Below are 122,741 nucleotides of genomic sequence, written 5' to 3'. Positions count from 1 at the left end.
GTGCCTGGAAGTTGTTCGTGTTAAACACTTCATCATGCTGTCTGGAGGTGTGCATTTCTACATCCTCTCTTTCTTTTTTTTTTCTGAGTGCAGGCATGGGGGATCGTTCCATGACTGTGCTGCTTGGTAAGTATAAACCATAGTATTTTTAAAAGACATGACATGCTGCTGCAAGATGGAAGACAACAATTAATGCACTGTTGTCTCACTTTCCAGAACTCAAAAGAGTTGTTGTTGCTGTACTTAATGCATTAAGTTTACACGTTCTCCCCATTTTCATGATTTTGTGACGTCTACAATAATAGGAACTTAGCTTCATGTCGAGCAGGTTGTCTGCTGAGGGAGACCCTGAACTCCGATGGGTGAATGAAAGGCATACTTACAGCACTTCGGATAAAATGTTTCCAACTTACAGATATAATAAAATAAAAGATTAATTCATCCATTAATTTATTATTTCATTCCTGAAGTGTTCATGTTTTTGATTTAACACTGAAATGTGACTTTGAAATTGTAGGAAAAGTAAAATAAGACGTACTTTATTTTCCACCAGAGGAAACTTTGTTTTGGATTCTGTCCTGCAGTTGCAAAATAATTAAAAACATAAATCCAAAAACATGTCACAATTCCACATATGCATAAAAACACCTTCCTGCAGCAGGGACATATTGACATATTGACATATCGACGGCCCATTGGCACATCCTACATTACCTCTTATTCGGAAGATTTCAGGACATCGGCACAGATTAATGTTTATAGCGGTTCAGCCTGGCCTGAGGGACCCTCGTTCTTCTCAAAGAGTGGAGACTGTGGGTCGGGTCAGACACTTTTTTCTGTACCTGTCTAACAACAGACTGTTTAGTGTTTTGACTGAAGAAGCAACCTTCTCATTTATAATCAGCAACTTCTGAATTTGGCCGCCTCTTAGTGACTGCTGTTCACAGATTGAATAAGGTCATTGAGTCACTCATTGGTTTGACAGCAATGTTTGACTGAAGGGTGGTTACCTCAGCCACCATGGGCTAATGCTCATTCCAGTCCAAGTAAGGACTGAGTGGATTGAATAAAGAAAAGTTGCATATTATACAGGGCACTGCTGTCACTGGTTTGCTGGGTTAATGTAGAACCATGAAGGATTTTCAGTTCATGCCCTGATGACCAGTCCAGGGTGAGACACGTCTCTCTTTACTAACACGTGCTGTCCTCTTATGAGTGCACGCTTTGATTTTAGCCTTCTGTGGGAAAATACGTTTTTTCGCTGTGCGTCACTTGCCTTTGTTTTCTCTGCAGAGAGGACTCGTCAGCTGATCAGCCTCAAGGACTAAAGTTGAATTATACTTCCGTGGCTCCTTGTCTTTGTGTTCCCTGAATACAAAAACTTCTCATGGACATATTTTCTCTAGGACTCGAAGTAATCACAATCATGTTAAAAGAAAAATATTAATTATCTGCCAAACGATTCCCTTAGTTAGCATGCTCACTTTTCCTGTCTAATCACCTTTTCATGTATTTGTATTGTGTATCTCCTGCAGAGGTTTCTGCAGCTCTATAGTGCAGCTGTCTGACAGTGTGAGTCGCTAACGTGGCCTTCACCTACTGCTTCAGCCTGTCAGCTTCAGCCTGTCAGCTTCAGCCTATCAGCTCCTCTCTGCCCTACCAGGATTGTCTAGAGCCATGCTGACCTTCAACACTGACCATCTCTCCATGAAGAGCATCAGCAGTGGACACACATTTAACCTCAAACACTTAAATGGTTAGGTTTACTTCTTGCAGGTTTACAGAGCATATCTGATGAGACGAGGTTGAATTTGCCATTATTGTGGTTGAAATCAAACATAGCACACAAACTATGTTCATGCACAACTTGAGTTGTTTTATTGATATAGTAAAGGCCGTGCTAAGGAGCGATATCCTGCTGTGTACTGTTGCTAAGAAACCATACTGGAGCCTTGACACTCCTGGTGTGCTGCATTTTGCTGCAGTATCCTCATACATACGCTCCTTTGGCTCCTATGGAGGCTCACTTATGGTTGGCATGCAGTAAGCTAAAGAGTGCTATTAACCCAATAGAGAAAAATCTACCTCTGACATAAAGCCACATTTACATCCACATGTCCATGTTGTTCAAAGGCTTACTGCTATTCAGCAAAGTCAAAGACAAAGATCTCATTAAAGAGACATTTATTCATTCAAGAAACTCCTTGAATCTCAAAGATTCAAGGACTCAAGGAGGTTTCTGTATGTGTGTAGAAATGTGTGTATGAGTAAAATAAATAAATAACATCAACAGCCAGAGCATGTTACAAAGTAAAAACATAAAGTACATCTATGTACATCTAAAACTCATAAACCTGCTTAATGTGTCATTTGTGGCTAATTAAAATATCTGTTTCTGGGTGTTTCTTATTTCAAGACGTAGCCCCCACATTACATTTCACCTTTATGTACAACATGTAGGCTTATGTGAAATGCAAAAAGTAAAAAATACTTGGTAACATGATCTTAGAACCAAGGACACATTGGACATGTGGCTGCAGAAGCTGAGGATCGAACCTCCGACCTTCCAGCTAAGAGATGACCGATGCTCACAGACAGCCTCCCGGTCATTTTTTGGGGATATATTTTGAATTTAAGTGTAATTTTGCCAATTCAGAGTTACCACACTTAACAAAGTCCTCCTCTGAGATCCATCCAGTTTAACTTAAACTTTATAGGAAAGACCGCCATGATTAAAATGTGAAAGGTTTTTGTATTTGGAACTTTGAAGTCGTCCCTGCTGGTCAAAATGTTTTGCCATAACAAAATGTAATTGTTCAACTAAAGAATACACTTACCCCCAAACCTCACACGTTCCTTAAAATAATTTAATGAAATGAATTTTCCCGTCCATCAGTGTGGAGTTAAAACACAGATGTTGCTTCAGACCCGGATGCTACCAGTGAGACACAACCAGATGTGCTCAGAGGTGCGAGGGCTCATTCAGCACTGCTTTGTCTTGAATTGATTTTCAAACCTGGTTTAGATATGGTCTAAACCAGTGTTTGTGTTTGTTGATCAGATTGAACGGCTCAATAGCTGACTGCTAGAATTTCATAAAACTCATTGAAGCTGCCAAGTTTTATCTGACAGAACAAATGACAAAAGTTAACAGTAGCATGTCTGTGTAGGATACAACTGGTTGGATCCGGATCCTGATTCTAAAGGCTCAGCCAAACCACCAGAGGGCGCCTTTGTACAACACATCAGCAGCTCAGAAACATCAAGTCAAGACATTCTTTTATTCATGAAGCATCGTTGAGCTTTACGGTACTTGCCTGCTAAATAAAAGATGTTCTTCAACAAAAAGAAAACATGTATGTTTGCTGTTATTTAATTATTGCATTTGCTGTCATTTTCACTAAATCAATATTCTTTTTTATTGTTGTTGTTTCACTTATAAAGTGTAATGGGCAGGTCTATAACTTGCATTTAAAACCTCTGATTTAAGCAGAAAGTGATGTGTCTCTTAAGCTGTTTTGTTTAAGTATGTTTTATTGGAGGCTTTGTCATTGAGATAAGGACATAAAGAGGACCAGTGATCAAATAATAATTGACAGATAAACTAATTCACATGATGAGTACAGGCTGAGTACAGGTCTGCGGTGGACTGACTGTCACATGGAGAAAACAGAACCATCTACATCTCAATGTTACCAAGGTGAAATAACTGATCATGGATCAAAGGAGGGCAAAGACCCCAGTGACCCCTGTATCTGTCCTGGGGGTCAGTGTGGACACTGTGGAGGACTACAAGTAGACAATAAACTGGAGTGGACAAAGAACACAGAGGCCTGAGCAGCCTCTACTTCCTGCGGAGGCTGAGGTCCTTTAACATCTGCAGGACGATGCCGGGGATGTTTCATGAGTCTGTGGTGGGCAGTGCTCTCCTCAAAGCTGCTGTGTGCTGGAGCAGCCGGGGCTGAGGGCAGCAGATTGAAAGAGACTAAACACACTGATGTAGAGCTGGACTCTCTGACAGTGGTGTCATTCCTGCCTGAGGCCATCAGACTTTACAACTCCTCCCTCTGAGTGACTTATTTCACTGCTTTAAATATCCCTCATCATTATGTATTTTTTTTTACTTTAACTTCTGTCTCAATGCTGTATATACTCCATCATTATTATTTAGAAATGTTGACGCACATATCTTTACATAAACGTATTTTTAAATGCACATACTTTTTACATAGTCAAAGTCTGGATGCTCATCGAAACACCACAGACTTTTAAGTTCATTTTTCATATATTGTTTTTTTTATTGCACATTAATCTATCTTCATGCTAATGTCTTGTATCTTGATACTTATATTTTAGGCTTATATTCACGTAGGAGCAGTTGTAACACTTAAATTCTCCCTCGGGGACTAGTAAAGTATTTCTGCTCTGATTCTGATAACCATTCTGTGTACCAAATGAAATGTTGAATACGTGGACATATATTAACCCCGAGGAAATGAACTTGATTAAGTGTATCTTTTGAGTGGTGTTGTAGGACCTCATGTTTATTAAATCCATTCATTAATCAATTAAAGTGACCTGTGCTTACCATGTGTAAATAAAGTAAGAGGACTTATTGTGGTGGAAAGATTTGTATCAAACATCTGATAATGAATTTCATCAGTTTCAGTGGACAGTTTGTTTCTTGTGGAGTTCTTCTTCAGACTCTTTAAAAGACAAAACCAAACTTTTCCCCTTTATTCTCTCAACACATGTTATGCTTTGAGGAGATTCTTGGTGTTTCTAGACATATTACCCAGGTCTGTAATGATTTCCCCTTTGAACCACATGGGGATATTAGCACTTTAAATACTTATCACAACTGTCACTCTTTAAAAAAACATCCAAATTCAACAACGATGGTGTTTAAGAAACCACAAATCACTCTGTAAGTATTTACCCTGCTCATCATGTACATGTGTTAACATGTCATTGTTTTTTTTGTTTTTACAAACTGAGCCAAATGTACGGCTGCACCACAAGCTGCACAGGAACGAAATGCTACTGAGGACACCATGAGATATTTTAATTAACCATATTTCTACCCAAAATTCACAGTTATGTTAAAAACACCTTTACATTAACTGACATACTGAATGGTGTATTGCATTATAAGATTTCTAGTTGTTTACTTCTCTGTATGATGGAGAAGCGACAGGAGTGTTGAATATTGAGCACAAAGCTGATTCATTTCTATATATTTTGCAACTTACAAAACACTAAATAAAAGCTTTAAAACAAAATATAGTTCAGCTGTGAGCAAATATTGTCTACATATTTATTTATGTATTAATCAAAACTAAGAACAATTCTTCCTGTTGACACCCATAAGGAAAATCTGCTTTAACAAAGAGCAAATATGTTTCATTGAAGTTAGAATACAATAATTTGTACTGATTTATACACTGATTTTAAAAAATTTGCACAACATTTTGGAGTGATATAAACTAATTTTTAATAAAGGTGTTGTGCTCATGCTATGCTAAAATAAGCCTCATAGCTGGTAAGTCAGCCATGATGCACATATCCCATGGCAAAGATGTAGTCACCAGGTAAAGAGACTTTCAGTTCAGCAACATCATTTATCTGCAATACACACTCTGTATGTTGCATCATTGAATCTTTTTCTTAAATAAACCTTAACATTTAGTTTTACTGACCGATAGACGCTTTTTGAATGACTAAGTCGAGGAATAGGTCAACACGACTTGCAGCCTCTTATCCATATCCATTAAGATGGGCAGACGAAGAAACCTGGTGAAATGAACAAAAACACAGAGTCCATGTGAGATGCCCCTTTGCAGCATGTGTGCATGTGAAGGTGCAAAGGCCATTCACATTTCAATACCTCCTTTACAATACAAATAAAGAGAAATGTTTTCTGTAGCAAGCAAGATGTAAGAATCTCTCAGATCTCACCTTGTCTTCTTACAAACATCTTCAGGTTTCAGGGTGCAGGTGTAACAGGTGGGTTTCTTTGTTTTGATTATTTAAAATGATTCTGTAACACCGGGATTCAAACTTCCAGCCTGCTCCAGATCCTCTCCCACAGGACATATTGTCCAAACGATATAACATAAAACGTGTAAATAAAAAAACTTAATGTGCAATAATACCAGGCAGAGACAGAATGACACGAAACACAATCCCAAGAAATCCTGCCTCTGTGAAGATAGGCTACAGCAGTGGTTCCCAAAGTGGGGGTCGCGAGACATTGGCAGGGGGGGTCGCGAGTTGCCTTCCAAAAACAAATGCAAACTGGAAATGACTTGAAATGACATATTTTACCTATCATTGTGAAATGACATACAAAAATGTTGTTCAATTAGTTTAAGGCTGCTGTATTTTTTATTGTCGTTCTAATGTCAGTGTTTGGATAGGCCCATTAGTACTTGCTGCTGTGTGCACCGTTATGCTTTAACCACTTCCAGGGACAGAAGGGGTCCCTGGTCTCTCGCATCTTTATTTTGGGGGTCGTGGGATGAAAAGTTTGGGAACCCCTGGGCTACAGTATACGTTAAAAAAAGAAAACTTGCACTTGCCATGCACTTTAAGATAGTTTGCAGTAACTATCAAAATAAATATTTCTACAGATTATTACATAGATAGATAGATATAATCTTTGTTATCATTGTATACAAGGACACAACGAAACTTGGTTAGCAGCAATCCTAAACAGCAGCGTTTACAAAAACAACAACAAAAATATATTTGTGGTGATATCAGAGAGAAATATGCAAAAAGTGGCCAGAGCAATTGCTGTTCAGTGAATGAATGATAATAATAATAAATAAATAGACAGTTGTGGTGACTGAAAGAATATACAGTTATTATTTTGCAGTGACTGATTAGTATTAGGTAAACAAGCATCCTTATATTAACATCAACAGATAGCAAAATACACTTATAGATGGAAACAAAAATATAGGCCTATTCAAACTTTAAAAAAAAGGGATTGATAGAGATATTAAATATGCTTCAAAGATGAAATCCAAATGTACAAAAGGGGAAAGGGCAAAATGAGTATAAATCAAAGAAGAAAACAGAAGCAGGTGGTGATCCAGACCACAACAAAAAACTACATCAAGGAATCTCAGACAGAGAAACAAACAATTTTGTGTAAGTTCTACAAACATTGGTGTTTGAACTACTTTCTCAACTCATCGAGTTAATCTTCAGTAGGCCACATTGTATATCCTGTTAAATCGTGGTAAAGGCAATCCCTCCATCAACACATGGCAGTCAGAATTTATCGAGCGGCAGCCAATAGGAGCGCTCCTTTTAGGGCGAGCCTCCGAAGCGCACGGCCAATCAGATCGGCAGAAAGGGACCCGTGCCTCCGAGTTGTGCAGCGCCGCGGTCACGTGACGCTGGGGGGAAAGAAAAAAAAATGCCAACATGGACCCGTGGCAAGGACGGGATGTGAGTGTGCTGCGACAATAACACGACGGAGGCAAAAAAAAAAAAGGAAAAACACGAAGGATTAGAATCCCATCGACGTTTGCTGCTTTTCTTCACCGGAGCCTCCTCGAAAACTAAACACGGTAGGTCGAGCCAAATGTCCGGGAAACCTCCTGCGCGGATTCTCCGGAGTCACGGAGGAGTATAAATAGATATTTTTTTTGACCCAGCTGAACTTGAGACCCGTGAATTCCTACAGAGGAGCTGTTGTGTTCAGGCGGATTACCATGTGATCGATCGGTCCTGTTAAACAAACACGGTCAGAGCGCCGTTTTGTATCCGCTCTGACAGCCCGATCGTCGGGTATGGGCGCGTCAGTGCGGGCCGTGTTTACTCAGCCGCCTTGTTCGTGCACTGTGTGGAGTATGAGGCCCTGCTGCAACATGTGCCTGATCGTCTGACAGCAGCTATACACATCCTTTACATAAGCGGAAAGGAAGTTCCCTTTCACTGGGAGATTATCTATTTGGACTCAGGTTTCAGATCTGACCTCTGCAGACCTGAAACGAGCCCTAGAAACTCTGCTGAGTTTACAAAGTGAAGATTAACTTTTTAATAAAGCCCAAACTAAAGTTGCCTCCTCATTTTCTATTGATTTTTTTTAAATTCTAAATACCCTAACTTTTTAAAAACGCTGGGGCATTGAGTGTAATATAAATTAAAACAGAATGTTTTCAGTTTTAACATTTTTTAATTAGTTTTCTTTTTGCTGTTTTCAATTAAAATATATGTCAATGCTTTGCACATCCTCACCTTCTGTTTTAATTAACATTTTACAACCCAAACTCATTGAATTAGGGGTACATCTAAACATATTTGCAGAAGTTAGGCTGTAAGCACTTTGCCCAATGAAAAAGCTTCTCTGTAGCTGAGGAGAGCAAGAAAAACCAACAGAGCAAAACTGGCTAAATGGGCCTCTGTCCACAGGTTCCTTGAGGGGCTGGTTCCCATCTGTGAACATGTTTTTGGTATTCTCATTGCAAATTATTTGATAATTTACAGTACTGAAATGAAATACTGTACAAAAAAACAACTCATGACATTACTATTTCTTAAGTAATGGCTCGCACACATAAGAGAATATAAGAAATAAGTGAAAAGTGGTATTTATTTAAAGCTTTTAAAACCTAAAAAGAAAAAAAGTAACGCATCAGAAGTTGTTGGACTCTGATGTGGTTAGCCAATCGTAACGCTGTCCAGTCCTAATGTTGAAGTGTCCTTGAGCAAGACACTGAACCCTAACTCTCCCTTAAGGTGTGTGCATCTGCCAAATGCCAATCATGTGATGTGAACTATCATGACATTGGGAGTGTGGAAGGGTTGGGCAGTAGGACTTTAATGTTGTATTAAAGTGGAATTATGTCATAAAAAGTACATACGGTGTTTTAATATTCAGGTTTTTGTCATCCAAATGAAGAAAATAAAGCGTTATTGAGTTTCTTTTCTCACGTTCATTAAGTTTATTGTATTACATATACAGCAGCCCACACTGAAACACATCAAGTCTCATCATGATCAAAATAGGTCTCTAAGAATTCTGCATGTGTAATGATGCAGACGACGGATGCTGTTCTGTCGCAATGGGGGAAAATAGGTTTATTTTCATGCCCTGCTTTTTATAACTCGGTAATAAAAATCCTCTTTCGATGCTTTCCTGCAGGTTTTTTGTGATCCTGCTTCTGGATAGAGTTTCCACCACATCCTCTCCTCTGCGTCGGGGGGCCTGGATCAATGGTGTCTGTCAGCAGCAGAACGCTCAGTTTGGAGAATGACCTGTTCAGGGACGGCGGCCTGTTCTCCCTCGGACTGGGAGACGGCGCCTGCAGCGAGGGGGGCAGTTCAGCCTCCTGTGACAGCCCCGAGGCAGGGCAGCAGGGGGCTGCGCACGTCTGCAGTCCTGGAGAGGAGGAGGAGGAGGAGGAGGAGGAGGAGGAAGACGACGAGGAGGATGATGAAGACGAGCAAGACGGGATGCGTCTGCTTATTTTTCTAGGGGAGGAACCGGAGAGTCAGGAACCTAAGCTGCCAGAATTCCCGTTCCATCCCTCGTCTCCGTTCTCCCCGACCCTGGAAGACATAGAGGAGTTCTTGAGGGAAAAGATGGAACTTGTGAAAGAGGGGCTGCTTGCCCCAAAAGAGGAGGCCTGCCCCCAACCATGTAGTAACACCACCTCCTCAACTTTCCCCCCAGCTGCTTCCTCAGAGACCGGCACTGACCTAGAGACTCGAGCCTGTCGCTGCACGTCAAACCCAGACGCTCCTAAAAAGGAGCAGAGCAGGCCCGACCCGGCTGACCCTAACCCTCCTCCCCGAGTTAACCCATCACCCTCAACCTCACCTTCACCCTCCACCTCAACCCCGCCGATGCTCCTTGGCAGCCCCCTGGTGCTCCAGCTCCAGCCGCTCCCTTTGACCCAGCCGCAGACCCCAGCAGGCTCCCCCCCCGGGGCCCAGAGTGGCATTTGGCTCACGCACCTGGTGATGGGGCTCCAGGGTGCGACAGGACAAAATGTCACCCTGCTGTCCCCGCAGGTCTCCTCCTCCACCCCCACCACGACCCTGTTAGCGCTAAACAGCCTAGATGGCAAGCCAGTTGACCAGAAGTACGTGAAGATCGCCCCCCTGCCCATCACTATGAGGACTCTAGAGATCACAGGTCTGACGGCGGTCGGAGGACAGGGCGGCGGTGTGTTTAAGGCCGCGCCCCCCCGGGTGACGAGAGTGCCGCCCACAGAGAGGGTCCACAAGTGCTCGCACCCAGGCTGCGGGAAGATGTACACCAAAAGCAGCCACCTGAAAGCTCACTTCCGTCGGCACACAGGAGAGAAGCCCTACACATGTAGCTGGCCGGACTGCGGGTGGAGGTATGTGTCACCTTGATCACTGTGTCAGGTTTAATTATACTTCTGATTGAGATTAATGCAATGGGCTGAAATTGCTTTTGAATGTTCCAGGAAGTGTAGTATGATGAGTAACAACAGATCAGTGTTTGAAGAGTTATGTCATGGCAAAATGCGTCACAGTGGCTTATAATGCTATGAGGAAATATTAAACCTCTCTGCATCATAGTGACAATCATCTCTAAAGTTGCATCATTGCAATCTACCTGGAATGTAGATGCACAGTGACCAAGCCCTGTCCTGAATGATGTAGCTTTTGCGGAAGTATTTGGGGAAACAGTAACAAAAGGTTAATTATAATTAGATTTTCTGCTTCGTGCTAACTGACCAGTAACATTATCTGAAGCAATTAACCACTCAAAAATGATTCATGTTAAACGTCTAAAAAAAAAAAGTCCCGCCTCTGACACAGCAAATCGCCAATCAGAGGATTGGATTTTAGGGCGTGCGGTCAGATTTCTGGGGCGAACCTTGGCTGCCCCCCTGACTCCGCCCCAGATTCCTCAAGGTATTCACACGTCGATGAAACAGATAAAAAAAAGGAAAAAAAAAGAAAAGAGGAGCTGTCTGTGCGGATGCAATGAGAGATATTCTGTATCAATGATTCAGCAAAAAAAATGACAAATAGTAACGACAGTAATAGATCTACGTTTTCAAAGCGTCCCTAATGCTAGCTTACTGATCTTACTGACTTTATCCAGATCAACCGGGCTGCATAGTAGACAGAAATTAAAACTAGAAATAGGAGATTAGTAACAGAAGTCTAATATTGATTTTTCTTTTAACTCGAAATAAATATTGAATTTCAGAATGTGTTCTCTTTTGTGTGGCCCTTTTATTTAGAGATAGGACAGAGGATACAGTCAGAAATTAGAGAGAGAGAGAGAGAGTGAGTGGGGAATGTCATGTGGAAAAGGAGCAACAGGTCGGATTTGAACCCGGGCCGTCCCCTATGGGGCGCACACACTAACCACTAGGCTTACTGTGGCCCATTTCAGAATGTTTATCATTACAAAAAATAGGGTTCAGTGGAAAAATGAGCGGTCACATGTTTATCGCTAAATAGAAATGGAGTCATCTAGCGATTAGCCATCAGCCCCTTGTTTTTAAAGTGCCAGTTTAATAAGAATTAAAGGGATCAAACAAACAACACCAATGTTGGTTTGATGATGGTGAGGGCATCAAATCCTAATCTGAAGGGTTAATCCCTATGAAAACCTGATTAATTTATCTGAACAGCATATACAGTTTTTAAACATGAGGGACTAAATCTTTGTCTTCATCACTTAATAGATAAGTTATCCCGCGTGCGTTCTCTCTTTGACTCTGTGTTTCTTGCTCCTCAGGTTCTCCCGATCCGATGAGCTGTCTCGTCACCGCCGCTCGCACTCTGGCGTCAAGCCGTACGAGTGCTCACTGTGCGAGAAAAAGTTTGCCCGCAGCGACCACCTATCCAAACACACGAAGGTCCACCGCAGCTCCCGGCCCAGCAGGATAATCAGAGCCACCGTGTGACCCCCTTCAGCTGGTGTAAACTCTGCCCTGCACCGCACCGCACCGACCCAGCACAGCCAGCCCTACCTGACCTGGTTCTCGGCTTTGACCGGGGTGGGGGGCGGGGGGGGGGGGGGGGGGGGGGGGGGGGGATCCCTCAGGACTTTTGATGCTTCATAAGCAAAAACTTTCAGAAGAATCTTGAGCCTGGCTGGTTTTGCCTACTCACAGTTTCCTTCCCCTTTCCTTCCTCCCTGCTGTTTATCTTTTCACTGCTCCTTATGAGCAGCTCCTCTGATTCTGATTGAACTGCCGACTCAGGAGGAGCTCAGATGAAAGTGGACTTCCTAGCCTTCAAGTATAGCATACAGATACAATAAGGACACGCAACATTGGCCCCCTCTTGCAATCACTGCTTGCCTTCTGTTCCTGTTACCAAGCTACCAGGTGCTGTTAGAAGTAGGTTGGTAAACAGTGACAGGAGTAGAGAGCTCAATCATTTCCTGTCTCATTTTCCCTTCTTCGTCAAAGCCAAAATTCAGGGTCCACACGTGTGAAGCTTCCTAACATTTTTCTACCTTACTAAATTGAAAATTTAGTCTACTTCATGTAAAATCGATGCTCTGTGCGCTACTCATCAGGCTTCCAATGGACATCATAATGAAGTAGTTAAGGCAGCAGGATGAATGCTTTTAGAGTGACAGTGCACTCTAAATGATCAGTAGGACTCTTTAAATAAGTAGACATTGTCTTTGTCAGACATAACTTGGAGCTTAGCTCACAATTTGGCCACACCGATAGGAGTTTACGATGTTTTCGCATCCAATCCTAGCCTTTATTGCAATCGTCCAATCCTAAACCCACCCTATTTTGACTTACACACTATGCCTTCTCTCAGCCCCAGTATGACCTAATGTGTATAGATGCCTTTGTCCATATCTTAGAACCTCCCTTGACCCTACTGGTATCTTGCGATGACTGCTCTTATTTAACTGTGGTTCTGAGGTAGGGGGTTGCCAAACCAGAAATCCCTGTTCTGGACATGTGAGAGCATGAAAAACGACACCCTTTGGTGCGTGACAGTTTATAAGCTCCTTTGTGCCCTGAAATTCTCTTGAAATCATTGTGCAGCCGACTTATGTGACCTAGGAAACGTCTCGGTCTATATGTTACATGTGATCTGGAATGGTGCAGAAGTGATGTAAAAAAAAAAACACTGCTCCCTATTATTTACGGTAGCGGTTACTGTAAAACATTTTTTTTTGTTTGTTATAGCAGCGAGAAAAGCTAATAGGTTTAAACAGCTGGCGAGGCAGCTTAACATTTATTCTATCATCTGTATTAGTGTATTTAATATGATGTGTACTTAACATAACGTACAGGAATAACATGTACAGCTTGTAGCCTTTATATAAATGTTCTTTTTTTTTGTATCAAAGAGGATCTTCCATCAGTGCATTAAGCTATAAAGTCGTGTTTTCTGGAGAGGTTTCTGGGTCTCGTTATGTGAGTTTGATTGTAGCGTGATCAATCTGTGGAATGTCAGGCTGAATATGGTCTGGGATTTGCGGTCCCACTCTATCCATTCACCAACCATTAAGCTGAGTCTGCTGCTTTTCAAGTGCACTTGTGTTGGTGGAGAGTCAGAAACAGTCATAGTGCTCTTATGGCAGTTCCATGAAATATAGTGGAACCATCCAAAAAAAAAAAAGAATCATCACTTTAACTAAAGGTTAGTCTGCACCGCGACGTACAGTTGCTCTTATTATTTCTTCTTTGATCTCGACACTATGGTGCTTGTAAATGTACCAGTGCTTCACATAAAGACACTGTATGCTAACGCTAAGATTGTCGCTGTTTTACCGGCAGACACTTTTAAACTACGACGTCGGTGATAAAGCTCTAAAGCAGATCTCTTCTGTATGTAGCAGTTCACACCTCTTCACACGGCAATCTTCCACATATCATTGCCAACAGCATAATGGATTCATTAAACTTCTCTCCATTTAAAACAACCAATGCTTAATAATGTACAAACCCGTTCGAAGCAGACAGATTGGCAGACGTGTTTATCTGTCTGAACTGTTGCTGTCTTTGTGTCTGAGCCTCCCCAGGCTGCTTCTACTGACCTACATCCAGACCTGTATTCCCCAGTCATCGTCATCATCATCCAGTTCTCTCTCTCTCTATCTCTCTCTCTCTCTCTGAGTCCTGCGTGTGTTTATGGTTCAACACAGGCTGTATTTTTTTTTTTTTGAATACCAGAAATGCTATTTTCCTATTTGCAAAAATAAAAATGAAAAAAAAAAATGTAATGATTGTTTTCTTTGTTGTTATTTGAACTATTCTTTCTGAAAACAACTGTGGGAGTTGCAGTAATCACGTGGTTCACACGCCCAGTGTTGGAAATGTATCAATTGCAGTATTGTGACAAGGATCCTTATAACCCACTGACGTAACACGATAATAATCTTCTAGAGAGGAAAGATATGGTCATGTTTTGTCACCTAGCACTAAATGTTTGTCTCAAATGACTCTTCACACCAGTGGTATAAAGTGATTCTCTTCAACCACATGTCCTGTAACGCTGGGATGTTCTGCCAAAATGTAAATAAGAACAGAATGAAATGGTTGCAAAAAAACTTTTTATAAAAATTTGTATATGGACAAGTACAAAGTAAACCGTTGCCACACACTTCAGCATTTTATAGCCAAAGCCGGTATGCAATGTCCGTCCCCAGGTGGGCCTTTAAAATACATTAAAACCCCATTTTTATTGTAAATAGCAGACAGCATGTAAAGTTTTGACACTGAGAAATCTTTATATTTTTGGAAAATAAATGCCCATTTTGAATTTTATGTCAGCAACTCTTTTCAAAAAAGGTTGAGACAGGGTCATTTTTACCACTCTGTAGCATCACCTCTTCTTTTTTTAACATTTATTTGTAGGTAAATGTGATAGGACAGTGGAAATAGTTGGAAATAGATAGAGAGCGATAGAGAGTCGGGGATGACATACAATACAATTTGAAAGTGGAAAATTGTCCCATTCTTGCTTGATGAAGGCAAGCTGTTCAACGGTCCAGGCTCACGTTTTTAGAGATGGGGTTGTAAATGTAATATATTTCTGATTGCATATCTTTTAAAAAAATTTGTAAAAATTATAAAAAGTGTGATGTGAACGGGTTTGCTCATGAAAAGATCAGAGCAAGAAAGAGAGTACATCCTGGGCTTGTTTCTGGCCAGTTGATGAATACAACATAACACATTACATCTCTAAGAAAATGCTGTAAATTTACAAGGAAATTTCAACAGTATGATCCTGTTATGTTTAAATACAGGACATTACTGTATTATAACGGTTTATAACAATATTTAACTGTATTATTGCTTGAAGGAAACAAAGCGGTAATTTACCGTAGTTTTTGCAATGCAATTTTGGGAAAAAGAAGTTGAGACCACATGGTTGAAAGGACAGTGGAGTTGTCTTTGTCAGATTGTCATCCATCTCCATCCTGACAATTAAGAGGTGAGTGCCTTACTGCTTTGCTTTGCACTGCAGTTAGACACACACGCAGTGAGTGAATTCTTTGCCAGCTAACATTAGCTTGAAATACAGATCTTAACAGTTTCTAAATGGGAAAAAAACAAAACATTTTCTTGTAATGTGGTTAACTAAGTGGGCTATAATGAACTTGACTTGCTTGCATGGTGGTACTAGAATGGTAAGGTTAGCTAACATAAACAGTCCCCTTTTCTTTGTTTCAGCTTCAACTGGCACTGACTATTGATTAGATATTGAATTAGAAATGATGATAAGCTGGGCCTACTAGGCAATATGGCCATAGTATAAATAGTATAATATACAGTATTTGAAAATGTATAAAAGGAAACTTTAGTGAGACTGTCAGAATGGACCTGAAGCATGTTTTTTATTTTTTTTTTACTATTTTAACACATAAAGCTGCTGCCATACATCCTGAATTCATGTACTTAAAGTAATTCCAGGACTTATTTTTATTCATACTAGTTTTACTTCATACTTTTACTTCACTTCTTTGTATATGGAGAATATTCAGAAAGGATTGTCCACATGTTCACTGTTCAGCTGGAGCTGCTTTTGTTCTGATGTTGTTTTTTCCCTTTGCAGAATCCTTGTGGCAGTTTCAGTCTGGAAGGAGAAATCTGAGAGAGGTGCAGGTCCAGGGACCCAGTTTCCCTCAGAGGACAGGTTGTTTATTCAGTTTTGAAACTATAACAGAATTTTTTTCACTTCTCTGTTTAAAATGTATCAACCAAAACTCTTTTATGCACTTTATATACATTGGAAATGGCCTTTGCTAAATGCCTTAATATAAATATTTGTGCAAGATTTTTTGCCTATTTAACCTTCATGTTCTTAAAGTGTATTTTCTTTGTTTTTGTCACAGTTTCAATAAAGACAGATGTGGTTTGATAAGACACTTTGAAGTTTTATTATTTGTCTTAACATTTTAAGTTGCAATTTTAAAGGCACCGTTTATTTATTATTTTAAAACATGGTGTTTTATAACCTGACATGCAAGGAATCATTTATCAAATCACTAGGTTTAGAAAATACATATATTGTGTCCATTTTGGTAGAAGGAAATTAATCTATAGCTAGGTGTAGTATTTACAATTCACAGTAAAAATCTGCAAATATACCTCTTGTGAAGAATTGTAAATAAACAGTATTAAACAGTTAATCTTTTCAACAGTATTTTCCTGTTAACATTTAAAACCACAGCTTTTTGCTGTATTTACAAAAACGGTAGAAAACTGTAAATTTCAGCAACAGCAATATACTGTTAATTTTACAGTAACTTCCTGGCAACCCTACTGCCAGTTGTTTACCATTTTTTAACAGGGGGAATTTCTAAGAGTGATGTGCTTGTGGCTTCTGCCAACGAGAATATTTATCAACTACTATGAAGCTTTAAGTTCAAACCTTTTGTACGTTTTTACAGGATGTGCAAAGTTGTGATTCTCTTCAGTACATTTATCTTTGAGATATATCTTTCAAATGTTGTACTTTTTATTCCACTACCTTTATAAGACAACCATAAAACACATGGCTAATGGTTGAGTAAAAAGTTGGCTTTTTACAAATGTAACAGTCAGGTAGAAACATTAGCATTTAGTGGAAATCATGTTTCTGGTGATCAGACACACTAAGGTCTAATATTGATTTTTCTTTTTACTCCAGACAGTCTTTACAAACTGCTGAGAAATAACTGGTCTTTAACTGCTAAATGCTGCACTATATGCAAGAGTTTGCCACTCATATTGAGCGTCTGCTGTTTGGTTCTGAGACAGTGGGTCGTTGTTTCTCGCAGAGAACAACTGCAGTTGCTAGCAACAGTAATGAAACAGCAATGAGGACTCAGACAGAAACTGTTGAGTGAAGTTGTGTAGGCAAGAAAAACCAAAACAACTGGTATTGTTGCAATTAGGGGCGTTTCCAGATTGGTGGCCAGGGGCTGCATGGGCCCCCCTAGCAGTCTGATTTGCCGCCACAGGGGCTACCCCAAACATCCTAAACTGTGGTTGGCTTTTTGCCCTGTCGGAAGCGGGACTTTTGTTAAAACCAACTATTAGGTCTTTTTTTTTGGAGAAGGCTGCTAGTATTTGTCTTTACATATCAATGTGTATTTCACAAGACAGGTGCATAGGAAAGCAATGCACTCTGTCTTACTTGTAATGAACAAACTGGCAATGTGGCAGGACTAAAACATTGCAAGTTAGACTGTGCAGGAGTTTGCGTGCACATTTTGAAATACTTTAAATTCTGACTTTAACATAAATCTTATGTTTGTGTCATTAAAACATTAAGCTAATGTTGTCATTATCTTGTGTTATAAAGTAGGTATGGTTGGTGAAGTTAGAAAGGGTAGATCATTGATATTTATTTGTGTGTGTTTGTGGTCTACATCACACTTTTTTGACACACATATATTAGTGCCACAGCTGGGCCACCCCAGTTTAAAAAGTCTAGACACGCCCCTGGTTGCAATCCTGGAAGAGTCCTGTTGTGAGTCCTTTGCTGCAGTGATTTGGGTTGAATCCTAACTTGGGCCTCTTTCTGAATGTCATATCCTCTTCCTCCAGGCTTTCCTGTTTCTCTTCAGCGTTGCCTTTTTACATTAAGGGCAAAACTGCTCCTCTAACAACAACAAAAAGAGAACAAAACTGAGAAACTCTTTCATTGTGCATGTAAGCAGTGCAAGACTAGGATTTCTTAAACCCACAATAAGCACTAATATTTGTATTAAAAACATTCAAATGTCCAAAAGTATCCTTAAATTTAAGAAACATTTGTTTTCATGTAGATGCATAAAAGATGGTCGGTGAAAAAAAATGAATAAAACAAGAATATCTAATAAATGAGGAAGAACAACGAATTAAAACTGGAACTATGTCAAAAAAAATTGTTGAATAAAAGAAACAATAAATAACTACATGCATAAATAAATCCTTATGCTGGTTATTACATTAATGAAATGGAAAAGACTTAAACTTGTAAATGTACTGTCTTTATATAACAGATCAGCATCCTCTTCTCTGCTCATTTACCCAGCGACAGCGACTGTCTCAGTGACATGACATCAGTCTGAGTCCCCTGCTGCGTTGTGTGTGTGACAGCAGGGATTACAGCACAGAGTGGGTGGCAGGATGACCACATCAAGGCCACTACACCGAGTCTCTGATTTAAAAAAAAAGAAAAATGCTGCAGGGAGGTTTCAATCCTGCAATCACTTTCCAATACTCATCTGACTGCTTTAATATATGGTGCATCTCTCAGTTCAATACTGTGGAAAGCAGAGAGGAAGCTGCAGCAGCTCTGTCTGCACTCTTATCAGGCTGGAATTTCTGGCTTTTTGCTGCTTTCCAGTTGTGTTTGGCACGGAGGGAGCACCAAACAGGAAACTGACACCAGTGTTACAGCAGTGTGTTGTCTCTTCTCTCTGTTGCTAATCGATGATGAAGTGAAAGGGCTGCTTTTCTAACTTCTTTATACTGTTTTGATTCATAGGCCGAGGCAGGCATCTGAAGAGAAAGTGGGAATAGTGAAGCCAAGGCTTTCCGCTGATGAATCAAATGTGGATGCAGGCTGTAATGTTTTACAAGTAGCTGACAACATTGTGACCAGTGGTTATTGTATAAAAGAGTAGTGTCTTCCAAACGCAGCAGCCGGGCCTTCTAAATAGCTATAATTCATCTGATTAGCAACTGTGACAAGAACATTTTCTCCCTGGAGCTATCAAACAGAGACCAACTTTGTTTTCATATTTTATGGAATCTGCAAACGTGTAACATAATAAGGAACTTTTTTTTAGGATATCCAAAATGTTGTCTCAACCCCTCTTTGGTTTCTTCTTCTTTTCCTTTCACTGCCTCTGTCACGCCTGGACGGAAAATAAACAGAATTAGTGTTGGATTCAGAAAAGCTTCCCAAGAGAGGCTGAATGCTGACATGATAACTATTCCTTTGTCTATCAGCAACAGATCACATGAATGTGTAATTTAAAAGGGCAGAACTCAAACCAAGCAGAGAAATGTGATTACTCCATGGAGGATTCAAGCATCTTCAAGTTCATTGTTTTTGGATATTTGACCCACCACTTTATTGTTTTGGTTCAGTGTCACTGCTCACCTTGGGGCTGTTATGCAGATACTAGCGGGTACTTTTCGGACCACAGGATCTTTTTCAGAATTCTAGGAACTGTTGGAACTATACCCCTTTTTTTTATTGATTCATCACCGCAGGAACTTTGTACAGGGGCATTTCCAGACTTTTGACTTGGGTGGCCCAACTGGTGCACTGACTTGTGCAGGGGTGACCTGAATTGTTTATGCACAACACGAGGGATGAACACAACATAAACATTTATTTATCCCTTCTGTCTGCACTAATCACATCGACTTTTAAGTGCCACAAGATAACGGCAATATATGCCTTCTTCTAAGCTTAATTCATCAAGGACTCAAAACAACATGTACGGTCAAAGTCACAATTTAAAGTATTTTTAAAAATTTGCAAACAAACATCTAAACGATGTGCTGCCTGTTGCAACACAGCCTGAATTTCAACATTAGTCCCACCGCTGGCAAGACAATTGTCAAGCATTGTGGGTTGGCACCTGGGGTGGCCAAGACGATTTGAAAGGGGGGGTCTATGCTACCCCTGGCAACCCCTCTGGACACGCCCCTGATTATGAATTAGTTTAGTTGCTAGAACCCGGTTCAGAGGAACCTTTTTAGCTCCTGCTTCAGAGAGGGTACTCTCCCAGCAAAAGAGGGACTTAGAGTGACATAAGTACACAGTGATTGGTCCATATGTCAGTGTACGTTGGTTGGTCAAACACAGGAGCCAACCCAATACCACCAACCGCCATTTTAAAAACACGATGTAAAAAAAGCAAATTACAGAAAATAACAGTCGAGAAAAAGCTCTTACCATCATTAAAAAAATGAAAAAAAAAAATCATTTTTTTTTTAAATGAAAAAAGCTATAATACTCTGAGCTTTCACTCGTTCTCTCCTGATTATGATCTCTGTGAGGGATACAGATTCTCAGCTAAATGTATTTGCAGACTTATTGATCTATGACTTGAGATAATAAAACTAGTGGACAAAGGTGTGCATGTACAATAGCACAAACAGTATGCTTTATTAGAATTTGTTTAAAATGTATTGTAGCTTACATTCATTCAGTTATTGATGCTTACATTCATTGAGTGAGTTAAAAATGCACACAACTACGGAAAACTTCGGATTCCATTTAACGGTTGGTCCTGATTTAGACTAGAATTGAAGCTACAAAGCAGAATACAAAACGTCTTCTTCATGCCCTTCATTATGGGACAATGTCAGACCTGAACTCTTGACTGTACTTATCAGGAGGCACTGATACAGAGTATCAGCTTACACAATGATATCATGGCTTTATGAAACATGCTTCTTAAATTGACCTGCTGGCTAACGCAGAGGACCTTTTAGCATCTACTGTATATGTCTCCTCAACAGGAGTGAGGGGAGACTGATCACAGACGCTTTATAATGGCCCGAAAAAAATGAATTCAAATGAATGAAATGATTTGTGTGTATTCTAACTTTGTAGTCATAGATGTTGTCTCTGTCTCCAGGGCTACAGATGTAATTTAGCTCATGTACAGCTATCGCTGGTACAGTGAAGTGTACACTATATGTAGACTGTCTCAGTCATTTATTATAACACATGCAGATATAACTGCATCTTCAGTATGTCATGAAAGTATTCTTGTAACATTTACACATACGTATAAAAGTATCAAAAATAAAAATTAATAGGGAAAATAAAATTTAAAATAATAGTGATAAAAAATAATATTTATCTTTCCGTGCCTACACTAACACGCACGCACGCGCGTCAGCAATTGTCATGGATACAGATCCAACCGAGGCTATATAAGGCCTTCAGCCATATCATTGGATATTCAGTCCATCCATGTAGTCATAATGTCTCGTTGTTAAAACTTTTCTTTCATGTTCAGTCTGTAAAAAAGGGGTCCAGTTAATGTAGAATCAAATTATGCTCATTTTGTTTAAAATAAAAAACACTTCACGATATCTGATGTAACTTTGAAAAGACCACTCTTTAAAAAAAGCCTCTACATTACTTTACTTATGTTATTGTTGTTTATTTAGTTTCAAACATTGAATGATGTAAGGAAAACTGAATTGTTGAATCACATTTTAAAACCCTTTGACTTTTCCTCCTCAGGCGCTGTGTTCTACGACCTCGAGGACGATGACGAGGATCGCCATCTCCCAGTCTTCTTCATCCCTGACGTGTGGGAAGGTGAGTATGGGTTTCCTTTTGCAGGTGAGGCTGGGGGCAATCCCCCAGTCTTTGACGACGACATCCGACACCTCATGGACATCGATGGCAGCGAGGATGAAGACATCGGACACCCGATGGACATGGATGAAGACATTGGACACCTGATGGACATGGATGAAGAGGGGTCTGACGTGGAGAGTGAAGACTCCGGGTACGACTCGATGTTCAAAGAAGATGAAGAAGAAGAAGAAGAAGATGAAGATGAAGATGAAGATGAAGAAGAAGAAGAAGATGAAGATGAAGAAGAAGAAGAAGAAGAAGATGAAGAAGAAGAAGAAGATGAAGATGAAGATGAAGAAGAAGATGAAGATGAAGATGAAGAAGAAGAAGAAGATGAAGATGAAGAAGAAGATGAAGATGAAGATGAAGAAGAAGAAGAAGATGAAGATGAAGAAGAAGATGAAGATGAAGAAGAAGATGAAGATGAAGAAGAAGAAGAAGAAGATGAAGATGAAGATGAAGAAGATGAAGAAGAAGAAGAAGAAGATGAAGATGAAGAAGAAGAAGATGAAGAAGAAGAAGAAGAAGATGAAGATGAAGAAGAAGAAGAAGAAGAAGATGAAGATGAAGATGAAGAAGAAGATGAAGAAGAAGAAGAAGAAGATGAAGAAGAAGAAGAAGAAGATGAAGATGAAGATGAAGAAGAAGATGAAGAAGAAGAAGAAGAAGAAGAAGATGAAGATGAAGAAGAAGAAGAAGAAGATGAAGATGAAGATGAAGAAGAAGAAGAAGAAGATGAAGATGAAGAAGAAGAAGAAGATGAAGAAGAAGAAGAAGAAGAAGAAGAAGAAGATGAAGATGAAGATGAAGAAGAAGATGAAGAAGAAGATGAAGAAGATGAAGATGAAGATGAAGATGAAGAAGAAGAAGAAGATGAAGATGAAGAAGAAGAAGAAGAAGAAGATGAAGAAGAAGAAGAAGATGAAGATGAAGATGAAGAAGAAGATGAAGATGAAGATGAAGAAGAAGAAGAAGATGAAGATGAAGAAGAAGATGAAGATGAAGATGAAGAAGAAGAAGAAGATGAAGATGAAGAAGAAGATGAAGATGAAGAAGAAGATGAAGATGAAGAAGAAGAAGAAGAAGATGAAGATGAAGATGAAGAAGATGAAGAAGAAGAAGAAGAAGATGAAGATGAAGAAGAAGAAGATGAAGAAGAAGAAGAAGAAGATGAAGATGAAGAAGAAGAAGAAGAAGAAGATGAAGATGAAGATGAAGAAGAAGATGAAGAAGAAGAAGAAGAAGATGAAGAAGAAGAAGAAGAAGATGAAGATGAAGATGAAGAAGAAGATGAAGAAGAAGAAGAAGAAGAAGAAGATGAAGATGAAGAAGAAGAAGAAGAAGATGAAGATGAAGATGAAGAAGAAGAAGAAGAAGATGAAGATGAAGAAGAAGAAGAAGATGAAGAAGAAGAAGAAGAAGAAGAAGAAGAAGATGAAGATGAAGATGAAGAAGAAGATGAAGAAGAAGATGAAGAAGAAGATGAAGATGAAGAAGAAGATGAAGACCTCGTTCCCCTCTCGTGCAGCAGCTCCTTCCAGAGGATCCACCTGTCCTGTCCTCCAGGTCCTGCTTGTCCTCCTGCTGGTCCTTCTGTCCCCACTGGTCCAGAAGAGTCGGCTCCATCCACCTCAGGCCCGGGCCCCTCCTTGAAGAGGATCAGGGAGGAGAGCGCTGCAGCACAGGACGGTGCGAAGAGGCAGAGGAGGGGTTACGAAGACATCGACGAGGAGCAGCCTTCCACCTCCGGACTCACCTCCTCTACACTCAGAAGATACTGCCAGGCTCCTCTGGAAGACAGCGACTCGGACTGAAACAGAGGACCTAAACTTGCTTTTACAAGTATGAAAATGTTGTCTCCAGAAAGGACTGAAGAACCCAAATATTTCAAGTGGTTGCTGATCACTCAGGTGGTACCTCTAGCTCCAGGTTTGAAGTCACACCTGGCTGCATCATGGTTTGATTGTAACTCGCTCTTCACCTCTCTCAGTACGTCCGACCTCAATCGCCTTCAATCAGTACAGAACGCCGCTGCCAGAGTTCTAACAAGGTCAAACAAATGGTCTCACATCACTCCAGTACTTCTCTCCCTCCACTGGCTCCAGGTTACATTCAGAATCCAGTTTAAGAGCCTCACGCTTACTTACAGATCCGTACACGGTCAGGCTCCAGATAGCGGATATTATTCATCCTTACCAGTCGACTCGGCCCCTCAGGTCAGACTCAAAACAACTGCTCTCCGTTCCCTATACTCACCTAAAGAGCCGTGGAGATCGAGCTTTCCAGTCAGTAGCTCCCAGACTTTGGAATGCTCTGCCGAATCTGTTTGTGATTTCAAAAATCAGCTGAAGACACATCTGTTTAGGCAGGCGTTTGGATAATTACCATAATCAATTAATGCACTCTGAACATTCTGTCATTTCTATTTTGGAAACTGTTTTTTGTTTTGTTTTTATTGTTCTTGTTATATTTTCTATTATGGTAATTCTAACTGCATCATTATTACTACTGTAACTTCCTGCATGTTGTGTCTTTGTAAAGCACTTTGTGGCTAATGTCTGTGAAAAGTTCTATTTAAATAAAACTTTACTGTTTACTTGTATTAATGAAGCTGTAGATGCCTGTACCCGAGGTAAGTTCACAATTCTTAACGTGTATTTCAAATGTTCATTTCACTTATTCAGTTGTTCAGAGATGATTACTCCCGCTAACTCTTTTGTACTGATTGTCTCCATAAGGGGAAGACGGTTCTTGCAGATAAAGGTAAGTTAACATTTGTTGACAACACCAACAAATGTGTCCTGTAAATCATCATCCAACTCGTCCATAATTCAGAATTTAAACATTTTACTCACTCTGTTGTATTATCGTGTTTCTTTAAGCTAGGTGTAGGTGGTTGTCCAAGACAAAGGTAAGGTTATTATTACTTAACATTAAGAAGAATTGACTTTTATCAGCTTAACAAATGTTATAATTGATTAAAGATCATCTTAAAGCCTCTGTTGATTATGCTCACTCTGTTTTATTTTGTAAGGAACAGATGGCTCGTTCTCTATGATCTGCAAAGAGTTGTAATTTAAAACAACTTTGATAGACTTTCTTGCACTTCTTAAGATTGATTTCATGATTATCTGTCTGACTAACTCTGCTGGATCTTTATGTTTTTTTGTTGTACCAACATGCAGAAAAGGAGAATGAAGACTCCACATCAAGAGAAGATGATTACATCCCAGACCAGATGGATGACTATGGACCAGCTGGAGAGCGGTGGTCGCCTCTCTTTAAATTGTCAGAGTAAGTAATCCCCTCACTGAGACCACAATAGCAGCAGCAGCAACACAAAGTAATGACAAGGTTAAGATAACTCTAAATATGTGGATTATGATTATTATAGGCTTAATCATTCCATTCTTGGAAGGCAAATATAACATTATGTCTACTGTTAAAAGTTCTGTTCTCTCTTATTCACAAATTGTTTTTCTGTCTCACAGGGCAGGAGTCCTCTGTGTTCCTGGAGCAGCTGACTGTAAACATAAATCCTATGAATTCAACGCTCCTGCCGCTCCACCTCCACCTCCAACCCCAGCACCACCCTCTTCAGCCTGCAGACCAGCGATGAGGAGCGCTCCGACCAGCACCGAGGACGTTTGTTTCCATCTGCTTCTTCTGTGCTGGATGGTTTGGGACATTCCTCCCTCACCATCAGGGAGTCTTTGTATCGTTGCTCGGAAGCAAAACCTTCAAGAAAGAGACAGACAGCTCCCAAACATCTGATGAATTTGGATTTTCATATAAACTCAAATAAAGTTTTGTTACAAATGTAACTTTTAAATGTGTCATATTGAATCATTTGGTAATGGTTCAATTCATTTTATATGTAAAACTCATAATATTATTTTTATCTGAGGAAGAATAGAAGCCTCAGATCATTAACAAGGTTGGCCATTTTGCCTTTAGAAAGAATATTGAAACAAATCAATCAATCTTTATTTGTATAGCGCCAACTCATAACAAGTGTTATATCGTGACACTTTATATAAAGCAGGTAAAAAGACCTTACTTATTGTTGTGTAACACCAGACCCACAAGACCCAGCGTTAATCCATCATGACCACTTTAGCAGAACTTTAGCAAAAGTTACAGTGGCAAAGAAAACGTCCTTTTAACAGGCAGGTAAAATCCAGGCTCATGATGAACAGTCATCTACAGAAATCAGATGAACTTAAGTACAGTATGGGAAGTCTTACTACAAAAACCTTCAAAAGGATTCAACTGGACACAAGTACTTAACCGCAGTCAAAAACAAAACAAAACAAGGACTGGAAGTCAGATATGTTACAGTGGACTAAGTCACTCCTGAACAAACTATAAACTCACTGCTTTCCAAGATTTTACTGTATTAAAGTCTACAAGTGCTGGCTTTTAAAACGATACACATCACATCAGTTTAAATTATGAACATATTGTAAAACTTAAAAAAATGCTTGTTGGAGGAATTCAAATACTTCAGATTTTTCCCTCAGCTGTGATGAGTCACTGAGCCAGCAGGTGAAACCAGAAACACTACTCTATAAATAATCACCCTCCAAACTCTGACTGAATAGTTTTGATTTGCTGTTGGCTGATTGTCACAATCCTCTGATTACTGATACTGACACAGTTCTGCGATCAGCTGCCAATTAGTATTTTTTAATAGTAAAGTGCAGCAACAGAGATTTTTGCTTGGGATTTCTCTTAATCACTGATTTTGTTTTTTAAAAGTTGGCATGGTGGACTGCTACTTCTGCATAGTGTTAGTCTTGCTTTAACTCTCAGCTGAGCCCATTTCACCTCCAGAAAGTGTCATTTAATGCTGTGATTGCATTCGTGCACTTAGTATGTCGGCCTTTCCAAGTTAAGTCAGTGAACACGGTTTTAAAATTTAAATCAGTATCATATACATTCCTTTATATACATTAAATATATCATTAAGAGATGGTTTAATTCATCTATGTAGACTGTGGCCACACCAGATATGTACTATAAGTTCAAAATGTGCTGAGTGCTGGTGAACTGTAGTCCAACACTGCTATGATTTGCTGCCACTTGGTGGTTAATCAGACAACAAATTTACCATGTATAGTATTTATACTGTTGGTGTCTGAAAAAATAAAATAATTTATTCTACCCTAAAAGGAAATCACTACGATGAAGTGTAATATGTTGCATAATTCTTAAATTTGTATAAATTACTCATAACAAAAGAGTGCTATGCTTAATTAATCTGGCCCTACACATTTGGAAATGGTCTGATCATTAGTATGAAGAAACTAATGGATAATAGATATGTTTTTTTTTCTGACTCACTGCATGCTGGGATAAACTGAAAACCACGACAGCAGTGAGGAAGAAAGAAATGCGTTGTCATACACTGCTCAGGCATTACTGGCTGGTTCAACCACAAACCTTTCTAATTAATTCCTTTCATTACTAGGACTAATTATCCACAGGGGCCAACAAAAGTTACCCACAATGCCCTGCTTCAGCTCTAAATTCATATGCACACCTTTTTATTGGCACCTAATCAAAGTATTCAGGAGAGCATCCATTCATGTTTCAAGTAGCTCAAGTGCAATATGATAAAGTAATAAGTATTCATTTTCCTCCTTGAGAAAATGTAAATCGTTTCAAGGCAGTATTTCAATTAAAAACTTGCTCTTTGTCATTTTCAATAACCCATCATGCAAAAAGTGCATGCATGCAAAATCGTTATCTCGATTTCTTGTATGATCAAAATAAGACCCCTGGATAGGTGTTGGCATATTGTAAACCCACACTTTACGAATAAATATCCAGTCTTGTTCATTTTTTAACTCGATGAAATATGTAGGAGGGTAAAGTAACAACAAGATGATAAACATAACAACCAGAGAAGCGAGAGAGGAAGTGATCTCAGCACGAGTTTAATGATACATTCGCGGCCATTTGGAAGCAACGGAAATCTGAGCGTCACACATAAACGCGCAAACAGGTGGATATTTATTTTCTCTCACAGAAGGTACTGATATGGAAAACTTTTCTCCACCAGAGCTCGCAAGCCGCGTCAACGAGTGTAACGACGAAGGTTACGTCGCTCATACATGCTCACAGTATTTGTATTCAGAGACATTTTTGCAATGTAAATTTTCTTATTTTTTAACGCTGTCAGTGAATTTAAGAAGTGCATATGTTGTGATAAAATAGACAGAATCGATTCCACAACCAAAGCAGCTATTTTCCACATTCACACCAACCACTATAATAAAAAAAAAAGACGCAAGATTTCTGGATTACCCAAACAATCCTACATTTGAACAGAAAGTAATGCCGCAAACGCACATACAGTTCGCGATTATAAAGTATACGAGGCGCGTTGAACGCAACATTTTTTTTCTTTTCTAAAAGGATAATTCGCCTGTGAGGGGCAAAGGCAGTTTAATGTATTTTATCTTCAGGTGTTTTCGCCACACTTTTTTCCCCGCAGCGTGTTTTCTGACCTATGGTGTAACAGAAAGCTCTCCAGCGATGTTTTGGGAATATTTCTACGCGGCTCGACGACTCGGAAATTCAGCGGGCTCTACGAGCGAGGTACTGTTAGCACACAGGCTAACGAAGCTAGCTCTCCTAATAGTAATCAAACTTGGGTGCATATTCTGGATTTTGTTTTTTTTGCCTCCTGGGGGTTCGTTTGGAGACATGTTAAAGACACGTTTACGCATGGGAAACACTGGGGACTTTTTTTTGGGAAACTATTGGGGGAAATTGCTGGTTGACTGGGGGTTGTGGGTAGCGAAACCAAATCATCAACAAGTGGTCTTTTATTTTGCTCTGTGTGGGTTCCTGGCTGTCTGTCAGGGGAAACCAGTCCCTCCAGTCCGAGTGCATGAAAGAAATCACGTTATATGGACTGATCTGATTTAGCCTGGCAGGTCTCAGTGCTTCGTTGATAACGTTTACCTCTAATGTGGGATGTTACATAACCTTCATCTGTTATCTTTTTTTTCTCTGGCAGCAGTTCTGACGCTGTCCTATTTTTACCCCTCCCCGATATCACCGGTTTTAACATGACAGGTCGGGACAGATTGTGTTTGAGGAGGGAGGGGGGGGGGGGGTGTGTCTCCACTCCCGCAGGTTTGGATGAATCTGGGCAGATTTACCCGTATCCATAAGAAGATTATACACAAACACACACACGCACACTGGTTGACAGATTCTGACATGGAGAGCACAAGTCAGACTGTAACATCGAAATTCAACCTGCTCACAATAGTTTCTTGTGTGACAGTATGGGGGGGGGATCTCATCTGTCGGGGCTGTGAATTGCAAAACCCACATTAGGATAAAAAGCCCTTGCAACAGAAGAACACAAGTCTTTGCCTTAGAGGAGAAGTGGGGGGGTTTTCCTTGACATTTGAGGATGTGTGTGTTACTCCATTTCCACACTTGGATTTGGGTTTGTATTGGGTACAGATTTTTTTTGATAAAAGATTACAAAATGCAAGAAATGTTTGGGCCATTGAGGAAAAAAAAAAAAAATCACATGATTTACACACATTTGTTTCAATAATAGGAAATAGATCTAGTTTGACTATTCTACAATTCACTTAGCAGACGCTTTTTATCCAAAGCGACGTGCATCAGAGAGTAAGTACAACACAAGCAAGGATCTAGAAAAAAAGGGAACAATGTCAAAAAAGGGCAAACGATCATCAGCTTTGAGTCTGATTGGACACACAGGTGCTGACAGGAAGTGACCAGAGGCAAAGCACAACATTGAGGGCAGTTCTTGAGAGCTCTAATCAGTATAGAAACCATCTTATAAGTCGTCGTTACCAAACAAAAACAATCGTCATTACCATCATCATCATCAATAATATGGAGACCATGATCATCATCAATGATATAGAGACCATCATCATCATCAATGATATAGAGACCATCATCATCATCTTCATGAAAGAGCTGGGTCTTTAGCTTTTTCTTAAAGGTGCAGAAGGACTCTGCAGATCGAATGGAGTTTGGAAGTTCATTCCACCACCGGGGGGCGACAGAGGAGAAGAGTCTAGTCAACGTCTTAGGACCCTGTTGTGAAGGTCGGATCAGACGCCTTTCATTGGCAGAGCGTAGTAGGCGGGAGGGAGTGTAGACCTGGATGAGAGAGTTAAAGTAAGGAGGAGACGTTTTTGTAAGCGAGCAGCAGAGTTTTATATTTGATGCGAGCAGTAACTGGGAGCCAGTGTAAGGAGATGAACAGCAGAGTGACATTCAAAGCATGCAGCTTGACAAAGTTAAAAAAAAAAACACACAGATTCTTAGCTATTTTAGTTTTTATTTCATTTTAGTTTTATGTAACCTGGAGGTCAAAAAGCTCCAGTGTGAAAAACTTTACTAACAAAGTAGACTGGCGCGTTTCGACCAGGCCTTTCACTCTTCATGCGCCTTGTTAGTCTGTGAAGTTTTGCCAGAAAATCCACGTCTGCTTCTTCAGTTTTATGTCATTTAAAACTTGAGTCTGATGCTACTTATGGATTCCTATTAGGAGCACCAGGTTTGAGCAACAAATTGCCTCTTCCTCTGCTGCATACACAGCTGAAATTGAGATGGCACCAATGTATGAAAAGGTGGAATGATTTCGCAACATAATGCGTTTGAACTCAACATAAATAAATAATACGTAGCTTAATAAAGACAAATAAGTCAGTAGGGTTCAGGAAAAGCAACATGCTTTCTGTCTCTTTGTTTATGGCCTCTCCAACCACCAAATCTAAACACCACTGAATCTTCATGTGGAGCAGGTTTCCTCTTTTTCATCGCTCAGACAATTGCAGGCTGCCAGGATGCAGAGAGACAGCGGGAAAAGGACCATTGAAGCTGTTCCAAAGACATGCAGCGTCCCCCACTTTCATTGAGACTGTTACTCACAGCATGATCCCTGCATCTTTCATCTTTTTTTTTTTTCTGCAGGTAGCCCTGCTTCTGGAGAAAAGAGTAGACATCCTTTTGCTCTAAGAAACAAGCCTCTTCTCAGTCTCTGTTAATGCAATCCTCAGACCTTTTCATTGCCTCCTCTCCTCCTGAGTAAGTCCCTCCGTTCTGTGATGCCAGTGAAAGGGCAAGGAAGAGATGCGAGTAGAGATGAGTGGAGGGAACAGGGCAGGTGTTAAAGGAAAACGCAAATCAGCGCATAGGAGCCTTCGTAAATTCGATATTGTCAGACGCAGTTGCATAACTTGCCCGATTGTTTTTTTTATTGCAATCCATTGCTTGTTTGTACATTTAGGCTTTGTGTCCTGCCCTCACAGATGAGTGTCTTGCTCTTTGCTTTACCCAAATGTTAGTTCTTTTCTCTCTCCTCCTTTCTTTAAATTGCTTTTAGAAATGTAAGCATTCTTCAAGGTGGCACATTAAGATCGTCTAATGGGACAAAGGCAGGAGGATAGAGGACAAAGGAAATGGCGAGAGAAATGAGGCCCTTGAGAGGCTGCTATCCACCAGAGACGAAAGACATGCAAAAGTTGACTTGTTTGTAGACTTGAAGAAGGCACCAATTAACCCTGCTGACATATAGCATGGTTCAGGATGTGAAAGAATTTCAAATTCTGTTTTTGTTTTGGGTGGAAAAATTAAGTTTTCTATGGGGGGGAGGGACGTTTTTTCTCAGTGACTTAAGAATACCAAAGTAAAAGTCTGAAGTCTACACTGATGAGTAAAGCCGTTGGATTGGCAGATAATCTGTTATGATGTTAATCATGGGTTTTATTTATTCTGTTTTATAAGGCATCTTTAAAGTCTGTGGCTGGATTCAACAAAACTAGCATACCTTGCTGCTTTTGCACACACCCACTCAGTCCTGAGGGGCGGTCCAATCAGCTACAGTGAAACGGCCTATGTAGGCGTTCAACCAGTGCCTATGGCATCGCAACCCCATATAGGAGATGGAAAAATCATGTTTAAACCGTTTAAAAGTATCAAAGATACTGCTACATGGCGGTTGCATGTTAAGATCGTGAAAAGTCGTCAAATACAGCGAAACAAAAGCATAAGCAAAAGCCTAGTACTCATATTTCAACCCCGTCATTGTGGTTCATGTAACCTACTATTAGGGCGGGGCAATTTGACCTAAAAATACAATCTCAAATCTCTTTCTTTTTTTTTTTTTTAGATAAAACGCGACAAAAGACAACTAAATGTCCCTGTGATGGTTAATAAATCGTCCTGAAGTTTTCTTTGGGGGTTAAAGTGCAAGCTTAAAGTGCACTATGCAGTTTCATGGTACAGCAATAGTAGTACAGGTAAAGATAAGGTAGCCCAACTTCAGCATATTACTTTTGGCTGGGTGGCACATTTCCAACAACAGGAAAAGCATGCATTAATGCATGTCCATAGGTCCTGTTTGTGCATGTTCAGGCCCATGTGTGTGAGAAGAATGTCTCTCAATAACAGTACTGAATATAATACAGCAAAAATAATGGTATTAGTATATCATTTTCACCTTGGATAAAGCCCTTATGTCAGCATGATTCCTCTAGCAGCAACGTCTTTCCATAACCCCCTGTTGTTTGAATTAACTCCTTCATGATGATCATTCGTTACCCCAGTCTGTGAGGGGGCTTTTCATTTTAAAAACCATATGTTGGTATGCCACGCTTTAAGAGCCAGATGTGAACAAGATGTTTGGCTTTGATTAGCACAGCCAGTAGCCACATCACAGTGGCACATTTTATAGCTGTCCTTAAAAGAAATAACAGGTATTTATGATGAAGTGTCAGTTTCTTGTATTAAAATAATTAGCCAATGTGAACAGTGTGGCTGCAGGCCATGTAACCGCTCGAGAATCCTCAAGGTGTATGGTTGCATTAACTCACTGGAATGTGGGAACCATATAATGGAACAGCGTTTCTACCACATGGTGCACCTGGAACTGTGAAACAGCCTCTTATTCAATAACGTTTTACTGTAAGTCACTCTGCGTTAGATATACAACAGAGCTTGTGCCTTAAAGGGGTTTGTTTTGCTTTCAAATATACACGTGAGGTTGATTTTTACCAACGTTTTCCCATTGTTGTTGTTGTTGTTGATGTTTTTGTGCATACATTAAAATGTTAGTCTGAGTTGTAAACTGCATTGCACATTCAAACTGACTTATTCTGCATTTGGCCTCACTTCTGTGGGCTGTTATCCATGCACATACAGAATGCTTTGACTTTTTAGTTCATTGATTTAATTAAACATGTCAGAGCAGAGTGGATAAACAAGAACTTCATTTCTGCACTCAAGTTAACTGTTGCCCTAGTTGGCCAAGGAACGCCATAATTTTCAGTTGAGGAACAGTTTTTGTGGTTTATTGACTTGTAATTGTTCGCTCCTATTTCTGTTTTTTATTTTTTTTATTTTAGTGAGAGACATGGACAACTCTGTCACCCTGTGGCAGTTCCTTCTCCAGCTCCTATTGGATCCCAGTAATGAGCAGCTGATCTGCTGGACCAATGAGGAGGGGGAGTTTAAACTGCTGCAGGCAGAGGAGGTGGCCCGGCTGTGGGGAGCCCGCAAGAACAAGCCTAACATGAACTATGACAAACTCAGCAGGGCCCTGAGATACTACTACGACAAGGTAAACGAACACATCAACAACTCTGTTTTTCTTGGACACAGCCCTGGGTTTCAGGGGACTGACGGTGGCTGCCGTGTCTTTTGTGCCGCTCACACTTCATTTTAACGTAAGCCACCACAAGACCAATATTGGGTGAACCGTCAGCCAGCTGTTTCCCTGCTTCCCACACATTGTGGATTTAACACATGATCCTTGCCTCTTCGTCCCCACAGGAAACCTGAATGGACACATTTCTTGAATAAACACACAATACTTCTTTGCATCCCTAGTCCAGGTCAAAACTAGAAGCATGTGATGTTCTTTAATGTAGTTGGCTTGTCAAACTTTGGACCAATTACAGCTTTTTCATCTGTTTCCAAATTTCTGATGTTGGTCTGTGTGGGTAGAAGAATGTCAGAATATGGTTGGCTAACACAACCCTCTGAATAGTGGATTGGCCACAATGTGGTTTGTAGACTGGAGTTCCAATTTAAGTCCTATGTTTCTGCTTCTTATTACTCCTTCACTGACTCCATTTGACATCCAAAGCCATAGACAGTCCCCTCGTTCTGCTCGAACAAGATATAGATCGTTTTAAGTATCCATTATGTTAACAGAGCTTTCCATGAATGCTGAAAACAGATGACTACTCATTTAGCTTTTAAATCAAATCATTGACATGTTGCGATTCCAGTGCGTGTTCATTTTTATGACCAGTTGCCAATGCCTTTGGACGATTGGTGCACGAGTAAATAGAAATATACCTTTCCGTCTGTAACACCCTCACAAATTCTATATGAATATATGCATGCACACTGACACTAAGTTGTGAGTTTGTGCCCTGCAGAGTTGTCTTCATTTTATTATGAGTATTAGAAAAGAAAGAAGGAACTCTTCAAAATGCGGTTTACATAAATAGGAAAAACATGTGATTTTACTGTAAATGATGTAATAGTGGCATACAAATATGCTAGAGGCCTTGCATAATTGCACATGGTTTGAAGCAACAGCAGAGGACCCCTTGTCGACTATTTCCTTAAGACAGCTGCACAATAGAGTGACCCAGTGCAGCACAATAAACACAAGTTAATTGCATCTTAGCATGGTCAAAGTCCTGCTCAGAGTCATGCAGCAGGGAGGGAGGGAGGGAGGGAGGGAGGGAGGGAGGGAGTGAGTGAGTGAGTGAGAGAGTACCATCAGTCTCTCAATCTGCCTGTGGTTTGACAGAAGCACAGGCTGGCCCAGTAGGCGTTCTGGGCAGGGCTGCTCTGGTATGTTTGGCAGCAGCATTAGTGGCTGCTAGTTTGGTACAGACAGGAAAGACAGAGCTGTCCCCACGCACAAAGCTTATTGTGGTCTCAATCTTCTATTTTTTTCTTTAAGGGCCTCTTTGGTAAAGGCAGACTACTTAAAGACAAATCTTGTTTCTGCTCACTCTGAATTCTGTCTTTTATTTCATTTAGGAAGAATATTCATGTGTCTAATGTATGACCTCATGCAACTGTTTTTTGTTTTCCAGAACATCATAAAGAAGGTGAATGGTCAGAAGTTTGTCTACCGCTTTGTGTCATATCCCGACATCCTGAAAGGAGATGTTGCTACTCGAACAGAGAGCGGGGATGTTGGTGCTGGGGCCCTTCCTCTCCTGTCTAAGAGAGGGGACAGCATCCTGCAGGAGGACGAGTCTGGTGACCGCAGCAGGGTGGGAGGCAGCACAGCAGCTCTGAGCTCCAGCGCCAAGCAGTCGAACCGTAATGACTACATCCACTCCGGCCTGTACACGTCCTTCACCCTCAACTCGCTGCAGAATGGACGCCAGCTCTTCAAGTCCATCAAAATAGAGAACCCAGCAGAGAAGATTGCTGACAAGAGAGGTGTCACTGCCTCGGCCCAGAGCCATGAGCAGTTGCCTCAACCTCAACAGCCAAATACTTCGCCATCCGTCATCAAGTTTGGAAACACCCCTCCAAAGCCAGCATCAGCACCAGCGCTGCCTCTTCAGGTTGTAATCGAGCCCACGCTAATATCCAACCATTTGGATTCTCTGCAAGCACTGCCCACGAGGGCTGTAGATGTCAGCACACACTCCCCCCTGCCGTCCCAGTCCATCTACACATTTGAACACGTCCGTCCGTCAGAATCAACGTTCAGCATACAAGACCTGACCTCGGCCAGCCCCTCCCCAAGCCTTGTGCCTGACTCCTCCCAGGAGCTGGTGATTGACAGTGACATTGAGTCAGGATCGTCTCAGCCCGCAGACTCTAAGGCACTGGAAAAGGCTAGTACACATACAACCACATCTCAACAAAAATGAAGGAATTAATCATAAAAACAGTTAAATAGGTTTTGAAATTAAAATGTATTGGTTAGTTTCTTTAACTTAAGATCACACAGGAACAACATAATGTTCAAGTTAATTTAAGTTAACAGTTTTGGTTATTTATTTTTACATGAAATGTTTATGTGTGTGCTCTATTCACAAGTCTCTTTAAATTATTCACATTTATTATGTGACATCCTAACTATAAAGGAGCAGAGGGTTTTCGATAGTTGAAGGGAAAATTTGCAGCAAAATTCGCTTGGCTTTCTCAGCTCAATCCAAGCATCGTGATGGGGCAGTGTGTGAATAGGCCTGACTGCTTCATACATAGCTCATAGCAAAGTCAGCTGATCAAGTCAGATACAAACTGTTAGCTGTTCAACAGGAATTATGCACAGATAAACATCACTGTGGCAGATTTAGAGTTTGTGTGAATCCAGTCTGAGTTCATTTTTAACTAGCAGTTCACTGTGGCGCTGCCTGCAGTTTATAATGTGTGAGAAAATGTTTTATATTAATTTAAATTCCTGATACTCTTCATTGTACTCTGTGTTTGTTTGCACTGAGAGACATTTCTGTCCCCTTTTCCAGCAGGTGGACAACAGCATAGTTTTGTCGGGAGAGGAGAACAGTTTTGTGGACCCTGAAACCAGTTCGTCCTCGGTGAGCAGCTGCACCACAGTCAGCACTCTAATCTCAGGAAAGACACGCAAGCCACCCAAAATCCTGCAGATCAGCCCGCCGACTCTGCTGGTCACCGCTTCTGACTTCTCCCCCATGAACCTCTGCAGTCCCTCTCTACCTACGGCCTCTCTCACACCAGCAATGCTGCAGGTAAAAGCTGATGATTGATCCAATATGGCCACTGTACTCGTTTAATATGATAATCAATATGATGTTAAGCAGCTTGTACATTACACAAGACAGAAGAGCAGAAGTGCCACTTGTTATTTGTTATCTTGACTGTACTACCAAAACATTACAAGTGATTTTATGAAGTCTGAAAAATGTAACTGCTACTTACTATTAGGGCTGGGAATCTTTGGGTGTCTCAAGATTCGTTTCGATTTCGATTCTCGGGGTCACGATTCGATTCAGAATCGATTTTTGATTCAAAACGAGCGGATTCATTGATCCATGGTTTCAAAGTCTTGGCACAGTGCATACTTCAGGATCTACTCCAGTCATCTGTGAGACTGGCTGAATTTCTTGCTGTTCCATTTGGCATTCTAGTTAAAGAGCTAGCTGTAGCACTTAGCAGGGAGTGACTGATTAGCCAAAAAAAAAAAATCAGGAAAAAAATTGGAAGCTATGAATCTTTTTACAATCCCAGAAAATAAGAACCTTGATTTTTACATAAAACAATTTTTTTCGCCACCTCTACTTAATATGAAAACATTTTTTAAAAAGTGGCCTATCTGTAAAGGGTGAATTGACTTGTGCTTGTATAGCGCTCTTCAAATCTCTCTCAAAGTGCTTTTACACTGCAGGTCACACCTACCCATTCATAGACTGCTATGTAAAGTGTCCATCAGAAGTAACTCATCCCATTCCTTCACATTCATATACTCTGCCGACGAAGCGGGAGCAACTTCGCGTTAAGTGTCTTTCCCAAGGACACATCAGATTTGAGGCTACAGGAGCTGGGGATCGAACCCCCGACCTTCCGGTTGAGAGACGACCGACTGACTCTACCAACTGAGCCGCCCATGTGAAAAAAAAAATTCAGTTACCACTGTAACCTAAGCCTTGTATTTTATGTCACTGCTAAATTTCCTTACTTATTAAATGAAATAGAACGATCTGCAGACACTGATCCTGACCAGTAGGCAGCAGCAGTACATTTAACCTGTAGGGCCTTTCTGTTGTGTCTATCTGTGTCTGGATCTTTCAAAGTGATGCATTTTGCCTCATGACTGCTTGTGCCACTGTCTATAATTAAGCAGTCTATTAGATCTGTTGTGTCAGACAATGTTTCCTTTGTTCTGTCTCTCCTGAAGGGTCGGGTCAGGTTTGATGATCATGAGATTTTGAGTCAGACTGCCAGTCAGCTCATACTGGAATGTGTTCTTCTTTACGTTTTCTCTGCTGTCTGTGGTCGACTTTAAACATAGCCTCTTATTCACATGGGTCGTGCTTAAAGCTTATAAATTGCTCCTGGCTTATATCCAAATTTAAACCAACTTTTAAACCCAGTTTCTTGTTGAATAAACTTATTAAAGTTTAAGCCATTGTCAAAAGTGGTCGACTCAGATTGAGCCTGAACAATTTCCAACTTCAAATTGGGAGTTCAAATCAATAAATCGTACGGACAGATATTATGATTTTAACAATTATACACAAAATTAACATTTGCATGATTCCTGACACTTGTTAAAAAAGACATGTCACTAATATTCTACAGTTGCAGTATGAACTTTCTCTCTAATAACAGACAAACAACTTTTATTTTGGAGACCCAGAAATGTTCCTAAAGGGTCTCAAACATATTTTTTGATCTTCGTTGATGCAGTTTTATGTCAGAAGGGGAAAATGTCAGGATCCAAAAGTCCTGAAATACTAGAATCAGATCAGTCAGGAGTCCTTGGGTGAAATGGGTTTTGTTGTCTTACATCTTAAAATAAAAAACATCTACATTTGGTCATTGTGGGCCATGCTGTTGTTTTAAATTAGTCCTAAAAAAAAACTGTCTTGTTTTTTTTTTTCCTCCCCAGACTCCCACTCTGTTGCTAACTCCCAGTCCGCTGCTGTCAAACATCCACTTCTGGAGCACACTCAGTCCTGTGGCTCCCCTCAGCCCAGCCACACGACGCCAAGGAGCTCACCTGTTCCAGGTCAGTTTATTACAGCATATCCCTTTTTTCTGCTTTCTTTCATCTATAACGTTGCATTTCTCTCCAGGAGAGTACTCACATTAGGCAAAGTTGTCCCGTACTGTGCTTAAGCACGATTGTCCCGCCTCCCCATTCCCCCGCTGGCCTGCACTCACACTGCTCCAGGAGTAGCCGGGCCTGAGCACTGTTAAAGACCAGTGCTAATGGAAAACTCATTCATTTAACCATCCAATTGAGTTTAAGAACCTCTTTTTCAAGGGAAAAATACTGAAAGAATTGATTGAATCACTGGGCTAGTATCTTTCCAAGTGTTTAAAGTTTTCCATTGCCACCAACCCAAGGCAAACCCCGATCAATCTACGCTTCTGTACTTTTGAGATATCCAAATCACTTACCTTTTTGTGAACAGTTTACTGAGTTATGGAAGTTTGAACACATTCCCTTTTTATTGTAGCTGTCTTGCGCTTTGGTTTCACTGAGATAGTGAAAGTGATGAGAGTGGGACATTAACTTCCTTAACCAATAGCTCAAACATGTTCTCACCGTTAGGTACAGTATATTAACTAAAGCTAAAAACTGCAGACCAGCTGGTTGTTGTAACCTTTTTTTTCAACTGTGTTGCATTAACAACTGCAACTGACCAGCTCTTTTAGTGTCTCAAAAAGGGCAAAAGCTGCACTGACAAGCTACATATCAAATGGATTAGACTCAACAAGTGGGGGGGGGGGGGGACTATGCACATGTAAAACCAGCGCAGGTACACTTACAGCAGGGGAATTGAAACATTCACAATAGAATTGAGCTTCAGAGTGGGCTGTCCTTGAAAGAGCTGACAGGGTGGGCATGTCCTACAACTTTGCTCCATGCTTTGCTCTTAAACATTGACAGAACCTGACGTCAGGTTCTGGCCAAGTCTTGCAAAGTTCTCATAACAAACCACAGTTCAGGGCAGCAGGAAACCGACACAGGAAACTTCACTGTGGTTTAGTAGGGACATCCAACATTGTAACATTATATGTTTGTATTTAAATATGGATCACAACAATAGATATCCTTTAAAATACACAAGTTAACTATCTTTTTCTTATCTGTCCCAACCGTCTTAACACTAATTCCTGCTCTGTTTCAGTTCCCATCAGTCCTCACCCCACAGTTCCAGATCCCTGTACACAGTATGGATGGGACCAACACGCCAGGGCCCATTTCTCCAGACCCTCAGAAGACATAGGGTTAATCCCCACCAGCATCACTGCATTTGGACCCAGACAGCCAGACACCACCCCTCCTCCCCCCCGTCTTACTCCATCTCACTCTCTCACAAACAGAACAATCATGTGGGAGCTCCATCTTTGCCATTCCTCATCACTCCGGTGCTTGAAAGTGTGCTGCCACAGACTTTGCACTACAACTAGAATTATTGGAGGGAGGATCTGCAGAGAATCTGCAGACCAGGTTGAAGGATGAGGAGGACATTTGAGTTTGTTTCAAAGCATTAACACCCCCACAGATGCTTTCCTGCACTCATACACACTGGTGCCATCTCTCCTTGTGCACTCATGGATTTATTCCGTCTGGCTTTTTGGGATCCTCAGTCAACAATTCAAATGAGGGAGGAATTTCCATGGCAACAGTAGCTGCATGTAAATTGGACCCTCTGCAGCGACAATCTGCTTCATACTTGGACACACTGAGCAGTGATATAGCAGACTCTCCTTTTATAGACTGTCCTTCTTGTCTTGTGCGCCAGTGTTACTGCCAAAAAAAGGACATATTTAGTTATCAGTTTCTAACCTCTGCTGACAATAATTCTGTTATCTTTCCTGCTCTGTCCTTAACTAATACTCTTCTTGAAGGGTAGTGCTTTAACCCAGTGCGGCGACTCTTATATCTTTTGCCCAGATCTTGCCTGCCTCAGTGTGCACAGTTTGCTGCTCTGCAATGTTGGCTCTGTATAGCCACATCCAGCACGACTTTTACCTTGACAGTAAACTGACATTCACCTTGGCCACAATCAGAGAAAGCATGCATAAAAAACTTTGTGCATGTTCTAATGCAACAATAACCCTGCAAGCCAGTGTGGTCCGGTCAACCAACAGCCAGTAAGCTTTCATGTGGGAATGAAAGAAAATGAAGCCATAACCTTTTCTGTTGCATCGACTCAGCAAACATCATCACAAATATCTTGTTTTTAAATTCCCCTCATAATGCCTTTCTAAATGAACTGAACAGTTTTAGGCAGCAATCATGTTAAACGCACTTATTTCAAGTTTTTTTTTAAGGATTAGAGTAGTGGTCATTTTTCAAGGAATAGTTTGACATTTTGGAAACATTGGACACTTGAATGCTTTCTTGCTGTAAGCTAAGCAAGATTTATACAAGTTTTCTTGTAAATATAACGCCGGAGCTGGGTAATCTATCTCAGCTTAGACTGAAACTACCTGGCTATTACCAAGTGTCACAAAATCTGCCATCTTTGAAGTTTGATTATGAGTATGTTACATCTCATATCCCTCCAAAACGAAAGTGTCAAAGTGTCAATCTTTATCCTTGTATGGAGGTTATGTGCCAGTTTCTATTGGTTACCTGGAAATTGCCCATGCTATCAAATTGTTGGTTTTTTTTACACTAAAGAAGATAGTGTTTATTCATTAAATAGAGGAAGGCGAGTTTTTGGATAGATTTTGATGCCCTTGAAGTGCCCGACCCCATTTCCCCTCCCAAGGTGAAGCTTTGCTCAAGCCACATGTTTACCACTCAGACTCAGAGGTGTCAAACTTCTCATCTAACTTTGGGGTAAGGACAATTTAGAAGTTTTTCCCCGAATCCTGAAGTGCTCATTTATGACCAATCAAATCCAAATCAAGCCAAAATTGTTCCTCATAAAACAGAATCTGAAACCATGATGTTATTTTTCTAATGAATGAGCTGAATTTCTGACATTTTTACTGCATCAGTGCAGTTATTTTAAACCTTCAAATGTGAGGGGTAAGCGTCAAACCTTTCCTCGCCTTCGATTTATATCCACAGTTGATCCCGAGGACTGTAGAAACCGTCGGGAGTGTTGAAGCACTTAAAGGCCCCGAACCTGTCCAGACTATCAGCCATTAGACGTTCACACCTGTTTTGTAAACGACTCTGAAGCCATAAGTCTGAGACACAGACTCAAGAGGTAAATTCATATTTCTATGCTGTTCCGTGTAGGAATCGTGCAACACACATGTTTACATGACACTTGGATTGAACACGTTGAAGTGTTTTCTTAACCCAAGTGTCCCTTTTCTAACCCAGGGAGGGATGGCCAGTGAATCTTAAAGGGGGGAAATGCACACTTGTTTTTACTCAACTTACACACACACCTGCCCCCCCCCGGCACTCTGCAGCCAATCATAATAGTCTACAAGGTGCCTTACCACAGCCAAGCCCAAGTTTTAAATGGACACAGTTTCATCATTCAAAAGTTAGAACAGAGATATACGACAGCGCTTATTAGTTTTTAGACCAAATCACAGCCCAGGAGGTTTGAGTTGAACCTTAACGGGGATCTTAAACGTGCTGCGCTGTTCTTCAGGATGCACAACTGTACATACAGACATTAACAGGAGGGAGTTCAGCTGGCCGTGTCTCTTTCTAACCTGCTTATTAATGTTTGTGAAGCAAATCTTGCATAAAGTATATACATATATCTATGAAACCTGTCTTATTATTTTTGTGTAACCTCTCTCTTTTTTCCCCCCTGTAATACCAATAGAACTTTTAAGAATAATTTCTCTATTTTTGTAACGGCCAGATGTTTCGATGTCTCCTATGTTTGGGTTTCTCTGTTTTAATGTGCATGTGTGTTTCTTTCTGTTGCTTTTCCTTCTCGTGTATTTGGGAGGCGGCTGCCCCACCGTGGCATTGGCTGTTTTTAGGAATCAAAGCCTTATGGGGGAGAGATTTGAATCTATGTTTTGTATGTGAAGTGTTTTGATATGGTGTTGACATTGTACATGCAGACTTTGTGATGGGACGTTTGCACTTAAAACTTTTTCGGGGTTCCTGTAGTATTGGATTGTGTGGCTTTTCTAAGACGCTGATTTTCCTCTTTGATGATGAAATGTTGTCGATGTTTGCTCACTGAGAAAAATGTTTATTCACCCAAAAGGGAGGACAAATTATGCACTTGGCATTTTATACAGTAAATCTTATCTTTTTCGATATATATCTAAAGATTTAAAATCGTTTGTGATCAGGCACTACCACACACTATTTATTTATTTGAATTCCTAGCAGAGCCAGAGAGAATTGGCTGCTCATCTTGCATTTTCGCATTAACTTTGAGAACTATAAAATAGCTGGATATTAACCCTCAAGCCCATTCGAACCTGTCTCTGTCAAGTCTTTGGACTGGTTGTGTTTATGATTTGTATCATTTGATGTTTGTCCTTCAACCTACCTTTAAACATGTAAGATCTTGTAGAAAGTTCCTGCTTGGTTTGGTCCCGTTTTCTGTTCGTTTCATGCTTTTTCAAAATTGTTTACAAGCTACTTGTCTTAAGTGGCGTATCGATGTATGAGAGGTGTCGAGGAAATGTTTATCATGAATGAGATAGGTGAGACCAATAATAAAAGACCTCTAACATCAGTGTTTGTGTTCTGCCAGTACATCATTTGTTATTTACAGTATGTCCAACAGCTTCATTCTACCGTCAGAAAATCACAAAAGTAGCACTTTCATAGGCTGCGAAGAGTCATATTAAAACACTTCATTTACAGTCCCACTTAAAGCTAATAGGTAATCATTAAAGTGTCTTTGAAATCAAGCTGCAGCAGAGGTACAATGTGCTGCAAAATGTGCAAAAATTACATCAATTCAAGTAATGGTCATCCAGTGACCTGCTTGATCAGAAGGCTTCTGAATGTTCAGAAAATAGTTGGAGGACACCAGGAGGGAGTTCCTGTTCAGTTCGGACACTAGGAGGAAGTGCGTGTGTCACGGTTATTGTTCCCATGCTCCCTTTTCCCCGTCTTCGGCTGGAGCCTGAGGTCACTTATGATCTTTCCCCCAGTCTCTTATGGATCCTCAGATCAGGAGCCTCCAGTCTTTGGCTTCTCTTCCATTTCTGTGTATTTAGACCAATCTGAAAGGTAAAAAGTGTTGACCATTTAAAATACAAGCGTGATCCACTAGGCCCCACTAGACTAGAAAAGTGCTATACAAGCTCAAGTCCATTTACCATTCACACCTCTGCCCTAAATAAGGATATTTTATGTAGAAGATGGGAGAAGGTGTTTTTATGATCAAAAAAAGTAGAACCAGAGAAAAACGTATTTTGGCAGTGGTCTCTTGTGTTTTATAAGAAGTGGGTATAACCATAGTGATGTAACCTATCGCCTCATGCATCACCATTATAAAGACTTAGATACTGTATTCCTCCCTTCAACATCTTTGTTTTTCAAGCAGGACTTAAGCAGGTCCATATTTAAAAAAACAAGTTGGATACATCTTTTTGCCTCTCAACACATTGACCCTGGTAGCCACTTAGCCACAGGATGATATGCCCTAAAGCAGTGCTTCTCAACTGGTGGGTTGGGACCCAAAAGTGGGTCTCAGAGCTGTTTTCATTGTGTCGCGAATATGTGCCTGAAAAACAAAAGTTTGTTTTGTTCCACGTCTTTGTTCTGTCCCATGGTTTGTAATGTGTGGGATCCAAATGGCATTATTTTTCATTCAACAAATCGGATTATTCATAGAGGAGTTGTTGGTGTGTCCTGAGGCTGGACCAATTGAGAACCACTTCCCTAAAGCACGGCCTTGGTACCAGAATTGAAAAATATTAACATCATGCAGTATATACTAGAGACTAAAAACATATCAGGAAAATGTTAACTTTTTTTCACCACTGAAGGTGCCCTCTGCTGGTCATTATAAAGAATGCATGCTTGCATCATAAACCGATGCCAAGTTCTGGTTTTCTGTGCAGTCTATGTTTTGTTTCCACTGACAGGTTTTTGGTTGTGTTACTGCTTAGCCATCAACTGCTCCTCCACCTGCTTTGCTTTCTGCTACTTTTGTGTCCACCACCGCCTTATTTTCTATTCAAATTAAGTGACATTACATGGATTTCCGTTTCCTGTTTTTTCTTTCTCATACGGTCTCTTTCTTAAAGTTGTAATACACAGTCATTTCCAAAGTCCATGTTATTAAAATTCCATTCTCTCTCTCCATGAGTCGACCTGATAGGTGCTTACCTTTGTGAAAGTTTCTGTGGCGGTGATGCGTGTAGAGGAACAGCAGGAACAGGCAGAAGGCGATAAAGGACGCTACCGTACAACACACCAGGAAAGAGTAACTGCCCTGACTGTTGATCACCTGTGGGAGGAGAAACATTCACAAACTGGGTTAATAATCTTATACAACTCTGCAGCTGACCCTGGAAAGCACCGCAGCATCAGAACAGGTTTATTAAGACAGTGTTTACTTTACGCTTTATTCCTTCAGACACAGTGAGCAGCCACAGCTATCCTTCCTAACACTAATGTGCTGCTGCAGGGAAGCAATTACAATGAATCAGTGAAGTCTTTTCTTATTATAATTACTTCAGATCTGTCAATAAAGGGGGCAGTTAGTTACAAAAAGAATGGAGCAGCAAACATTAGCATGTAAAAAGAAATTTAAAAAAACATCCTGAATAAACACTGAATATAGAAGCTGGTGTAAATTAAATCATTATAGTGACGAACATTAATTTTAAAGACAGTTATAAAAATATTTCTTACAGATCCAACGAGCAGCTGCATCGCCATCTCTCCTGTGCTAGCACACGTCACCAGGACAGTTGTGGCACAACCTTTAGCACAGGGGATAAAAAGGAAAATCCATATACACTGAAGATTAAAAAATGTTTAATTAATTAATAAACAAGTTAATACTTAGGCAAGGATTGTTACTACATCCAGGACGAACGTTTTCTCATTTCTTTTGTTTTTACCATCTTTGCCAAATATGATCTATTTTACCCTACCCATTGTAAGACCTTACTGCTGACCTCTCCCCTTGCTACCAATCTGACCTTTTGGTCCCACATGAGCCGGTACGCAGCCTGACATCCTCAGGCGGAGGTCTTTTATTCGGTCTGAAAATTCGGGTAACAGAGCATTCACAGTTCAAACGCCTGAGCTCTGGAACAAGCTGCCCAAGGAGATCAAGTCAGCAGACTCAGGGACCACTTTTAAATCTTTTCTTAAAACAAACTTTTTATGTTTTATGTTAGCTTTTTCGTCATTTCACTTGACCTCATCATTTTACAGGCTCTACTAATTTAACTATTTTTTTTGCCTTTGTTGGCTTGCCTTGACTTTTTTGCTGTTTTTTTCTGGTAAAGCACTTTTTAAACTGAATTTAGAAAAAGTCCTCTATAAAAATAATAATAATTATTATTATTATAATTTCCTTCCTTTCCTCTGACTGTGTGTTTTTCAGGTATTTTTACAATAAACAATATGCCTACACTTTTTTAGTATTTGAGTATTTGGTTTAATGTCTGTGTGTACTCTGTTTCTATTCATTAATGTGATTTAAGATGACGAAAATATGTCATTTTTGGTCTTTCACACACAGTATGGGACTTCTAGGATTCGTTGATGCTGAGCGTTTGTGTCTGTGTATGACTCAGTGTGTGTGCTAGATTACCTTTGTAGTCCAGTATGTCCTCTGTAAAGGCCAGCATGGAGGGAAACACACTGCTGATGCACAGCCCCAACACACAGGTACCAAAGAAGAGGAACACAGAGCTGGTGTAGAAGATCAACAACAGACACTGCACCAGTATGACCCCCACCTAACACACACACACACAGACACACACAGACACAGGCACACAGCGTTAGGAGGACCAGGGCTTAACAGTAGTCTTTGCTTCAGAAACCAAACAAACCATGTTGTGCAGAATATTACAAATGTGGTGAATAACTAACCAAACTACAATATGAGACAAACATAATTTTTGACACTTTTGATTTCAGCATCTGAAGAGTCACAGTGCAAAACTCTCTGCCCAAACAAAAACAAACACATGAAAAATCTTTTAGTTCGGTCAGGATCCCTCTCGTCATAGAGTTAATCATTTATTTCAAAATGGAAATACGGTTACACTTGGCACTGACGGCTCTGCTATGAAGATGCTCCATGGCTAATCTGAGCAGCATGCCACAGCTTTCCACAGAGCATAATGCTAAACTCTCCGTGTGAGGGTGCACCAAAAGGTTTAGGCTAGAAAGGAGGAGGGGGCGGTGGTGGTGGCGGTGGTGGTGGAGGCAAAGCTTGGCCTGCAGCAGCGCAGTGTGAGCGGCATTAGTGTTGCAGGAATCAGTGAGAAGGAAGTCGTATTTCAATGGACCGCCTGGTTACGGGCTGGAATTGGTTTGTGCATCATTAAAAACAATGATTCAATCAGCAGGCTGTCAGCTGACCTCAGCTGCGGTGTGTGACTTGTCCTGCATGAACAAACATGAAGCTTCATATAACAGACAACACTCCCTGCACGACGAGACAAAAGTTCTGACCCGCGATGCAAATCTTCTCTAAGATCACAATTCACCTGCATATTTAGTCATTTCTTGAAACAACTGTTTTTTGTGCTTTATAGAATTTGGCTTATTCTTCTTGGTATGAGCTGCAGAGTCACCTCAAACTAGTTAAGAAGGATAAGCAAAGAAGATTATCAAAACAGGATTCAAGCGTGTTTGACCTGTGAACACTCACTGAGAAATACTGATTCATTGTTAAATCAATTTCTGAGTAAGTTTGATGTTTGAAATTATTCATATATTAATATATATTTATATGAAACCTCTATTGGCTAGAACTCCCTCATAGAGTTTTTATTATTTTGATGTTTGCTATTATACGGTCAGAACTGATCAAACCTGGGACCTATGTATTTTTAAAGGTTTCTTTTTGGGCTCTTTACGCCTTTAATTAGAGACAGGGCAATGGATAGAGTCAGACACCGGGGAGAGTGGGGTAGCCTAACGGTTATATCAGGCGCCCCATGTACAGAGGCTATAGTCCTCATCGCAGAGGCCATGGGTTGGAATCTGACATTGGCCCTTTGCTGCATGTCATCCCCCACTCTCTCCTCCAACATTTCATGTCTCTCTCCAGCTGTCCTGTCAATAGAGGCAAACAAAAAAAAAAAAAAGGAATCAGGAAGAGAGATGACATGCTGGAGAGGAGCCACAGGTTGGATTTGAGCACGGGCTGCCTGTGCTCCCAAACCTGGGTCCTTTTGATCTCGTCAAGCACTATGCTCCCCACTGTTAATACTTCAGCGTGCATTCTTTATCTGTGATTTGGAACAAGAAAAGATGACTTTCAAACACACAGGAAACACACTGTGGCTTAATTTATTCTTTCTCAATCTAACATTTACATCACCCAAATATTATCACCCAGAATATAGAGATGTATTTGAAGGATGTACTGGTATGTCGCAAATAGTACATAAATCCTACATGTAAAAACAAAAATATATATATAAATCCCCAATCACAGCGCTATGAGTTTCCAGCTCAGACTACGGACGACACTGGACAGAGCTCATGATCAAATGAGGACATGCACGTGACCTGTTAGTATGTAGCTTCGTATCTGACTCTACCTTTTAAAAACTACAAGCGTAATGATCAACTGACAGACCTTGAAATCCTTTCTGCTTTTCAAACTACCTCCTCTCAACTATAACTGACTGTAGACGACAACATTAGCATGTCTGGGTGGGATATGCATTTTGCCCATGCAGGTAAATAGTGTGCTCTCCATGAGGTATTATTTTCTTCAGTATTTAGCTCGTAGTGAATCAACACAGGAGAACATGATGAAGACATTACTGAATCTGTTATTTTATGTACGACAAAATCTGTACAGGGAGACCCTTAAAAAGGCTGCTATGAGTCGGCAGTTCTGGAGGCAAAGGGAATGTTTCATCATCCAAGATATTAAAGGAACAACACAAAGACACAGCATGGTAACACGGAGGACCAGTGTTGGAAAACAGACATTGAACACCCAGACTTCACAAGTGAATATCTGATTCATGGAGAAGCTTAGACAGGACAAAGCTGTAGGTCAGCAGCTTAACCCGAGAAGGGAAGGTGTATTTCCAAAACACCAGCCCTGCCGAAACCCGGGATCGAACCAGGGACCTTTAGATCTTCAGTCTAACGCTCTCCCAACTGAGCTATTTCGGCTCTGAGACACTGGGAACAGAGGCCCTGAATGGAAGGGTAAACAAACTTAATCCAGAGAAAACCCCCACAGAGCAGTTCCTCTGTCGTGGAGAACGGGATTGGCTTATTTGCAGTCTGGAATGTAGATTTAAAAAAGAGCTCCATGTGACACAGGTCCTGTTTGCTGAGTCACAACAAGGATAGGGTCAGCTAAAGCTCAGCTACACTGCAGCTGAGCAGCACGAACAATCACTGTGCACTCTGACCTTCTCTGTGTGTGTGACACGTGCCTCATGCCATGAACACAACATAGAGAGCATGTTTGGCCTCTAAGATATGACCTCTGAATGAACATGTTTACTATAAAGTTACACTTTCTAAAATATTGAGATTTTGTATTTAATTTTTTTACCCTAAATGGCGTCAAGGCTGCTGTAAACTGCATTCGACCTTCGCTACAGCTTTCGACCTGTCTTCAAGGCTCTTCTTCCTTATCCTAAATGTCAGTGATGAAAGTATATATAGACATAAGTCATCTTAAAGCAATGACTCCCTACAAAGTTTCACTTACACTCACAGATGTGGTGCTGTGTTGAAGGACGCCTGTGTGAACACAGTCAGAAAGCAGTGGAGAACTAGCTCACCAGCTGTTTGTTGTTTATTATCCACGTTTTTCCTCAACATGCACAGTGTTTCTTTGTGTTATTGAATGCAATTAGGACAACATGAAAAGACCTCTGTATAGTTGCAAAGCACACACAATATAAAAGCACATCATCTGATTTCAAAGAACAACCCCAGCAACCTTCTGCACATTCATTCTATTATATCGGGGAAAAAAATGGCTGTAGCAAGAGCATGCATTGAACTTGCATAACGCAGGAGGAAAACCGTTGATGCAAACCTCCGCACAGAAAGGTGCCAGTTATCTTCAGTCTGAGCTGCAACCACAAAGAACTACTTCCTCAAAATGCAGACAACAGGGAGTTAAAACCTGAGAGCAGAACCAGAAACCTGAGCGGTCAGGACGAGGTCTAAACACGGCAAACCATTTGATACTTACAACCCTACTCATAAACAGCACTGACAATATATATTTTTTTTTAATAAAGCAATGGACATGAATGTGTGTGAATGTGCTTAGATTAGTACTGCTATATGCAAAGCAGCCTCTGCAGCAGTGTTTGAATGTGTGTGATGAATGACACGTGTACTGTAAAGGACTTCGATTCCTCAGAAGCAAAGCGCTAAAAAGTTCAGGTAGTTTTAAGCTACACCTTCATCGAGAAGATTTATTTATACAAGTGAGGAAGTTATATATTGGTGGAGTGTCTTTCATTCAGGTTTGTTAAGATTAAGCCTGGCTATCTGTTGTATTACACACTATGAGGAGTTGGGGCAAAAATTATTTCATTTTTTTTTTTCGATACAAAATGAACTAGAGGTTATTTGTGGTTCAAGTACAAAATGACCATGGCTTGTTCTGCAAATAAATCATTTTTGTTCTCTAATCACACATTTTGTGTAATACATTTTGGAGACAAATGAAGCCCTGCCATTGAACATATCAGACAAACAAATGCAGTTATTAATTTATGTCTGAATTTACAGTAGACCCCGAGTCAAAACCTTAAAATAAACCATCTCTTATGATTCTAGGCACATCTGTTGCTTCGGGCTGTTCACCTTATATTCCACTAGAGGGCAGATCTGTGCAAAAGTTGGTGCTGATATTCACCGACATGATGGGTCCTTGATTTCTTCTCAACATTTTCTATAAATATGTGTTATTTTATTATAATTGATAATGTGTCTTAAATAATAAACAGGTTTTTCAGGTAACCTACAACCTCCACTCTCATCAGGCATGTTTCTGGCAGCAGCAAGCAGCTGTTTTTGTTTGAGCAAATAAACACAAACAAACCTATTTGAAGTTTTGTATCCAGCATTAAGCTGCAGACATACAAAGTTAGTGTTTACATGATGAGCTTACTGAAGGATCAAGAAGCTGAGAGGTCAGGTAATTCCAGCACGAAACAGAACAGGTCAACTATTTGCTCAAGGATAATTATACTAACTTCCAGAGGTGAAACACATTTAGATGTTGTATTTCCAGTTTGTTTTCGATGCCCACATATGGGGAAAAAAGTACATATAAAGCTTTAAGAACACGTTAAAGCGTCATCTCTTTGTAAAAAGACACAAGAAGTTATTAAATATCTTATCCTGTTTTTTTCCTATAAATATGTTTTTGGGGGTCGCTGGCGGAGCAGTGGTTAGAGCGCCCGCCCCATGTATGGAGGCTGGAGTCTGCCAAGCGGGTGGCCCAGGTTCAAATCCAGCCTGTGTCTCCTTTCCCGCATGTCATTCCCCCACTCTCTCTCTCTCCCTGATTTCTGACTCTAGCCACTGTCCTATCTCTCCATTAAAGGCACACACAAAAAAATATACATGTTTTTGGTTTGACATAAACATTTTCAGCGTAGTGATATTTCAACACAGTAAGATTTTCTTTTGTTTGTACGTGCAGAAATAAACGGTTGAGCATGACAAAGCAGCTGACTTTAAGATCCTGTTGTCTGTGCATATTTAATCCTCCTCTGAATGACACCACCAGATGAAGTCATATGTGTTCCCTGGTCAAATATTTGATTGTAACTCATATGACATCTGCTCTATTATCTGTTATATGAAATTATAGCCTTGTGTTACCCACAAGTATCTATTTAAATATATTGAGATGTCAAAAAGGATTTACTGTATGGTTAGGGTGGTTTGTTCCTTCTTCTTTAATGTGTGTGTTCTTACCAGACTAACAGTGAGCAGAGTGGGTGCTGTGAATTTGCAGGACAGGTAAATGAAAGCCAGTCTTCCCAAAGTGATGGCTGCCCAAAATACACTGTCCAGACATCCTGCAGTCTTGTGACCCATCAGCAGAGGAGGGGACACCGCGTAGGTGTAGACGAAGCCAGAGTAGGAGCCCTGCACGACAACAAACACAAAAGGAGATTATCACACAGCCGAGAATATGACATTTGGATCCCTCTGCAATTGGCACCATAAAAACTTTGCCTTATCAACTATTATCAGTTCCTGTTTGCAGTGTATCCATAGAGTCACAGAGAGCAATCTCGTAATTACTGAGATACTGAAGTAAAAGTAAAAAAGTGAGAACTCAAAGGTAATATCTGAAGTTATAAAGAGTGCCTCTTTTCTAAGCTTTCAAAACTAAATTTAGGGAAGTAGCATGTCTGTTTGCTCAGATTTGACCAACAATTGATGCTAATTGCAGTTATCAAGCCATGTTTAAGCCATCCAGTTGCCTCCATAAGCTGTGTGTCACAGCCACTCCTGTAACCTCACCTACTTACATTAGAGTTAACATGCCAATTCAGATGGTAAAAATCAGGGATGAGCACAGATTGCCAACTAAATTATTTAAGTCTTCACACACGCTAGTCTGCACCAAAATGACTAGCCGGTGAATCAAATGATTAATTATTAATTTTATGAATTCAGACCCTAAATGTGTGAAATGTTGCATGTGAGCTGTAAGGCAGGCGCCCGCTAGCCGCGCCTGTAGCTCCGGTTAATTGCTACAGTCATAATGCTTTACTATCTGGATGTAAAACCGCACAGTGGACAGATGGCATCTTGTATCCTCTTGTAGCATCCCTTTCGATCTTTATAATGGAGATGATGTTGTGTTTATGCTGTGTCAGGTTAAACTGTTCATATTCAGCAGGTAGCACTAGCACTGCTAATGTTAGCCACAGTCTGCAAACCAATCTTCCATCATTTACCCACAATCCCGTGTTAATCTGTGTCAAGTAAATTGTGCTCAGTTTAGACTGTTTACTGAGTGTTTTTCTTCACTTTAGACTAATCGACTACTCTGAATTAAAATGTGCATTTAACTCACAGGGAAATGAATTGCTAGGAAAACCTTGTTTTGTTTTTTTAACACACTGGCATCCATCTGTCTAGTTGACCTCCTCATCATCACCTCAGCTCCCCCTTGAAGCCCTTCTACCATCATAACCTTCACCCACTCCTCTTGCAGAGAGTCAAGTGTTCCATGTTTGTGTGTATATTTGTAGTGTGTCTACAAATTCTCACTATAATCCCGTCAGTGATGAAGAGGATGGCCCCACCCAGAGCGTGGATGATGAAGAAAGTAGCTGGATGACCTCTGACTTTGGCAGCGTCACAACAGCAAAACAAACTCCCATGGCCTGAAGAGACAAGGACACTGAGAGGTGTAACATTTTACAGGTGTCGAGAGTTCATAACACACGCTTTCAGTTCCGGCTTTACCTTCCTCACTGTCCACATTGTGACTTTTGCTGGTCTGAGAGTCTTTGTCCAGCAGATGTTGACTCTTGCTAGAGCAAGGCAGCAGTCTTTCGTGGTACATCAGTGTGAGCACTGCTGCAGGCACAGGGAGCTGTAGGGACACAGACACACACAGACACACACGGTCATAAAGAGGCTTTTTTGGAGCTGGCTCTTAAAGGGAATGAGAGCTGGCACTGATTCATGTTACTCCAAAACAAAGACTTATACGGCCTCTTTGCGTCCTGCACCTCGCTTAGCGTCTAAATTGTGTGCCGCTACTATAACAAAATGTAGTTGGAAACACCCCAAATCAAGGCACGCTGCACACCATCAAAACAGTGCCCCTTGTTTCTAAATCTTATTTTAACACTATAAATAAAAAAACATTAATAATGACATGAACTCACATTGATGAGGGCCATGATCCAGAAGGCGTACGCGACCCTGGTGATGACTAGGCCCTCTGTGTGCAGAGGATACTGGGAGATATTTGGAAGCGCTGCGACCTGCCCGGCCATTCTGCTCCGGAGGTGCTCAAGGTCAGAGGTAGAAGAGGACGAAGAGTTGGCGGTCGAGTTAACACCAAGAACACAGGAGTCCTCCGCTAGGAAAGGATCAGCGACAAGGGGCGTAACCAGAGCTCCCAGGCCTATGAAGAAATGCAGAGCCTGGGAGGAGACATAAACATTCAAATCCTGAACATACGACCGTAAAGGGAATAACTGCTTAATTACTTTTGTCTATGTTGGCTTGATTATTAATTTTCTCTCCAAGTTTGAGAAAAGTCCTCGTGTAATGTGCACACAAACGCTCAATACTCTTTTAGGTATGAGGCACATTTTAATGTTAGTTTTGATCGGTCTCTTCTGTCTGTCAATGTTTTGAACCACTTGAGATCCAAACTGCATTATTGTTCATTAAATAAATGTGATTGGTTGAAATGCATCAGGAATTTTAGTCACGATTTCTCCTAAAGGAGTTAAACCACTGCTCTAAAGCACACACTCATTTATGAATACACACACACACACACACACACACACACACACACACACACACACACTCAAGCACATACACACCCTCTGACCTGCAGGAAGGTGGCAGAGTCTTTCTGGTACAGCTTCACCAGCTGCCTGTTGGCGATGTTGTCAATCACTCCCATTGATTGACCAGCAATTGCCATGGCGACGGATAACAGCACTACGTGGTTACATAGTGGTATGACGGCAAACACCAGAGAGATGACGAAAGTGCAGCAGAGGAGTGCTGACAGGGAGGACATGAGTCTGCAGAAGACAAAGAAAAAGACGACACCCACATGATTAAGGACAGACAATGATTTAAAGATATAATACAGTGACTCATTCAATATTGTGAATTAAAGGCAGAGTTTTAGTTTGAAAGACTCAGACATATTCCTCGTACCATTACTCAGACCTTGCCACAGTGTTTTGTTGTTTGAGTAAAGTCACCTTGATGGTTTGCTGCTCCACTGGCTTTTATTTACCCAGTGGCTTTATCACAGCCCTCCAGCAGCTGCACAAATTATCTTCACCTGGTACTCTCGTTCTTTCCTGCCAACTTTCCACAATATATGTTTAACCTTTTCCTAGAATACTTTTATTTTGTTCAGGAGAAATTTCTTAAAGGGCTCGTCATTGAGAGGCAAAAAGAAAAACATGTAGAGCGGCCCAAATCAGTTCTGGCAGTAATCACAAGTTGCTAAACATGAATAAATGAACCACACTGAACTTAAACTTTCCTAATAAACATTTATACTATCATTCGAACCAGTTTATTAGAATACATTACTGTAGTGCTTATCCAGAGGACACTCTGAGTCACAGTTGCCAATACTCTCAGCACCGTCTGCAGCACATGTAGCATCAAAATGAGCATGGTGGTCTGGACCTCCACCCTTTCTGCCCCCAAGCTGCATTTTATCCACCTCTCATCTGTGGTTTCTTCCTCTCAAACTGTGTTGGTCTCAAATATCCAATTGGTTTCAACACAGATATCTGGTTTAAAAGCGGGTGATGCTGGGTCAGTGCCCCCATCAACTCTTTTCACTGTTTTTCCACAGGCTCATATATGGTTACAGTGTCACCGTGTCAGAAACATAATTTGGGTTTTATGATTTTGAAAATGTGTTCATTTAAGTGTTGAAAGGTTGATTGAAATGATGATTGTAGCAGCATTTCTCAAAATCATTTTGCAGGGGTCGCGTCAAATCCCATCTGTGCAAAGATATCATTCAACACATGTTTTTATTTTCCATGCAGAAATTGTAAATATGGTACTTTATGGTAATGTTAACAGGAGAGTTCAGAGACATCATAAAGGGGAGAAGTCCTCCCAGAAGACAAATAAGACTGTGCATGTGCAGGTATTAAGGCTTTGACTACTAAAGTAGAAAGACCTCTGGGTGCTGATGTAGTTGATTGATAGCTGATGGGAGCCCGAACCAGCAGAGATGTTGGTGTCTAATGATGGAGAGTGACGGACTTATATGAGTTTGAAATCCAGTTTATTTGTGTTTGCATTTTCATCTCATTGGTGACTGTAATGCACTGCTCACTTGTAGAATTATTTTAGCCGCTACAGCTATTGAAAATCTACAAGAGTGATCGTGAGACAAATCTTTTGACACATTTCCTGTTAAAATATTTTCGAAAGATAGACGTATATCAACATTGTCAAATAGTTCAGGATAACTTTCACTTTTGAATCAGTTTTGAACGAAAGGTGGGAAGTTGCCAAGCCAACCATGTAATGGGTCGCGCTCCCGGCACTGAAACTGCCTGAGAAGAAAAGATTAGGACGAACATTGATCTCCAGCCCAAACTAACACAACAAAACCAAGCAATCTCAACATGCCAGGTGAAAAACACACACAGCTACAGTAGATAGAGAAAAGTAAAAATGGGGAACAAAATCTCCTCAGCACATCGCTGTCCAGAGGGTGTGTGCCCGAGTCCCTTTTACCTGGCTCCTCTAAATACCCCTCCTCCTCCCTGAGAACAGATTACGCTCAGGTGTGCAGAGAGAGAACAGGGCTAGTATAGATTGACAAGGCTGTGACTCTGACTTTGCCCCACTTTGATCCAGATCTTTGCAACTGTTGCATGGATTTCCATGAATTTACATCGACGATCCCAAGAAGAAGAATCCTACAGACTCTGGCAATCCCCTGACCTTTCTTCTAGTTCCATCATGAGGTCAATACACTTTCACTTATCCACTGAAATGTCTCAAATCTAGACTGGATCAACTCAACTTTTCATTAAGCATGACATTTCCTACATACATTCAAACCCACCTTAGTTTTTATAAATTGAATCGGCATTCCCCAACGCTGCACCGAAGGCCAGCTTACATTTCTATCTATTTATGAAAACTACTTTTAAAGTAATGACATTCTCTACAACCTCGGCTGAACTTTGTGATTATTGACATTGAGCTCATTGTCATGTTATCATTGTTTTTTATGTTTATGTTAGCATGATCATTTTACCATTTAGCTCAAACCAGCATCTCACAGTTCACCTAGCTTATAGGTTTGTTAATATTTATGATCAAGATAATTCATTTTTATTGGGAATTTTCTTTTGATTCTTTTTGAAAGATCATTGGTTGAATCACCTGCTCCTGTAGTCTTAAAGTAGAAGTGGCCTATGGCAAGACACTGAACCCCAAACTGCTTCTGAAGGCACAGGTGTGTGTGTGTGACTGAAATATATTAGTTCCTGATGGGCAGGTTTTCACCTTGTGATTGCCTGCGCCATTAGTGTATAAATGCATTTGTATAATGGAAAGTAGCAGTAGGGTGAAACACTGTATAACACTCTGAGAAAGGTGTGTTACAGTAGCTGTCCAATCATGATTTAACTGACATAGCTTACAGGTAGCAGATACAAATGGTCTGTGAAACCATCCATTTATCAAACAAACTTCTCTGTGATAAAGGAACGATACTAGTTATTTTGCATTGTGTCGCATGCATGGAAAACACCTGTTTCTTTTCACCTCAGAGTCTTACAACACACACATGCACGCCAGGCCTACAGGCTGCACAATGTGTGAAGGACGACCTGAAACAACCATCTGCTATTTGAATATCCCAGATTTGACAGTCAAATTAAGAATAAAGCAGCTGTAGGTAAACATCTCAATATGGACAATGAAATACTTCACATTGACACTGTCTCTCCATTCACATTATTTCTTTTACATCAAGGGCTGAGCTGGAGCCAGGTTTGAGAAATGTTGGAGTTGCGTGTCCAAATTGTCAAGCAGAACTCCACCCACACAAAGAACATTGATCCTCCACAAACCAAACTGTGTAGGGATGATGAATTGTTTGTACTCCTTATTTATCTCTGTTATGGTCTTTATTTTTTTTTAATCTCAATGTGTGCTTTATTAATGATGTTACGTTGACATTTCTACCTGGTAAGTACTAACGTTATTTGATTTTGTTAATGCCTGAAATACTCAGGTCTTAAGTCTAGAGGTTAAATGAAGCGGGCACCACTTGCTGATACACATTGCTAAATTTAACAAGTGTATTTCCATGACTTAAAAAAAAAAAAGGCAATCATATCTGTGTTTGGTTCACTTTAGTTTTACTTCCTGGTTATCTTTTTTTTTTTTTTTTAACCTGAATTTCCCATCCAGTGATCAATAAAGGGTTATTTTATCTCAATGGTTTGTTTCATTTTGTGTATCAAATTCATTCAAATAACAAAACAATTAACTTATTTTTCCCAAAAATACTTTTAATTTAAAAACTTTGTGTGATATTAAAACTCAAAGAGTGGAGAAGAATTCTAGTGCTGAAACAATTTGGCCACAAACTAGGCTTGACTAGTAGTAAACAAAAATAAATATTACTGTTGTTGTTGTTGTTGTTGTTATTATTACAATGAATGGGGTCCTAATTGATGTTTTCTAAAAAAAAAAAGAAAACTAAAACAACTGTAATACTTGTAAATGAACTTGAGTTTGTATGCATTAAAGTCAATCATGGAGAAATGTGTTGGATTAAATAATATTTAGGAAAAAAATGTTAATAGCCTACATTAAGTAGGAGTCTAGCGTCCCATTTACCACAGGCATATTTAGTCTTAACTTGATTACCTTTGGATACGATCTTGTGTCATAGTCTAAAAGCATCCAACTCAAACAAGCTCACTCACGTCTTCTTGAAAAGTCCTCCCACGCTGCTGCCCACCAGCAGGAAGAGCTGCTGAGAAAAGAAGACCCAGGTGATCTGCTGCAGCGTGGACTGAGTCTGACACCTCAGGTCCAGGATGGTGGGACCAAGGAAGGCGATGCACATGCCGAAACTGAAAAACACACTCCAGTAGGTAAGAGTGTGCTGCCAGTGGCGCTTAAAGAGCGACCAGATCCGCTCGTCCAGGAGCTTCATGTCGCTCTGATCTCCTGAAACCCACAGATACCGAGAGACTGGAAGCTGTTCATTGAGCTCCGTCTTCATAAATACACACACTGCCAACGGAGAAAGTCAACACAACTGTACGAGTCACTCAGACTGAGGACGCTCCGCTTTAGTGCCACTGTATTGACGGACATGACCCTGATTGGCTGATGTAGCCTGGGCACCGCCCACTACAGCTGACAGGCTTCAGATCAGTCTCACTCGTAGATGAGGACATGAGAAAAAACTGGTGGAAGAAATACTTAACTAGAAGCAACATTACAACATTGTACAAGTACTTTTAACTACTCAGCCTCTGGTGGAGTCATTTCCATGTGATAACACTGAGCTTGTTTAAGTTGTGGGAACATAACAGTTTTTATGGCTTTAATGTCTACAGACCATGAATGTATCTCCCGACAGTTAACAATGATCTGTCTGTCAAATAGACAGACAGAGGCGGAGCTAGACTCTCTTGATCAAAGTGGCAAAACTGCAGCACTGACTTTTGAAGGGGGGGGGGGGGGGACTAATCATACTGGTATGTTAACTAATACCATTTAAAGTATCTGAAGTATCTTACAGCCCAGAACAGAAATGTATTGACTTTGAAAAATAACTCTACAGAGCGGCAATGAATATACACATTTTCTAAGTTGAATTCTTTACAGGATCAAAACGATGATGTATTTCTAAAATATCAAGACGAAGTTCTAACAAAAAGAAAAGTTCTACATTGAAATGCAAAGAAAGCCACTAGCAGTCATTTTCTTTAGGAAGCTTTATTTCTGTTATGTATATATATATATTTATCAAATGTGTCTGTTTCACGTTCTTAAATCAATCATATTTTCAATAGGATAGTGGTTTCATACATTGTTGTGTTGCAACATTGTGAGTCACTACTTAAGATGGATTTGTACAGAAAAAAAGACTCCCATGTATTTGAGGTGAGGTTAGTTTAAAGCATGCTAAATAGGATAGGATAATACTTTATTGATCCCCAGAGGGGAAATTCTGGCTTTGCAGCAGCACAGACAAGAAAGCTGAAATACACATTAAACAGAATAGATAATAAATAAACCAATATATTCCAGTGAGGATGACATTTTTACATCACAATGTTATCATACCACATAATAATTATAAATGATGCATATATGTGTCAGTAGAATTGTAGCTGGTGGAGCTGAGCTGCATTAGTTCATTAGTTAGATAACATGATGTTTCATGTTTCATCATGGGTCTATCACATGTTTGGATAGCAAAATCTTAAAATAACTGGAAACTAGGCCACAGGAATTTATTGAAAGTTGTAAAAAGAAGCATATTTCTGTGTGAATCATAGTGCAGTAGAAAAACCACACTTTTTTATTTCCCTGCTTTCATCAAAATAAAATACATTTATGAATACGGTTTTAAAATCTATAAATCAGTTTTTTTATGGTGCAGATGTCAAACTTTTCAGACTCCCAGTCTCCCATGAAGAATGATGAAGACAAACAAGAGGATCTTTGTCCACTCTCAGGCTCATGACGGAAGTTAATACCCAATCCTATATTACTTTAAATAAACATGAAATTACAACGTTTAATCTTAAATGTTAATGTAATGTTGCCTTTCATCAAACATGTTACCAATAATGCATTGGGATATAAAGTAACTAATTCTCATCTAGTATTTGAGTAGAGGTTTAAAGTTTCATTGAATAGAAGCACTGTACCTCAAAACTGTCCTAGGTAATAAGTAACAGGCCACAACCGAAGGCTGTAGTGTACGTATATGCATTAAACCCACTGGGGTTTGTCCTCCCGTCTTCACTGAGGAAAAGGCTGAATAAAATGATACAGCCAGTAAAATTCTGAACAAATAACACATAACAATAAAACCTTTAAGAATAGGGTATTAACAGGTGTAATCCATGTAATAAAAGAGGTACATAAACTAAACAAGCAGCATTGAAATCCAAAAATACCTTCAGTCTCAACTGGTTTGACAGGTTTAGAGTGCAGCTGTTGGCCTTTGAAATGACATTATTTAATTATTTTGTAATAATGCAGGCAATAAGAAGAATAGAAAGGTCTCCTTTAATTACCATTTTATAGAGGTCAATACATCTATTAGAAAGGTAAGAACAATATTAATAATAAATCTTCATGTACTATTTAAATGACTAAACATGTATTTTCCTGAGATGCTCCCCTGTCTCGTGGTTTCCTCTGGATCGTTGGTGTGGACGGTCTACTGCTGCTGAAACTGCCTGAATCCAACTGCTAATATCAGTATTATATTTATTATCATAACAATGAATTTTAATGTGAATCTTAGAGGTGCTCGACTTTAACTGCTATTGTTAACATCCCAGTCCTCTCCTTTTCATTGTTATTATAGTTTCTAATGTTATTATTAGAATAATTGGTCATACTGTTCTGTTACTGCTAATACCCACACTTTAACCATTAATACGGACATAATAATAATTGTTTTTTATTCATTCTATTTTATTATTGTTGTTACTCTGATTTTCTCTAGTCTTGTCTTTCTTTCTGCATCTAACCCACTTTCCAACCCAAACACAGTAGCAGCGTGGCTGTTTGATCAAGGGGAGTCCATCAACATCCCAGACTCCGGGATAATTTTCAACAAGTCATAATAAGACAGGCACAAAAAAATCATCTCAGACCCATCTCATGTTCTCCACTGTGAGCAAGGGCGTCCATAAGGGGGGAACAAAGGGAAAGCTTTCCTGGGCCCAGGCCCATGGGGGGCCCATTGGGGTTAGATAACTATATACTACTATACTCACCATCACTAATAAACACAACAAAGAAACACATTTTATTCATTGTTGCCTGTTTCACAATGTAAATCCCCTCTTTTTTTTTAACATAAAAGTTGTGGAGTGGGTCCATTGAACTTAACTGTAAGTCATTTGGAGCTGGGTATGACCATGAACAAAAGTTAGGATGCCAGAAAGATTTTGACCCCAACAATATCTAGTAAGCAAACTGTTTTTCGGTAAGCTCCAAAAAGATGATCAGAGCCAGGAAGCTAGCACTGACACTACTGTGATGATATTATAAAATGTCATCTGTGGAGGGCCCATTCACTTGGGTTTTCAGATCAGAACCATTTCTGTGGGCAGCTCCTCCCTTCAGGCAGACAATACAGGGTTCCCTCAGACAACCGTTTTAAAAATTCCTTTGTCCCCTTTTCTATCAAAGCCCTCAACATCACGTAAACTGTAAGGTGTGTATGTGTGTACATATGGGTGTACGGTTGTGAGTGTATGTGTGTGGTTGTGTAGCTGTACCTGCAGTTGTTAATCACTGTTCTTAATTATCACATATTTATTTATTTAGTTTTTTTTTACTTTGTCTGTAATTCAATGATTATTTAACTGGATATGTTTGACTGATACATTAATGAACTTTGATATTTTGTTACTACATCAGAGCAATGTGAAGTCCAAGGCAAATATTCCCACTGGGGAACAATACATTTAATCTCATCTGATTCTGAAAGTAAGTTTTTCTTGCCACTGTTGCTTAGCTAAGTGCTGTGCTCATGATGGAGCTATACACATACATATTGATTGATTGACTGATGAGTTGTGTACACTTTGTAATCGCTGCCTCTGTCACAGCTGTGCACAATTAAAAAAACTGGAGACCAAAAGCACCACCTGCTGTTCATCTATCATTGAAGCTCCCACCATTTACACTCCAACCACAGACCATCACATCAGCTCATTAGGATATCATTAATGATGTAAGTAGTCAAAAGAAGTTACTGACCAGGTGAGTGTGTTCCAGAATGTCAATAATTTATTTATTCATTAATGAATTGATTATTCAATCAATTTTATGCCTTGTTGGCAGTCACAGTACATTCAATTTTTCATTTTATAACAGTTCTGACAGATCACACAAAATATCACATCTCATACAAAATCTAAACTTATCTTATAGAAAACATTTAGACATGGTCTGCAGTCTTTATTTTAAATACAGTGCTCTATTTTGAATGGCATAAAACCTCACTGAGAAAAATGGAAACATTTGTTAAAATACATATATTATTTCTTTTTTTTTATTACAGTATTTAAAATAGCTTAATTTACCACAACTATAACACACACAGTAATAATTGTGCCACTGAGGGAAAGAAGGGGGGGGGGGGGGGGGGGGGGGGGGAGGGTAACATCCACATTTATTCTTCCTTCTGAGGTCCAAGCAGATTGAAATTTAATTTCTCTCCTTGTTGCCTTCATCTTTGTTTCAGGTCAAAACAGGGTTGGATTTCACAACATCATTCTTCCATTAGCTTTACTCTCTGCTAGAGGTAGAAAAACTATCAGCGTCCAACTTGTGTTTAGCCGGCACTGTTCATCCATACACAAACATAAATCCCTCTGATTGGATCATGTGTGACTTTAGGGGCTCATACGCTCTGTTAATGGGGACCAAACTCTGGGTATTGTATTCCCCTGCCATCCCTCAACAGTCTCCATGCGTCATTTATTTGCTCTTTCCTGATGAACTGCCCGCTTCTGTGGATCCAATCATTTAGATCATGGGTCCTCCACCCTGTTACAACTACTCCAAACACATTTCTGAATGTTCAAACTTATAGGAGCACCCCTTTGAGAAAAAAACTAAAATGCTGTCAGTGTGTGCTATGATGCTTTCAGCTTCAATGGCCAAAATAAATGTTATGGTTACCCTTAGGGTGACACCTAATGCGTCTGTGAAAATGATATGATCAAATCTGATGGGAAGGACGAGACGTCGACAAACCACGGAGCACAACCTGTCCTCTTTCCAGGCTGTCAAATACTGACATTTGGTCATTTTATACATGTGGTATGAAATACCCAAACGTCCTCGGTTGAGTTGATGACAAACAGTGGCGTCAACTTAAGGATTGACATGGGACTCTATCGATATGCCTTTGAGCAAAGCACAAACCAACAACTGCCTCGGGCGTCTGCAGCCCCCTGCAGCCTCCTTACTCTGACATCTCATCATTCATTAATGCATGTCCAAAGGGCTTATTTTCTTGTTTACATAAACCATCAGTTTTGTGTCACTACGTCCGAGGTAACATATAGGTTGGTGACGGTGACATGTGATGTTTGTCTCTTCCTGATATTGAGTGATCAGCATTGTGAGGATTGTGATATAAAGTTATTCAAAGACGCATCTTTATTCAATGTCCTTAAATTCCCCCCATTTAATTTAACATACTTTATTTTCCAGGCACAGATAAACATAATCATATCTAGCTTTGTAATTTAACTTTTTCATATTTGAACCAGTTCTACAGAAGTACTGCAGCCGCTGTCTCGGTCAGCAGCGAATCTAGAAGTGCTTTATCATAGTTAACTGCTGTGGATTTTCAGTATTTCTTCTAGAAATGTTGCCCTTCAACAAAAATCCCTCAGTGCTGACTGAAGGCTCTGATCTAGTCAAGACTTTCTATTGCTCACTAACGCTGTAGTGGGCATGTAAGGCTGCTGGAAATAAAAAAAAAGTTTAAAAAAAAAAAGCAAAAGATTGGTAGCTGTAAGTTGAAACTTTTATGGTGTCTGTATCATAAAACTTTTAACCATGTGTCGTTTTCTTCTGGCTAATCTGTTTTCTGATCTTTATGAGCAGAGGCGCTGATTGTCGACAGGCAACGCAGGCAACCACTCCCCAGGCCAGTATAGGGGGCCCCCAGAGGGCTGATAAACTTCAAACCACAGCAGTGTCTCAAAATGTGCAAAGTTTGCAATGACAGTAGGAAATCTCCCTAAGGCGGCCCCATCTGACAGCACTCACTAGTGTTGTGCTGCTAAGCATGGCATGCATTATTCATCAGAAAAAGAAGTTTGTTTAAAAGTAAAATGAAGAGGAATTCTCTGTGTGTGTCTCTGAGTCTGTCAGACATTACCATTAATATAAAAATGAAATTTAAGCAAGCACATGTCTTGCCTTATCTGTAGGGAAGAGACACTTCAATAACCTATCTTCTGCTAGCATTACAATTCTGCATTTGTTCTATTAATTTAACATGAATTAAGAGAGGAACAGTTGACTTGTTAGCTGAAGAATGTGAGTAAGTATTTACGGTATTAAACATCTTATAACCTGTCAAGTTGCTCTTTGGCAATCTTACCGAGATAAACATAGCCTTAGTCCTGAACTAAAACTAAATGTTGACATGTTGTATTTTCCTGTTCAGATTATTGATAACATAATGATGGTTAGGGGCCCCCTGTGAATTTTTTTACCTTGGGCCCCCACAGACTTTAAAAACGCCACTGTTTATGAATGCTTTAGTTATCTGATTAATGCTGTTTCATTGTTAATGACTGAACACCTCAGAACCAAGTACTCCTCTCAGGTGGAAAAAATAAAAATAAAACAAAGCCATGAGAAGTCCAGTTGCCTTTGACTTTTAAATATTGCATGATCTGGATGACAAAGGCAAACCCTCCTGATTATATGCAATAAAATATTCAATGACCAGTCCCCCGTTTATCTATATGGACATATGAATGTATATGCATCCTTACAACTCTTTCTCTAAACATCTGCTTATCTTAAAGCACAGTACCATGTTAGTGACTGGAAGAATGACGGCTTTAAGGAAGCTCTTTTATATTGCACTACATGAACTTAAATCACATCCCACCAGTTATTATGACGCCTCAACCCTTTTTCATTGGTTTACACGTGGATCCATCAGTTGTACTGGAGAAGGAGGTCGGAGATAAAGAGGGAGTCGGGACATATTACGGACAGAGGAGAAAAGTGTATCTTAGCAACACAGGCCAAAAGTCTGCTCATGATTTCATCTTCTGGATGAAACTGAAAGTTTGATTTCTGCAGATATGTACAGTTTGTAAGTCAGTTTTACAGTGTGTTCTTTCACACACTGCAGTAGGTGCATTAGAGCTGTGCTAAATATAAGCGGAAGTGGTGAGTCCTATAATGAGAGTAATTTGCTACAATAGAAAGTACTTGTTGAGCATACTTCCCAAGTTAACTGCTCAAGGCTCGAGGGGATTTGGTTTGATCCTGTGTTATGATCAGAGCCACGTAAGGTATAAGACACAAAGGGAAGGGAGCAGGCTTCAGAGGACACTTCTGGTTTGTGCAATATAGGAGACGATTAAAATCACATACTGAGAGTTATTACGCACACAAAGCAAATGCCTCCAAACACATTGGCTACACTAGATCAAATATAGAGTCTTAACAAGCCAAGATATCATGCACATTTTACTAAGGCAACTTCAAAAACTGGAGTGAAAGTCAGCTCTTAACACTGTATGGAACAACACCCCACACTGAGTTGAAACACCGTAGCAAGGCAAGTCTGTGGACATGAGTATGTTTGATAGGCTCAGTGTTCATGTGAGCGGAGGTAACGTAAATCAATGTTGCTACTATTTCCAAACTGCTTCTTGTGTGTGTAAAACTTTGAGGACACTTGTGACAGAGATTTAAATTATTTAAATTAGATTTAGCTAATAAGCAATAAGCTGACATATTATTCCACTAGCAAACCATTATTAGCCAACATTACACATGAGCTAATATGTAGCATGAGCTGACATTTTAATGCCACTCAATTCGCTTTTAAGGTAGTGTACAGTGGAACAAATCATTTGATGGTTTAAATCAATTCTTTGTAAAGATACACAACCACAAGGCTGTTCTTTTTAGCAAGTGTCTATTAGCATTCAAGGCCTTAACATCCAGTACCACTTTTTTTCAGCCTCATCTCCAAAACCTTACAGTACTTGTAGCATCAGTTGTTTGCCTTGACAGATGTGTGACTTGTAGATAAACTTGTTGTGTTGAGTTGCAGCAGCTGCTCGGAGCTTTCTTTGCATTTAGGTGTGGTAAATGTATTTTTCTTTATACTTTAAATTGTTACTTTGGACATACATGTTCTTCTCTAGTCCTTAAAGAATTAACTTTAGAAGACTTAAACATTGTCACTGTTTTTTTTTTTTTTTTTTTTACTTTTTAAGGTTAATTAGATACCCGTGAAGATAAAGTCTGACTTGGATGTTAGTTGTTAAAGTTGGTATGATCAGTGGGTAAATAAACACTTTTCATTTGTGTAGGTTTGCATCCGTCACATTTCAGTCATCCATCCAAATAGTCTTGCTCCGCCACTGCTTGTGGTGTTCTACAAGTTCTAGTATCTTTGGACACATTATGTTTAAATGTTGTAACTTGTAGTCTATCATAATGATAAAATCTGATAAATAAAATATATTTTAATAAGCGTAACTTAACAGTTGGGTCAGGTATAAAGGATAAAGTATGAGCATACCTTGAAACCTTTTTGGTGTCTTATCATGATTTTTTTTTGAAGGGAATGAAGGGGTTTATATTTGGGGAATTAAAAAAAATACTTCACTTTGATTTAAACTGACACCTCAACCTTTACATCTGTACACCTGTGTAATGGTTTCAGATGTGGTAGCTACCTCGGCTGGCTGGAGAGCTGGGTGTGCTCTGAACAGAATTTTGTACAAGCTTGTGTATATGAAAAGGCTTTTCTGTCACACAGCCAAGAAGTGTTTTTTTTTTTTCCCTAGAGGTCTATTTTATCTTGGGTTTAAGTCGTGTGTGTGTGTGTGTCAGCAGAAAACGTATAAACCTCAAGTGTGTGCAACTAAGTAACGGCAGCATGTTCAGTGTTGCTGATTGTGCAAATGTGTGCAAATGTGGGTAACACTTCAGAGTGAGGTCCTTGAAACAAGTTGTGTCCTTTTTTGTCTTATGTATGGCTAATTATATGTTACTGCATACAGTAAGACATATGTGAGAGTGTATAAGCATTAAGAATAGCATCAAAAACATGTTTATCGTTAGACTGTAAAATATAGACACTACTACCAACTTATTGACACGTTATAGACTAATAAATAATGTTACTAAAACATTAGTTTCTATTATTGTTTATAATTACATACACATTAAGTATGATCTACTTGCTTTTTTAATATGTTTTGGTTGATTATTCAATTATATGATCTAGCCATAAACTCTTTAATGATGCTATAATAAACACTTTTAAAGTCCTATATGTCATCACTTATAAGGACCTTGATAACTATGCAGTAACAGTTAGTAGAAGGACCTTTATGAAAATGACTGTCTGTGTGTGTAAAAAGAGAGTGTCTATCTTAGCTCAGTCATTTCAAGTGCAGTGCACATTATTTCCACAAACCCTGTGTGTCAGCTGGCTTGGAAATGAGTGAGTGCACATGAGTTTGTGTGTTCATGCACGTGTGTGTGTGTGTGTGTGTGTGTGTGTGTGTGTGTGTGCGTGTAGGCCTTGTGAGTGCTGTGGTCATAAAAACGCAGCTCCTCTTCTTCTCTCTGTGTCTCTCTCTCTCTTCCTCCTCCTCTGTGAGCTCTAGAAGATGCTTTGTCTTCGGTTCTTTCCTCCTGAGAACACACAAATGAAGGCGGAAGAATAATAAGTTTACGATTGTCGGGTGAACAGCCCTGGTTTGTGAAAACGCCAAACACTCTCGGCTCGCCAAATCTACTCGTTAACCTTCAACATGAGAATCATTTCTTTTGAAAAAAGTCCTTCAGATGTGCAAGTTGACTCCTCTTTTTTCAATAGGAAACATCTCAACATCTTTCTTAGTTTCACAATTTAATTTTTCTCAGAACCGGCTCAGACCAGAATACTTGCTCTTGTTCCTGAAGTGGAGCTGCCAGACCTCCCGACAGAACCTACAGAATTCTTTGTTTATGCTCATATCTTTTATTCCAAGGCACATTTCCCCCTGCGGAAAATAAAGTACATCTTGACTTATCTTATCGTAAAGGGGACACATTATGAAAAATCTTCATCACTTTTACAGTGTTTTTGAACATATATTTGGGTTATCTGAGTGACCACCGACCCACAGAATGTGAAATAAACCCATCCAGTCCTTTGTTTGTGGTCTGTATAAGTCTTACAACACAGAGAAAAATGCTCCGTTTCAAATTGGCTCAACTTGTGACATCACAGTGGGATTCTGGTAAAAGAAATCCCTTCCCCTGATATCTCCACCCATGGACTCCACCTCCAGCCTAGATCTTATCTTTAAATGCTTATCTTGCATTTAAAGATAAGATAAGATAAGACACTTTATTGTCATTGTATGCGATACAACGAAATTTGGTTGGTGACAAACCGCCCAACCAAAAGAGACACACGCACCAAAACGAAGCGTTCTGAGAGAGCTGGTTTATACAGGGTCACAAACCTCCTCTGGTGCCTGATTCACGTTATATTTTGATCAAAGCACAGCACAGATGTTTCATTTAGACCACGATTTTTTTAAAAGGTAGAAAAGGGGGATAATATGTCCTCATTAAATATGAGTCATTAGAAACAGGTGATACAGTACATTTTTACAGCAGAGTGACTCAAAACTTTCCCCTAACTCTTCAGCTGGATGACACTAATGAATACTGTGAGAAAAGAGTTATGAAGCTGAATGTGTCCTTAAGCTTTTTATTAGCCTCACTAGTCACACTGACACTTGTTAAGTATATTTGGAGCTGATTAAAGTATATATAAGGATGACAGTAAACTGTTTAATGAGTGGACAGCACTTTGTTCATTTTTATTTTATTTTCCTCTAGAAAATCTATGACATATCTTTTTAAAGAGTAAATCAGCGTGCTGTCTATTGTAGAGCTGAACTAATTAGATTTGCTAACACTTTTTGGATTCTGTAGTCAGGAACAAAACACAGCTAAATTTAATTCCAATGGTGTCTGACAGTTCGGGAAATTTAAAGCATAAGAGGATCCCTCTGGTTAGTATTAATGAGGAGCATAATTTCCTTTCATTTTTTTTAATATTTCAGAGAATGTTTTATTGAAACATATAGAGCATGAGAGTAAATGGAAAAGTAATGTAAATGCACAGGATATACAAAGGAGTTGCTTTTGGTATACCACATTCTCATGAACAGGTTTTAAGATAAACACAAATTATGGTCAGTTGCAGAACTATAATAGCTGTGCATGTCCATGAAATTAAATGAACAACAAAGCAAATAGAAAAGTCATACCGACAGGATACTTACTTAAAGGCTGAAACACTGAGCTGCGGTGGCCGGGGTCTTTCTGGAGCTGCAACTCTCTGAGAGAAAACACTGACGCAGCTAAAACAAAAAGGAGAGAGAGAGAGAGAGAGAGAGAGAGAGAGAGAGAGAGAGAGAGAGAGAATGACTCAGGAACTCAGGATAAACTGACATGTCCACTGCACCTGTACTTTCAAATGGTAATTACAGACCTGAGGTTATAGCTCGACATGCACACTTCAAAGACAGAAGCATAAATGTGGTTGTCAATATGAAGTTTGAAACAAAAGATTTGTTAATTTAAGCAGTTATATCAGAACTGGTCTTCAGGTAATGAATACTAATAGGTTCAAGAATAACTTTCTTAAATCTACAAGGTCAACTGGACCACCAGTTAACAAGAAAAAGATTCAGTTCATCTGAAGGTATTACACAGTCGTGATCTAATTGACCAATTACAAACAGCATGACAAGACCCTTCAGATTCACGTCAGGGTCTAGCTTAGCCTGTCGTGTTTCTATTCCGCTACAAAAACCTGCTCCTTGTAAATGTTTCACTTAATGACAGTATATATTAGAAACTTAAAAAAAAAAAAAGGTATAGACTGGTTTCTGCAGTCAGTTAAAACTTAGCTGAGTCATTGCAGAACATGCAGACCTAAAATAGAGGTACTGTAAAGCTTTAGTTTCTCGTTTTTTAGCAAGCCTCAAAACACCAATTAGACCTCGTTATACTGTTGCACATCAACGTAATATTTCATACAAGTAATACTAATGATGGCGTGATGGCTCACTGGTAGGGCTTTCTGCTATTCTTAAGTTGATCAACCAGCCATCTGTAATGTAAGAAGTTATATCGGGACTTTCACTGCAAAGTGGACAGAAAGTGTTGTAATGGGTGAAAACACACCGTTGAACTAAAAGGTGACATGCAGCTCAAGAGGACCTTTAAAACCCCTAAAAGACTTGAAAGATTGCTTTGCTAGCATTGGTACTTTTTGTGCAATTTCTCTTGTCAGAATGAGTGAATTAACCAAAAACACATAATTTAATTTAAGAGCTACTAATGGTGTGAATCTAAAGTTGTGTTCACAGCATGTGTGTGTGTGTGTGTGTGTGTGTGTGTGTGTGTGTGTGTGTGTGTGTGTGTGTGTGTGTGTGTGTGTATGTGTGTCTTACTGTCTGCCAAATTCTGTATATTATTCCCCAGACTCAGGAAGTAGGGGTGTTGTAGAGCGGCTTCAGAAGTGGTTCTTCCCCGGGTGTCGTACTGAAATCAGGAGACAAACGCAGCTGATTAGATCATCGCTGGAGTCACAGTTCAGTTCTGTCTTATATCCAAGTGAGTAAGTGTCATTTGACTTTTATCTCATACCAGCAGCAGAGCAGACAGCAGGTCAATCCCGTCCAAGTCCAACCTGACAGAGGCGAAGAGAGAAGTTCAGTTTTTTGTTCTCATGATTCAGGAAAGAATTATATATTTTTTGAGATATGAACTTGACTTCTTCTTCTCAGTATCCTGAGACAAATAAGCTTGTTTCTGGATTTCCCTAAGAAATATCTATCACATACAAGTAAACCTAGCGGCGTATAACTTCCAACAGAGGGCGCTGGTGGCACAGGTTCGAATACGGCCCCTCTCCCACATGTTGTTCCCTCACCCTCTCCCTCTCCCTCCCTGATTTCCGGCTCTGTCCTACCTCCCAAATTAAGGCATGAAAAGCCCAAAAATAAACCTTAAAGAATAATCCAACAGTCCGGCTGTGAAGGTCGACAGGATCTGTTGTGAAATCCTTTTTGGCATAAATAATCATTTAGTTAGTTTTAGCAACATAATCTTATAATCCCATTTCTTAACTGTTGGAGTTTGTGTCAAGGCCTGTTAAGTTTTCTACCGAGGCAAACTGAGCTCATGCCAGCAGTAAAGTACAAATAATGCAGTTTGTGCTTTACATGTATATTTTTACATGCATCCTCACAAGAAACTAAGATGATGAGCATGGATAATACTGTATTATTGATGGTACATGGATAATATCTAAACACCAGTTTATTAGCGTTTGTTCAAAGCACTGGTTTACTAAAGATGACACAAGACAAAGAGATGAGAATGAGACAGTGGACAATGAAGCCTCAGCCACACCAGTCCTAATCACCTTTGTCTGTTAGTTACATCAACATTCAGCACGAAGCTTCTGAGATTAATTATCATGGTAAAAAGAAAAAAGTAGAACCACGTTTTTAAGAGTATTATAATATAAAAACCTGAGCCTTTCAGAGGTCAAGAGTGAAAAAGGAAAATACAACTTCTGTCATATGCAGGAAGGTCTGGTTTTGATCTTTATAAAGTAAAATAATGATCTCAATGGTTATTTAAAAAAAACAAAATGTCAAGTCTCAAACTAGCGACAATTATTTTGGACTTTAATTTGTTTGTTTGTTGTTGGCCGTTTCAAATGTAAGCTATCTTTTTTTCCCCCTCCTTAACAGTGGAATGGTTGTGGTTCACAGAATATGTCTAATCTGTCCTTCTACCTTGACTGTTCTACAAAAAATCTGACATGTGGACCCCCCCCCCCCCCACACACACACACACACACACACATGAACAGACATATGACTGTATTAGTGTTACCTGGGCACATGGTTGAGGAGTCCTTGAGGTTTGTATTGTGGAAAGAGATAAGTCTTAAACTCCTCATTGTTGCTGATACCCGGCCAACTCTCCTCTGTTGGCGTTCCTGGAAAACAAAGAAACAGAGACATGTGGATGTCTGCGGTCACACACCTTGTTTTAACTGCGTGTTTTACTTGATTTTAGTATTTTTCCAGCTTGCAGGATATCGTGAAGCCAAATTACCCATGAGTCTAAAAATTAAGTGTAGCTCCTCCTTCACTGTGGCTCCAGGAAACATGGGACGACCTGTAGCCATCTCATACAGGATACAGCCCACGCCCCTAAAAGAAGAGAAGATGGAGATGTGCAAAGACTAAAGGTTTATCCAACATGACAGAACTCCCGGTGAGCTCAACAAAAGCACACATTTCAAAGATCATAAGTGCAAACACTTGTGTTGTGAGTGGGCACAGTGCAGCCCTCTTTTGATGAGAGGACGTGTAGCTAGGTGAGCTTATAAAAGAATGCTGCACCACATTCATTCCTCGGAGGTTTAGCACGGCTAAGCGGGTGTTCTCACCATGGCAAACTGATAATGAGCAAAAACACACATAGGGAAAGCGCATGCAGATGAATTACGCTCCATTGTATGGCTATGGTGACTCATCTCTACAATTAACCTGGGAGAGCTGAATTGATATTCATGATTCATTCAAGTCCAGGACCATCCTCAGGCTGTTAGACATTTATCTAATTGCTGTGTAAACAGAAAAGCTCAGCTCCAGGGCTGCAGTGTGTTGGGGTTCCTAAACAGCTCTGCTCGTCTGTTTGTGCAGTCAGTTTAGAGACAGGTCACATATTATGTGATATATATTATTATACATGTTTTTTTCTTTTAGAATAATTTGTGTCCCTAGACTGATCTACAGATCTCCACATTATGAGAAAAGTCCTCTCCATCTTTTGCCATTTGAAGATTTTTTGTGACGTCACAAAGGGAAATAACCCCCCTCCCCCGGGTGAGTGACACTCCCACAGCTAGGTGTTTGTCTTGCCCTTTGAGTCTGCCTTATCACCTTACTACAATTTCGCATGATGGTGCAAAAGAGACCAAGCCACCAAAACCCATCCAGAGAAGGGGTGTGGTCATGGTCACACACAGCTCATTTGAATTTAAAGCTTTAGATATAGGGGGTTTATAGGCATGATCAAATTCTAGGATCAGAGTGGATTTTTAGCAAGAAATGTCACAGTACTTGGAGCTCTGAATGGTATTTAAACTTGTTAGAAGGAGGATAATATGTGACCTTTAAGACAACCCCAGTAAAAGAAAAAGGAAAATCATTTATCTTCATCTAGGTTTAGAGTCTCCAGAAGGCCTGTGGGAATTTCAATCAGGTTAGAGGGCTTGAGCTGAAATTTAAAACAAGCTGATTTTTGCAAGTATTTAAATAGACACACTGTTTGCCTAGAAAAACAACTTTGCAACCCTATTTTATGGGAAATTCAAAATTATGTCTCAAAACAAACCAATTCGATTCAATAACTCCGGGATCTGGGACTGGACACAAGACTGTGTGACTGGACTCTGGACTTCCCCACAGACCACTTGGTAAGGTGGTGAGAGTGAACAACAACACGGCCTACATAGAGGAGGTGAGCACCCTGGAACAATGGTGCCAGGACAGGACAGCAGTGGAGCTATAGAGGACACATGAAAATATCCAGGATTATCCAGGATTGAAAACTCCCAAGAACCTGATATTGGCCAGCCAAACCACTGTGGTTGGTAAAATGGCCCAAGGAGACTGTATGGCCTTAGGCGCCGATTGAAATGTGGCCTGAGGCAGGATCTACTGGGGCGTAGATAACTTCCTGACAGGCTGCTTTAGCACCTGGTACGGCAGCTACACCAGCATGATCCGAGAGGCACTGGAGAGTTTGGTGTGCGTGTGAGCCTGAGCCCTGAGGGCCATCAACGACTCAACGCACCTACACAAAAGCCTGTTTTCCCTGCTGCCCTCAGGTACTGAGGAGCAGCTTCTTACAGCATACTTACAAAAGTAGTATATATATTGTGGCCTTTGTATATATCTATATATTTCTTATACATATTTTTTTCTGCTCACTCTGGCCTTTTTATTGAATTATTTTATTTTATGATATATTATACGTCTTTTAAAGCTTATATTTAATTCTACTCACATGGTCTGGAAGAACTCTTTCCTAACCCCCTGACTGACATCTTCACTTGCCCAATAGTATATGCCCCACATATATTTTTTATCCCTGCACGGGTTATGTACATTTCTTGTATGAGTCTATTTTTTAATTGTACAGGTTTAAGTTTGCTTCATCTAGGGGTATTCTTTAAATCTTTTTTTCGGGTTAATATATATATGTATGGGAGGGGGGGCGTCGGCTTTGTGGTTTAATTTGTAACAAATGTTTCATGTCATGTACGTCTTTGTAACCTGCTACTGGATGCTTTGAATTTCCCTCGGGATCAATAAAGTATCTATCTATCTATCTATCTATCTATCTATCTATCTATCTATCTATCTATCTATCTATCTATCTAAAGCACATCAATGTCAGTATGAACAGTATCTGTCTGAGCACCTACCTGATGTCCGCCTCGAAGTAACTCAACACACTGAATGACTCACACTAACTGTAAAGCACCTATGCATGGGCATGCATGCTGTTCAGTATGAATGAATGATAGCACAGTTTACGCAGGTGCAGTACAAAAACCAGGGGAGCATGAGCATGATCCACATATCGAGACAATTTGGACATTTTGATGTGTAGTAGGCCTGGTAATTCATAATAAGCAGATGATCATTGTGGCAATGCAGAGCATGTACCAATACGGACAAATCGATATTGTATAACTCACCACATGTCAATGGGTGTGGAGTATTCTGTTGAGCCCAGCAGCACATCAGGTGGCCGATACCATAGAGTTACCACCTCATTGGAGTAAGTCTTAGTGGGGACGGATTTGGCCCTCGCTAGACCTGGACAACGCAGCAAGATCAGAGTTCAACAATGAGGGTCTGTAACGTCTTTGGAGAGGCCCTTCTTCAAGCTTTCATCGTGTTGAAATATTCAATCTTTTTTTTTGTTTTTGTACCACCTCTGTAAGATTTGTGTCTCCACAGGATAATGAAACAATACGATGCATTAAGTCTCACATATACCTTGTAAGGGATTCAGACACTTGTACATGTGATCAGTAACACCTCCAGTTTCTCGACCCTCACATGAAAATACTGTTATCATAACGTGCCATTGAAGGACAAGGTTGGAATAGTCCTCTCATTAATTCAGTACCTGTGTCTAGGTCACGTGGAAGCAGTTCAAAAATAGTCAGGGAATACCGTCGGGCATATTTACCCACTTCAGCATAAAAAACTGAGAAAAGTCAGACAGAGGGGCACAGTTGCTAGGATACAGGAAATAAGGGTGTTAAAGTAATCAGCAGAGAAGATCTCCAAATGGCAGTAAAATATAATTGGAAAGCAACAGTAGCAGCAAACATGCTATCTCATCCCTAAGTGTCGGTGTCTTTATGAACACATTTGCATGTTGATGTATGTACGTTCTGCATGTAAGTGTGATGTTTTTCATACCAAAGTCAGCCAGTTTTAGCTCCCCCTTGTCGTTGATGAGCAGGTTCTGAGGCTTAAGGTCTCTGTGCAGGATTTTCCTCTTGTGACAGTAAGAAAGGCCTCGCATCAACTGGAACATGAAGATCTGTTGGAGAACAAAAAAACATTTGTAAAAATGTGTTTACAGGATTATCATGGACAACGGGTTAAAAGATAGAGTAAAAAACAACTTATCAAAGGATGAAAAGGTAAAACAAAAATGGCATTATAAACACAGTGCCGTTCTGAAAGTGTGTATAAAATCAAAATTCAAGATTTTTAATTTGTCACATTCTCATACAGATGTGCGGTGAAACGACTTTTCCCCAAGGTCATGCAATAAAAAGACTCACACATTAGAGTAAAATACATTAAAATGCAGAAATATTAAGATTAAAAATTGAAAAATAGTAGAAAAATGTGAAGGATACATAAGTGTGCAGTGTAAAGTGTCAAAGTACAATCTGCAGAGTGTGTTTGAGTGTGTGTATCATGTGTGTTACAATCACAAGGACTCATCCTACTATGTCTAAACTCCTCTGCAAGCCGTTTTTTGTTTGTGGGCCTTGATAGAAAATGCTCTAAGAAAACAGGGATTTGAAGAAGGAAAGTATTGAAAGGCTTCATTTGTTGCAGACACCACTCACTGCAGACCCTCCATGCTCTATCTTACTGCACGACCATTTCTCTTGTTGTAAACCATATTCTTAATAAAGAATTGAAAGAAAACAAGGAAAATGCTCTATCACTTTCGTTTCTTTTGTTTTCTTTGTTTGGACTGTAGGAGAGGATTGAGAAATGGTCTGAGGGCTGTAGGACCCATGACGGCACATTTGGAGTTTAAATTTAAGAAATGTAGCTTGAGCCAAATCCCATCAGGAGATTTAAAGTAAAAATATTGCAGAGGGTAAAAATACACAAAAACATTAAAAGGCAGCCAGTGCAGAGAGTGAAGGATATGTATAATGTTTACTTGTGTTGTGTTACATGTTAAAATATAAATCGAAAAGGATTGAACCTCTTGCTGCAGACAGAAAAAAAAGTTATTGCAATATTACAAATTAAAATGTATTTACTTTTTAAAACTCCTTGAAATGTACAAGTACCAACTTATTTTCAAGGCGGTCCCAACAGAAAACACATTTACAACATGACATCATAATTGACAAAACAGTAACAACAGAGAAAAAACGATATTAATACACAGACAGAGAGCAAAAAGTAACACACTTAGATAAAACACATTAGTAGATGAAAACATCAAAAACACATAATGGCAGAAGTGGCCAATAATATCTAAAGACAAGAGTTAAAGTGGATCCAATACAAACAGAAGTTTATGCATATTATAGTAACTAATAAAAGACTGTATGGCTCAAGGTTTGTACACAAACATCCAACATTTCCAAAGGTCTCTGAGTTAAAAATTAGATGGAAATAACAGCCATGTTTTTTTTTTTTTTAATTGGGCATATCTCCGTCTTTTTTTGAGTTAAGCTGAAGAAGATTTTAAACAAAACATTATTGAATGTCCTCAAGTCATTGTAACTGGTTAATGGACTTTAGCTTGTATGGCACTTTTCTAGTCTTCTGACTACTCCACCAACTGAGCCACAGCCACAGAAATGAAACATTGTAGTTACTGAAGTCACAGGTGAGGTAAACCTGAGTATCGTGTGCTTATAAACTGATTTTATGTTGTTCTATAAGATGCCCCAGCAGCAGTCTAAACTCCTTAGCTGTGTTTGTGTGATATAAAAGTTTACTGTAAGATGCAACTAAATTGGAATTAAAATCAAACTTAACTTATGTGTGACATTAGTTTATTTAATGTCTTCACAAAGCAGCTCGCTCTAGCCTACAGTCAGAAGTGTTCGATGGGTTTTTTTCATCTCACCTTGACATTTTGCATGCTCATGAGATTCCCGCAGTTGTCCAAGTACTGTTTAAGGTCACTGTCCTGAAAGAGACGACGCACACAGTCTTCACACTTCAATCTGTCCATATTCTATACGTCTGTTTGAGATCATACACCTGAGGGCTGAGCTGCCGAGGTACTCACAAGATACTCAAACACCAGAGTGAGGCAGCGTTCGGTGTGGATGATGTCGTGCAGCGTGACGATGTTGGCGTGTTTCAGGTTCTTCAGTAGAGACACTGATGGACAGAAGAACGGGAGGTAAAGGGAAACAGTAGAACCTTCTCGAGAAGCTGCTGCCTCTCTGACAAAAGATGACTACACTTTAAAGATGAGAAAGGGTTTTTAGCTTTGTTCCACTTTGGCTTCAGAAGCTGACGACCAGCAGGGGGCGACGTCACGGATTGCAAAAAGAAGTACAATTGTAAAGAAGTTTATTTACTACTTACAGTAAACAACTTTTTAAAAAATGAGTTTCTGGTCTCAGTTGATGTATGCACCCATTAAAAATGAAAATGAGTGTGGACATTACCTAAAAAGTATTTGTTCAGAGCACCAAAAGGCTCTTAAAAGTCAGCTGTTCTTTTTAATGAAATATACATTTTGTCTTTATATTTACAAATCAAAATAAGCATCCCTATCAGTTAAAGTGAATTACAGATCCCCCTGGCTAACAAAGCTAGCTTTAGTGGCTGAGTAAATGTTTGCTGACCCCTCTCTCCTCTCCAGAGCCACCCCCCCCCCCCCCCCCCCTTTTTTTCAAATTTTGTGACTCTTCTTCTGGCTCTGAAACAGTGAGAGGGGGACAAACCACTGGGGGAGGGGCATCACAGTCTTCTATTAGATTTCTTGTCATAATCAAAAATGCAAGCAGTCCATAATTTATAAATCAAACTCTGCACAATATACACCAGTATTTCTGAATTATTTCCTCAGCAGCTGACAAAATCTAAAATGAAGCGAAGACATTTAAAAACGTAGACCACTTTGTGAATGAACATGAAGCATGATTATGTGTTGACCTTTTGAATCCCCTGAGTATACAGTATGTTGGCGAGCTCACAGTATGTCTTATTAAGATTCTGAGTGACACCATGACAGTCTCTTTGTGTAAATGTATTTGAAGCTATATGATGCGTATAACGGGTAAACTGTGCTCCAGTCACTACCTTCTCTGATGGCTTCCCCAAAAGGATGATAATTCTATTTTTGGCAAAAAATAGAATTATCATCCTCCTGAGGCAAAAACCTTGAAATGTGTGGTTGTGTGCTCATGTGTGGTTGTGTGCTCATGTGTGGTTGTGTGCTCATGTGTGTAAATGTGTGTTAGTGTGTGTCTGTGTGTGCTCGTGTGTGTGTGTGTGTGTGTGTGTGTGTGTGTGTGTGTTTGCTGATACCTTCTCTGATAGCAGTGCAGGGTGCTCCTTCTTCATGCTCGAGCCGAATTTCCTTTAGCGCCACCAGGTTCTCTGTTAGCTTGCTTCGTCCTTTAAACACTGTGGCATAAGTTCCCTATGAACACAAACACACGCATTTCACTTTGTTTTCAATCCCTTTCATTTAAATCTTATCCATGCACGTTGTTCTTTCATTCCTGTGTCTACTGAGAATCACTTTGGTTAAACTCCTGTCGTTTTTAAATGCACCATACAAATTAAGTGACTTCAACTGACTTGACTTTATTCCATTTTTGATCATCTTCTATACACATACATTTATTAACAGATAATTTATGTCAGGTTAAACCGCTGACATCAATGAGCAGCATCACAACATCATACCCACTTAATGCAGAAGTATTTAGCTGGCTTTTGTCAAAAACATTTATTAAGCACTAGGGCTGTCAAACGATTACATTTTTAAATTGCGAATTAACACTTACATGCTATATTTAATTGCGATTAATTACATTTTTTAAAACATTTCAAATTCCATTAATTTGCTTTTCAAAAAATGTTTTTGTTACACTTTCTTTGGTATTTTTGAACTGTCTTCAGGTACTTGACTTCCTGGTTGGACAACAAACCCGGCTTTTATTTTGAAAGAAAAAACGGAACTTCTGGACGACTGAAAGTTTCAACACTTAACCTTGGAAATAAGGAACTTATTATGGATTGAAAAGTATATTTAAGAAGTGGATGGTTACTTTTAAATCGTCAACTGAGCCATCTGGGAGTTTGTAAAAATGAAATAAGCCATTCAAAGACGCGGAGGTGTTGCTTTTGTCCATCTCTGTGCCTACAGGGAGAAGCTGCTGTCAGTGAGTTGGCTTAACTACGGTGCTCCTAAAGGGACAAAATAGCATGCATTAATTTACAGACCTTTGCCGTATTGCTATAAACTCGATAACGTTGAAAGCCTTAAAGAACATGTATTTATTTTAAATGTATTCATATGGGATTTCTGAAAACAGACTATCCCAGCTTATCTTATTCAGTCACGATTGTATTTATTATCCTGGCTTTAAAATGTTGACAGTTCTTCCATCATTACGTCTGTGTTTGATAACTCTAAACACACTTCTGAAAAGATGGAAAATCCTGTTTGATATTGAGAAAATGACATGAGCTGCTTTATTAATACCTACATGTGAAGATCCCAGTGATCTGAACTGTTTATAAAGCAAACCTTTGTGAAGCGCAGGTTATGATAATTGACTACAAAAGCAGCTCTTTTAGGTCCCTCACCACCGCTGTTATCCGCTGCTGAGCCTTGTGACTGAGCCTAATGCAGACAGCTTCTGTCACAAATCGTTCCTCATTTCTTAAGGCAATAACTGTTCTCATATACACGGTGAGATATTTAAGTGGCTGTGTCGTGCACTCCTCATTCAAAGCACAACCGCGGATTATATTATTACAGAGCACAACATGTTTGAGGGAGGACAGTGTGAGTGCCGAATGAGGACTGTTAATGTTGATTAAACTGCGACAGAACATGCTAATGCGTGAAAATGGACAAACAGGGACACCATACTTTGCCTTGTTTAGAACTGTAAACAAAGCGGCGTGTGTTGTTCCCGTCTTGACGGGCTGGTCTCCCCCGAGTATCACTCGCAGGAGGCCTGATAAGTTTAATGAAGACTCACAGATAACATCAATGTGGTTAACATAAAACGCTAGAGACATGCCGCTTTCATCTTTCGCTTGCATCGACCGAGTGGGTGTAGGAGTTGTACACCCATCTCTCACTGGACCATGTGTCAGCCGATTCCATTAACCATCTGAAAATTGTTAAAAGGCGAGTGAGTGAGTCATTGGTAGTGACGTACCTCCCCCAGTTTGCCAAGCTTCACATACGTCTCCAGTTTCCCAAAGCCTATGTCGGACTAGAAGCCAAAAAAAGACAGCATTAGTGTTCACCGTTGACTGATGTGTTTTCGTTCTATCATACTTAATAACAGTCGAAATGATAATATTTGCTTACATATGTTTCGCTAGTTCATGTTTTCTTAAGCTTATTGAACAAATCCTTGTCTGCCCCATAAACCAAACAGGATATAAATACCTCTAATTGCTAATATTAATACAGAAAGTACAAATTCAATCAAAGGAAGGCAAGATAAGAGGACTAATAATCTGCAGAGAGGAAATGTGCTCTGTAATATGAGTTGATACGTCGTGTTGTTGTGTTAGACTAATCATCGGGTGGATGGATAAAACAAACAAGAGGCCAATGTGGTTGCTATAATGAGATTTTTATGGTGGTTGGATGATCATAAGCTCTTCAGCAGTATACATAGGATAACAACAATTGTTAAATCTTATGAAACACAATGAATTAGATTCGTCATGTGTTGCTACTGCAAATCAAAATGGGTTTATGGATCATGGCTTCAAAGTCCCCATGAAATATAAAACACATTTTCCCGGTTTTAATCCAGCGTTCATGTGTTAAGTGTTCATTCATCTGTCATTATCTGCCAAATCTTTTTCAATGAAGCATTATTTGAGTATTTTCACATCAAATTAACTGTATTTTCTCTTCCTGCAAAACGTTTCAAATGTCCTCAGGGGTGTTTACTTGACCAATTCAAAAGCTTTGTTGAAGCTTACGATCCAATAAAATTCATCCTGATGTTATCTCCTGCATCGTATCTTAATGATTGGTTCTATTAGTTCTATGTTGTTCAGTAGGAAATACGTCACAACCATAGACTGTTAATATTAATGGAAGAAGCATGATGGAAATCCCGTGTCAGTCTAACTTTCAGTCAACTTAACGACAGGCTGAGAGCTGGAGCTGAGGCGGGGTTTAAGCCTCTTGATGAACCGTTTGAATTGCGCCCACCTGTCAATCATATCAGCTACGTGCCTAACTATGCATAGCACATAACGTTTAAAAAGAATTCAACCCCGTACAATGTGTGCCCATGATGACAATAACTAATCAGACCTATTTCTTTTTTTGTACCAGGCTGTAAACATGTTTATTTTATGCTGTAAAAAGAGCTTTTTTGACAGTCATGTGGATGTGACCAATTGCCAATTGCCCTGGGGTGAAAACGTCCAACAGATACAAAAGTTTTTTGCCTTTTCGACTTCTTTGATTTGTCAATAAAAGGTCAAAAAGAAAAAAAATATTCCATGTCAGTTTGAGCACTGTAAAAAAAAACTGGAAAACTGGAAAAGGTCCAGGTTGGCTGAATACTGTATTGTATGAAGAACAATAGAGAACTAACCAGTGAAGCACGGCGAGACATGCGACTGAGAGGTTTGCAGGGCAGAGAGTTTTCACTCTCCAGCTGAAGCTTCTTGAGAAACTCTGGAGGCAGACGGATGTCCATGGGAAGAGACATTCGCTTACTCACGTCCTGAAAGAAAACAACAGACACCAAGGTTTACAACATACTCACATCAGTCTGTCTGTTTTGGATAAAGAGTTTAGTAAAAGTAAAATATGAATATTAACAACCTTTCACATCATTCATGCTTGAGCCTAACTGACAATCAAGCCTCATGACATACATCCTCCATTACATTAGACCCCGACTGCTACTGATTTGCTCTTCTGCTCATTTTTTATTTTGGTCAAATGCAAATGCCTTCATCTTTATCTTCAAATATAGTCGGAAAAAACTATACAAGGTTTGTATTGACTGATGATAAATTAGTTAGAAATGCAATTAAATTGAGTGGAAACTGCCCTCAAAACATTCCAGTTGTATCAATGAAAAATAAACCAGTGTGCTTGCCAAATACAGAAAACTAGGGGAATATAATTAGCTTCATGTGTGCTAAAAATATGTTTTCAAGACTTGTTAACATAGTTCGTTTAGTCATCCATCTCTGAGAGAAAAATAAATACTACTTTTTAAAATACAGTACTCTACACATGCTGCTCAACAATTTCCTTTTTTCAGGTCTGTATGTTTTGCCTGAATGCATTCTGTGGATATGACTTGGCTGTGCAGCTCTGCTAACAAGCTGCTTTTTCCATTTTTCTCAGGATTCTGCTGTCATCAACAAAAACAGACAAAAGTCTGTAAGTCTCTCCAATGCTTGGTTTCCTTTTTTAGATGGACATCTTGGTGCCTGGGTTTTATTGATAGCAGAGTGTCCGTGTCACACTGTAGGGGGCAAGAGAAAGAATGACAGAATTGTTGTGAAAGGTTCGGGTCAGTACGTGTGACCATGTGTATGACGAGATCCAGCAGAGCACAACCATCTGCCTGATAATCCTCCATGTTTAAAAACTTTTAATACATTACAATGAAACAGCTTAAGTTTCATCAGCACAAAGATTTTTACCAAGTAGTTTTCAGTCTAACAAAATGATATTGGAATGTGCACATACAAATTTGCATTTTAAATGAAGCTGAGCAAAATGTTAATGTTTTAAATAATGTGACTTGAATTTGAATTGGAGAGAAATAGTTCACTGTAAAGCCTACCATAAATGTTCTTAATCTTAATCATTGAATTAGCATGGCTGTAACCTGGGTGGGCACTGGGCAGGTTTGGGCAGGGCATTAAAGAGTTTAATTAATAAGTCGCTCTTTCATTCAATAGCAAGTCTGAGTATGTGAATACTATTAAGTTAACCCCCTCATCTTTATCTGACAGAACTGTAGTTGAATTGTAGTTGTTGAATGGTAACTTTTTATGAATAAGAAAAACATCTGGCTAAAAAATGGGGGATATACACCGGCCAAAAATATTTTTTACATCTTTGCAACCATAAAAAATGGAGCTGTTCCGTGTGAATGCTTCACAGATATACAAAAAAATTAACTTAATGGTATAATATGCAACTTTAAGAATAGATGGCCAATATACAGTATGTTGCACATTAGGTCTCTCAGACCAAAACAAAACTCACTCAGCGCACCACCTCCCCTCCTTCTCCACCCCTCCCTCCCTCAGTGTTCTGACTGAGTGAAGCAATTAGACTCAGATATGAAGCCCAAAGTTTTATGTTCTTATTTTGTCAAGTATTTTATACCCAAAAAAAAGCATTTTCTTTGTTAGTCCAATGTATCTCTTTGTATACACTTTGTACCTCTACATACAGCTTCCCCATTTAGGGTGGGGCCGTCTTTCTTCCCCCACATTGTGGCAGGGCTAACTATTGGAGAGGGAGGGGTTCATGCAAAAAAAAGTATGAAACATGTCTGCGGGTTAGTGACATATAAACAAGGTGAGGGAGCGCTGTACCGTCAGTGTGAACACAGAGCTGAGAACAACAAACCAAGAAGGAGTTTGACTCAACAATATATTAAGTTAGGATACATTTGATATCTGCTATATTCATGTTTTAAATGTTGCATATTATACCTTTTACAATACAGCCTTTAGTATCTTAAGTTTTCTATAAAATAGCTTATGTTTTTAGACTGTCTTTGCCCTTGCATCATTCCTTCATAGAATCGTACCGGAGCACTAACTTCCCTCAGGCATAACTTCACTTCGCTGTCTGGTATGAGTATGAGAGAGGTTCGAAGTGAATCACATTTGCTCCAGAGGGACTTTTCTGAAAAGGTGGGACTGCGAACTCTCTCACTTTTCCAATAAAAAGTCTGTTGCTTCGGGGAGGGTTAAAAGCTTTCAGAGGTGACTCATCTCATTGAGCTGGCAGAGGTGGGAACAGAGACATGACTCCTGGGGAAAGAGTTTAAGCAGGAGGACAAATGACATATGCATTGTTAATTCTGATGTCAGACCGACTTCTAATGCTGTAAAGTGCACTTGAACCTTGACAGTTTTCCATCAGTGCTTTATCTGCAACCCTTTAAGTACTGAGGAAGAAGAGCGTTGCAGCATTTGATTACAGCCTGACCAGAAATCAAAGTGAACTCACTCCCATTTAATCATTGATCTGCAGTGTTAACCTGTGTCCCCATACTGTACAGCTGCTATGAGCCTTTGCTTCTTACCTCCATAGAGAAACGTCTGTGCTGGGCCTTACTGTGGTACTGGAGGTGGGATGGAGACTGAGCTCCAGGTGTTGTTGGTTCAGGACTCACAGGACTGGCATCATGAGAAGGAGGACCCAGCCTGTCTGGAGTCAGATCTGAGGAAGGGAAAACATAATCCCTTAACATCCATTGCAAAAGTAAAGATGTAGACAACAAGAAAGAGAACAGAGATCTGATAGGGTACCAAAAGCCTTCAGAGCAGCTTGCATCATTTAAAGCATAGACTGCCTACACATCTGTATCTAATCCTGTCATTTCTTAACTGTGTTCGGGACTGTCCAAGCAAATGCATAGTTGAGAAGGGCATACCGCAAGGCTCATCCTTGGGCCCCTCATTTTCTCTATATTTATCATATTTATTTATTTATTCATGACCTTCCTAATGTCTTCTATGAGTGTCAAAGTCATTTGTATGCTGATGACATAGTCATTTATACATCTGGGAATAACAGATCTGTCATTGAGAGTTCTATAAAATATTAGTTTTTCCCTAGCACAGACGTGGTTCTCTTCTAAACTACTTCTAAACATGATAAAGTCATGTTGTTTGCTGTTTGGGAACAGAATTAGCCTCGTGAGTCACTAAACGTTATTTATTTTCTATTTATTTAAAGGATGGCCCACCCCTTGAACATGTGTCCTCCTTTAAGTACCCTGGCCTCTGGATTGATCCAGCACTCTCCTTTAAAACACACATCAAGTCCACTGTAGATAAATTAAGTCGTATTTTAGACATAGTGTATCGTTAAATTACTGTTATTAAAAATAGTCTCAACTGCTGCTGCCTGTACTTGAATATAAAGATATGGTCTACCAGATTTTTTTTTTAAATGTACCTTCAACCTCTCAATGTCATTTACAACAGTCAAAACACAAAGATACTGTAAATCTACTTTTTCTAACTGCATGTTAACATCCTGACTGTGCCTTAGGTGGCAAAGATGAGGTTGCACAGTGCAAACTGTTGGAAATCACATAAATGAATGATTAACCAGTAGTCTGCTGTGACTGGTCATCTTTGGTGTGTTTTCTCTTAAAATGTTTCGTAATCAGGAGGGGAGCCCTGATCACCATTGACATATTTAAGGAAACAAAATGCACAACGTGCAAAAAACAGAAAGTCTACAGAGTAGATCGCAGTGAATGCAGCAAAAGCAAACCTGACAACCATTTTACTGAGTGCAAACAAGAACAGCAGAGTTTCAGAAATCCAGCCAGTGTGGTTGGAAGAATGGACTTTGATCCTCAAAATACAAAATACAACATGGTGTGTGATGTGTGTTTGATGCCCTGTCGGCGTCTTTGAATACCTGCTGTGAGGATTCAGGAACAGTTTGATCTCCCATTTCAATAGGAAGTGTTTACTGAAGTGGACATGTGGCTCCATTTTTATCGACAGCCTCCAAGCATGTGTGTGCGTTTGCTTGTGCATATTACAACCATTTCCTCCTGGGGTGAATGAAATGTTAAGTGCTTTAACTTTATGTTTCCATGGGGACAACAACTAACAAGGGAAGCAGGTCTAAGTGTTAAAAGGAAATGTGTTTATCATTTTGAGCAGCTTTACTAACAGCTGTTTTATGATTGCCCACAAACGTTACTTTTAGCAACTCGACCCATGGCCTCATCTGGAGGTGTTCTCAGATTTTTTTTTTTTATATCTGGACGAGTTAAACAACGAGTATAAAGAAGCCACACAGCAGCCATGTTTCTAACGGACCACTTTGTGTCAGATTGATCGACAGTATAAATGGTCTGGTCTGGGGGGATGAAATGACAGCCTGATTGCTTGTCATTTGAATATCACAGCTACACCGCTCCTTTGATCTGCTGATGCTAATTGGGGTCAGCAAATGCGACATTGATATGAGCCCACACACACACCCACACACACACACACACACACACACTCACACTCACACACACACACACACACACACACACACACACACACACACACACACACACACACACTGATACACACACTCACACACACAAAAGGTGTCTGATTGCTGTGAGATATGGATGGATGCCTGCAAGACATCCCGTTATAAAAAGAACAATCCAATATTGTACGCCACGTGAGGCTTTTGTAGAGCGTTTCCATCTGACTCTGTGGTTACAAAAAGGGGGAGAAATAGAAAACATTAAAAAAAACATTATTGCATTTTTTTGTAAATGATAACACCATAAACATATGCTAGTGGACAGCGTCCCTCAGACTCCTTCCATTTCACTGGTTGAAGCCAAAATATTATTTGCAACGAGAGTCTGCTCAGTAGGGATTGGCTGGAAAAGCTGCAGTATTGACGCTATAGCCACTTTCTCTAACATATAATGCATACATTTAAATTACCTATAAAACCAAAGATCTCTCAGGTGGGTACAGTCCACAGCAGAACAGAATCTTGTATCGGTTTGAAACAGACACTGACATTTATCAAAGTACAATGAGTCTTGTATAAGTGTTCATTACGTTATCACTCACAGTTTCTGCTGTACTCTGCAGGTGCACAGGAAATGTGTCTGATGTGCATTTTCAATGTATAGTTTGTTATCATAGAGAAGGTGGGGATTATGACCTTTAGTGCAGCAAGTCAGCAGGGGGAGCTCTAAATATTATGGCTAAACTCCCAGATGGCTTTTGCCCAGTCCGTTTTCAATATACAGTCTATAGATAAGACACAAACAGACCGAGATTTCACCAATTTGTTTTTGCCATGTTGAATAAACATGCCAACATTTTGACCTAGTGGTTGTTATTGTTAATATTTTAAATAAATACTAAGTTGATGGCTTTGTACAGAACAGATATCTAAAAAGCATCTGTCTGTTCAAGGTCTTGTCATCAGTAAACATTGACCCATTAAACAGGATGATGTCAGAGCAGACACACCTTGTGTGCTTGAGTCATTGGGAATTGTTTTAAGATAATATTTTATCCTCTAATTAACGGATTGGAAAGCTGAGAAGGAACAGGAAACACAGGGAAGGGAGATTGGGGATGACATGCACCAAAGGGCTTGTGGGCGGAGTCAACTCTTCACCATACAGTACATACTGCTTGCCTGATCTACTGACTGAGCTAAACCAGCGCTCCAAGAGCTCCTTCTCAAGGTCAGGGCTGATGTTAAAACGGGAGTGAAAACCGGTTTACAACTGTATGACTGACAAATCCTATCTTTAAATTCAAGATGTTCATAACATGTTAGTGGTCCGCTGTGTTATTGCTCTAGAAAACAATCAATGTTACAACACAGGATGACACAGTGTCTTTATAAGCTTCGGAGTCTTATGTTGCATCCTGTCCATTTGCGAGACAGTTATTGCCTTAAGGAAAGAGGAATGATTAGTAACAGATGCTGTCTGCCTTAGTCTCAGTCACAAGGCTCAGCAGCAGATAACAGCGGTGGTGAGGGCACTAAAAAAGCTGCTTTTGTAGTCAATTATCATAACCTGCGCTTCACAAAGGAATAGGTTGTAACACTAGGATCTTCACATGCAGATAATAATAAAGCAGCTTGTGTAATTTTCTCAATATCAAACAAGATTTTCCCTCTTTTCAGAAGTGTATTTAAAGTTATCAAACACAGACGTAATGATGTAAGAACTGTCATCATTACAAAGCCTGGATAATAAAGGTAATCATGACTGAGAAAGATGAGCTGTGATAGTCAGTTTTCAGAAATCCTATTGCCAAGATCCAAAAAAGATGTGTTTAATGAGAGAGAGTCTCTAAAATACTGCTTCAGAATGAAGTATCAGCTATCTGCAATTATGCAATTCACAGACCCAATACCGTTTCCAATTAGCCTAGAAAAAAAATCAATTGGTTTCCAGTAAATCTTTGTGTGACCATTACAAACAACAACAATGTGGTGCCAGCAAGACATTAGTGTTTTTACACCAACTATGTATTCTTATTTATGGCACTTGTATACTTAGGCCAATACTTATTGCTGTATTTTCCTTCTGCTAGAATAAGCATTATTTATTATGTACTGGACAAACTCCAGGTTTAACCTATCTTATATGCAAGTGCTATAATGTTATTATCTAAGTCACTACAGAGTACAAGGAAGGAATAATGTTGGACCTTCCCCCCCAAACTTTTTTTTAAGCTATTATGTGATGTACACAGGTGACAACCTGGAAAATGAAGTCAATGAAGAAGTACAAAAGACTGCAGTTCCTTGAGTGTCCACTTGAGGCTGACTGCAAAAGTCATATACACTACCATTCAAAAAGGCCTATTTTTAAAGCAGAAATAAACATGTTTACAGCCTGGAATTTGGCCTGACTACACCAATTCTTGATGCTGGCCGATCTTACTGTTAGTTTGAAGTTAGATTGAGACAGCATTTTCAATATGGTGACCGCCACCGATGGGCGCTTCAGAAACCAATGGGTGACGTCAATGAGACTACGTCCATGTTTATGTACAGATTGTATCCACCCAACTTTTATCACCGCAAGTTTAAGCTGCTCTTTTTGGAAAAATCTGCAGGACAGTTTAACTGAAGAAGGGTTAAACTATCATGTGGTCTAGCAGATGATATGGAGGAGTGGCTAATGTTGTCAAGTCATATTGTAATACAGTAATATGGCTTTGTGCAATGCATGGACATATCAGAGCTTTTGATAATTTATAGACTTTTTAATATATTTTCACAAAAGTTAGATTTTCAATCTGACAAAAAAAGTTATTCCTTTACTCAGGATTCATTACCTACCTGCAGAACATTATCTGGAGTTTTCAACTGTGATGATGACGACGCTCCCATTGTAGCCCTGAGGTCTAACAGTGGCTTATTTGATTACTATCAATATTACATTTGCACGTTCCTATTCCAGCTCAACAAAACAGCTTTGAATGGACTAATATACGGGAAGTGAACAAGGGGATTCTGACTAATGTGAAACATTACTGGCTGGTCAGGAGCAAAGTCCTTTCTACCCCAGAGGATATCGACTTAAATACATACACACCCTCAATTTCGATGAAATAAAAAAGGTTAAAGTTTTTATCATCTGCCAAAACAGTGTTGAAACTGTGTGTTTTCTGTTCACATCTGAGCATATTTTTGTGTACTTGCATCCTAAGGGGACGCTAATGAGTTCACTGTGCTCAGTGATCTGAGACTGACTATCCTTGTCTTCGTCCGTGTGGTCCAGCTGCTCTTGTTTTTAAGTGTTAAAAACCATGTCAGAGAATTGAACTATCAGTCTAAAAATGAGGCTGCAAAGAACTAACCTGAGCATAATAATATGTGTAGGGCATCATAAGATATGCATGGCTTAATGGCTAAAATCCGCTATCAAAGATACATTTTCCTCATTGTCTTTACTGTTAAAACAAGGTTCAAGGGTTATATTGTTTCTTTAATGTTTTGTACAGCACTTAATTAGTCAGCTGCTGCTGTTTTTTAATGGGCTTTATAAAAAATGTGACTTGACTTGACTTGAAGGATAATTTATGTAACTTTACGGCAGAGATGTAGAACGAAATGCATGTTGAAGTTGCATAATAACTTAATAATACAAACAGAAAACATGTATCATAATCTGCATACTGTATAAAGATGGGTGGAGAAACATCTGCCTGGGAGTAAAGCCAAAATATTCGCGCTCCCCCTGCTGACTGGCTGCAGTACAGGTCATAATCACAACTCCTCCATGTTAACAGATGGGTCAAAAAATGTATTTTTTTTATTATCCATTGGGCTCATGCAGAAACTCCAGATCTCAGCAATATAACTGCTGATGGTAGATGAGTAGCACTGATATTATGTGGCTTTTAATCACCTGCTGCAGAGCCTCATGTCCCGGACCATACACATCTCCTATTTGATTATGATTCCAGCTCTCTATTGCTTCTTTGTTCAGGCTTACAGGGTTTTTTAGGACTTCTTCACAGCTTTTTAAAGCTTTTTTCACCAGGGATCATATGTGTGAAGTGCAGGCAAGGTTCCTTGTGATGCTGATTCCCATGAACCTGAAATTGTTTTCCCATCCCCACCTCATTTCCTCTGAGGTATTTTCTCTTTGTCTTTAGAGTTTGCTCACAATTTTGAGCAGATTGTTCACTCTGCACCTCAAGGTATACATTCTCATTATGTTTAAAATACAGTTGGTGATGGTGCTGTCATCCACAAACTTAACAACAGAGTTATCTCTCTGTTGGGAATTACAGTCGTGGGTGTACAGCGTGAACAGGAGGGAGCTGAACACATAGCCCTGGGGGGGCTCCTGAGCATTATAATGAAGGAGTGTGAGCTGTGACAAACAGAAAGACGGGTCCACATTTTTCACAATACTTTGCTGGAATAACGTCCGTATCCTCACCGCGCTGCTTTATTCTACACTTTGATGAACTGGATGTGGGTCACATAAATCATCTCGTCCAGGATAAATAGGATGCAATATGTCCCTCTTTTTAATGAACCCCCTTTCATTTTCACGTGTGTGAATTGAAATGAGAAATACTAACATCCAAGAGTTTCAAAAAACCTATGATCATGCAAGAATAAAAAGTGCTCATCCTCTTCATTGTCCTGGCAACAAAAGACCGAGTAGTTCTTCAGTGTGGCCATACACTCATTCATGTTCTCACCCCAAGAATGTGACCATATGAAGGATGTATTATCGATACAGCCCATACAACTGGATCTGAATGCATCTTTGATGTGTCTTCGGCATATACAAATCTGCACTTAGGTCTAACATAACCCACGTGTTATGATGACCTGTAAAATGGTCTTTAATGTTCTGTAGAACCATGTTCTAAAAGCAGCTAATCACCTGAAGCTATGGCATCACAAGAGCAAAATTGTCACTTGTGGTAAAGTGATTCAGGGTGGTGGTGTCTGAGCCCGCACAATGTAGTCCTTTTAGTTGCAGGATTGAAGGCATTTTAAAGCTGTTTGGAACACTCATCTGTAACACTGATATATTCAAAATGTCAGTCAGTGAACTAAGAACCTAGCGCTCAGGCCTAGCTGTACCCAGCTGCTAACTTGGTTTAGAAAGAGCAAAGGGAAAAAGTTAGACTGGTGCTATAAAATGTTAAAAATTCAACCATTCAGCCTACATGTTGAATCTCATTTGCTTTATATACACACATTTTACACTTAGCTAAGCTATAATCAACTCTGCAATTGAGCTAATGAGCTTCCAAATGTCAAACAATACCGAAATCATACATAACCAGTGTTGGGCAAGTTACTGAAAATTGGTTAAAGTTACGAGTATACTACTATCAAAGAGTATCTGAATTACTGTCTCATTTGTTGAATTATGAAAGTAACTAGTTAACTTTTGTGGTACTTCTTTTTACTTCAAAATTAATATTAATGTAGTCATGAGTCATTATCAATATGTGGGTATTTTGCTATTTACTTCTATAAAAACAACAGACTTCCAGTTGATATGGGAAGCATTTCTTCAACATTATAGTTTTAGTTCTTCCTGCTTACAGATCGTGGAGCTGGCTGTGATTAAAAATCACTTGGATGAAGTAGCTCCTTTGTGGTCGTCACCTGGGTCACATGTGCTTGGGTCTCTGCAGCTACTTCAGTAGAAGCGAGTTGTGTGTCTCGGAGCTTCGCGGAAATAGAATTACTATTATTGGCCGAGGACCAGGTTTTCCTTCCTCTGCAGAAGACTACAACTCCCCACTATGTTCTTGCCCTTTAGCTCTAGGAGGGAAAAAATAATGTCGGTATTTTCAAGACAGAAAGATCAAGACTGAATGATCACTAGTGTGTGTTTGTGTTTACTGCAAATTCTTTCTCCCACAGTGCTACTGTGGTGACGTTATCATAACCTCGCACGCTGAATCTGATGTTATTAAACCTTAATCCTGTGTAGTTGTCGACTGTTCCACGTGAAGTAACAAGTGAAGAGTGCTTTTGAAATGTTGTAACTGTTACAGCGTTATTGAATTTGAAACATAACTATAGTTAAGGCAAATAGCTGTGGAGTTTTAGTTGCTAAGTAACACTTTACATCCAACACTGTGCATAACGTCACTCAAAATGTTCACTGGATTTATTAATAAAAAGATACGCTGACTATTTGATGAACATGCTCTTGGTACATAAATACTGTCTCCATTTGTCTTTATTTAAACTGTTTGATATGCTGCGTACTGTCTGAGTGAGTACAATGATACTCTAACTCTACAAGTTGGAAAGAGAACAGAAAGTTAGAAAATTGAGATGAGCACGAGGTGTAGAAATCAGATGGCTTCTGGGATTCATGCACACACACTTTTTTTTCTCCTTTCTTCTTCAATCAGCTGTTTGTCTCTGTGTCTTTGTCTCCTCTTTATCTGTCTGGCTGTCTCTGTCTGGTCATCATTTGTCTTCAGGAGCAGACAGTTGCTGCGCACAGATTTACTCTGGGGGGTTAAATGGCACGTCCAGCTGCTGCTCTCATTCAGGTAGCAGAAGGTCACACTCACTTCAATGAGCTGGACAGCCACACGAGTGTCTGAAGCTTTAGTTTCTTGATTTTGATTAGTTGAATCAAGAGTTGTCTGTACGAGCAGGTCTGATAAAACATCAGAGTACTGCGCTCTTTCTATTGACCGTGGTTGTTTTAGTGGCTTTTTTCACCTTGACACTTAATTTAAAGCATTCAATCTAAGACCTTCTCCTCAACTTACAGCAAATAACCATCGTGTTGGTGCTTTGATTTAGAGACGCATACATATTCAGCCAATTCACAGTAAATCCATCTCTTTGAACCATCTTCACATTCAAACTCTACATAATAAACCAGGGATATTAGAAAACCTCATTCTCGGTGCATTCAGTTCTTTCGCATTATCTACCCCTACTTATCCCTACATAACCCTCGTTTCCCTTAGAAACCTGCTGATCCTCTGTTGCACAGCGCCCATGGTGGTACCAGTCGTAGCTGGAAAAACCCCATTTAATCTGCGAGGGTTCACTATAGACACAGAAGGAAGGAAGGCTTTTGTATTTGGTATTAAAACGCAGAATGAGATTGCAGTTTGTGCTCTATTATTAGAGATAAGCTGATCATTCATGCAGGGTCCAAAAGACAAAGGAAGTGGAGCTCAGCGTTTAGGGATTTAATTATGCCTAATTAAGCATTCGATTAGTAGTTATGAAATGTAAGCCACAGTGGCCACCCTGCCAAAAAGTGGAATGTCTCAGATATACGAGGGGAGTCCGAAAAAGTGGGTTTGCATGGCAACCAACAGAACAAACATGTGTAAAAGGTGACTTTCTTGTGTGCAAATGATTCCGAAAAAGTTACCTTCCCTGACTTTTTCGCGGTAGGCCATTTATTGTAGAATACAATAGAGCCTTCTTTATGTATGAGATCAAGGTGCACAATTTGAAATCACATTCCAGTGCTCAATAAGCTCTGTACCATTTATCTAGGTTAAACATAAAAATGCTTCAGAGAACTTTACACATTCAGCAAACAGAGACACACAGAACTGTGTGGGTCAAAAGCCCCAAACCAGCGGAAATATGCTCAAACACTTCTTCAGGCTAAAGCCCAATTCACACATACAGAAATACGTTGTACTTAGCTTCCACTCTAGTCAATCATTGTGTTCACACAGGCGACACCGACGGCACTGCGCTCTGCTCCGTTTCAAATACGGAGCGAGTCTATTTTCGCCGGAGTGCGCTGCAGGCACGCGTCAAGCTGGACAGAATATGACAGGAAGTCAGACAAGGAAACGCACAGAGCGTCCGGTCAATTTCAAAATAAAACGCAATATACGGACTCGCGATCGTATTTTTCATCACTTTATCAACATTACGTCAAAACAGGCACCGAATTAACAACAATGCATCCTCAGAAAGACAAAGCAACATGTTGTTTGCATGTTTTTCTCTTAATTCCCGCGGGATCTTGTAGTTCTCCTGTGATGTGTCATGGGTGCGCTCCGCTGCGCTGACGTCCCAGAAACGGATCCAGGGTGAGTGGGCGCGAGCCGTCCGACGGAGCAAAACCGCGGCGCTGACGGACCGCGGCGCGCACGGAGTATGTGTGAATTGCGGGTAAGGTGATTGTTCTCTATGGATTTGTCAAAATGACCACTTTCCATCCCACATTTAACTTGATCAACTCTTGATTAAAAAAGACCTTTACCTTGAATGTCATTTCCTGACAAGAAATAAACGTAAAATAAAAAGTCCCACATCAGACTGTACAACAGCAGTGGGTCCTACAGTCTGTCTTCATCATGCACACTTACATTCCCCACAGTGGCTGTCACTCTGACTGGACTCTGTCACTCATGTCATATTACTTCTAGATGCTTATTTTGATATTTATTGATTACTTTTGTTACATTTTTAACTCTGTCACTTTATCTGATAACTTGTCAATTTAACTTCGACTTGGCACTTAATACTGTATGTCTCAATGGTATAGTTTACTTAATACGTGCTTATAATATTTGTAAATACATTGTACATTTATCTTTATTTTATTCCTATGTATTGTTATTTTCTTTGTACTAACATGCATGCTCGTCTTGTCTTTTACTGCTGCAACATTTTCCCCACTGGGGATCAATTAAGGATGATCTTATCTTAAATGTTTGTTTGCACATTAGACAGTGTGAGGGAGTTTACCTTTCAGTTTTTGATGGACACATTTCTCTCCTACGCACCTGTCTTATATAATGGATGTGCAAAAAGTTTGTTTCTATTTTGATTTCCTAACAAGCACCCAATTTTGAAACTCACCTACTTTAAAACTGAAAAATAAAAACATAAAAACGTGCATGTCTTTATACAGTTATAGACAGGTTGTTCCATTGCTGAGTGGATTAATAAAGGTTCTTACCCTGTGTGTGGTGTATGTTGAGCTGGTTGATCTGCTCGGTGAACTCGTTCTCCTCAATGGTCTCAGTGCGGGGAACAGAAAGAGAGAAGCGCCTTTTAAAGTTCTTCATCTTGTTCATGGTGCTTCGGAGCAAACTCTGGAAATACAATGACAGAGAGAGAGAGAGAGAGAGAGAGAGAGAGAGAATTAATTATAAATTATGCAATCACATCTTAAATCAGTAAAACACGTCTTATATGATTCTTTTCTAAAAGGACATGTAAGTGTGAAACATTTGAGTGGGGTGTGTTTTTTTTTATACAAACTTAAATCAGAAATAAAGTTTTCTTGTGTCTAAGGCAATTAGAAATTTTTTTTTAGTTATTTTTATCGTGTACAGAACATGAAGCTCACAATATGTCCAAGTAAGTGACAAATAAACACTCCTGGGTACACTGCCTGCATGACACGAGCTGCAGATCGTGATGTGCAGCTACGATGGATCTCAATGCACAGCCTGACCAAAGACTGTCATCTGTGTCTTCTGATAATGAGGCAGAAAGCAGCAGGAAAGAATCTGATAAATATCTACTCTTTTCAGTAGGTTACACAGCCACAGCCAACCCTACTAGTTAGTTATCACTCCTGTGCACTATTATTCCATTCATCTTTTTGTTCTCATTTATGTCTCATTCTGTGCTTATGGGGTCTCCATCACTTCTTTACTGACAGGGATTTCTGCATGTGTCTGTGTGTGTGTGTGTGTGTGTATGTTTCTGCTCATTAGTGTGAAAGATGTGTATGGTGGGTTCAATTACAGCATGGTTCCACATTCCCTGCTGTTATTTTTATGCCTCAATAACCCATCAGGATATTACTTTCTGTGAACGTTTCCTACATGTTGCCTGACTTCTGGAAGCCCTGCAGAGTTCAGGTCAGATGGTTACCTGAATCCTAATCAGGAACATGACGTTTACACACACACACACACACACACACACACACACACACACACACACACACACACACACACACACACACAACTCACACATATGCACACAAACATCAAAATGCACATAAATTGCCTAGCTGTGTCCACTGCCCAGATCTAAATGAGACCCCGACTGGGATAGTGTTTCCAATAACAATCAGTTTATTATCTTGAGCGTTAAGCAGGCTGCTAGCATGTCCTTCCTTTATCCAGCTTTAACTCGTTTACTGGACCTGATGGTGGTAAATGGTAAATGGTATGGTACTGATGACAAAGGTTGCTACATAAAGTGACCATCAGAAGTAACTAATCCCATTCATACACCGCCGACAAAGCAGCAGGGTTAAGTGTCTTGCCCACGGACACATTGGACATGTTGCTGCATGAGCTGGGGATCGAACCCTCTGGTTTAGTGGCGACCGACTCTACCAACTGAACCACGTTCCATGTTCAAAACATTCAAAACCATGTTCAAACAGCAAGCAGACTTCAAACTATATTTTATATTTAGTTAAGACACAGTGACAGATGCCCTGGTCTAGAGAGGCTTGAACCTCACTGTGGTCTCCTGTCTTTACAACATGGATTTATACAGGTCAGTGGGCATAGTCATCAGAAATGAATTACAGATTCAACAACATATCTACAGTAAATAAGGCTCCCACACAGGCATGAAGATACACAACTGTGACTCATGCTGGGTAATGAGTACAAGAGGACACGCGCTGAGATTCAAACCTCCAGGCGAATATTTTTTCTCTCTCTTTCATTTTCTTCCTCCGTCCAGTTTGTTGAAAGAGAATGAATGACTGACCCTGAGAGGCAAGTTAAGCGAGAATCTCTGGCACAGTGTCAGGGCGAACCATTAGCCCTCAAACGGTGACTGAGACCACTGTGTTTGTCCAGTGAAACCTGGCATGGCAGCTTCCTGATCCTGACAGCCAGACGGGCTGCCAACACAAGCTGTGTACTCGGGGAGGAATAAGAGCGGAGGGGGGCAACGAAAGACATCCAGAGAGATAATAAATGAAGTAAAGACATGGAAAGATGATTTGAACATCACATGCAGTCTGTCATGAACACACGGCCACTGCATGGGCTTGTTGGGGAACACTAAGCCTACAAGTTGTGGGACATGCCAACATGAGGGAGCCCGCGTCCAATAACTGAGGTGTAATTCTTCTTCTGTTTGTATGCAGAGGAGTTTTGGTGAGAGTGAACCCTCCAGTAGCTCCGACAACAACGGATTAAAAAACATTGTTCACTCATGAACTATAGGTGACACATGGCGCCAGTTTTGGGACATAAACAGCCACTGACACTGAAACCAAATGGCTGCCAACTCCTGAATCACGTCGCTAGCATTCATTAAAAAAAATAGACACGGCGCATTGGGAGGAAAATTAACAAGATTTAGTGGACTTTGACTTGGACTATCAAAGGTGCACGCTCAAGTGCCGACATAAGGAGGCAAATTATCAGGATATGAACATAACTGACATTCAACTACTATGACTGGAAAATGACATTCTTGAAGCCGTGGACGCCACTGTTCCAACCAAACGTTTCTTCGTGCAAGCCAGGAGAAAATGTTTGAAAAATAGAATCGTGGTTGTAACTAATTTGTGCATGTTGTGAATATTTGCAGAGTGTGCTTGCAGCTCTGTAACTCTAAATGGACACAGATGTAAACAGGCTTCCTGTTAGGATAATTGCTTCTGGACATTGATCATTTCAAATGTTTCCTTTAGAGAGTACAGCGTTACCAGCTTTCATCTGACAGAGCGTGCATTATGTGTGAGAGAGATGCATGCTGGATACAGTGAGTTGGTGAGGAACAGTTACCTTTACACTATCTGCATTACCTTTACCTTGTAGGTGAAGTGAATTCGTTTTTATTATTGGTAACATTCACTGTATGTATAATCCTTACTTGGCCCTTTAATGAGGCCTTGCACCTAGACGTTACAGAAATCTGCTCTTTTCTTACAAAAGCATTACATTCCACTTATTGTGTTTTCAAAGCCCCAATAATAGAGAACTGTTAGCAACTTATGTTGGTTATTAAAAGGAAGTCCAGTTCCACATTTCTTTCCAACAAAAGTGTTGTAGCAGTCACAATATGCAGTAATAGTTGCACAATCCTGAAGTCTGGCTACTATACGTAAGCAGAAACAAAAAACTAAGGGAAGTTATTTAATCTCAAAAAAGCAGCTTTCCACATGGAAACACTTGACTGGGAATATTCACATTGCTTGCATCATCTTTTTCAAAAAACAATTTTAAGACACATTCTTTGTCAAAACAAATCCTCTTATGGCTTATCTTTGCTCTATTATTTTATTTCCTCATACCTTGCATTTTTTCCCTTACTGTAGCCCAAAGAGAGAGCGAGAGAGGAAGTGAGCGAGACACAGAGAGAGAGAGACAGAAGCACATGCACACATCTGCCCGTGTCATCCGTGTGTTGGGTTGTATGAGATAGAACTGACCTTGAGCCTGAGGTTACATTACTGTGTGCTCCAGTAGTTCATATGGACTAAAAATAAGGCTTTGCTTGTTTGACTCCTGGGGCACACATACACAGAAACACACACTTTCCCTAAAGGAGATAGATGGTGGTGATGGTGCTGTTTCACAGAAACCTGAGTGTTGAAAGAGAAGAACTGTTAAACAGCTGGTGTTGTTTTGGTTTCTAATGAAGCTCATCCAATTTTAGCTGCCATTATCCAGCCATGTTTCAGTAACAATGCACACATAGCATCATGGAGACAATACAAGAGTCTTTGTAGAAGACGTTGGGTGTGTGTCGACATCCACTGCAGAAAAGGAAACTTGAAATTACAGAATTGAAAGAGTATTTTCACATTTTGCAGGGGTTCAACTTCAGGCTATAATCCAGGCTCCCTGTAGGGAACTGAAATAAAATGTCACAGCTGTTTGGGTCATTAAGTTAAAGGCTGATTACAATGTGACAACTCTCTACCAGGGCATATTATATTAGGATCTAAATCTTTAGCCCTATCAGACTGCTGTTTCAAGCTGCAATATTTATGGCCCTACGAAACCAAAACTAAGAATTCAAAAGAGACCAAAAGTGTAATCTAATTGGCCAACAGGGTACCCCTGTGCTGTTCTCAGGTTGCAGGACAATACCATGAAAAAATAAATGAAGTAAATCAATACTGGGCGAACCTGAGGAAGCAATTTGCTCACAATAAAATACACTAAGTACCAAAAGTGTCTTTAGCTCAGAGAAACTGCTTTGTTTGTTTTTAATTGTGTGGCTTTTTAACGTCACAATAGCAGTTTATACAGTACACAAACCCAGTCATCTGGAAGGGATCCTTTTTTCATTAGACAGATTTATGGTTCAGTAAAATGTCATAAAAACTAAATAAACACGAGGCCTGTGCATTAGCTGAGTTTGTGGATGATCATATCTCTGTTTATTCCATAACACACAGAGCCTTATGTAACCTGGTCAGATCCCTGTCAGATTATATTCTCATGAACTCCAAACAAAGCTTGAAGAGCGACTCTTCTCTCAACCAGTCTGACTATTGCCCCACACAACACTGACTGACTGAGACAAAGAGGTTCGGATGGACTAAAGCTGTATTTGACTAAAGCCTTCTGCTTTTTTTCCCCCGTGAACATCTGATCTTCCTGAATGCTATTTGTAAAAGGGTATACTGCTGAGTCTTTGGAGCAGGGATGGGCAACTTTAGTTACGAAGAGGGCCTCTTTGATTTAATTCTCACAACTAGAGGGCCAAATATTAGAACCAGCTAAATTAGACATTTATAGTTACTTGAAATTTAACAAAAATAACAAATTTTCAGCTTTCATCAGAATTTCTAATGCCAATATGTATCATTTTAAACTCAAATGCGAGACAGAAAAACAGAATTCAAGATGCTTTTTACATGTACAGAGTGTTTACTGGTTATTAAAGTGTATTCTAATTAGTTTTCTGTTTTTTTTTAGAAGTCCTTATGAAACATCCTCTACCAACTAACATCTCCCTGTTTCTTCGTCAGATATTTTTTGCAGACTTTGACACTGTATAAGGGACATCCAGGCATGCCATCACTTGCCGTACACCTTGGTCTACTGAATAACGTGTGTGCTTAAAAACTCATTCACTCTCACAAGAGCATATCAATGTCTGATAATCAAGTTACTCCCAAACACGCTGATAACATTCTGCATACTCACACAGTGGTAAAGCAGGCTACAGATGGTTAAACTACTGACTTTGGCAGGTGCCGCACTTCAACAAGAATCAGTTACAGGAACCTGCAACACTTACACATGACTCACTAAATGTGTATTTCACACTCCTGTTTCATCTGTTTCGGTACTTTGTATAATATTAGATCTCTTACACCTGAAAAAACATCACAAAACATGGCTACATAATGCTCTACTGAATGATGTCGCATATTCACCAGTGATTTCTAAAGACCCCTTAGCTGAATGGGGGGGGGGTCACCCACTTGCCATTAATATGCTTCATATTACTATGTTACTTTCTTTTGTCCACTTGTTTATTTGCCAGTGTCCTTCGACCCTCAAGCAAACCACTTCTCCTCAGACTTCTCCTTTTTTTTCCTTCCTTGGATCACTTTAAGAGAAGCTGTAATAATGAAGCTGTCACTCGCAGCAAAATTGGCGACAGTATTGACCGCAACAATAAATCCCTCTGTGCGTCTCTCTGTGTCTGTCTACATGTCACCCCCTGTCCCGGTGTGAACAGTAGACCTACTGTGGCCATTGGCTGTGAGTGAATAACAACAGTGTAGGGGTCGACATCTGACTGGCCTATTGTAACACAGGCCACACATGGCGTGGTGGTTGTGTTTTGTTTGGGGATAGCTAATCATACACAAAATTTTGCAATAACTCATCACATTTATTTTTCCAAGGAGTTTATTAATGATTAATTCTAATCATCCATGCCTTCATTTATTCCCTGCTACTAGATGTTGGGGCCAGACTACAGGTATTTAGACAGAAAAACTTCAGGCTACTGGTCAGATATTGGGAAAAAAAAGTTATACATTCAACAGGTTTTTTTGTAAAGAACATTCTGCATATTGGTTTATAAAAGTTCACCACACCAGCAATCTGTTTTATCTTTTCTCGGAATGCTCTATGAAAATTACTGGTAATCTGCGTTTGCATCAATGTGACTGTTGCAGGATGACCTTGCATTTCTTTAACAGTTGAAAGCCTCACATGACTGGGTTAGAAATCTCGGCCCAGAAGTCCCTCTCCTTGTGTCGTCCATGCAGCTCTCCTATAATGCACTTCCTCAAGCATTGTCTCCTCCAGAGCTCGGATCTCCTCTGTTAGAAGCTGCTTGAGGTAACGTAGCATGGAGCCATCCTACAACTGGCTCTTAAATCCAACGTGCAATCTCATTCTTGAGTCATGACCACGGGTGAAGATTGGCCATCACGCTGAGTTCACTTATCTATCTATGACTACTGACAACGGTCTGTTGACCTCATGCTCCATCATGATGGTGAACAAGATACTTGAAATCCTAAGACACTTGAAAAATACTTTGTCATACTTCACTAGACTGCCAGAGACCAAGCGGTTACATTCTGAGGAATCTAGCAGAACAACAGCATCAAACTATACAAATGTTATCCTGTGCAGCCTGTGGCACTTGTCAATTGTTTCAGTACTTTGCGAATGACTTAAGGAGAGGTAAACATTTGCTCAATGCTTCATGTTCAGCTGCCTCCCCAATCAAAAGGTAAAGATGATTAAACACATACATGTCATGCTTTGTATCACTCTTTGCATCACACAGCAATCAATGTAATTGTCACATGTTAACATATATTTGTCAAACAAGCTTATCTTTAGTTCAGAGTGAAATCTTTACTGCTTATATTTGAGCCCATGTGATCAAACCCAACCAGAACCCGAACATAATTTATAAATGCTCGAACCCATGTATGCTAGAACCCACCCATTGGGACCCATACCGTAACGGGCCCCGATGGGCTCAGGTCTGGCATCCACCCTCTACTACATAAAGAAAAAGAGAGTTATGATGCTCTCTGGCCCCAGGATACAGCCAAGTTTTGGCAACACAAAAGACATCACAACCTCCCTCTATCATGCACATAATTCTGCTATCACTGGAGGTAATCAAGCCTGCATGAAAATTAGTCATCACACATGCATGCTGGAGCAGATGTCATCCTTTCCACCATCCGATGCCTGTAGGGATGCAAGATAGTTGGCAGAGAAGATCCTCATGATCAGGACTGCAGCAGGTGTTTCAAAGTTGGATGCTGGGATTGTTTGGTTATTTTTCTTGGTCAGTATCACAACTAATGTTTTAAGCTTTTCCAATTTTTCGAAACAAGTGCAAATGATGTTCCAAAGAAAATCCCCATGTAACATCCAGAGCTCATACCTCGGGCTACAAATATAGAGGTACCTTGAGAAGCCTATACCTTTGAGAGTAATCATGATTGTCATGTTTAATTTGTGTGTACAATATGAACAGTTCTGAGTAAGAGTTCACGAAGGGCATCAACAGTGCCTGTGTCTGCCAGATTAAAAACTCTCCAGTTCTGGCACCACTCACAGATGCAGTCAATGGAAAAAGAAGTTGTGGGCGTACAGGTTAGAGGGACCTGACATGTATGCTAAGTGCAGTGAAAAAATACTGCAAGGACTTAACACCGAGGATGAAGTATGAATGACCTCCAGTTTTCTGGTGACATTTAAAGCTGCCTTTAAGATGCAGACAATCAACAGAAAATCACCTGCATAAGTCGAAGCACCAGGATGAGGCTTGAAACAAGGCTGTCTCCCACATGTTAAATATGTTGGATGAGGCTTTGGTAAACTCATATTTACAATGTCTCACATGTTGTCTTGCACTCTCAGATTATAGAGCCCTGCAGGTGATTAAACCATGAATGAATAAACAAGTTGTGCTTGATGAACGAGGAAAGAGACAAAGAGGGAAAAATAAGAAAAATGGAGAAAACAGTATCGAGATCATAGAAGAGTCAAAAGAGAAAAACTAAAAGAGTGGGAGGGTGTTGTTTTTTTCTTTATTGGAGGAAACAACAGCGACGCAGACTGTTTTTGTCCTCAGACAGACTCATTCTAATTGCCGTCTGTTGTGACTAAAAGCATGAAATAACTGGAGGGAGGCTAAAAGGGCATTCTGTAAAATTAGATTGGGGAACTTCCTGCTGACAGGAAGAAATATATTAAGTTCAGCCGGAGCTTATTGAACTGAAACTTCGAAAGCCTCCAAGTGTCATTACTTTATTCTGGCTTTGTGATCCCATGGAGCTGGAGTAGCAGAGAGAACTCCCATGATTCCCCGCCTTTTTTTTTAAATCAGAATGAAAATGCAGTGTGTATTGTAAAGAGAGTTGTTTCTTTCAGTGTTGGTATAGTAAAGGTCAATGTGTAAAGAAAGCAGAAGTGCCCTTTTTGACCTAGAAAAGACACACAATGAATTTGGATTTGTGGTTGTGTATTACTATATTGGTTCATCTTAACAGGACTATTGTGTTTCAAACACACTAAGCACCTCTGGAGAGATTTTCTTTATTGGCACTAATCCCCGCACTGCAACATTTTGTGTCCTGGAGATGACTGTGGATGATTGTTAAAAGATAATTACCGGCTTGTCTGGCCACCCCCACATCATGTCTGTATTTTACAACTCAATAAGTCATCATTAAGTCTTTACTTTAACATTAATGAATATACATAAACATCTTATTAATGATTTCACTTTCAAAGAAAACACACCCTGACCATTAAACTAGTAACACATTACAGATTTGTCTCTCACATCAGGGTAGACCTTTACAGCTGTCCGAAACATTCAAGTCACATTATGTGTGTGTTTATTCTGACGTGTTGTTTGCTGGGACTTTTCCTTTAGGTTTTGGCTTATGGGCCTGCTTCTGACAGGAGACGTTCTGTGACTCACAGCCTACCTCACACAACACATTATACATTTCCCAAGGTGGCTTGCGCCTGTGTCAGTGTGCAAACCAACCTCAAATACGCCACCACAACTGCAGCATTAGACTAGCAACTTGGGAGAAAGAGGCCTGCAATTATGTAAAGCAGCTAAACACACAACGCTGAGCATAACGGTCAAAGTGAACACACTGGTTGTTCTTCTGCCCAGGAGAGCAGATCCTGGACTTCAGGGTGCCAAACCAATCATTATACAGCTTGTCTTCTCCAGACTGTGCCGTTCACTAGTATTCATGTTCCTCCTCTGATGTCTGAAAACAACTATAAGTCTATATAAAGCATTGGCAGCAGTATATAGGGTGGATTATTTTAAATGAGCTGGATAGCTCAGCTGAATATACCACTCACCCACCTGTGACCAGCTTTTGAAGCATATTGTGAGGAAAGCATGCCCAGCAACACTTAAGGTTCTTTTGGCCTTTTTTTTTTTTTTAAGCTAGATTAGACCCTGGCTGCAGCAGCGGTGGCACAGGGTCGTATGAGTCTGCTGCTTACACACAAAGGCAGGATCTGATCAGACTAGTGCTCAGGCTGCAACTGTGCCGAATAATGTGTTCAATCAGAAAGAGGTGGATTTGTAATGATAATTGTAAAACATGCGCAAGCTAGTAATTGGTTGTTGGCTAGGTGAAAAATAGCGTGGACAAAATAGACGGAGAACGGAGGGAAGAAGAAGAATGCATGCATTTGCACGCTGAGTTTTTGTGTGCAACACTGAATGTAAACCTAACACGGCTTACTCCTACATCAGTGAGTGCTCTACTAACTCTCACTTTACTTTGGGTTTATTCCAGTTAATTTAACTGTGCACTGACCTGTGAAATGGTACAGTCAGGGGTAAATGGAGCAGTTCGATGGCAGAGCTACATGCGCATTTTTTGCAGTCAAATAGCAGAAAGAGAAAAGGCAACAAACGGTAACACAGTGCTCCTTTTTTTTGCAACTGAAAAGTCGACATGTTGACAAACAAAGTGGCAACAATAAGAGGAAAACAGATTTGCCTGCTTCAAATGTAGTATCAAAAAGCACTGTGGCGTTTGCCAACAGGCAGTTTATAATCTCTTAACACAACAACACTTGAGCACTGAGCCAAAATGTCCAATGTGGGTGTTGCTGCGGTTGATTGTGAAACAATCTTCTCAAGTAGAATACAGCAATAGTACAAGTTGTACTGTGTTGTACAAGGACCTGTGGAGGTGACAGATTTATTTTTACCAAAGATGCCTGCCTCCTCAAACATTCAACCTCTATAATTGTTCCCTCACTGCAGCCGGTGGGCTTAGCGCTGTTTGGACCGCAAACTGTCCTCCGTTTGTTGGTTTGACCAGTTATTTGCACGCGTTTGTTCATCTGGGAGGGGTGTTTAGTGCGGGTGCCAGGGCCATTGTGGTAGAGTATGGTAGGGTCTATCTTCACATTATCATGGCTGAGTGGGCCTGAGGGCTGTGTGATGAATCAGGGACTCAATAATAAGCTGCTTATGTAAACATGGCCATTGTGCTTCAGCTGCAGGATGCTACAGTAAACGATTGCTACTTTGAGCACAAATGTACAGTATGAACCATCCCAAGCGGCAAAAGGCGAAGTGTTCACATGCAGCTGCACTTTTATCATGACAGACTGGTAACCATTGGATTTGCTAATGTCATAATGGTAACTTTAATTAAAATAATGAGGCATCAGAATGAAATACGTATTAGTCCATTTATAAAGAAGTCTCCATAAATTAAAAAAAATGTACTGCTGTGTATTTGAATCGCATCTTTCTTGATGGATTACAGCTCTTGAACAAACAATGTTCCCATTCACACATTTACTACAAAATCCTGTTTGCCTAATTTCATTTGGTGTCCCTGCAGATTCCAATTCTCCCTCTAAGCCCTCCCTGTTTCCCCTCATGTCAGCTGCACTTGACAAGCTGCATTTCAGAAGTGCACATAGACAGTTAACAATGATATCAAATATACCACCTTGCTGTCATATTTGAAATACTAGCTTCAACAATTTCCACCTCCACCTAGATGTGTACTGTGAGTTTGTAATAACCAGTCTCCTGCTTCTAGCTTGTGGTTTCACATGACATCACGCTGAAGACTGAGGCCGAAAACTGCACACACCCCTTGGCTAAAAGTCCTGGGGAGTTGATGATCCATGAACAAAACAGACAAGGGAGAAACATTGTCCCTGTGCAGCATCTTAAGTTCAACATTAGTGTAACCTCTCTCCAGCACGTTGTTCTTGTGACAGCACTGCAGCAAAACTCTGCATGATTCAAAAACGCATGACAATGATACAGAAAAGGGAACCAGTTTTGTGTAAATATATTTGGCAGACACACAGGCACACACACAAACACACACACACACACACACACACACACACACACACAAACACAAACACGAACAGCCAATTACCCTGGAGGCCTTTATACTTTAGGTAAACAGTGCTGTGTGCAGAGTGCTTATACGGATAGACTCCTGTATATTTGAGTGGCCCTTCCTCTCTTACTGCCAGTTCCAGTGTCAGTTTACGTGTAGTCCTGAGGCTCATCAGGGAGGAGAGAGGTGGATGAGTGGGCGGGCTGGACGTGCGTGTAGGTGGTTCTTACATATTGTTATTGCAGAGGTGAGCATAAAACAGGGGCAACAGTTTAGAAACGTTAAACTTTTCAAATTCAGACCGCATGAGGTAACTGCAGCCTCATCTAGTATCAACCTGTTGTACTCACTTTAAATGATGTAATCTTATGTAATTAAGGGTAAACTACAGCTTGACTTTGTATTTGTGTATTCACAATTTAGGATGGAACCGTATGTCCGTGCTTTCTCACTTTAAATTAAAAGTCTTGAATGCTGCTCTTATTTTTTATTACATACAGAGTCACATTAGAGCCTAACCTCATCATACAGCTGCAGACTGAAGAAAGAAATTTAATTGCTGATTTTGCCAATTAGTACAGCTCAGTGAAGCGCAGGAAGAGCCACTGAGTTGTACTATGAGCTGCTAAGAAAACCCCAATGAAGAAAATAAACATTCTCATTGAACAACTTCAGCCTCACATCAGCAAAATGTGCCACAGTTCTGTGTCCTCCCTGACCCCTGACTGAACCTCGCAAGATATGAACTTCGCTAAGCTTTATGTTTTTAAATGAGGAATGTGTGTGGATGTGTCTGCAGCAGAGCTACTTACAGAGGGGCACAGGTCATCCACACAGACAGGAAGGAAGGAGCAGGGGGAGCAGACTCCTGCCTCTCCACTCAGGTTTCCCTCACCTCTCCCAGGTGTCACTCACAAGAGAAATAAATCCACAAGTAGCAGGCAGCTCAGCCCCAGTGATGGACAGACAGCTCCCACAAGAACACAGGTAGATTGGACCGACCTCTCCTTGAGTCACTCTGACAGCTCAGCCCTCCGCCCTCCCTGTGTCCTCTGCACGGAGCACAGCGAGGCTGCCTCACTGTCCAGGATAACAAGACAGACTAAATAAAGAGACAGAGACACAGTACAGACAGCTCAGAGAGCAGAAACTGCTGCACAGAAGTGTTTTATAACAAGCCTGCGGCTCCTCCTCCACCAGTCTCTGGCTGCGGCCCGCCCTCGTTGGTATGGAAACAGCCAATCACAGGGCAGCATAGCACAACCCTCCTCTTCTCTCTCTCCTCCTCCTGCCTGTGGTGGTGACAGCACTGTCACACACCAATGAAAGCTATAACACATGGTGATGTTTGAGTGTGTAGACTGTGATGATACCACTTTATATGGATCTTTCAAACATTCTTACCATATAAATAATATATTGCTATAAGCTTGTATTTACAAGTTCCCATTATATAAACAGGTTTTATGGCATAAGCATTACACCTTATAACGTCTGTTTTGATCACATATTATGTCAAGTATCAAGTAACTGTTGCAACTCACTTTTTATTCTTGTAGTGCAATTATTATCCTCAAGGTTCTAATGTTCATTTTATAATGCATTATTATCAGAGTTTTAATAAATGCTAATCTAATTAGCTTCAACTACAGTTTTTGTTCCGGATAAAGTATCATTTCTGTCATGTTAGTGTTCATAATGATTTGTTTGTGGGTAAACGTAGTGTTTGACAGGTCAATCACTCAATCAGCTCTAAATACTTTAAAAGAAAATGACACGTCACCATTGTTCATAGAGGTGTGATTTTTTAGGGATATTATTATTTCAGTGTTATGATGAGAAAGTTAACTGGCTCATCAGCGGTAAAATTAGCGGAAAATTAGTTTTGAGCAAAGACGGTTGTGTTGATTTTAAAAGGGTTTATGTGTTTTGTTTTTGTCCATAGAAAACAGAAACAAATCCTATTCATAAAATACCCCCATGCAATGCCTTTTGATCATTTATAATACATTTCTCATGGATCGCTTATGCACACATACTTAATAGTCGGGGGTGGGAAAAAAATATCAATACGGTATCATCATCCTGACTCGTATGATACAATTACTGTATCCCTGGTGCTGAGCATTGATTATTTAAAGGAGAAAAAAACCAATATTCCAGATATTGTTTCCTTGTGTGCTCCCTAGATACGTCTTTAGTGTCATATTTCATATTCTTGTTTCTCTGTGTTCTAGTGTGTGTTGTTGTTTCTTGAGTTCTCCGTGTCTTTAGTGGTTCTGGATTTATTTCGTAGTTCTTGTCCTCAGTGTTTCTTGTCCTGAGTGCCATCATTGTCCTTACCTGTGTCTTGTTGGTCTCACCTGTGTTTGAGTACCCTGTCTATTACGTCTCTGTGTTCCTTCCCTTCTGTGTCAGATCATTCTTGTAAGTCAGTCATCAGTCTTTTCCTGTTCCCTGTTCCCAGTGATTTCTCGGGGCTCCTTACGTTATTATTTGCCTTTTTGCTTGGTTTTGTTCTGCAACTGGTTCCAGTTCCTGTTTTTTTATCACTCATTACACCAACAAAGAAGTGCAAAAGAACTGCAGTTCCTTGAAGGACCACTTTGGTCTGGGTCCAAAAGCCCAGGAAGTCCCATACAGACCGCATAATGAAATTATCATCTTGATAGCAGAAATGTACATGTTTTGAGTCTGATACAAAAAAAATGTCTTTATGGGTACATAGTGTGCAGGGGGTGGATCTGATGTGATCTGACTGACGTGCTGGCGTATTCTTACATGCAGTATTAAGGCCCGCCTCACCTTCAGCTCTTTGCCTCTGACTATGTTGCCTGTGACTTGAAATGTTCTTGTGATTTGTACCACCACAAGAATTAAAAATGTCAGTGACAATCAGCAGTTATGAAATACGACACTTGACCTTTTAGGTGAGAATGTAATGCTGTATAATGTGTTATCAAACATTTTCTGAAATAGTTCTTGAAACCACAATTATACAGCACCAATAGCACATAACATTGTACTATATGTTCATCATGTGTTATGGATATTAGCTTCACTGATTGAAACTAAAGAGTTCAAATAATGTGTGTGTGTGTGTGTGTGTGTGTGTGTGTGTGTGTGTGTGTGTGTGTGTGTGGGTGTGTTTCTGTGTGTGTATAGGTCTTTACCCATGTACTGTGTGTGTTTGCGTTTGTGCATTTAAGTGTGTACCGGCTTCTCTACTGGTGTCTGTGATTGTGTGTGCAAATACATCTGCATGGATGTGTGAAGCCTTCATATGTAACACGTGAATGCCTGTACTGTGTGTGTGATCAGATGTAAAAACATGTACATTAAGTCCGAGTGTGTGTGTGTGCATGTGTGTGCGTACACGTTTGTTTGTGTTTTCCTAATCAGCAGAACAGCATTTCTTCATCAGCTGTGTATTTATACCTAACGTGATAGGAGTGTTCCTGTTAGTCATTCCATCAACACAAATTAAGAGCAACTGCCTGTTGGTTAGCAAACAAATCGAGCAGCAGCTGACAGCATGAAATACTCTTGATAAGAAGTAGACACCGACAGACATCGACGTGCAGCTCTCGTGTCATTGAAAAATGTATGAAGGAAAAAGATCCTGCTTTTCTACATGCAGTTAGAGGTGTTTGATCACATACACTTGGAGTACAACTCTGTGCCTGTCTTTTTAACGTACACCGACTTACTGTAGGAACACTTAAAGAGGTCAACCTTAGACAAGACACTGTGTGATCTCATTCGCTCCTGACGATGAAATCACAAGCGAAGCAACTTGAGCACTGAACCAGGAGAACAATCAACATGTTCTTCGCCGACAGTGTGACAGTTTGGGTCACCAAAACTTCGCTCCGCTGATCAAAGATGACAGCGAATTCATTCAAGCTTGTTAATATAGCATAAACAATGATGATGATGTAGAACAACAAAAAAAATCCCATGCTTGATAATAAAATGTACAGGTGTGTTTGTAATTGTGTGTGTGTAAGTGAAGCAGAGCGACACCACAGATAGAACACAAGCTGACTCATTATTGACCTTAAAGAGTAATATATGTATGTATTGTAATATATTATCAGTAACTTTAAAAGGGACGGATCCACTAAGAATGGATCGCGCTTGGTAATAGCACCATGACTTGCACAGAAAAAGCACCCACAATCTGCCCCGTTTTAGCACCCTATCCACAAAATAATTAGCACTAATTATATGCCGTTGCTAACACGACCAGAAGGTTGTATTAATGGATGTGGAATGTGGTGAAAAGACATTTGCACCTCTGCTCTGCACAAAGAGGAGCTCTCAAAGCTGTTGTGTCCACATTAAAATGACAAACAAGCAAAGAGGGGTCGGGAAACTTTTTCAGGTTTTTTCTTTTTAATGTAAAATGTAAAATTAGTTTCTCTGTTTAGAAAGAAACCTTCCTGTCTGAATGGAGCAACCAGGGGGAACTCGAAAATACAAGATCAAAACTTGAGCATCCTCGTGTGTAACGGCTCCAAACCTCTCCACAGAACAGACGTGGGTGAAACGTAACAGACAGCCCTGGACTGGTTAAAGCCCTGGTTATATTGGCAACAGTTTTATGTTAAAAACATATTTACAGACTTTAACAGGTCATATATTTTAAAGTCATTCAGAGGCATAATTGTTTTCCTGGTTCCAGGAAAGATTGTGTTTGACATCTCTTAAAAATACTGCGCCACAGTCACCACCAGTTGAGCACAATGTGCCGTCCTTTTGCGTTTATTTGAGGGGGCGGAGAGAGAGAGATAGAAAGAAGGAGAATCTTTGCGATGCACACGGGTCTTAATGGCTTTAATTAGCAACACTGTCACTGCCTGTGGTAGCTAGTGCTGGTCTATGTGGACTAGATGGCATTTGCAGCAAAGCTTATTTGCATAGAAAGGGGGGCAGCATTTCACCTATTGTGTGTGCTTTGTGGATTCCACTCTTTCCTTTTCTCTGGGTTAAACACCTGCAAGAGCAGTGCAGTCCTCGGTCCTGCGGTCACACTGGAAATCCATACCGTGCCCAAGCACGCTTCAAGCCTAAAGTCCAGTTAGTTTGGCCAGTGTGACCGCTCCTTGCCGTGGTCAGGCACGTCACACTTCCTTGGCTTTGGCACACTTCAGAGAGGTGTGCTTGGGCACGGTACACTTCATGCACGAGCACAATCATGCGGGTACACAACGCTGACAGCCTTCATTATAGAGAAATCCAGAGTTTCATGGCTGTGTCTGATTTAAATGACTTAAAATAAGCTGCAAAATCAGTAAAGTAGCGGTCATGTTCTTTGTGTTGATGGAGCTGTTGTATTGTTGCATACATACATGTACTAAGTAAATTACAGCAGTTTCCTCTGAACCTCTCTCCTACAGCTCCTATCTTTCTGAAGCAGGCTCCAGTTTCCCTGAGCGCAGGAGCTCCAAAAGACCTCGTTTGACTGTATGCTTGTTGGATATAAATTTCTCAATTTGCAAAAAAAGAACATGTTTTTATATTCAATATCATAGTGCTACTTTTGTCTTGCAGAGGAGCTGCAAGACAAAAGTGTATCCAAATATACAACACATTTGGCTCACATGGCAGATATTCATCTACACTGATTTAAAATCATATAGCTGAGGAGTAACTGACACACTGAAAACATGGCAGTCTAGTGTAACAAGGTTTATTTGGCTTAAAATAAAAAGGCGGAGGTCAGTTACAATAAAGAGACGAAGGCAGTGGCAGATAGGCAGGCAGGCGGTGGGTCAAAAAACGAAAATAGGAGCTGGTGCCCATGTTGAAGTGAACACAAGGTAAAGAGTGTAAAGCAGAAATAACATCTGGACAACAGCAGGACAGAAGGAGGGAATCTGAGGTTATGAATAGACCAGAGAGACAAGTATCAAAAAGTAGAATGAGAACAGAGCTAAGAGGGTGAAAAAGGACAGCAAGAGAAATAAAAAGAAGCAGAATGTTTGCATTGTTTGATCATTGTTTACAATGTTAATACATATATATGTATATATATAATATATATGTAGTCACATGGTCTGACGTGTAAGCCTCTTATTCGACGGTGCTGGTGGCCCGTCATCCTGAATTATCCCGTACACACCTTCAAGGGAAAAATCAAATCCCGTCTTTTAATCTGATGACTAACATCATAGTCATGCTGCACAGCACTGCCCTGCACATGTAGACCTATTTATGTTCCCTGGTGTTCATACACAAATAGTACCATCAGAGGACTATTTGTTATGTTACATTATTGACGTTAGAAATGATGTTAACACACGGTTAAAAGCAGATCTTTGGTCTGCTCTGTGCTGTTGTGACAAAGTGCTGAAGACCTTTTCAAGTGGTTCAGTATTGATGACACGGTCATCGATCGTACTGCTTTTGTCGAAGGAGCATTTAAAATCAAAAAGCAGATTACTTTAGTTTGTTCTCGACGAATAAAAAAATAAAGTTAAGAGCACACAATTAAGCCCGCCTGCAAACACAAACGCAAACACACACACACACACACACACACACACACACACACACACACACACACACACACACACACACACACACACACACACACACACACAGGCCACTTAACACCCCAAAATGAAAAGGATACAGCCAGCAGTCTAAAAATGTCTTCTGTGTGATTAGATTGCCCTCGTCCTCAGAGGGCAGGTCTCTCTCTCTCTCTCTCTGTCCAACACAAACACCCACACACGCACACACTCACACACATACACACACACACACACACACACACCCACACACACACACACACACACACACACACACAGGGACGTAGTGTGCATGCACAAAGCTTTACAGAAAATTAAGATCTATCCTGGGGAGCTGCTGGCACTGACGATATATATTGGTGAGCAAACATGATGTGCTCTCTCTCTCTCTCTCTCTCTCTCTCTCTCTCTCTCTCTACATCTTACTGTAATGCCCCTTTGCTTACATGGCTGGTTGAACCCTCAAAATAGCAGATGTGAAGATGATGAACATACCCTCCTCCTTTATCATCTCTGTTTTATCAAAGACATCTGAAATGAACATACAGTCTTCAAAATGTAAAAAAACTGACGGTACAACGACTCCAACGTTTAGTGTCAAATGGAAAATCTATAATTGCACTCAGTGTAAAAATGGTCTTCTATCCAGCAGATCTAACTAAGTTATTTTTAATGATATATAACTGCATATGGAGGATTGTATTCTTTAGATTGTAATGTACTTATGGCAAAGATTCTTTTCTGTGTGCATAAACTGGTGTATACACATTCTTACTGCTCCACAGAGGAAAGTTGTGGGGGCAGAAGTAAATGTTTAGAGACAGGGGAAATAAATATGTCTGGAAACTGGAGACAAATTAGTTTTTCATGATAGAGACATTGCAAATTGATATAATTCTACAGCAACATAACAAAACAAACATTTCTATCTACTGGATCTAATTGGCCCAGTTGGTTTGAGATTTTCAAGTCATTATGCTGTATGAACCAAGACTCTGTTTATTTTAGTGCTTTATTGTCTGTGCTGTTATGATTCAGTCCCACTGGTCCAAACTGTTTTTCAGCTGTGTCCAGCAGAGTTAAAAAGACCAAGAGCCCAGTAAATATCAGTGTTCACTAAAGCTGCTCTGTTACTTGGAATTATGAGTCTCTTCTTCATTTCTTTGGCCAATTACATTGTGGGCTTTTTACAATGGTTTATGGTAAAACTAACACATCAGGATTTTTTGTAGACAGTGTAAAAATGTAATATGGGCATAGGCCAATGTACAGGAACTAATACGCATCTGTCGGAGGATACATTATCACAATAAGCCTTTCTGGATTTCTTTGCAAGCAGGAACCTCCAATGTTGAAAAATTAAGCCAATCTGGAAGTGTAAAAAACTGCGGTACCTCAAGTGTCCACTTGAGGCTCACTCCAAACAACACAGAAGTCCCATAAACACACCATGTTAAAATGTCTGTTTTGACTGCAGAAATAAAAATGTTTACAGCTTGGTACAAAAAAAACGGTTTTGGTCTGATAAGTGAATGTTTTAATTGGTTCACACATTTTTATAATTAATTGTAAACCCCCTTTTGAATTTACGAAGGATACAAGTTATGCATAATTATTAGAGGCGTGACTGCAAGTGGCCATGTCGTTGTTGTTAGGAGATTAAAGGCCCGCAGCACTTTGCCTGTTATTAGGTTGACCAAAAGTTTGATGCTGCTGGCTTTTCAGGCAGAGGGAGAGATGAGAAACACACGATTTAGGAGTTTGTGTTTAGTTGATTGTAGAGAGTAGTGCATGTTGTGTTTGTGCCGCACTGCATTTGTAGTAAACTGCTTAAATTCTTTGCACGCATAAACCGATAAGGTTCTTAAATTGCATTAAATAAAAAAAGGATTTCCTCTATTTAAAGATATAACTCTATCTATGCAGCTGCAGTCTGTAGTGTGTAGTGCTGCTTGTTGAGAGGGGCGGATTGTGTCATTCTGCCATCCTTTGAAAATACTGAACACTGAACAGTGCTTGATGATTTATGAAGTAGTTTCCACTCGCTATCAAATAGCTTCCCAGGCCGATAAATAAACTGAGTAAATTCAGTAAATAGTTCATTAGATGGACTCAGATAGGAAATGAAATATACTAAAATATCACGATAAAAAAGGATATTTTACCATAATAAACAAATAAATAATACCCAGTATACAGTACCGTTCTGTCTATCAGGGGGCAACACATGCAAATTAAATATAAAACCTGTTAGATGGCTGACAGAAATGACCTCTAACAAAGGGTTTTGTTACAGTTGATGTGAACATCAGTTGAACATCAAGTAAAACCAGACGTTGATTTATGACAAAATTGAAATCTGGTCCGAGAAACTGCAGATTGTGCTTCATGAAAAAGCTATAAAACACAACCAGTATTTTTTCTGGACTAAAGCCTTTAACACTTCCGATGAAAGATCAGCCTGAATGTGGAGGTCTTCAGTCAAAACCAAGCTTTAAATGTATTGCCTATGAGCAATTGATTCAAAATAAAACAAGGTCTGTGAACAGCTCCCACTGACTGCTTTATGGACTGGCCACTGCAAACAACACACGCACATACACACACACACGCACGCACACACGCACACACACACGCACACGTCTTTCAATAATTATCAGCTTAGAACAGGCTACTGCATTAACACAGTTTGTGCCTTTATGTACATTTTGTCATTCTGAGTTCAGCCTATTACATAACTGTCCCCCCTCTACACATACACATGGGCAGACATGCACATGCTACCCATCATCACATGAAGCTCACAGGCTGACAGGATCACTGAAGTCGTCTCATTCAGCCAGTTCCCCTGCAGGGAAACAGATTGGGGGGAGGTGTCCCCCCCCCCTTGGATTGCACAGAGCAGTGAGAGATGGAGCGCTGCAGAAAAGCTCTCTGCTCTCTGCAGGGGGATAAATACACCTTCTCCTGTCTATCAGCCCTGCTAAGACCTCTATTCTTTCTCAACAGCTGCACCACCTCTGATGCAGACAGCATGGATATTTTCAGTTACAGTGGCTCTTCTCTGCTGTTTGCTTTGGCTTACAGTGAAATTGCATTGGCAAAGGAGTATCGGTTACCCTTTGAACAGTTGTGTACTCATCTAAATTTACCGGAACCATTCAAAAAACACCTAGGGTGACTTCCATCAGTGAGAGGTCGGGATATGGATTTTACAGCTTCAGTTTATTTGTGACGAGATTACAGAAATTACATACATCCAGCAGATCGATTGCCCTGAGGCTTCATGCCAGCACTGGGCAAACACTACTTATTGCTTATTGCACCAGGGGAGGCACTGCACCTTGCTTAACATAAAGCACACTTCAGTAAACATGAAGCTATTGCATCTTCATGGAACATCAGCATCAGGGAAATGAGCAGTGAGGCTACTTCAGGCAGCAAAGGTCTCATCTTTATGAAATGAAGTGATTGTATAATTTGTCATTAGATCTAGGATGAGATAAAAAAAAAAAAAGACATGTAAGAATCTGTTTAATTCAGCTCAGAAAGGGAACGCTGTTTGTTGGCTTGCAGCAGATAATGATAGCACAACACGATGTAGAAAAATAGAGCATCTCAAACAGCGACATCAGGCACATTAAATCGAGAAAAGACTCTCCTCTGTGCTACCAATCACACACTAAATTGAACTCGTAGTGCAATCACCAGATGGACTTTTGTTTTACTCAATACTCTTTAGCTCATGACCCCACTTTGACTTTACAAAACTCTGGCAACACCAGACATCCACAAACACATCCAGCTATTTGCTAAAATGTATTTGTTTTTAAGCATGTAATAGTTTTTTTTTTTTTTTTACTGAGTTGCAAGTAAACATTCATTTTAGACCACATTTAGGCTTTTCATGTATATTATTGTTGACAGAGGAATAAAGGCTGGGCTGCTTTCTACACAAATGGTAAATGGGCTTGAGCTTGTATAGCACTTTTCTAGTCTTCTGACCACTCAAAGCGTTTTTACACCACATGTCACACCTAACCATTCACACACTGATGGCAGTTTTTTTTCTATGTAGACCATCTGAAGTAACTAACACATTCATACATACTCATACACCGCCGACGAAGCAGCGGGAGCAATTAAAGGTTAAGCATCTTGCCCAATGACACATCGGACATGTTGCTGCAGGAGCTGGGGATCGAACACTCGACCCTCTGGTTGATAGACGACGACTCGTCTGTCCGTCTGAGCCACAGCCGCCCCTAGAAGAATGACAGACAGACTGAGACTCTGCAAGTTTTTAAGTTTTGGCATTAGCTTTGGCCTATGCACAGTAGCCTGTGTTCAATATATTTTAATACACAAAATACTCGTTATTGATCCATAAATAAATATTTCAGGTGACCTTATATTAATTCCATGTGACCCCCCCCCCCCCCCCCCCGTGGGGTCGGGATCCCAAGGTTGGGAAAGCCTGCTCTACATTAGTGTAAGTTACCTTTCAGTTATATTGAGTGAATGGACACAGAGCTGGAGAGTATGATCTTGTAGTTTACACCACCTATTCTGTTACACTAATTACATCATAAACATGGAGAGTCAGATCTGTAACATACATAAGTCATCATAAACCCAACGCTTAATGATGTGATACATTATGAAATAGATGGTGTCTAGATTGTCGTATTAGGAAGCGTTGTGCAACACGGCAGACTGCTGTATTTTAGAAGTTCAGAGTGAGAAGGTGTTGGCTGTTCACAGTGTAATTGCCTGAACATTTTAAATGTTGCTGTGATCCTTCAACTACAAAGGAATTGTAATCACTTTGTGATTGGGTTTGTTCGCTTGTGTGTCTCTGTGTGTGTTTAAAAGCCCACACCACTGCTACCAAGTCAATTTTCATAATGAATAATGCAATCCTGGCTTTAAAGACACGAAGATGAAAGACAAGTGAGCGCTGAGTGCTGGGGCTCAGACAGACGGCTGCACAGAGGGACAGAACAAAGAGGGCTTAATACATAGCAAAGAGACGGCCAGTGGCTTGGGTTTACTGTCATACTCTGTGAATTAATATGTTAACAGTCACATTACAGTGAATCTGTGAGCAGATGATACTGAGCAAGCTGTTTGGTTTCAGTGCTGCCCCAGTGAATTCCACACAGACTGACAGATAAGCAAAACAGACAGATGGACAGATAGAGAAAGAATGCCACCAAGCCGCCAGCCAACACAACACACAAAAATGTTATTTTGTCATCGACGACCAAGCACTCTACTACCGTGTTCCCAAGGTTATGTGGTAGAGAGTTGAGGGTTTTAATTTTGATGTCAGTGATGTAAGTCGGTAATCATCCGGCAGAGAAAAACAGACAAGTCGAAAAGTCAGTTTACACAGAGGCAGGTGGGTCCTGGTTCACTGATCATGCAGACAGACAGTGAGGTGAGACAGGCTGAGGCCAATCAGGTAGTTTTTCCCTCAGTACAACTTCTGTAATTACAGCTGCATGTGAATAACCTTTTCAATAGAACATTTTTCTTCCTTTAACCTTGCACCTCTTTTACTGCTGTTGGTAAATGATAAATGGACTGTACTTTTACAGCTGTTTTCGACTTTTCTGTCCACTCAAAGGGCTTTTATAACTCATTACATTCACCTTAGCATGCACACATTGATGGCAGAGGCTGCTTTGTAAAGTGGTCATCACTGTTAACTAAGGCTGTCGAAAGCTCAATTATTTGAATGCGATTATTCAGCAGATTTCAATCGTTAATCAGGATGGAAGGTATTCTTCCTTTTTTAATTGCATGTTATAACATTCCTTTATTTTGCATTTCAATACAGTTTTGGTTATGCTTGTAATTTTAAGTCTTAAGCTATGGGTACTTTACATCCTGTTTGAATAAAAACCTGCTTTTATTTTGAAATCAAATAATGAACTTCCTGTAGATTGAAGGTTACAACATTGTTATAACCAAGGGAAATAGGAACTTATTATAGATCAAAAAGTTAATGATCTAAAAGGAAATGGTAAAAAGTAAAATGTTTGATGTGACTAGGTGGAGATTACTTATATTACTGTGACTACAGGGAAACGCTGTGTTGGCGTATGGTGCGCCTACAGAGGGACAAAATAGCATGCATTAAAAAAAACATTCATGCATTCATTTTGGACCTGAGTCGCAGCGTGATCAACCAATTAAGGTTGACAGCCCTGCTATTTACTAATCCCATTCATACTCAGTTACACGCTGGCTTTTCTACTGAGGTTTGAGGTTTAGTGTCACGCAAAGGAGTTTGGATCGATCGCCGACCTTCTGCTTGACAGATGATGAAGTCTACCACTGAGCCACAGCAACAGGGGCATCCTTTAAACACATCAACGATAATTGAATTAGACTGTTCAATAAAAAAGTCCTGCATTTAGATTTTCTTGGTAGGCCATTAGTGAAAACAGGTTGACAAAATGAGATATGCACAAATTACTAAAATAATAACACACTTACTAAATAGTTTCTAAAAAGGTCATAATAATCCAGATGTCCAAAGGAACTCCTTTTAGCAGACTTGAAGATTTATAGCTCTCCTGTACTTTTTTGTTAAACATTTTTATCCTCTTATACGTTATTAAATTCCTTCTTGTGTTGTATATGAGAATGGAACAGTTTATTACAGAAGATGTAAACTTGAAAGTTTGTAATGACAATGTTTGTGAGCTGTCTCTTTGAGAATGAACAGTTTTCCTGTTACTCAAAAAAGATGTCTTGATGATAATAATAATTTGCAACCATTTTCTCCGGAGCAGACTATGAATTGATGCCTGCTTCAGACAGCTCATAGCGTGTGCGTGTGCGCTGGTCGATCAAGGTTGTGTGGTGTCTTCGGGGCTCTACTAGATTTGACGTTAATTAGGCCAGCTGACACTAAGTACTACCATCCACTGACAGGGAAGGGGAGTTCTCTGGACGTCTAGCCTGCTGTTCTAAACTCAGGTCTTGCAAGAACCTGTATACCTGCTGTAGATGTGGGTGGAAGAGGGATCCATGACTGACATTGAGGAGACGGCAGGTTTCTCTGGGGATGAAATAGTTACAGAGAGGGACGGAGGACAGAGATTGGTAATGCACAAAGAAAATGAAGACAAAGTTGTTTTGATGACTCTCCAGGAAATTGAGAGAAATGGCTATCGCAAACATGATGAGGAATGATTAAAGGATGAACTCAGCATTAGTGCAGCCTTTATTACCACATCAATCCCACCAGACACAAACTAAGAGGATGTCTATTGTTTTCACGTCTCAGTCTGCTATACTTGGTAATCCTGACATCAGTGAAACAAGCAGCTTTGAAACTGTGACATGCAGCTCGGTGCACAGATGACTTAAGAGCATGACTCTGATAAAGCTGCGTCCTTTCCATTTACTTGCCTTTAAGAATAACTACAATGGTTCCGCTCTCTACAATCCCCTTTATTCTGGCTGCATGCTGAATCAGAGGAAGCAAGGTAGACGTCTGGACATCTGCAGCAGTTAAAGCTAGGTGGGTCTCCAGGCCACCAGCTTTAGTTTATCCTGAATAGAACCTTGTATGGACAGCTGATCCAGAGGAGATTGCAAAACAGCCAGTGGTTGTTGTCCTTTTGTCTATGTCCATAATCTATACACTGTCACTCTTACTCAGTCTTAAGTACTCCAAAACAAAAACAAATCACCCTCAATAATTCCTGCACTGGTTTTCATTTTGTTGTAGGTGTACCTACAAAGATAACAGTTTGAGAACATGATGTCTTATTTAAGAGTTTTGTCATTCTGAGATTCAGTTTTGCCCCTTACATACGGACTAAAATGTGTTTTTCTTGCCCTTTTTCAAACAAAAAGTTAAACTGTATGATAAAATGTATATTTGAAATATATGTGAAATAATGAAAATTGTGTGCATTGGTTAATCTGATTTGATTTTTTCTTTTACCCGTTTACTATGTTTCATATCTTGAATCAGTATCATTTAATAGTAAGTAGGAGTCAGTATTTGTTGTTGCAGATATAACTGCTCTATCTCTATCTTCGTCACATCAAGGCAAACACAGAGAGACTCGGGGGGGAGCTTCTTTCCTCGGGGCTGTCAGGACTGTTAGCTCTGCCCTTCTCAGGTCAAAACATAGCACCTCATCAACATAACAACCCCTCTCCACTCGCGTTCACATGGAGGAGTTATCAATTAGAACACACCATAAGCGCCATTAAGTGCAAGCGGCGGACAAAATTGTCCTTTGCTCGAGCTGCAGCTGCCTGTGGCCTGCATTGTTGTGTTAGCACGCTAATGTTAGCACACTTTGGTTAGCTCGTAGCTTCATGTTACACATAAATTGACACAGAAGGACCATGATCTAAACACACTCATGTGACATAATAAGCAGTGAGTAGGCATTGTTATTCTTCTTTTCTCTAGTCCTTGACTAAAACATGCATGGCCTGTCCCGTCCATGAAAACATGAAGTAAACACAGCTTCGACAACCAGTACAGCTTGTAGACGGTCATGACTCAGAGAGACATTTACAGAGGATATACTTGATTTCTGTTGTATTTACGTGTAAAATGTCGCACATTTAAATCTTGCCTCTACATTTTACAGTATATATATGTCTAATAGTAATTTTTGAGTGTTTATTGCATGGCCTGTGAAACAGTCATTACATTTCACTT

General features: G+C 40.0%; 4 protein-coding genes and 1 non-coding gene across 5 annotated transcripts; 2 read left to right on the top strand and 3 right to left on the bottom strand.

Annotated features, from left to right (window-relative positions):
* The first annotated feature begins 7,422 nt into the window (after positions 1 to 7,422).
* si:ch211-117k10.3 (Krueppel-like factor 15) lies at positions 7,423 to 13,608 on the top strand. The gene is made up of 3 exons (XM_061041412.1): positions 7,423 to 7,583; positions 9,161 to 10,364; positions 11,747 to 13,608. Exons 2-3 carry the CDS (start codon positions 9,232 to 9,234, stop codon positions 11,913 to 11,915), a joined length of 1,302 nt encoding a protein of 433 aa, XP_060897395.1. The 5' UTR covers positions 7,423 to 7,583; positions 9,161 to 9,231; the 3' UTR covers positions 11,916 to 13,608.
* A 14,646-nt stretch (positions 13,609 to 28,254) lies between these two features.
* Positions 28,255 to 43,184, top strand: elk4 (ETS transcription factor ELK4). The gene is made up of 6 exons (XM_061041414.1): positions 28,255 to 28,404; positions 33,213 to 33,427; positions 34,926 to 35,684; positions 36,294 to 36,560; positions 38,441 to 38,560; positions 39,690 to 43,184. The coding sequence occupies exons 2-6, from the start codon at positions 33,221 to 33,223 to the stop codon at positions 39,786 to 39,788; spliced, it is 1,452 nt and encodes a 483-aa protein (XP_060897397.1). The 5' UTR covers positions 28,255 to 28,404; positions 33,213 to 33,220; the 3' UTR covers positions 39,789 to 43,184.
* mfsd4aa (major facilitator superfamily domain containing 4Aa) lies at positions 42,292 to 58,663 on the bottom strand. The gene is made up of 10 exons (XM_061041413.1): positions 58,306 to 58,663; positions 54,195 to 54,393; positions 53,515 to 53,775; positions 53,087 to 53,216; positions 52,889 to 53,004; positions 51,578 to 51,751; positions 46,233 to 46,380; positions 45,320 to 45,390; positions 44,792 to 44,912; positions 42,292 to 43,680 (listed from the first exon to the last, which is right to left on the bottom strand). Exons 1-10 carry the CDS (start codon positions 58,605 to 58,607, stop codon positions 43,628 to 43,630), a joined length of 1,575 nt encoding a protein of 524 aa, XP_060897396.1. The 5' UTR covers positions 58,608 to 58,663; the 3' UTR covers positions 42,292 to 43,627.
* On the bottom strand, positions 48,718 to 48,790 carry trnaf-gaa (transfer RNA phenylalanine (anticodon GAA)). Its single transcript has one exon. It is a non-coding gene; the product is annotated as a tRNA-Phe (tRNA).
* A 3,689-nt stretch (positions 58,664 to 62,352) lies between the features above and the next one.
* On the bottom strand, positions 62,353 to 108,634 carry cdk18 (cyclin dependent kinase 18). The gene is made up of 16 exons (XM_061041411.1): positions 108,311 to 108,634; positions 96,105 to 96,240; positions 85,221 to 85,357; positions 82,527 to 82,658; positions 81,117 to 81,173; positions 79,243 to 79,357; positions 77,990 to 78,084; positions 77,825 to 77,887; positions 75,910 to 76,033; positions 75,174 to 75,294; positions 72,515 to 72,612; positions 72,290 to 72,395; positions 71,030 to 71,072; positions 70,834 to 70,924; positions 69,658 to 69,735; positions 62,353 to 68,008 (listed from the first exon to the last, which is right to left on the bottom strand). The coding sequence occupies exons 2-16, from the start codon at positions 96,220 to 96,222 to the stop codon at positions 67,977 to 67,979; spliced, it is 1,410 nt and encodes a 469-aa protein (XP_060897394.1). The 5' UTR covers positions 96,223 to 96,240; positions 108,311 to 108,634; the 3' UTR covers positions 62,353 to 67,976.
* Positions 108,635 to 122,741: the final 14,107 nt, after the last annotated feature.

Source organism: Labrus mixtus, chromosome 7 (assembly GCF_963584025.1).
Source record: "Labrus mixtus chromosome 7, fLabMix1.1, whole genome shotgun sequence".
Classification (NCBI taxonomy): Eukaryota; Metazoa; Chordata; class Actinopteri; order Labriformes; family Labridae; genus Labrus; species Labrus mixtus.
The sequence above is the reverse complement of the archived record's forward strand: the minus strand, read 5'-3'. Positions and strand labels throughout refer to the sequence as shown.

Excerpts from the sequence above, each read along its gene's own strand:
- si:ch211-117k10.3 (XM_061041412.1), top strand. The coding sequence starts at position 9,232 with ATGGTGTCTGTCAGCAGCAGAACGCTCAGTTTGGAGAATGACCTGTTC. Across the intron at positions 10,365-11,746 it reads TGGCCGGACTGCGGGTGGAG|GTTCTCCCGATCCGATGAGC; the intron begins GTATGTGTCACC and ends CTTGCTCCTCAG.
- elk4 (XM_061041414.1), top strand. The coding sequence starts at position 33,221 with ATGGACAACTCTGTCACCCTGTGGCAGTTCCTTCTCCAGCTCCTATTG. Across the intron at positions 33,428-34,925 it reads TGAGATACTACTACGACAAG|AACATCATAAAGAAGGTGAA; the intron begins GTAAACGAACAC and ends TTTGTTTTCCAG. Across the intron at positions 35,685-36,293 it reads ACTCTAAGGCACTGGAAAAG|AGACATTTCTGTCCCCTTTT; the intron begins GCTAGTACACAT and ends GTTTGCACTGAG.
- mfsd4aa (XM_061041413.1), bottom strand. The coding sequence starts at position 58,607 with ATGAAGACGGAGCTCAATGAACAGCTTCCAGTCTCTCGGTATCTGTGG. Across the intron at positions 53,776-54,194 it reads ACTCTGCCACCTTCCTGCAG|GCTCTGCATTTCTTCATAGG; the intron begins GTCAGAGGGTGT and ends GTCTCCTCCCAG. Across the intron at positions 51,752-52,888 it reads TCATCACTGACGGGATTATA|GGCTCCTACTCTGGCTTCGT; the intron begins GTGAGAATTTGT and ends GTTGTCGTGCAG.
- cdk18 (XM_061041411.1), bottom strand. The coding sequence starts at position 96,222 with ATGAACAAGATGAAGAACTTTAAAAGGCGCTTCTCTCTTTCTGTTCCC. Across the intron at positions 75,295-75,909 it reads GCTAAAACTGGCTGACTTTG|GTCTAGCGAGGGCCAAATCC; the intron begins GTATGAAAAACA and ends TGCGTTGTCCAG. Across the intron at positions 68,009-69,657 it reads CTCAGTGTTTCAGCCTTTAA|GAGGAAAGAACCGAAGACAA; the intron begins GTAAGTATCCTG and ends GTGTGTTCTCAG.